At 50.1% G+C, this 141,296-nt stretch overlaps 5 protein-coding genes and 1 long non-coding RNA gene across 12 annotated transcripts in view; 3 read left to right on the top strand and 3 right to left on the bottom strand.

Moving 5' to 3' along the window:
- SRRM3 (serine/arginine repetitive matrix 3) overlaps positions 1–2,217 on the bottom strand; it is a 74,725-nt gene extending 72,508 nt beyond the window's left edge. The window contains exon 1 of the mRNA XM_084764616.1: positions 2,045–2,217. The gene's annotated coding sequence lies outside the window, so the exon portion shown is untranslated. The remainder of the gene's footprint in view (positions 1–2,044) is intronic.
- A 12,443-nt stretch (positions 2,218–14,660) lies between these two features.
- On the bottom strand, positions 14,661–28,272 carry MDH2 (malate dehydrogenase 2). Its single transcript, XM_084764075.1, has 9 exons — positions 28,093–28,272; positions 22,716–22,884; positions 21,549–21,632; positions 19,593–19,702; positions 19,286–19,411; positions 17,675–17,752; positions 15,835–15,934; positions 15,363–15,514; positions 14,661–14,970 (listed from the first exon to the last, which is right to left on the bottom strand). The coding sequence occupies exons 1-9, from the start codon at positions 28,156–28,158 to the stop codon at positions 14,839–14,841; spliced, it is 1,017 nt and encodes a 338-aa protein (XP_084620201.1). The 5' UTR covers positions 28,159–28,272; the 3' UTR covers positions 14,661–14,838.
- A 224-nt stretch (positions 28,273–28,496) lies between these two features.
- STYXL1 (serine/threonine/tyrosine interacting like 1) lies at positions 28,497–64,346 on the top strand. 6 transcript variants are annotated; one of them, XM_084764795.1, is made up of 10 exons: positions 28,497–28,830; positions 35,439–35,591; positions 36,668–36,774; positions 39,579–39,640; positions 42,123–42,276; positions 50,082–50,227; positions 52,121–52,266; positions 54,070–54,167; positions 55,843–55,955; positions 63,659–64,346. In XM_084764795.1, the coding sequence occupies exons 2-10, from the start codon at positions 35,521–35,523 to the stop codon at positions 63,788–63,790; spliced, it is 1,029 nt and encodes a 342-aa protein (XP_084620921.1). In that variant the 5' UTR covers positions 28,497–28,830; positions 35,439–35,520; the 3' UTR covers positions 63,791–64,346. The 6 variants fall into 6 exon arrangements, with proteins under 6 accessions (XP_084620921.1, XP_084620922.1, XP_084620923.1 ...); XM_084764796.1 differs by lacking the exon at positions 35,439–35,591; XM_084764797.1 differs by lacking the exon at positions 35,439–35,591 and having other exon boundaries at positions 36,671–36,774.
- Positions 64,347–67,660: 3,314 nt separating this feature from the next.
- Positions 67,661–75,796, top strand: TMEM120A (transmembrane protein 120A). Its single transcript, XM_084764679.1, has 12 exons — positions 67,661–67,877; positions 69,487–69,605; positions 69,808–69,924; positions 73,968–74,027; positions 74,234–74,329; positions 74,414–74,503; positions 74,634–74,699; positions 74,799–74,860; positions 74,952–75,044; positions 75,176–75,240; positions 75,320–75,388; positions 75,472–75,796. The coding sequence occupies exons 1-12, from the start codon at positions 67,797–67,799 to the stop codon at positions 75,583–75,585; spliced, it is 1,032 nt and encodes a 343-aa protein (XP_084620805.1). The 5' UTR covers positions 67,661–67,796; the 3' UTR covers positions 75,586–75,796.
- A 162-nt stretch (positions 75,797–75,958) lies between these two features.
- POR (cytochrome p450 oxidoreductase) lies at positions 75,959–120,013 on the bottom strand. 2 transcript variants are annotated; one of them, XM_084764603.1, is made up of 16 exons: positions 119,856–120,013; positions 94,323–94,511; positions 83,555–83,603; positions 81,688–81,816; positions 80,844–80,993; positions 80,307–80,431; positions 80,090–80,179; positions 79,577–79,675; positions 78,630–78,746; positions 78,426–78,544; positions 77,640–77,821; positions 77,384–77,533; positions 76,986–77,256; positions 76,759–76,904; positions 76,571–76,656; positions 75,959–76,468 (listed from the first exon to the last, which is right to left on the bottom strand). In XM_084764603.1, exons 1-16 carry the CDS (start codon positions 119,996–119,998, stop codon positions 76,324–76,326), a joined length of 2,190 nt encoding a protein of 729 aa, XP_084620729.1. In that variant the 5' UTR covers positions 119,999–120,013; the 3' UTR covers positions 75,959–76,323. The 2 variants fall into 2 exon arrangements, with proteins under 2 accessions (XP_084620729.1, XP_084620730.1); XM_084764604.1 differs by lacking the exons at positions 94,323–94,511; positions 119,856–120,013 and adding an exon at positions 86,133–86,194.
- Positions 94,690–107,725, top strand: LOC311586551. The gene is made up of 2 exons (XR_014775573.1): positions 94,690–95,235; positions 104,859–107,725. It is a non-coding gene; the product is annotated as an uncharacterized lncRNA (long non-coding RNA).
- Positions 120,014–141,296: the final 21,283 nt, after the last annotated feature.

Consider the following 141,296-nt stretch of genomic DNA (forward strand, 5'->3'; position numbering starts at 1 on the left):
TGGGATCTTCCTTGAGGAGCATTGGTGAGGACTAGCAGGGTCCATTGCAGCCGTATGCCAATCATGGGGCCTGCTGTGATAGTCCCAAGTAGCATGGTTCTCTAAGAAGCTGTCCTTTGGGAATCAGAAGACATACTTCAAATACCTCTATGTATCTCTGTAGGAAACATTTACTTGTAATCTCTTTATTAATATTCATCTAGCATGTGTGCCTGTGCACGCGCGCACACGCACACACACACACACACACAGAGGGTTTCTCTGTGTAGACAGGGCTGTCCTAGAAATCACTCTATAGACTGGGCTGGCCTCAAACTCAGAGATCCGCCTGCCTCTGCCTCCTGAGTGCTGGGATTAAAATCATGTGCCACCACCTCCCAGCTCATTTTCATTTATTTATTTGTGGGCAGGGAGAGACGGGAGTGACAGTGCACACATGGAGGTCAGAGCGCAACTGTGGGATTTGGTTCTCTTCTTCTACAACGTGGGGTCCAGGGGTCGAACTTAGGCTGTCAGGCTTGGTGGCAAGCACTTTTTACCTACTGATCCATCTCACTGGCCCTAACATCCTACTGTTTAAATAGTGTCCCGTTTGTTATATAGATGAGCCCAGTAGTTTAACCACAAAGCATTCTGCCCACTCTCTCAGCGAGTCACCCTCACCCCTGTCACCCTCAACAACAAAAGAAATCTCCATAACATTCCACCTGTTCACACAGTAGGAGGCAAGCTCAGAAAGGTTAATAAGAGGCTTTACCTGAGGTCACATAACCTACATTTGACTCCACGTTTCTTGACTTCAGAGTCTGTGACTCTTAAGCCACCCACCACTCACCTCTGAAAACCCAATCCACTCTCTTTAGTCATCCTTGAAGAACTGCTCCTCCACCCCACACAGGAGAGTGGGATAGGATATAAAGTTAAGGAACCCCAAATCTAGTGTTCTGTGGGAGCAATTTCCTAGTCAACATAGTTCTATTTCTGGATGGGGTGAAGAATCCGGGGCCAGCCCCGGTCATGACCTCAAGCTGACCCTCTAGATAGAGGAACCCTTGCTGCCCTTTTTTTTTTTCTTCCTTTTGATACAGGACAGAGAGCCGGTCCGGGTGTGACGACGCCACGAGCAGGTGAGTGGAGAGGTGTTGGGGAACTGAGAAGTTATGGCTGGGATACAACACAGACGTTGGAGTGCCAAACCTGACCTGAGTGGCCTTTTTCTAGATCTCCCTGATTTGTCCTTATGGGAACAAGCTGTCAAAAACAGGAACTGACGGACACCTTACTGTCCAGGCAGGAGCCCTTGAAAGAAAGTGGGAGAAGCTGGCAAACTAGAGGCTTCATCTCTCTCCACCCCGCGTGCTTTACCATAAATCTACCACAAGGCTAGACCTACCCCGAGCCTTAACAATTCTTGCTGAGTGCCCTTCCAAACTCCCAGTGGCTATTTTCACATCTGCACCCTCCACCCTCTTCCCAGTGTGAGAATAAATGCCAGCTTGTGAGAGACCCAATTCTCACTGCCAGCTCCTACCTCCCCCAGGCATTTGGGTAGCTGGGAAAAAGGCCAGACTGTCCTTTATGCAGGCACCCCCCTGCTGGACAGAGGCCCAGCATCCAGACTGGGGCGGGAGGGGGGTGGCCTGTTCATTCCACCTCTGCAAGTGATGGGTGTCTACAGTGTCCCTGCATCGGGGTATCCTTTCCCTGGGGAGCAGGTGCTTCTCCTAAGCTGGGGGGGGGGGGGGAAGGGCGACTAGATGATGGCCTTCTTGGCATTCTCGTGGGCTGGACCATGGTTAATTTATGTCCAGGAGAGTCTTCCCCTTGACCCTTGAATTCACACTTTCTCCATCACTCTAGGTGAAACGAAAAGCATTCTCTATCTCTAATAGTATCTCGTCTGACTCCTCAGACAGATAACTTCAACAATCAACCTCTCAATCCCGATCCTTTGCACATCTGGATCCTCTAGCTGGGGAGGCCTGAGGTCCAACCCAGCCCAGCCCCTCTGGGGAAACACCCCCGCCCCATCAGAGGCTCTTACCTCCTCGCTGACCTCTGCAGTCTTTTGGATTCTGGAGCCGGGACTCCAGGTCTCGTTTGTTCCTGGGTCTTTTGCTGGGCAAGGAAGCTCTGTGGCCTCCCCCACGTCCCCGCGCCCCCGTCCTCCCGCGGGCGCCGCTGCCGATTGCTGAAATGCTGGACAGCGCACCACCATCGAGGAGGCCTCCTGGTCCGCCTGGTGGCTAGAGCGTCCCGGAGTCCGCGGCTCGCAGCGCCCTCTGCAGTCCTGGAGTACCTAATGCTGCGGATGCGGGACCAGCAGGAGGCGAGGCATGTCTATTCTGAGAGCTGCCTTAAGAGCAAAGGCAGTTATTAATTTGGAACTGGGCATAGTCCTTGCTATTTAGAGTCCTTACCAAGACTTTCCTTGAAGCTGCTTGCAGCTGGAGAAGTAGGGGACACATCCAAAGATGTCCTTGTCATTATGTCCTGGTGACTGGACCAGGCAGGCTGTGTAGGGGTGTAAAGCGACTGGGGAGAGAATTCTTTTTCTTCTCCTGCCCACGCCCTCTCCTCTCTCCATTTCTTCTTTTTTGGTAGGGTCTCATGTACTCCTGGCTGGAGTGCTCAAGTTCACTATGTAACTGAGAACGACCTTGAACTGATCCTCCACGTCCTGAATGTTAGGCTTATGGGTGTGCACCAACCAACATCCCTGATTTATGCAGTGGGTGGGCTTAGTGAATGTTAGACAAGAGCGCTCTACCAACCAAGCTCCATCCCCGCCCACGGTTCTGTGAGATGGGATGTTGCTGCGGGTCCCAGGCCGGCCTCAGACTCACAGCAATCGTCATGCCTCTGCCTCAGGCTTCCGAGTACCGGCATTACAGCTGTAGGACACCAGGCCAGGCTCCGGTAAAGGAGCATGAGAAGAGACGGCTGGGCTTTTGGCATTTCTAGGCTGGAGGTCACAGGATCATGAGTTTCAAGTCACTGCCTATGTGTGTGGCCTTGAGCTGTCTGTCTGTACCAGCGACTGTCCTATTCCAGTCCTCCCATTGAGCATGCTGAATAGGAGAAACTCAGCGACAGCCGTGAAAGGAGCCCAGAGATTATACCCTAGTGTAACCCAGGAGTGCTGACTGCTCCTGCTTCATTCCCTCGAGTGGCTCGCCACCGCTCCGACCAAAGGCAGTGCTAGACATGTCAGGACAGTCCAGTAGTGACAGGACTAGGGTGAGGAAAGCCAGAATGTAGAAATTAAGAAAAAAAAAATTGGAGGTTTGGAGAAATGGCTCAGCAGTAAAGAGCACCTGTTGCCCTTCTAGTGGACTCAGGTTCTCTTTCCAGCGCCTACATGGTGGGTCACAATCATCTGCAACTCCAGTTTCAGAGGCTCTGTTGCGTTCTTCTCTTTGTTTTCTTTCTTTCCTTTTTCTTTCTTTCTTTTTGTTAATATTTTGAGATGGGGTCTTACTGTGTAGCTCTGTCTGGTTTGGAACTCACTATGTAGACTGGCCTTGAATCCACAGAGACCTGCCTCTCAAGAGCTAGAATTAAAGGTATGTACTACCAAAAAAAGAAAGAAAGAAACAGAAAAAGAAAGAAAGGCTGGATGGTGTGGTGGCACGTGTCTTTAATCTCAGCACTTGGGAGGCAGAGGCAGGTGGATCGCTGTGAGTTCGAGGCCAGCCTGGTCTACAAAGCGAGTCCAGGACAGCCAAGGCTACACAGAGAGACCCTGTCTTGAAAAAGAGAAGAAAAAGTAAAAGAAAGAAAGAAAAGAGAAAAAAGCCAGGTGTGGTGTGATGGCCCATGTTTGTAATTCCAGCACTCAGGAAGCAGAGGCAACTTGATCTCTATGAGTTCAAGGCCAGCTTCGTCTATAAAGTGAATCCAGGACACAAAGAAACCTTGTTTCAAAAAATCAAAAAGAAAAAAACAAAAAAAGGTGTGCACTACCAAGCCTGCCTCCCATCACCCTCTTCTAAGCCCCCCCACCCCTGTACCAAGCACACAGGTATACAACACACACACACACACACATACACGAGAGAGAGAGAGAGAGAGAGAGAGAGAGAGAGAGAGAGAGAGAGAGAGAGAGAGAGATCTGTAGATCTTTGTATATTTCTGGTGAGCCTGTGAGGCTGCCATGCCGGTCTGTGAGCATATGCAGCCATCTGTGGTGCCTGTCTTACTGGAGCCTGTTTGTGTGTGCCCTCCTCCCGTGTGTGTGTGTGTGTGTGTGTGTGTGTGTGTGTGTGTGTGTGTGTGTGATCCTTACAGAACAGAAGTCAGGAGTAGGTAAGACAGCGGGCTACAGCTGCTGCTGCCAGCTCTGCCACCCCAGAGCCCCAAGGGTGAGTCCTTAGCCAGTCTTCCACCTTCCTGCTGAATTAATATTTCATCATCTGGGGCTTTGGGCTGGCTAAGCACCAGTCGGACTGCTCCCTCCTTCCAGGGAGAGTCTGCCCTTCTGTCTGGCCGGACTTTCTAAGGCAGAGCAAGGGGGCAGCAGACTGGGAAATCACCCTCAGAGAGCCAGCAGCAGTCTCTCCTTGTTTGAAGAGCTACAGCTAGGGTATAGAGAGGACTGGAGGAAGGCCAGGGGAGGTGCAGGGGCGAGGTGTCCTCCCATCTCAGCGCAGAGACCATCCCTAAACGAGGTTGACTTTATGGCAGCTTGCCACTGAGTCTTGGTTCCTGACCAGCCCTGGCTTTGAGTCTTTTTTTTTTTCTTTTCTTTTCTTTTTCTTTCTTTCTTTCTTTTTTTTTTTTTTGGAATTTGAGACTGGGAACCCTGCCCTGGCTGAGCATCCCTCCCCTTCCTTCCTTTGTCTATTTCTGCAGCAACTGCTTCTTTGGCTTTGATGGAGCAGCTCACAGAGGGGTAGGGGGGCTGCTTCAGGGGGAAAGGCAAACTTGGACATGCATACAGTCTTCCCCAGCTACTTCAGAGCCCTTAGATCTCTCCGTCTCTCCCTCCCTCTCCCTCCCTCTGTCTCTCTGTGTCTCTGTCTCTGTCTGTCTGTCTGTCTGTCTGTCTGTCTGTCTGTCTCTCTCTCTCTCTCTCTCTCTCTCTCTCTCTCTCTCTCTCTCTCTCTCTCCTTCCCTCCATGTTGTGGTTTGAAACTGGAATGCGCCCCCTACAGCCTCAAGCTTTGAAAGCTTGCTTGCTTGCTCCCCAGCTGATGGATGCTGAGATCGCTCACCTGATAAAGGCCCTTGAACCCTAAACCCTTCAGACTCACACAGGAGAAGAAAACTGACCCTCACAAGCACAAGTTGTCCTCTGAACTCTTCATGCACACTGTACACACACACACACACACACACACACACACACACACACACACACACTGGATTACTTAAGATTTTTGTTTTAAAATTCTCAAAATGTGCCCCATAGCAGAAAGATTAGGCAGCAGAGAACAAAAGGGTCAAGATTGAGCTAGGTGTGGTGGTGCAAGCTTGTAATCCCAGCACTCAGGAGGCTGAGACACTGAGGCAGGATCGTGAGTTCAAGGCCACCTTGAACTACAGAGTGAGTTCTGAGGAAGTCTGGGTTGTAACAAGGGCCTGAGTAAGATAAAATAAAATGATTCAGTGGTGGGACCAGCGAGAGGGTTCAGTGGGTAAAGGTACTTGCCGCCAAGCCTGACAAACTGAACTTGGTCTCCAGGAGGACTTACATGGTGGGAAGAGGAAGCCGCCTTCTGCGGGTTGTCCTTTGACTACCTCGTGGGTGCAATGGCACACCTGCACCCTAGCACACTCCCACCCCACCCCCACTCCTGCTGTACAAGTGTGAGGACCTGAGTTCAGATCCCCAGAGCCCGTCTATACAGCTAGCTGTGGCAGAGCATGCCTGTAATACCAGTACTTAGCAGGGGGACACAGGGGGCTCCTGAGGGCTCCTGAGGGCTCCCTGTCAGCCAATCCAGCCAGTCATTGAGCTCTGGGTTCCAAGAGAGACCCTGTCTCAAAAACCAACATGGAGAAAGATAACCAACATCCATCTCTGGCCTCCACATGCATACCAGGTGCATACATGCACTCCCCCATACACACACACATGTACAACACACACACACACATACACACACACACACACACACACACACACACACACACACACTAAAATTAAAAGATAAAATAGAAAAGAGTAGGCTGTGCTGGAGAGATGGCTCAGCTGTTAAAAGCAAGTGCTAGTCTTACAGAGGACCTGAGTTTGGTTCCTAGCACCCATGCCAGACAGCTCACAGCTGCCTGTAAAATAAGCTCTTGGAGATCTGATGCCCTCTTCTGGCCTCCTTGAGCACTGCACTCATGTAGTGCATATACATATATATGTATATATGCATGTGCATACGGAGAGACACCGAAACACACATACCAACATGAGAGAGAGAGAGAGAGAGAGAGAGAGAGAGAGAGAGAGAGAGAGAGAGAGAGAGAGAGAAGAGACAGAGACTGGAGCAAGGTGAAAATGAAAGGGCAACATGGGGCAAAGGGAAGTGAATGTAAGTAGCCAACTGCTTTAATTGTTGCTCTGGCCTGGAGCCACTTCCCTTAACCCTTGACAAGTTCTTACAGACTATGACGGGCACCCCACATTTCCTCGACCCCACCCCTCCCCTATCCTGCCTCTTCTATGTACACTTACTGAGGCCTAGCTTTGGGATGCTCCCTTGAGGAGATACGCGGTGACCCCTCCCTGAAGGTTCGGAGTGCACACCTGAGTCCATGTGTTCCCTTGGGGACACAGCAGGCAGGGGAGGGGCGGTGGGGCTAGCAGCTGGGCTTCCTGGGAGTCTGTGACCCAGTTTCATCCCCAGCATCTGTCTGCTGGCAGGACAGATTTTAGTCACCTGAGCTCACTGCACACTCCCGCGCCCGACTCGAACTCGCACGTGACAGACTCACAGGCATCAGACACGTGTCCTTTTCTACATACCACATATGTGGCTCTCACACACATGCTCCACCCAGGCCTCTGAGACACACACTCTTCCAGCATCCCGCTTCTCCTTGCCTGTAGTATGTCTGTGGATGTATTTAGACCATCTCCTTGTGCCCGAAACTCATGCCACATCCTTGTAGCCTCCTACATACGTGATATCCTGATACCACATGCAATGGGCACCCACCCATGTGCACAGTGCCCATCCTAGCAGCAGGCTGCTGCGACACCTTGCCACCAAGTGAGGGATATCCCAAAGACAGTCTCTTTTTATGGTTTTCTTTTATTATATTTATGTCTGTCTGTCTGTCTGTCTGGTGTGTATGTGTGTGGGAGCCAGAGAACAGCCTGTGGGTTTACCTTCTCTCCTTTCATCTCGTGGGCCCTGGATCTCACTCAAGCCATCAGGAAGTGTTAAGCCACCCCCCCCACCCCCCCTACCCCCCCACCCCCACCCCTATACCCATGAGCCAGCTTGCCAGCCCAGCTCCTCCTATTAACTTCCTATCATGAGCCTCCATGCTACTGGTGTAGAGCTGGGGCTCCAAGAGGGAAAGCAACGGCAGTAAAGCTCCACAGCAGTGCAGAGTGTGGCCACTCACACCTGTAAGCTCAGCATGCAGGAGACCGATTGCCATGGATTAGAGGCCAGCCGGAGCTATGACCACGCGTGCGCTTGCATGGGGGAGTGCCAGTGGCCAAGGAGACCAGAGTCTGGCATTGGATCCTCTGGAGCTAGAGTCACAGGCAGTTGTGAGCTGTCCAGTGTGGGTGAACTCTGGCCCTCTGGGACAGCACTCTGCTCTGCCATCTCTCTTCCACCTTGTTTTTGAGTCGGGGTCTCTTGCTGAACTTGGAGCTCATGAGGCACTCCCAGGATCATTCTGTCTCTACTTCCCCAGTGCTAGGATTAGGTGAGTGTCACCATGCCCCGCCTTTGTTGTTGTTGTTGTTATTGATTGGTTGATTAATTGATTAGGGTTTTTATTTTGTTTTGAGACAGTTTCTCTGTGTAAACAGCTCTGGCTGTCTTCGAACTCGCTCTGTAGACCAGGCTGGCCTTGAACTCACAGAGATCCACCTGCCTCTGCCTCCCAAATGCTGGGATTAAAGGTCTGCGCCATTACCACATCACCACCCGGCTCCACCTGGCCTTTTATGTGGGTCCTGGGGATCCGAACTCAGGTCACCATGCTCCTGCAGCAAGTGCTTCTCCAGCTGAGCCCTCTCCTCAGCTCCCTCCCATTTTGATGCTAACAACCTGCACATTTCTTTCCAAGGGTGAGGGACACTCCTCGGAGGCCCCCCCTCCACACCGTGGGAAAGCCAGACAAGGGACACTGCACAACGCTGCTTCTAGAGATTATTCTAAATGGGCAGCAGTCTTGGTGTGGAGAGACCCCAATCCTCCAGCCCCAACCTGCCCAGCGCAGGAATTAAGGCTGTGGGGCCACCCTCCCTGGTTTGACACTCCGCTGGGGATGTAAGCCAGGGCTTTGTGAATGCTGGGCAAGCACTACCAACTGACCCACACCTTTCTTCTTTGTAAGTTTAATTGCTTCAGGCATCTTGTTGTCATTCTAGAAGCCTGCCCCCAGCACCCTGGTACACGGCACATATATAAACATAGGCATCACATGCGTACTTCATAACACACACATATACATCACACTATCACACACACACACATACACAGATACACATAGATCACACACATAGACACACAAGTATCACTCATCACACACAGACACTCTCTCCCAAGCCTGTGAAAAGAGCATTACTAATCCCCCCACCCCCCCACCCCCCCACCCCCCACCCCTTGCATGGCCCCAACCAGGCGGCCTCCTTCTGCTTGAAGCTGGAGCAGTGTTAACCTAATTACCATCCTGGGGCTGCCTGGTGCACAGCTCAGCTCCCAGCCTGGCTGGGAGCATATTAAAACCAGCAGGAGTGGGGAGGGAGAACGCTGGAAGAGAGAAGCTATTTTTAGGTAGCAGGTGGGTTTGTAGCAGGGCAGGCACTTGAGAGGGGGAGGGCCCCCCCAAACAGTGTGATTGGGGGCTGAAGTCAGGGCATGGGGTAATCTGAAGGAGATCTGTTAAAAACTAAATGGGGACCAGGACAGCTCTGGGTCCCCAGAGAAGTGAGGAGACAGACTGGTCTGGTTCTGAGACAGAGCTGTGCCTGTCGGGCTTGGGGACCAAGACAAACCACCGCTCAAGAGTCTCTGGAGCGGGAAGAGTGTAAATGACTCCAAAATGGGCAAAAGAGTTGAATGTGATTTGATAGCCCACCACCTAATACAACCGTCAGCTACACAGACACCCAGACATACAAAGGCACACTCAGACACAGGTGCACACACACACACACTTAGGCACATACACAAACATGGAGTAGAGCTGCAACATCTGGTCCCCAAGAGATGCTAGGGGCTCACCAGTTAGTCTGGGAATGGCTGGTTCTCCCTATTCAGACCCTGATCTGTCGCCTTTCAAGGGTCACTAAGACCCTGAGTCCCAACAAAGGGCACAGTGAACTCCACATACACACACTACACACCATAACACTACACACCACACACATATTACACACCACATATGTTACACACTATATCACACACACACTACACCATACACATTACAAACTATCACACACACACACACACACACACACACACACACACACACACACACACACACAGGCCACAAGACATGAGAACTTGATTGAACCAGCAACCTCAGAAATCTGAAGGTTTTGTGTTCAAGAGCCACTTGGTTCAAGGGGTGACCTGGTGACTGAGGGAACAACTGGGAAATTCTCAAGATACCTAGTACAGAACCTTGAACTTCCCAAAACCACAGGGCACCTTATTGGAGTTGGGACGCTCCACAGGCAGACGGCCCTGAGTTCAAATTTCATCTCCCCTTCCCCACTGTGTGACCCTGGACTCTGTCTCTTAGGCATGGAGCCCCTAGCCTGGAGAGTGGAGCTGTTAACTGTACCCACCTTGGTCAGTTGTGATAAGGGTTAAAAGAGGCCCATCTAGGGCTGCAGAGATGGCTCAGCCATTAAAAGCACTTGCTATTCTAACAAGGACCAGAGCTTAGCTCTCAGCACCCATGTGGCTCACAACTGTCTGTCACTACAGCTCCAAGAGATTTGATGCCCTCTTCTGGCCTCTATGGGCACTGCATACACAGAGATGCATACATTAAAAACAAACAAACAAACTTGTTAAAAAAGGAGGATGATGTGCATGGTGGCATACCCCTTTAATCTTAATACTCAGGAGTCAGAGGCAGGAGGATCTCTGAGTTTGAGGCCAGCCTGGTCTATGTAGTGAGTTCCAGGACAGCCAGCAATACATAGTGAGGCCCTGACTAAAAATCTGCTCCCCCCGATCCCACGGCACACCACCCCAGCCACAAAAGAAAGCTGAGGGTAGCTCAGAGGTTGAGTGCTTGCCTAGTCTGTGTGAGGCTCTGAGTTCAATTCTCAATGCTAAAACCAAAACCAAAACCAAACAAGGCAAATAACTACAGAACAGTTCTATAGGCAGCACGTCTAAAACCGAGGACTTAGGCTGGGCGTGGTGGTGCACGCCTTTAATCCCAGCACTGGGGAGGCAGAGGCAGGTGGCCTGCTGTGAGTTTAAGGCCAGCCTGGTCTACAAAGCAAGTTTAGGACAGCCAAGGCTAACATGGAGACTCTGTCTCGAAAAATCAAAAAAATCAATCAATTGATCAATAAAAATAAAACCAAGCACTTAGCAAGGTTGATTCTTCCTGGGAACATCTACCCTTATTCTTGTTTGGTTTTGTTTTTTTCCTGTGTAAAGGTGTGTGGTGTGCATGTGTGCATGCCTGTTCAGCTGCGTGTGCCTGAAGGTGACGTCAGGTGTCTTCTTCACTCTCCACGTTACTCACTGAATCAGGATCTCTCTACTGAGCCCTGACGTGGCTAGTCTAGCGAGGCAGCCTGCTGGAGTGCTGGAACTGAATTTTACATGGGTGTTGGGTCTGGTCCTCATATTTGCACAGCACCTGCTTTATTCGTTGAGCTGCCTTCCCTGCTTGCCTCTAACCTTTTCCTAGGGTTGCCTACTTCCCTCTGCTTGTGGCCCCATGCTCCATCTTCAATGATGGCAGTGTAAGATTTCACATCTCTCCGTCGCCTCTATCACTTCTTCCCAATTAGACTCTCACCTGGCTCCTCCTAAGATCCTTTGATATCCCTGAACTACATCCAGGTTCAGTTCTCAGTCCCTGCCCCATGTGGCCCACAACCTCTTCAACTCCAGTCCCTGCAACGCTCCTGGACGCACATGGTGCACACACATACATGCAGGTGTGCACACATACACATAAAATGACGAAAACCAATAAACCATGTCCTTAAAAAGTTTATTCTGAAGCCAAATATGAGCCAACAGGCCTAAGAACACAGGCCCAGGTTACTACAAATCCCAGGTTCCAATGTAACAGACTCAGGGGATTTTTAAGTGACAGAATAAAGAAAGTAACACATCAAGACAGTTTTCATATACACGGGTGAAGATGTCAGATAGGTGGGTCACAGAAAGGAAGGGAAACTGGGCTATGGGCTATTTCATTTACAAATGCAATTGTCCAGGGGGGACCTTGGGTTGGTTGGTTGGTTGGTTTGTTTGAGACAAGTTTTCTCTGTATAGCCTTGGCTGTCCTGGACTCGCTTTGTAGACCAGGCTGGCCTTGAATTCACAGAGATCTGCCTGCCTCTGCCTCCTTTGAGTGCTGGGATCACAGGTATGAGACACCATACCGTGCCTAGCTCAGGAGGGACTTTGAAAAAGAGAAATCCTTTAATTATTAGATTTGGCTCTGGCCGGGCGTGGCAGCAACACCTTTAATCCCAGCACTCAGGGGAGGCAGAGGCAAGTGGATCAATGTGAGTTCAAGACCAGCTTGGTCTACAAAGTGCGTCCAGGATAGCCAAGGATACACAGAAAAACCCTGTCTGGGTAAAACCAAACTCTGACTCAGATGTCTGCAGAAGCTGCAGGGCAGGCCTGGGCCTGTTCCCCCTCCTGTCCACTAGGTAGTTTTCTCCTACTCTGGGTTTGAACTATCAGCCCCCTTTCTCCTTTGGATGCCAGCAGGGTCCTTGTCCAGGATCCAGGGCACCTGAGACAGGAGGAACCCAAGTTTAGTCTGGCGACACCCTTAAGGCAGTAGAGACTAGGAACCTTGCTTTCCAACCCGGAAGCTTCTCTCCATGGCCTGGCTTTATTGTTTGCTCTTACTCTGTCAGCTTTGGGCTGGTTCCCTCCCGCCTGGATGAGACAAAACCAGACAGCATGGCTAGCCTGATTTGGCTCTGGAATGCTAATCTCACTCTCGAGTGACCTAGCTTTGCCCGGAAGGTCTTTGCAGCATTGGCTTCTTGCTCCCTCTTTTGGCCACAGAGGGAACTGCAGAGTCTAGGCCTAGCCGCCGGTGTAAGCCCTCAATGCTTTCCCACAGAGAACTCACCATACCACTTAAAGTTTCGTTTGACTGTGGCTCCTTCCCCTGACCCCAACAATCTTCCAGGTCCTCCACTGTCTTGGAGCTGCTGAGGGCTGGCTTGCACGCACGTGCTCATTAACAACTGCCACCCTTGCCTTGCTTTTCTGGCTCCAGAGGACAGGAGTTGGTCCTGAGGGTTAACTGAATGTTCTGCAAGAGCAGTATATGCTTTTACCTGCTGAGCCATCCTCCAACCGCCCTGGTCTTCCACTGACCCCAGACCTCCCCCACTGGCTAGCCTGGCCAGCTAGCAAATGCCAGGAATCCTGCCTCCATCCCACCCCCAGTCTCCCCAGTGCTGTGGTTCTGTGAGTATTGCCACGTGGCTTTTGTTTCCCACGTGCCCTTCAAACCCAAGTCCTCTGTGCTTACGTAGTAGACAGTTCACCCACAGAGGTATCTCCCCAGCACAGCTGAGTTTGTTTGTTTGAGACAGGGTTTCTCTGTGTAGCCAGCTCTGGCTGTTCTGGATTCTAGACCAGGTTGGCCTCTACCTCAAGTGCTGAGATTACAGGCGTGCACCACCGAGCCCAGCTTTTTTTTTTTTTTAAACAGGGTTTCTCTGTGTAGCCTTGGCTGTCTTGGACTTGCTTTGTAGACCAGGTAGGCCTCGAACTCACAGCAATCCACCTGCCTTTGTCTGGCCTGAGCCCAGCTTTCTAATGTCAATTGGTTTTTGGTTTTTTTGTTTTTTTGTTTTTTTAGGTTTTTCAAGACAGGGTTACTCTTGGTCTCCTGGCGGTCCTCTAACTCAAAGAGACCCTGCCTCCTGAGTGCTGGGATTAAAGCCCCGCCCCCCCCAAAAAAGTTAATCATGTTGTATGGACTTGAGTCTGGTTAACTTTTGTGTGTTGTTTTTACTTACTTAGTATTCTGTTTTGTTTTTAAGAGTGGGTTTTTGTATAGCCCTGGCTGTCCTGGACTCATTTTGTAGACCAGGCTGGCCACAATCCACCTGCCTCTGCCTCCCCAGTTCTGGGATTAAACATGCGCACCACCTCACCCAGCACAGGCCATCATTTGTGAGAAGTCAAGGCAGGAACCTGATAGCAAGCCTGCTTGCTGTTCCACACATTACCTCAGACCAAGGAACCTACCTCACAGCCAAGACTCAGCCATATTTCTAAAAACGTTTTGTTTGTTGAGACAAAACATGTAGCTCTGTCTGGCTCGGAGCTTACTTAGTGGACCAGGTTAGCCTGGAACTCAGAGATCAACCTGCTTTTCCTCCTGAGTGCTAGCATTAAAGGTATGTGCCACCACATCCGTTCTATCACTGATGATATGTCTATATGGGTATTTTTACCTGTACCTATGCCCACAGAAGCCAGAGGAATCGTAGGAACCCCTGGCCTTGGAGTTACAAGCAGTCTTGAGCTGCCAGGCATGTGCTGGGAACCAAACTAGGAGGCTCTACAACAGCACAGGCCCTTAACACAGCCTTCTCTCCAGCCCCACAGTGAGCTTTTCTAGATGCCCAGGAGCACCTGCCAAGGAATGCTGGGGTCCATAATGGGCTGGGTCTCCCTACAGCCATTAACAATCAAGGCCCCCAGACTTCCCTGCAAGTGGATCTAATCTGGGCAATCCCTTAATTGAAAAACTCCCCTTTCAGATGACTAGGCTATGTCAAATTGATGGTTGAGCTAAGCAGAACAGACCCTAAGTGACATGCCAGGAAACATCCTATCCCAGCCTCTCCAAGGGGTCTCAGGCTAGCGCTCTACAGCTGAGCTTCACCCTCACTGCTCTAACGCTGAGACAGGGTCTCCCGCCACTGCTCTGACCTCTGTAGTGCAGGCAAGCCTTGACCTTTAGATCCTCCTGCCTCATCCTCCATGGAGCAGCTGGGGCGACAGGCATGCACTAGCAGACTTGGCTTGAACTTCTTTGACGCTTCAGAGGTCTCTGCCTAATATGTGACTAGTCTCTAGCTCTTGTAGTAACTGCTATTATTATTAAGCTGGCTTGTAGCTCAATATGTAGACCCAGTCTGGACTTGAAATCAGATCCTCCAGTCTCTACCTCGAGTGCTGGGAATAGTTGTGCACCACACAGCCAGCAACAGACCTTGTGACTCAGAGTGCAGTGTAGTATGAAGCCCTAAGTATGTTGATGGGAAAAAGTTACAGAGACCCAAAAAGGAAAATCAAGAGTCTGGTTTATTGTCATTATCAACAGACCACAGCCACAATCTGGAAGGGAAGTTGATGTTGACACTACTCCCTCCTTCAAAGCAAATCAAAGACTCAAGTGTCTTCAGTGACATGATGCTGAATAAGTTAGGATGCCGCCGCTGCTGCTATGGGCTCAAACCTCTCCTCACTTCATGCTCTTGACAAAGTCCTCGCCTTTCTTGATGGAGGCCTTCAGCTCGGGGATGGCCTCAGCAATCATTTTCTCCTCAAAAGGAGTGATTTTGCCAATGCCCAGGTTCTTCTCCAGGCCCTTTTTCTAGAAAAGAAAGGGTGACATGTGAAAGCATGCTGCTAGCTTGGTTTGGCAGCACAGCCTGAAATCCTAGCACTCAGGAATCCGAGCAGGCTAGTGCTTCTCCACCAAGCCATGGCCCCAGCCGCTCACTGCTGGTTCTAAGCAGAGGTGGCTGCTGTGTGCCAGCCCAAGAGGCCTTTTCTTTTAATGTTGATCTGGCCGTGACAGCCTTTCACACCTGCAACATTCCCCAAACCATACTTGTACTGCCCTGTAATGTCCCAGTTCTACATTCTAAGACACACTCCCCCTCCCCTAAACCCAAGCAGGCGTGCCAGCAGTGACATGTGGGTGACAAAGAGAGAAACTAGACAGAAAACACAACCATAGCCACGCTCGCCCTGGATACGCACCCCCAATAGCAAGGGTGTGGAGAAATAAGTACACTCCGTCTCTTTGGACTGAACAAAAGAACACTCAACGACTCCTTCCTTCCCGTTCATGGCGTCCACAAGGGAGAAGACAAAGCGGGCTCCAGCATAAGCCATGGACAGAGTGGCAGAACCTAGGAGAGAATGGTGAGTCAGCACTGCCAGCACCACACCCCAGAAACCAGGGCTTGTGCTGCCAGGAAATGACCTGCACCCCACAGCTCACGGTGGAGAATCTGGGTTTGCACTTCTGCATTTCGTTGTCTCTAAAGTCACCCCCACCCCATGGAAATCTGAGCTGCCTTCTAGAACCTTCTCTTCAGACAAAGGCAGATGCACCATGGAGAGAAGCATCCACTCCCTACCCAGGGACAAGCAATCTTCTCTCAGACACATTAACATTCCCAGGCCCCAGTGTCAGTGTCCCCACCCCCAGGGACGCCTGGGACTCCACCTGCTCCAGCCTTGGCCTTCACGACTTCTGTGCCAGCCTCCTGAATCCGCCCGGTGAGTGCGGCCAGCTGGTCTTGGGGAAAGTCAACCTTGGGGGTACACTGCAGGGCAAGCAGGAATCTGTGTGAGCAACTTCCTAGTGCAAGGGCCCCTATCCTCCCCCAGGCCTGGCTCAATGCCCCCTCCACAGTGTGTTCCATCACAGCACCACTGCAAAACAAGATCCATGTCTTTTTACTGCCTTAAAACAGTAGTGGTAATGTAACCCAGGACCTCAATCACGACAGACATGGGGCCTGCCACTCAACCACAGAGACCCCAATGTCTTTTTGTTGTTTTTTGAGACAGGGTTTCTCTGTGTAGCCTTAGCTATCCTAGATTTTGTAGACCAGGCTGACCTCGAACTCAATGATCTGCCTGCCTCTGCCTCACAAGTGCTGGGATTAAAGGTGTGTGCCACCATGCCTGGCTCAATGTTTTGTTTTGTTTTATAGACAAAGGCAAAATTACTTTTTTAGGAGGCTTGGTGAACTTTTTTTTGTTGTTGTTGTTGACAGAGAGCTTATGTAGCCCAGGCTGGCCTTGAATTCTCGATGAAGCTAAGACCTTTGATTTCCTAGCCCTCTTGCCTCCACCTCCATATACAGGCACCACGTGTGGGTACCCTAATTACTGTGTGTGTTTATACACATACACACTTCAAGGTCTGAAGTCGATGTGAGCTATCTCCACCACCATCCAGCTTGTATGTATGTTTTGAGACAAGGTCTCTCACTGAACCTAGAGCTCTAACTCAGTGGGGCTCAGTACCTAGCAAGCCTGAGATCCTTCTATCTCCTCCCCAGCACTGGGCCTACAGGCTTGTACCTGTCTCTTATTCACACGCAGGCTCTTTACTGACTGAACCACTTACTTCTCAAGGTTTTACACATTGAGCAGCATGTTCCATGACTACATGCAGGGATGTGGATTCAACAGAGGACCAACCGGCATCCTATCATCTTACCTGGGTTTCCCCCTCTCTCATCTACTGCCCCTATTTGCAGCCAGCTCTCCCTTTTGTGACACTTGTGCCCACCAATGAGTTTGGAGAACCTGTTTTGGATTTGTATCCGCCGTCGCTCCATCCCTGGGCTCATAAACTCCTAACCATAAGGATGAACGCCAGGCTTCCTCTTGGCTCACTTATACAGTTACACATTTTAAAACAGAGTTCTGTGCAAAGGTACCACCAATGGAGGTCCTTTGGCACATCATGCTCAGGGATACAGATCCCACATCAAATGATGCTAACTCTCTCTCCACTTAAGTCGATTCAACCTTCTTCTTTTTCCTTTTTTTCCAAGACAAGGGTTTCTCTGTGTATCCCTGATTGTCCTGGAACTCAGAGACCAACCTGCCTTTGCCTTTCAAGTGCTGGAATTAAAGGTGTGGGCCACCACTGCCTGGTCAATTCAATAATCATTTTGTTTACTTGATGTAGCCCAGGACGGCCTCAAATTCACTATATAGCTGATGGTAACCCTGAACTCTTGATTCTCTTGCCATCTCCCAAGACTGGGGATTATGGCGTGCACATCACATAGGCCTCCTACAGTGCTTGAGAAATGTTTCCCAGTTGCTGGAGCCTGCTGCTTCTGACTCCATCCAGCCCAAGCCCATAGGCTGTAGTCAGGAAAACCCTAGACAGCTGGGTTCCAGCCATGACTGGGATCCCTCCATCATACAGACGCCAGTGCCACGTGTCCCAGACTGTTCTGAAGGCAGCCCTCAGAAGGTATCTGTGATCCTACAGCTTCCTGTGAGCCATCCATCCGTCTCTTTCATAGTCACTCACATACCTGAGAGATCAAGGGGATGATGGTCTTCCCAGCGTGGCCACCAATGACAGGCACATTGACTCGAGCTGGATCCAAACCCTACTGACCAAAGCAGGAAACTTGATTAATTGTTAACACCCAAACTGCACAGACTAGAAACCCAGAATGCTCAGAAACAAACCATGAGGACTCAGAGTCTGGCCCCAGCTGTACTCAGCACTTGGGTCCTATCATATGACCAGCCACTGTGAGCAGGTGCAGGGAGGGGCAGCTTGTGTAGAGGTCACCACAGGCTCCTCTGTCACAAGGCCAGACCGTGTTGCCCACCGCTCTAGCCACGTGACACTCTCGTGGAGTGAGAGGACAGCAACACTCCTTCCCGGCTAGTAAGTCCTCATTAAAAAGCCCAAACACGTGTCTCCCCCATTCTGTCCCAGAGAAAGAGTTCTTCCCATCTCAGAGAAAATTAAAGCTGTCCCCCACACTGGAGCTGGGCTGCAGAACCACAGGCTCAAGGCAGCGGGGCTGCTAGGGATGTGCATGCACTTGCAAGTCAAGCGACTGAAAGGCACCAGACCTGACCCTGGCTGATGTGGCTTGGTTTAAGAGTGCTTGCTGCTCTTGTAGGAGACAGATTTTAGCTCACAACTAACTTTAGCTCTAGGAGGATCTAACACACTCCTCTAGGCACTGTATTCACATGTGCATACAGATTCTATACAGATAGACAGACAGACAGACACACACACATACACATAATTAAAAATAGATTCATAGGGGAGGGGAGTAAGGGGAAAATGGGAGGGAGGAATGGGAGGATATAAGGGATGGGATAACAATTGAGATGTAATATGAATAAATTAATAAAATATATTTTAAAAAATAAGAAATTTAGCTGGGCATGGTGGCACACACCTTAACAATTGAGATGTAATATGAATAAATTAATAAAATATATTTTAAAAAATAAGAAATTTAGCTGGGCGTGCTGGTACACGCCTTTAATCCCAGCACTCAGGAGGCAGAGGCAGGCAGATTGCTGTGAATTTGAGGCCAGCCTGGTCTACAAAGTGAGTCCAGGACAGCCAAGGCTAACACAGAGAGACCCTGTCTCAAACCCCTCCCTCCAAAAAATAAATTTAATTTGTATCTACTCATTTCTATATATATTATAAAAAAAAAAAAAAAAAAAGAGCTGGCCTAGGCTTAGGCAAAGAGCCCAGAAGCTGGCAGGATGTGAATCCAGGTAAGCTACTAAGTTACCAGGAAAAGGAGGCAGAACTAGAGAGGCCCTGGATGACAGTTCGGCTATTTCAGGATTTCTGGAACTTTCCCAAATCCTTGCCACTGTAAGGAAAAGCAGATAAATCTAATATTTTAGGGCATGGTAAATTTGTCAGCAGGTTACCATCCAAGAGTGGATTAGATAAAGTCTGAACCCTGATGCACTGGAAGAAGTCAAAGGCAGAGTGCACGCTAAGCCAGTCTGAGCCTGTGGGATCCACTGCCAGGTCTCCTACAAAAAGCACTGAAACTGGCTACAAAGACTGAAACTCTCAAGTGCACGCCCCCTGCCATCTTCTGTGGCTGCCGTCAGGAAGGGTAGCTGAGAACCGCCCACAGGGCCCACACCTTCAGCTCTGCCACAAATGTGTTTGCTCTGACGATGTCAAGGGTGGTCACACCAAAGATCTTGTTGGGGTTGTACACGCCATGCTTCTTGAAAACTTCTGCTGTGATGGGGATGGTGGAGTTAACCTGGAAAATCATGAGACAGATGTCAGTTTAGAGTGGAGCCCAGCCCAGCCAGGAACTGTCTGTAAGCCATCAGTAAGGCAAGGTGGCCACAGCATGTAAACAGCCTTTGCTACAGGAGCACCCGTCGCTGGTAGCCCTTCAGCCACTCATGCACACACCACCTGCCCTGCCCTGTACTCACCGGGTTGGCAATGATGCAGATCATGGCTTCAGGGCAGTGCTGGGCACAGGCAGCAGTCAAGGTGGCCACAATTGTAGCATTGGTGTTGAATAGGTCATCCCGTGTCATTCCTAGAATGAGCCGGAGTGAGAGCGCCACACAGGACATGATTAAAAAAGATTACACTTTTATTTTCTCTTTGTGTGTGCACACGTATCAGTGTGTGTGTGTGTGTGTGTGTGTGTGTGTGTGTGTGTGTGTGTAAGGACAATTTGTAGGAGCTGGCAACTGCCTTCCACTGTTGGGGCACAGAAGTCCTTGTGCCCCACTGGATCACTAAAGAGATCCAGAAAAGCTAATCATGCAGGGGCGTCTCCTCAACAGAGGAGATAAAATAAAAAAGCTGACTCTGCCTACAAAGCAGGAAGTGAATTTTGTTACTGACCTGGTGACCTTTTTGCTTCTGCGGCGATAAACCTCACCCACTACTTGCTATAGAGGCACACCTCCCCCAAACTCCCCCCTCCCTAGATCTGTTGGCCATCCTTAGGGGAGATGTCACAGCACTCTGTGGCCTGCTGACCTCCATGCTATCTGTCAGAGCCCACACTAGATTCAGGGCCTTGGAGATATAGAACCCACCCTCGTGGTCACATGTGACTTGGAAAGGCGTTCCTACGCAGTCACACCTTAGGCTTCACTGTGCACCTGGAACTGGACTGACTGTTGTCTGGAAACCTTTTCCCAAATGTGCTGTGGTTTAGATATGCCGACAATGATCTGCCTGGCAGGACTCCCCAAGTCTGATGCATTGGGTTTTTCTCATCTCTTACTACAGTTCACTTCCCCATCTAACACCTGCAGTCACCCCTCAACTGAAGTCCAATGTGGGGCATCAGACCCTCAGAGAAGGTAAGAAAAGTTGTTTTGTTTTTCCCTAGAAATTAGGGATTAGGGAAACTGGGTCCTCTATCAAAATGTGTCGCAACCTTCAGGTGAGAGTGTGGAACTAAATAAGGGCTCTTCTCAGCTCTCTGAGACAAAGCATTTTGAATAACTACTGAAATATCTGTTAAGACCCAAAGGAACAAAATACTCAGAGCTACAGCTCTGCACCTATTAGGTATAGGAACAAAAGTAAAGAGAGGCATGGAGGGGCTGGAGAGACGGCTCAGCGGTTGAGAACACTGGTTGTTCTTCCAAAGGACCTGGGCTGAATTCCCACCACCACATGGCAGCTCTGACACCTCACACAGACAAACATGCAAACAGAACACCAATGTACATGAAGTAAAAATAGTAAATTAGAGAAGGGGGGGACACGCCCATGAAAGGGGAGATTAAATAAAGTTCCTGTCAATGTGGGTACTAGGGATTGACCTTGAGGTGGCAGGCTTGGTGGCAGGCACCTTTACCTAGTAAGCCATCTGAAGGCCTATCTATGTACAGAGTTTTGAAATAGGTACTAGATGCTAATTATTAAACTCATCATGAACAGGACCCCGTTCTGTCTTACAAAGTAAACACTCCACTATGGCCAATGATAGCAGAGGCAGGTCTTGGGGTGTGGGGATGGAGTGAGTCAACAAGGACCACCAGGGGTTAGCAGGAGCCCAATCACTAAGTAGTGACATCTGCTGTCAACCTCAAGGTCTGTACACAGCACCAGAGGCAGCAAACACCTGTAGGCTTACTGTCAGGTGGACATATGACCTCTACACCGACAGGAGGAAGTCCTTGGAGATCTTTGCAAGGGGAGGGAATAAATCCACACATCCACACATATTGGCTATGTGGACACTTCAGGTGAGGCTTTTAAATATTTATTAATAAATATAAAGACTGTGTTTGTATGTGGTGGCCAACAGAGCTGGAAGTGTGCACTGGGATGTGCGATCAGGTCCTCTTATACTGCAGTAAGTGCCCTAACAGGGGAGCACTCTGTCCCCCCCTCCCCCAGGCGGCTTCTATACACACCTGGCTTCCTGGGCACTCCGGCTGGGATCACCACCACATCACAACCTTTTAGACAGTCTGGCAGCTGCTCAGGTCCGAGGTAGCCTGGGAATAACACCCCATTAGAACGGTGTGACCTTTATGAGCCCAGGGAAGCTACCACATCTGAGAGGAGGGCAGAGTTGGGGGGTCCCATCTGTGAAGTGACAGCTACTGGCTAAGGGGAAGAGCCCCCTCCTGAGTGGACTAGTTCTACAGTAACTAGCAGGGATCCTCCTGTCTCTACTTCCTGGGTGGTGGAAACTAAACCCAGGGCTTTGTGGATGCCATGCAAGCAAGCTACCCAAAAAATCAAACAAACAGAAAAGCCAAAAAGCCACCATACCCTGAGACCTGTTTTCACAAGGGTGACCTTGAACTGTGACCCTTGTCTTTTTTTTTTTTTTTGGCTTTTTGTTTGTTTGGTTTTTTTTCCAGACAGGGTTTCACTGTGTAGCCTTGGCTGCCCTGGACTCACTTTGTAGACCAGGTTGGCCTCGAACTCAAAGATCCACCTGCCTCTGTCTCCCAAGTGCTGGGATTGTGCACCACCATACATGCCTTTTTGTTTGTTTGTTTTTTGTTTTTGAGGCAAGGTTTCTCTGTGTAATAAGCCCTGGCTGTCCTAGACTTGGTTTGTGGACTAGGGTGGCCTTGAACTCAGAGACCCACCTACCTCTGCCTCCCAAGTGCTGGGGACCCTTCTGTCTTAGCCACCCAAGTGCCGGGGTGACAGGTGTGTATCACCATGCCCGGCTTCATACTTCTAAAACAAATTATTTATTATTATGGTGTGTGTGTGTGTGTGTGCGTGTGCGTGTGCAATCACAGCACATGCGTGGAGGACTACTCTTTGGAATTGGTCTCTCCTTCAATCTTCATGTGACTTCTGGGCAATGAACCCAGGCCACCAGGCATACACAGAAAGTGCCCACCCACCCACTGGGCCATCTTACCAGCCGAGTCTTCTAAAAGACATTACTGCTTAAGTATTTGTAGACCTAAGTCCAAAACAAATAGTCATTTGTGCAAGTTCACTCTAAAATGAGCCTGCAGCCCCCAAGTCTGGAACCATCTAGGTTCTACGGGTTGGACCCTGGCTTACTGCAGGGGACAGGATGGCGTCTCCAGGGTAGCCGCACCCACTACCTTTCACATTTGCTCTGGTCTCGATGTGACTCAGATCCGCTGCCACACCGGGCGTGTGTGCGATATCGTAGAGGGTCAGGCGGCTCACTAGGGGGCTGTTCTTCAGAAGGAGCGAAAGGGGCTGCCCAATGCCCCCAGAAGCTCCCAGAACAGCGACTTTAGCATTGTTCTAGAAAGAAGCAGAGAGATGGCACGTAAGACAGAACCGGCAGGACACTCTGCAAAACACGACACGGGGCTGCTTTAGATGACTCAATGCCAACCCAGACCCATCGCCTTATCAGCTGGCTTCACTAGAACTCTGGACCTCAATCCTAGAGATGTCGGGGTCACACTCCAAATGCCTTTCTACAAGATAAAGAGGTAGCTCCACGCAGGCAGCAGCTGGACCCGTACCTAGCTGCAGCCTTACCTTTGATCTATAGCTTAAGGACTATGCATGTTACTGGAGAGCAGCAGCCCGAGGAGGAAATATTCCTGTCACCACAGGGGGCTTGTTCCAGCACCCCTCACCCACAGGCCAAGGCTCCTAAGGTACCCAGCAGCACTGTGTGTTACGGACACACACCCTCCTGCTTGTTCTTCATTCCCCTCCCCACGGCTGCTTCTGAGGTAGTGGAAATTGAACCATGAGCTTCACTGCTGTTAGGCGAGTGTTCTGCTACTGAGCTGCATCCTCAGGCCCTCCTCACCTGTCCTCTAAAGCATCCACCTGTGGGCTGGCAAGATGACTAAGCAAGTAAAGGTGCTTGCTGGACAGTGAGGACCTGAGTTCCATCCTCAGGACCCACATCAAAAGCAAGAGAATCAACTCAAAAGCTATTCTCTAATCTTCATGCAAAACCACATATAACAAAATTTTAAAATAAAAAGATTACTTGTGCACTTAATACAATATAAATATGCAAGGAGCTGTGAAGACAGTACTGTTTAGGGAATAATGGCAAAAGTCTGCACACGTTCATATGTAAGCAATGTATTTTTGAAATATTTTTATTATTCTTTACTTACACCTGTATGTTATGCATGCATCTGCATGAATGCATGCCATGTGTATGCATGCCCATGGAAGCCATAAGAGGGCATCAGATCCTCTGGAACTGGAGTTACAGCGGCAAGATGCCCAGTGTGGGTGCTGGGAACTGAACTCAGGTCCTCTGCAAGAGCAGCAACTGCTCTTAACCTTTGAGCCATCTTTCCAGTCCCTATTTTTTCCTTTTTGAGCATTTTCAGTTCAAGGCTGGCTGAACCTGTGGGTGGAGGCCCCACGGATACGCAACAGAAGTGTGTAATAGGAAGTAATTAATGCTGCAATAAGTAATAATGGGCTTCAGTTATCAAAAACCGAAGCCCAAGGTTGGGGTGTGGCTCAGTGATAGAGTGCTTGCCAAGCACGTAGGAGAGGACCTGGGTTCCATCCCCAGGATTAGAAGGAAAAAAAAAGAGTGGGTACACACCTATACTCCCCGAATTCAGGGCCGCTGTTCTTAGGGAGGCAGAGGCAGAACAGCCTGGGTTACACAGGGAGGCCCTGCCTCAAAACAAACCTAACAAGGAAGAACTTGGCCTCTAGGGCCCCTCCTGCCCCAGGCTCCCGTCCTCCACTCAGGCACCTCCAAGCTGCCCTCCCCAAGCACACCTCCATCACTTCAACTGACCAGAAGTCTCTGGAAATTCCTGGTGCCTTAAAGCTGACAGGGCAGTAGTGGTTCCATCCAGGAAAGCACAAGGCGACCCCAAAGGGGAACAGAAGAACACCATTTGTGTGGTTTCTGTTTGTTCTGTTGCTTTGAGACAGGGCCCGCAGTTGAGCACTGGCTGACCTGCAACTCTGAGGAACTGGCCTAGGCTCACAGGTCTGCACCAGGACACCAGCTTAAAACTTGTTTTTATCTAACAAGTAAAAATCTTAAATGCTATCAAGAAATGGAAAGAGCTAGTGCCCACCTAGGATGTCTCAGTGCCCTGCTCCATACATCCTGGTGGGAACCAGTGGGGGGAGGAGGAGGGACAGGTTTTTCTCACTTGGTCCTATGCTTACACTGAGGTACAGTCTTGTTTGTATGGACACCGACAACTTTGCTAATACACATCAAAACCTGGTCCTTGACTAATGAGATTTTTAAAAAAATTACATTTGATTTTCTATTTAGTCAGTAGACAACTTGCAGGCGTCAGCTCTATCCTTTCACTCTGAGGGTATATGGGTGAAAGGGTTGGGACAATTCAGGTTGACAAGCTTGGGGCGCAAATCCCTTACCTTGCGTCCTCTTACTAACACCAGGCAGTATCACAGTGGTTCTGTCCAACCCCATGACCTTTGCTGAGAGTCCAAAGTCACTACAACAGCCCACTGTTTAGAAACTATCCTGAGGATGGACAGACTGTAACACATTTCATTCAGAACTTTTGCTTTCAGCATGTAAGTCTGTGGCTCTTTGTTTCAAAACTAGTACTTATGCGTTTGGCTGGGAGGGTGCCCGGAGCATGGATACACTGTCCGTTGGCTACATTTTACCAGCGAGACAGAGGATCCAAAGTCTGGAACTCACACAGGCTTGGTTATAGCTGCCTCTGGACTGTTTTCTCAAGAGCTAGTTGGATACCCAACTGGCATTTTGTTTTGTTTTTTTAATTTAGTTTCTCTAAATCTATCCAAAGCTGAGTCACTGACTCTTTGCACTAACCTAAACTTGTTCTCTTCCACAAGCCTTTACCACTGACCACACACAGATCCCTTCACTGGGGGATTCCAGCCAGGCACGCTACCACTGAGTGCTACCTCTAGCAAGCTCTTCCAGAGCTCTTCACCTCAGTAAGTCCCAGGAACACAGCCCCAAATCTAGGCATCACCCATGACTCCATGGTCTCCCTTATCTGAGCAGCAAACTCACTTAGCTCCACCAATTTTCACATCCACAGCTGTCACCCCATTACACTGCCCCCTTCCTTACTGTCTCCATCCGCGTATTAAGTCCCTGCTCTGTTCAAAACCTCCCTTACAAGGCCTGCTGAGTTCTCTCTACTTCTGCCTTGATGTTCCCAATTAACTATTCCAGGCCTCCCTGCCCCACATGCTGAACTCGAAGTGACTGTTCACCTGCCTGGAGTTCTTTCTACATGCCATGCTTTCCGCTGGCCTCCACTGAAATGCCACCTTCCTGATGCTGGGCTGAGACGGCTCAGCAAGTAAAAATCACTTGCTTCAAAAGCCTGAAGACATAAATCCAATCTCTAATCTTTCCCACATGAACAGACTCCAGCAACTTGTCCTCTGCACTCCATGCTGTGACACCCACATGCACACACACACTGCCCGTCCCCCAATCAAAAATAAAACCTCACCTTCCTTCCTTGTCACCCCTTCTCCCATTGCCTCTGGGGCTTACTTCTAAGGGAGATATTTTGTAACAAGGGAGAGACAACTATCTAAACTATAAAAATCTGGGGCTCATGAGATGCTGTATCTAAACTATAAAAATCTAGGGCTCATGAGATGCTCGTGGACAGGAGATTGGTTGCCAAGCTTGATGACCTGAGTTCAACTCACAGGATCTACATGGAAGAAGGGGAAAACCGACTCTTCGGAGAAGTCCTGACCGCTACATGCAAAACACAGTACCATAAAACACACTGATGACACTCAGCCACATTAGCCACTATTTCTGCAGAGCTAACCCTGCTCTATTCCTCTGTATCCATCTTCAACTCCACCGACCACAGATTAACTTACTTCTAGCCCAATCCAGGCCATGGCTCACTCCTCTTTGTGTCTCCGAGCATCCAGGGCCTTGTCCATGCCTAGCAATGTCTACCACTGAACTACGTCCCTAGCACTTTGTTTTCTTTTCAGAGTCCTCCTAAACTACCCAGGCAGGTCTCAAAATTTTAATCTTCCTGCTCCTAAGTCTCTAGTAGCTAGGACTACAAGCTCGCACCACCATACTCTGTGTGCAACTATTTTTAAGTTTGTTTTTTTGTTTTTTGTTGTTTATGGGCAGGTACCCAAGGAGGTCAGAAGATGGCTTCAGATCCTCTGGAGCTGGAGTTACAGGTGGTTGTAAGCCTTGGGTCCCAGGAACCAAACTCTGGTCCTCTGCAAAATCAGGAAGCACTTTCTGACTGCTGAGCACCTCTCCAGCCCTGTCTCTTTATTTTTCAACGAACTGACTGAATGGGAAACAGGAAGACACGACCTAAATCAGCAGAAATTTGGAGTTCCATTGAATCACCAGCTCCCTTTTGGAGCATGGTAACTATTTCGCAAGCCTTGGTTGGATTGGTTTTACTAGAGATTCGTAAAAATACTGACCCTACCCTTTGGACACATTACTGGGACTCCTTTCTTTATTGATTTTTGGATGATTCTGACATGCACTAGTTAAAGAGCCATTGTCCCAGTAGATGATGACTAAAAATAGCTTTGCTGTAGGTGTCCAAAGCCAAGTCTACCCAAAGCGGAGATGATCCTCCAAGGAGTTATTAAAGAAAGAAGGCGCCAGTGGAGAGGTCTCAGTGGGTACAAGCATAAAGTCCTGAACTCAAATTCCCAGTTCCCCTACCTGGCAGGTTCAGTCGAAGACCTTGTCTGGAAGAAATAAGGTCTAGAACAGTGGTTCTTAACCTTCCTACTGCACTTCATAACTGTACTTTTGCTGTTATGAGCCATAATGTAACTACCTGATTATGTGACCCTGTGATAAAGTGTCATTCAGCCCCAAGGTTGGGAACCACTGGTCTACAGAGTGATGGAGCAGGACACCCGATGTCCTTTTCTCTAGCCTCTGCACAAACATGTGCACGTCCACCACACACACACACACACACACACACACACACACACACACAACAATTTTTGAAAAACGAGGCGTGATGGTGCACATCTTTAATCCCAGCACTGAGGACGCAGAGGCAGATCTCTGTGAGTTCGAGGCCAGCCTGGTCTAAATAAATAAATGTAAAGAAAGCAATCCCTTAGCGGGATTACATACTGTAACCATGACTCAGTTCTCTGTCCTCGGCTCAGGCTCCCTGTACTACAAATGCTAATGTTACACGTACTAATCTCCTACTCGTGCATAACTCACATGGACGCCACAAGGAGGAAATTAAGTTATGTCAAGCAATGCAAAGGTGCATGCATATAATGCAATTTGCTTCAGGACCGTGAGCCTTTGGCTTCTGTACTTAAAGGGAGCTCAGACACTCTGGACCGGCTTTGCCCCTCTTTAAGGTTTTCTGTACAGAATGTTGGTGGGGACATGAGCCGGGGGCGGCCCAGGCGTCCAGGCTGAGCCTGGCAGGTTAAGAACTCGTGCGATCCTGGGATGCACATGCCGCCCCCGGAGATCCCCGCTAGGCAGGCAGCCTCACCTACCTGGACCGAGGTGCTAAAACTGCGGCGGAGGGCAGCGCTGGCAGGCCGGGCGAGAGCGGACAGCATAGCTACGGCGGGCGGGGCAAGGACCTACAGGAGCAAGAACTAACTGGAGACAAGTGACTCGAACGACCTCCACTATGCGCAGTGCCCGCCCGGTCCAGATCCACTTGATCTCGCGAGAGAAGCCTAAGAAGCTCGGCTACGCGCCACCAAATATCGCGAGACAGGCTCGGCTACGCTCTGCCCCGTCTGGCAGGAAAGGGCCGGCCCACTTCCTAGATCTCGCGAGGGAAATACGACGTCATTCAGCTCGGTCACTCAAAAGAAACCCTCTCCCTGGAGCTCCGCCCACTTTCGAAATCTCGCGAGATAATATCGGCTTTTTTTTTTTTCTTGTCAAGTCTTGTTTTCCCCTCCCCTCCCCATCACAGACAGTCTTCCGCTAGGACGGTTGCCTGGTTTAGGAGGCAGCCCGGGAACGCCCCTAGCAACCTAGAGCTTGGAGGGTTTGGGGGGAGCGCGCCCGTAGAAGTCCGAGGAGACAGGCGCTAGGTTAGAAGTAGCTCGCAAGAACTATTTCCCCAGGAGGGGCTCCAGACAACCGTCCTGCCGGGAGAGCCCGGCCGAAGTCGCGCAGCCGGTCAAGCGGCCGCCGAGCCCCTGACCTCAGCCAGGCCCAGCTTTCCAGTCCCCGGAGCCAGACTGCTGGAGGGGGTCGTGGAGAGCCGAGCAAAGGTTGAATGAATCCCGGGGCGGGGCGGGGCGGGGCGGGGCGGGCAGCATTTCTCCCGCCGCACCCGTCAGAGCCGTCCCTTCACACAAGTCCCACGGCCTGGTTGAGTGGCCAGGCTGTGCACGTCTCCCCAGCTGGTAACAGCAAGTACCGCTGCCTTAGCAACAGGCGCCGCGCAGGAAGGACCGCGGTCCCGTGGTATCCGGGAGGGGACGTTTGGAGACCGTGGCTCGGGCTCTGGTCCTGTCACACTACCCCTCAAACTCTCCAGCAGTGCGGGGAACGCGGTTCCTACGACTCCTTCCTCTTCCTGATCTTTTTCTTAATCGAGTGTATGTGTGTGCGTACCACACACAATTTAAAAAAAAAAATTCTAAAAGTTCGGGATTGGGGCTGGAGGAGTGCGACTCGGTGGTTAAGAGCACTTGCTCTTGCGGTTTAGAGCCTAGGACTCTAGCAGGTGGCTCCTAACCCTCCTCTTACTCTAGGTCCATGGCTAGCCATCACCTCCGCCGCCCCAGGCACCCACACGCATGTGTGCACACACCACGGAGACACAACAGAATTTAAAGTGATAATAATGTAAATTTAAAATGGTAATAATGTAAAATTAAGGATCAGTAGATAACACCTGAAGAGTGACGGCAGAAAGTGACCTCTGGCCCATACAGATACACATGTGCACATGCACACACATACACACACACACACACACACACACACACATGCAACAAACACGTGCCACACACATAAAAAGACATTCAGGAGGCTGTAGCTGGAGGGTTGATGTGAGTCTGAGGCTAACATGAAGCCCTCTTTTAAAAGCCCAGAATAACAACACAAACAAAAAAGTTCAGGATCTGGGGAACTGGGAGGGAGGGCCTGGGGTGGGTTTGATCCAAACACTTGGTACTTATGTGGAATTCTGAAACAATAAAGTGTAATTGAGGATCCCAGCTCTGCTTGAGCAGACCTCTAATCCCAGGTAGTTGAAGGTTGAAGCAGGATGGTAGCACGTTCAAGGCTTGCCTGGGCCAAGGAGTGTGAGACCTTGTCTCAAAGTAGGAAATAAGAAGAGGTAGGCTGAGCGTGGTGGCGCACGCCTGTAATCCCAGCACTCGGGAGGCAGAGGCAGGCGGATTGCTGTGAGGCCAGCCTGGTCTACAAAGAGAGTCTAGGACAGCCAAGGCTACACAGAGAGACCCTGTCTCAGGGGAAAAAAAAAAAAAGAAGTCTAGCCCGTAGCTCAGTGGTAGAGTATTTGCCGGGCATTCCATCCTCGGTCACAGACACACATAGTTCCAGTTGGAGAGGCAGGTAGTTGTGCCATAGGCTGTTGCCTCACTAGAGGACTATAGCGCACACACACACACACACACACACACACACACACACACACACACATCTCTCTCTCTCTCTCTCTCTCTCTCTCTCTCTCTCCAAACTTAAAGAGATCTGCCTGCCTCTGCCTCCTGAATGCTGGGATTAAAGGCGTGTGCCACCACGCCCGGCTTGACTATACCTCTTAAATTAATGATTCAGTCTAGGTGGGGACAGTGACAGAGAAAACAAAAATTGGGGTAGCAAATGGCGTGAGAGCTAAAGAACATAGCAACACATCAGAGTTCACAAGGGCTGTCTTGCTGTCTTCCTTGGCCTCCACCTCTTTGCTGGATTGGTAAGATGTACTACTAGCCCAGTCTGCGGTTGGGTCTGCCAACTCTGGTTCTTTCCTGCTTTTGGGGAGCTGAATCTAGTGGGAATCTGGGCAACAATTGGAGAAGTGATGCAGTACTATGTAAACCTGGGAAAAGGGTTTGGAATGGAGGTCATGTTAAAGAACCTTCCAGAAGATGAGCCATGTAAACTGAGACCTGCCAGAAGAATGGGTGGGTCTCAATGGGACCCTTGGAGGAAGGAAATGTCTCTTGTCTGGAAACTTACCTAGGGCTGGTGCAATGATGGGATGGTCCAGTGGGCAAAGAAGCTTGCTGCCAAGCCTGACAACCTGAGTTCAGGCCCCAGGACCCACACAGTGGAAGGAAGACAACGTGCTGTTGATGTCCAGTAATGGAAGCATGTAGGCAAGGGAAAGGAGGAGGCAGGGAAATGTAGACCTGTACTCGGGGACACAGTCCTTCTGGTGGGGTGGCGGTATTTGGGTCAGCACTGCCCTCAATCTTGTCTCCTGAGTATGTGCTCTGGTAATTGTTTAACTTTCTGACGTCATCTAAGGGTCAGGGGTTATGTCTTTATCATCATCATCATCGTTATCAATTTTGGTTTAATTTGGGGGTTTGGGATTTTTGTGAGTGTTGAGACAGGGTTTCTCTGTGTGTAGCTCTGGTTGTGCTGGAAGTCACTCTGGCTCATCTGATGTTTTCAACCTTCCCAAAACTCACTCAGCTGGCTGGAGAGATGCCTTAGTGGTTAAGAGCACTGGCTGCTCTTCTAGAAGACCCAGGTTCAATTCCCAGCACCCACATGGCAGCTCACAACTGTCTGTAACTCAAATTTCAGTGGATCCGGCCCCCTCACACAGATATTCATGTATACCAAATGTCAAATGTACATAAAAATTAAAAAAAAAAAAAAGCTCACTCAGCTCTATCAAAATTCACTGAGGCTCATGATCAGAATGGTTTGGAACAAGAGATGAGCTCAGTTCTTGCCTACTGTTCACAGGCCCTGGAGTCCATCAGCAGCACTGCATAAACTCGGCATAGCAGTGCAAGCCTATAATCCCAACACCCTGGAGCTTAGAGGCAGAAAGGCCAGGAGTTCAAGTCCTTGGCTACCCAAAAAGTCTGAGGATAGCCTGAAGTACATGACACCCTGCCTTAAAATTAATAATCAGGCAATGGTGGCAATGTGTCTTTGTCCAGCACTCAGGAGGCAGAGACAGGTGGATCACTGTGAGTTCAAGGCCAGCCTGGTCTACAAAAGTGAGTCCAGGCCAGCCAGGACTGTTACACAGAGAAACCCTCTCTCAAAAAAACTTAAAAGGAAAGAAAGAAATAAAACATCAGATGATTCAGGGCCCCTAAAAACTAGCTGAGAAACTTGGATCTTATTTCTTAGGATGTGTCCAGAAAGAGCTTTTGAGACCACCACCAGCATGTTAAAAAGAAACAAGACTTGATTTTTAATGCAAAGGATCCCATGGCCTGAGAGTACAGGGAATGTAGTGGCTAGGAGATTTGGGGGGAAGGGGTGGGGGGAGGTGACTATACAATGAAATGTTTGAGCTGTGAAGGATGGAGGTAGCCAGAAAGTACAGAGGGTTGGACCGGTGCAGGCAGGCCACAAGGGCAGGGAAGAGTTGATGGCTAACCAGGTCTGAGGCATGAATGGCCGGGATGTGGAGGGGTCTGGGGTGTATATCAGTTGGTAGCGTACTTGCCTAGCATGCATGAAGTCCAGGGTTGGCTCCTCGGTACATCATGAATGAGCGTGTGCATGGTGGCGCCAGTCTCCATTCCCAGCACTTGGGGAGGATCAGGAACTCAAGATCAGCCTTGACTCCATAGAGAGTTTGAGGCCAGCCTGGGCGACATGAGACCCTGTCTAATGATAGCAAGAAGGGATGTGGGTGGGACAGAAAGATGGCTCAGTGGTTATGTGTTTGTGCTGCTCTTGCAGGGGACCTGAGTTCAGTTCCACTCTCTTAGGCCTAGATTGGAACAGGAGAGACCAACACTCTTCTGATAAAACGAGCCAGCAAGACCATTAGTCTTTTCCCTTTAGGCAGTATCAGGCCTCCCCAAGGGGGGGTTTTGTTCTTTCCTTCCTCTGTGTGGATCCTGGGACTCTGGGCTGGTAGCAGGTACCTTTACCTGTGGAGCCATCCCACTGTTCTTTGGATCTTTGCAGCTTTTGGATTGTCCCTGGAAAACAGGCTTATTGTAGCAGCCTAACATCTTGTTAGTAAACTCAAGTTAATTCAACACTAAGGCTCTGGCACCTCACCCCTTGGGTTTCTATTTTTCTATGAGTGCCTACATTTGGGAACTAGAGTATCTGACTTCACTGCTTCCTCATCTCCCTCCCTCGGTTCTCTTCCCCACCCCAGGGAAACTGTGGCGTTTGTCCACCTGTTGTTGGAGTGGGGTTAAATTAGAGATGGGGCAAGAAAGTTCCCATGGGGAATTTGGGCTAACTCAGTTTCCCACACAGTGCTCTCCTAAGTATTTACTGCCTGCAGTCCCCCTGGCTGAGCATGATCATTTCCCAGTCTTCTGTTTTCAAAGCCATAGCCCATGGTTTCCCAGCACTTGGGAGGCAGAGACAGGAGGATTGAGGGTTTGAGGCCAGCCTTGGCTTTGTAGCAAAGCTCTGGCTCAAACAAAAGTGTTCGGCCCTGTTGTTTTTTGTTTTTGCTTTTTCTGAGACAAGGTTTCCTTGTGTAGCCTTGGCTATCCTGGACTCACTTTGTAGACGAGGCTGGCCTCGAACTCACAGTGATCTGCCTACCTCTACCTCCCGAGTGCTGGGATTAAAGGTGTGAGCCACCACACCCAGCTTTTGGCCCTGTTGTACTTGAGGTAGACATCAGACATGTTAGGGGGACTGTGGAGTCTAGAGGTCATGGTGAGGGAATGTAAGTGATTGCATTTACATTCAAGGGGCTGGCTGGATCAGAGATCCTGTGTCTTGTATTGATTGGTGATATGAATCTGAATTCTATGTATTTTTTTAGACAAGATCCCATGTAGTCAGGTTGGTCTTGAACTTTGTTTGTAGCTGAGAATTACCTTGAACTTCTGGTTGCCCTGACTCTACCTCCCATGTACAGCGATCGCAGGTGTGCACCACATACCCCACCTTGTGACAGTGTTACTGCCACGTGGAGGTAGAGGCTGAGGCACAGAGAAGCTAACCATGCCCCCAGGATAATGTACAACCAAGAGCAGGAGGCAGAGCCCAAATTCAGACCTAAGAAAGACTGACACTGGAGGTGAGGAAGAGGAAGCAGTGAAAAGATGTCACACTCTTGGAAGCCTTGCCCGAAAGAGGCACGAGGCTGGGAGGCGGCCCAGTTGGTAAAAGTGCTTACCTTGTAAGCGTGGGGATATGAGTTTGGATATTTTAGAACCCAAATAAAAGGCCAGGCACAGTGCACAGTGGCACAGGCCTGGAACTCCAGCGCTGGTGAGGTGGCATATGGAGCCAGGCAGCTCCCTAGACGCTCATTGGCCGGTGAGCCTCCAGGCCAATGAAAGAGCCTATCTCACAGGTGGGAGGAGCTTGAAGAGTGACATCCACATGCACATATGGGGGCGGGGTGTTCAAGGAAGAGAGGTGTGAGGCAGGTACAAGAATGTGGCTGTGTGCTCAGGAAGGACCTATTGCGGGTGTGATGCTGGGGTTGGGATCTGGGAACTGAAGTCTTTGATGAAGAATTGGTTTTAAAACAACTTTTTAGATTTATTTGGTTTGTTTGAGTGTTTTGCCTGAATGCATGTAGGTGCATCGCTGTGTGCCTGGTGCCAATGGAGGTTGGAAGCCATTGGATCTCCTGGTACTGGGTGCCCACAACTGAACATGGGTCATCTGTAAGAGCAACAAATTCTCTTAACCACTTAGCTATCTCTCCTGCCCCAAATACTGGCTTTTCTCAGAGCATTGCATCAGTGACTCAGGTGGAGACTGTTTTGAACAAGGCTGTCCTGGACTCAGTTTATTTTCCACCTTGCCCTGCTGGTCTTCTTGATGAACTCTTCTAGAAGGTAGCCTCTCTACAGAAAGCTGCTGTGTGTATCCAGCCCTTCCCGCAACAGTGTGCCTGGGATTCAGTGATCCAAAAGCAGCCCTCCGCACGGGAGCCAAAGCCAGCTCTGTACACATCAGCTGTTCCTCACTTGACCTCAGATGCTTACCACAGACCGCAATGCTGTCCAGTAGCCTCATGCTCCTTTCCAGCTGAGCCACATCAGACTGCTCCCAACTCTCCCATGCACCTGCTCACGTCTGCTCCCATGAAAATAATCCATTTTCTCCTTCACCCTTCCTCCATCTTGTCCAGCCTCCTGTCGTCTCGGTTTAGCAACTACATCTTTAGATAGCCGGTGGCAGCTCCCAGCTGAGGAAGGAATATTCAAAATGTGAGCCATGGCAGACATTTCATATTCAAACCATAATATTAAAACATTTGGCTGGGCATGGCACACACCTTTAATTCCAGCATTCAGAAGGCAGAGGCAGGCAGACCTCTTGTGAATTTGAGGCCAGCCTGGTCTACAGAATGAGTTCCAGGACAACCAGGGCTCTGTTACCCAGGGAAACCCTGTCTTGAAAAAAACTTTTTGAAAGACCTATTTTATTTTAAACTGTGTATATGCCTGCGTGTCTGTGTGTGTGTGGGGGGGCGGTGTATGCACATGTAATGCAGGTGCCGGTGGAGGCCATAAGAGGGTGCTGGACCACCTGAAAGTAGAGTCACAGACAGTTGTGAGTCACCTGACGTGGGGACTGGGATATGAACTCAGATCTTCTACAAGAGCACTACATGCTCTCGACCACAGAGTCATCTCTCCAGCCCCTGTTTTATTTTAATTATTAGGTGATGGAAAGATGGCTTCGTAGCTAAGAGCATTTGTTATTCTTGCAGAGATTCCTAACACCCCCATATGATGGCTCACAGCCATCCCTAACTCCAGTTCCATGGGATCCAACACCCTCTTCAGAACTCCATGAACACAGGCATGCACATGATACACAATCAAACAGGCATGCAGAACACTCAGAAAAATGAGCCTAAAAGGTGAGTTGTGTCTCTCTGTGTGTAGGTGTCTGTGTCATGGTATGCACGTGGATATCCCAGGATAAATGTTAGGAGTCCATTCCCTCCTACTGTGGGTTCCAGGATCAAACTCAGGTCATCAGGGCTGCACAGCAAGTGCTTTCACACACCAAACAATCTTGCCTACTCCATAGCAATTTTTATAGTATACCTCCGTTAAGTTAGTATATATTTCATTATGTTTCCATATGATCATATCTGCATTCCCTGTTGGACTCAAACTTTGATAAGATCGTCTTGTTCAAGCCAGTGGTGGCGTACGCCTTTAATCCCAGCACTCGGGAGGCAGAGGCAGGTGGATCCCTGTGAGTTCAATGCCAGCCTGGTCTGCAGAGTGAGACCAAGACAGCCAGGACTACACAATGAACCTTGTCTCAAAAAAAAAAAAAAAAAAAAAAAGATCGTCTTGTTCTTGGTTATTTCTAAGGCTTGGCATAAAAGGTGCTCATTGTTTGCTGATAAAAAAATAGAGCTGTTAAGGTAGCTCAGGAGCTACCTAACGTGGGGATTCTAGGCTCAATTCCCAGTTTGTGCATACACACATACTTACACAGACACACACACACACGGGGAGAGAGAGAACAAACAAAATAGTAAATGTCTATGTAATACCTCCTTGGTATTATATGGCTTCATAGGTTCTAATATACATCTACATATTCATGTTATATTTGCATATTCTTTTTAAAAATATTTATTTATTATTATGTGTACAGTGTTCTGCCTGCATGTAACACCTGTCTGCCAGAAGAATGCAGCAGTCTCATTTTAGATGGTTGTGAGCCACCATGTTGTTGCTGAGAAGTGAACTCAGGACCTTTGGAAGGGTAGCCTGTGCTCTTAACCTCTGAGCCATCTCACCAGCCACTATAATTGCATATTCATGTATTGTGGTTTACACGTGCTAGGTAAACACAGTCAGTTTACAGCTACAGCCCGAGCTCCTGACTTCCAATTTTTGAAGTATCTCATTTTCTGGTTATTTGTCTTAAATAGAGAGATGTGTGTTAAACTTGGACATTGTTGATTTTTTCCAGTAGGATGGCTGACTTGCTTTTCTGTGAGCCAACAGAACTCTATAACATCTTGAATCAGGTCTCCAAGCTGTCCAGATTAGCTGAACCCAACTACCTCTGTTTACTGGGTAAGTAGAAAACAATAACAACACACCAACCAAACACACCAACATAAGACACTAGACACACACAGCAACATACACAAACACACCAACCAAACACACATACTATCTTAGGGTTTCATTGCTATGAAGAGACACCATGTCCATGGCAACTTTTAAAAAAAATATTTATTTATTTATTATGTATACAATGTTTTGCCTGTATGTACACCTATAGGCCAGAAGAGGGCACCAAATTTCATTATAGATGGTTATGAAATACCATGTGGTTGCTGGGAATTGAACTCAGGACCTCTGGAAGAGCAGCCAGTCCTCTTAACTCCTGAGCCATCTCTCCAGCCCCTTAAAAATTTTTTTAAAATAAATGACTTTTAATGTATTTATTTATACAGTATTCTGCCTGCAGGCCAGAAGAGGGCACCAGATCTTATTATAGATGGTTGTGAGCCGCCACTATGTGGTTGCTGGGAATTGAACTCAGGATCTTTGAAAGAACAGACAGTGCTCTTACCCTCTGAGCCATCTCTCCAGCCCATGCACAGCAACTCTTATAAAAGAAAACATTTAACAGAGGCTCACAGTTTCAGAGGTTTAGCCCATTATCACTATGGTGGGGAACATGGCGGTGTCCAGGCAGACATGGTGCTGGAGAAGGAGCTGAGAGCTCTACATCTTGATCAGAAGGCAGCAGAAGAGTATGTGCCACATTGAGCCTGGCTGACTTGGCTCCCAGCTGAGCACAGACCTCAGAACCCGCCACACTTCCTTCAGCAAGGCCACACCACCTAACAGTGCCATTTCCTGTGGGCCAAGCATTCAACCACACGAGTCTATGGGGGCCCTTCCTGTTCAAACTACCACACATACCAACATACAGACACATGACACTCACACCAACACAAGCATCAGCACACAGTGCTGCAAACCTTCCTCTTGAAGGTCAGCAAAATTGCAGGGGGGCAATGAATGGTGGGTTCAAAATGCTGCCTGTGATTAGGCTGAGAGATGGCTCAGTGGATTAGGCACTTGCCACGCGTGCGTGAATACCAGAGTTTGCTCCTTAGCACCCATATAAAAGTCATATATAGCCTGGCACGGTGACACATGCTTGTAGAGGCATGAAGGAGGCAGATCTCTGAGTTTGAGACCAGCCTGGTCTACAAAGAGACCAGACAAGCCTACACAGAGAAACCCAGTCTCCCCTGTCTCAAAAACAAAAACAAAAAACAAAAGCAAAAAAACCCAATAAAACAAAAAAAGTCGGAGGCTGGAGAGATGGCTCAGCAGTTAAGAGCTTTTTCAAAGGTCCTGAGTTCAATTTCCAGAAACTATAGGGTGGCTCACAACCATCTATACTGAGATCTGGTTCCCTCTTCTGGCGGGCAGGTGTACGTGCAGGCAAAAAACTGTATATACACAATAAATAAATACATCTTTTTAAAAAGAAAAGGATGCTTTTAAAAAATCGTATTGCCCGGCATGGTGGCGCATGCATATAATCCCAGCACTTGGGAGGCAGAGGCAGGTGGATTGCTGTGAGTTCTAGGCCAGCCTTATCTACAAGTGAGTCCAGGACAGCCAAGGCTACATAGAGAAACCCTGTCTTGAAAAAAAAAAAAAAGTCCTATTATAGCAGCCTGCCTGTAATCCCAGAACTCAGGATGGGGAAGCAGGATTTACCAATCAGGCTGGCTAACTAGACTCTGTGAAAGGGTAAGTTCTGAGTTCAGGGACAGACCTGGACTCAGAAAATGAGGTAGAGAGGGATTGAGGAAGATACACAGGCATGTGTGCATGTATATACTTGTACCGCCACACACTCTTCTGCACATGCGTATATACATACAGCACATACACGTGCACATGCAAACAAAGGGAAACAATGCTGCAGTTGAAAGTTATACTACTTGAAAGAATTCAAGATTAGATCAAGGGAAGTTGTGTACAGCGTAGTGACTCAGGCCTGTGGTCCCAGTCCCAAGGCAGCTGAGTCAAGAGTTTCAGGCTGACTGGGTTACATGGTGAAACTCTGCTTCAAAGAAATGAAGAGGTAGCTGGGCAGTGGTGGCGCACGCCTTTAATCCCAGCAGTCGGGAGGCAGAGGCAGGTGGATTGCTGTGAGTTCGAAACCAGCCTGGTCTACAAAGTGAGTCCAGAACAGCCAAGGCTACACAAAGAAACCCTGTCTCAGCACCCCCCCCCAAAAAAAAGAAAGGAAAAAGAAATGAAGAGGCTAGGCAGGCAGTGGTGGCACGTCTTCAGTCCCAGCACTTGGGAGGCAGTGGATCTCTTTGACGTCAAGGCCAGCCTGGTTTACAGAGTACATTCCAGGACATCCAGGGCTACACAGAGTAACCGCTCCCCGCCCCCCGCCAAAAAAGAAGTGAAGAGATGGAGGTAGTGGAATTAGAAGTCGTTTTGTTTTAAGGCAGAGTCCTGGGGCTAGAGAGATGGGTAAAGGTGTTTGCTGTCAAGTTGATGACCTGAGTCCAGTTCCTGGAACCCACAAGATAGAGAGAACTGACTCCTACAGGTTATCCTCTGACCTCCACTTAAATATGGCATGTTAGAACATACATTATGTATGTGTACACACATATAAATATAGAAATTATTTATTTGAAGCAAGAATTTTACTATGTATTCCAGGCTGGCTTCAAACTCACAGTCCTGCCTCCATTTCTCTCTACACACACACTCGGGGCTGAGATCACAGCTGTGTTTTGCGTGGAGAGTTATTTACCTTCCCGGCAGTGTTCTCAACGTTCCTTTACAATTGCAGTTCTGAGTTCAATCCTTTTCTTTGCCAGATGTTCGATCCAAAAGGCAGTATGACGAGAGCCACGTGATCACTGCCCTTAGAGTAAAGAAGGTATCCAGCTGAGTCAGGGTCCCCAGGCCGGGAAGGAGCGGGAGGTTCTGCCTGGGTCCAGAGGGTGCCAGGACGATGCGTGTCCCATGAGTCCCTCCCACATCCCCTAGAGCTCCTCTTGGTACCAGTCCCTGTTCCTGCTGTTACTAAGTGGACCACATGGCCTCAGTCAGCGGTGCCTGTGATCTGGGAAAGAAGGTACACACAGCCTCTGTGCATCTGCTCTCGGCCTCCAGGGCTTGGCTATGAGCTTCTTGCTGGGTCACCTTGTTTTTAGCCTCTGGCATCTGGTAGGTGGTCAGTACAGACTGTTGGCAAGTTCCAGCGACCAGAAAAAGGCCTTTCCTCTGCCCAAAGAACCTCCCAGCCTTTGTTTACCTTGTGTGTGTGTGTGTGTGTGTGTGTGTGTGTGTGTGTGTGTGTGTTTATGTGATGTGTGTTCTGCCTGCAGGTACTCCCACATGCCAGAAGAAGATACCAGATCTCATTATAGATGGTTGTGAGCCACCATGTGGTTGTTGGGAATTGAATTCAGGACCTTAAAGAGCAGACAATGCTCTTAACCTCAGAGCCATCTCTCCAGCTCTTAACATTATTTTTTAAAACTTATATGTGTATGTGTGAATGTGTGTGCACATGTGTGCAGGCACCTGCAGAGTGCAGAAGACGATACTGGATCCATTGACTCCCCTAGAGCTAGAGTTACAGGTAGGTGTGAGCCACCCAAGGGAGGTGCTGGGAACTGAGCTCAAGGCTTCTTCAAGTGTAGCAAATATTCTTAACTGCTGAGTGATCTCCCCAGCCTCCTTTATTTTATTTTTTTTTAATCTTTATTTATTATTATGTATACAGTGCTCTGTCTGCATATACACCTGCAGGCCAGAAGATGGCATTAGATCACATTATAGACGCTTATGAACCACCGTGTGGTTGCTGGAAATTGAACTCAGGACCTTTGGGAGAGCAGACAGTGCTTTTAACCTCTGAGCCCTTTCTTCAGCCCTCCAGCCCCCTTTATTTACACCTCTCCTCTTTCTGTCTCTCTCTGTGTGTCTTCCCTTTTTCTAGGGGTGGGGTCAGGGTGGTCAGGCCATGTCACACGTGGGGATCAGAGTATAACCACTACACCCTCAGCTGTCATCTAGTTAGGAATCCTGGAATTCTGCTGTTAGGTTCCTGTATGTGTCTAGTACTGTGAGATTACACCCCCTCCCCAGGTGACCTCACTCCCTCCTCAGGTGATGCCACCCCCTTAGTATTCACTACCTTTTGAATTACTTTTCTCATTCATTACAGTGACAAAGGCAATTGCAGGGAGCAAGGGAGAGGGTATTAGCGCACAGTTTGAGGGATGTAGTCCTGTCTTAGTAGAGAAGGCACGATGCAAGCATGTGAGCCAACAGGTCACATTTCGTCCATAGTCAGGAAGCAGAGAGATGGACCGGAAATGAGGCAAGACTATATAATACCTCAAGGCTCATCCCCTGTGATTTACTTTGTCTGACAAGGCTTCACTTGCTACAGGTTCCACAACTACCCCAAATAGTGTCATCACCTGGGGACACTTGTGCCTGTGGGAGACATTTCACACTGAAAACACACAACATCTTGTTTCCACTCTTGGGACCTACATTATGGTGACCCAGCCACTGACCACTCACCAATACCATGCTGCCTCCTGGCTTCTGCTCACTGTGTGTCATTTAAATGAACCATGTGTCTGACGCCTATCACATGCCAGAGACTCTAGAAGTTGAAGGTGCATTAGTGTAATGGTTTATAGTGGCCACATGGCAGGAGACAAAGCTCTGGGCATGTCTGTGTAACTGAGGTGGGGACACTCACCCCAGAGTGTGGTCAGTACCGCCCCCTGGGCTGGATCCGGACTGAATAAAATGGGAAAGTGAAGCTGGGCAATGGTGTACACTTTGAATACAGCACTTAGGAGGCCGAGGAGGAGGAGCTCTGTGAGCCAAAATGAACCCTTCCTCCTGGAAGCTGCTCTTGTCAGGTGTTCTGCCACAGCGGTGACAACAGTCAGTGATACAGGTAGAGATTACACAAAAGACCCAAGCCCCTGCTGTCCTGTAACTTGCATTTGGGCTCATGCTTTTCCCAGTGACATTTCCTCACTTGGGGCTTCGGTACCCAAGCCTTCTTACCCTCTTCACGAGTGGTTTTAGGTTTGGTTCTCCTGCTGGCATCCAGTCACAGTGACTCTGATGGGCTGTGAGTCCAGTGATGGGCCAGCCATTGTCCAGCCAGGCCGGTCACGTGCTGCCGTCCTTCTTAGTGGTGGGCAGCAGAGACCCCTCCAGGATTCAAGAGACTCTCCCTTCCATTAGTGGTGTTTCCTGGCTCCCGATTCACCAGGGGAAGGAGGGCAGGGCCCAAACCCCTACCCAAGGCTCCTCTGGGATGCTGTGTAGGGACAGCATGCCCAGCTGAGCTCCCTGGCAACACATTTTTGTGGTTTCCTCAGAAACATAATCAGTACCTCATCCCGGAGTCCGTGGATCTGGACTGTGTGAGATATTGCATCGTGTACGACAGCAACACCAGTTCCTTGGAGCTGCGCATACGGCCGCATGAAGGGGAGGAAGAAGAAGAAAGAGAGGTGGAGGATGATGAGACTGGTAATCACACCCCAGGAGAACTTTCTTAGTCTTTTTGGTGTTGTTTACTCCCGGAACTCAGGAAACAGACAGGCAGATCTCTCTGACTTTGATGCCAGCCTGGTCTACAGAGGGACATCCAGGGCCACCTGAGTGCTGGGCTTACAGACATTACAGATGTGTGCAATCATGCTTGGGTCACACAATGCTGGGAATGGAACCCAGAGCCTCAAGCTTGCCAGGCAAGCACTCTGCCAGTAGAGCCCCAGCCCCAGCCTTCTCAAGTCTTTAGGTCCACAAGAATGATAGTGGGCCGGGTGTGGTAGCGCACGCCTATAGTGGGCCGGGTGTGGTGGCGCACACCTTTAATCCCAGCAGGGGCAGGCAGATCTCTGTGAGTTGGAGGCCATCTTGATCTACAAAGTGAGTCTGGGACAACCAGGGCTGTTTCACAGAGAAACCCTGTCTCAAAAAAGAAACCCCCCAAAAAAGAATAATAGTGGACAGTCGCTGTATTTCTTTATTTTTGTTGGGTGTGACCGTATTAGCTGAGGGAAACAAGGGAAATGATTTCTCTATTTTACTTCTTTACAGTGTGTGTGTGTGTGTGTGCACGTGTATGTGCATGTGCGCACAGGCCTGTGAAGACTAGAAGTCAGCCTCAAGTGTCAGTCCTCAAGTGCTAGAATGACCTTGTGTTTTGAGACTGACTCTGCTGGCCTGCAGATTGCCAGGAAGGCTAGGCTGGCTGGCCAGTGAGCCACAGGGATCCACCTCTGCAGGCGCGGGCATTGCAAAAGTATGCCGCTGTTCCTGCCTTTTTTACGCAGGCTCTGGGGGTAGAACTCAGGTCTTCAATTACCAGCTAAGCCATTTTCTGTGCATGTGTGCAGCTCCACACATGCAAGAATATGCATACACATGTGTGTATCTCATATACACACATGGAAGATAGAAGGAGGAGGAGAAGGTGAAATCACTCACATGCCTACTGGGTGAGCTCTCTGGCTGCACTTGATCTGAAAATCAGTGGCCCCAAATGTCAAAATGTAAATATCATATTTTTGGGTCCAGAATTCAGGAGCCACTCATCCAGGAGACCCAGGGGTTATGATCAAGGTGTCAGCTGGGGACAGGTGTGGTAGCACATGGAAATAACTTTTGCACTGGGGAGGCTGAAGCAGGACGATTAAGTTTTAGGATAATCTGGGCTGCAGAGTGAGACCATGTTTCTTTCTTTTTTTTTTTTTAAGATTTATTTATTATTATGTATACAATACACTGCCTGCATGTATACCTGCAGGCCAGAAGAGGGCATCAGATCACATCATAGATGGTTGTGAGCCACCATGTGGTTGCTGGGAATTGAACTCAGGACCTCTGGAAGAGCAGTCAGTGCTCTTAACTGCTGAGCCATCTCTCCAGCCCCCATGAGACCATGTTTCAAATGAAAACAAACAACTGGACTGGGACTGTGGCTTAGCGTGCACGCCTAGCATGAGTAAAGCCCAAGGTCCACCTAGCGCCACATAAGCAGGGTGTGAAGGTGCACACTTGGGGTCTGGAGGCAGGAGGACAGAAGCCAAAAGCTGTTATCAGTTACACAACAAGTTCGAGGTCAGGCTGGGGTGCATGAGACCCTGTCTCTAAGTAGTCAAGCATAATGGTGCACACCTTTAATCCCAACACTCAGGAGGCAGAGGGAGGCCGATCTGTGAGTTCGAGGCCAGCCTGGCGGTCTACAGGGTAAGTTCCAGGACAGCTAGGGCTACATAGTGAAACTTTATCTCAGTAAATAAATAGATAAAATTGGGCTAAAGCTATACAGTGGTGTAACATTTGCCTCCCATGCATAAGGCCCAAGGTCCAATCCTCACTATTATGCAAAATAAATAAGCCACTAGGGTGACTCAGCAGGCAGATGCACTTGCCACCAAGTTTAACAGCCTGAGTTTGGTCCCCAGGGCACACATGGTGGAAAGAGAGCATTTACTCCAACTGACCCCAATGTGTGTGAAGATACACATGCACATGTATGTACACACACAAAAGAATAAATAAAAATCAAACGACTCCTCAAAAACATATGTGGTCAGTTCTAAGACATTTTTAAAAAAGATTTATTATGTATACAGTGTTTTGCCTGCATATAACCTGCACACCAGAGGACACCAAATCTCATTATGTATGGTTGTAAGCCACCATGTGGTTGCTGGGAATTGAACTCAGGACCTTTTCAAGAGCAGCCAGTGTTCTTAACCTCTGAGCCATCTCTCCATCTCCCTAAGACATTTAGTTACAGTTTCAGCACTGGTTTATTCTCTTTTTTAGCCCATAGGTTTGCAATTATGGGCTGTGCTGATGTGATGAATGTGGTCATTGGCACTCTCTGCCACTGGGTGGCGCTGTGGCTCCACCTTTAACAATTGTAATGCCATTGCTCATTCCCAGGTGGTCTTTGGCTTGGAATCTTCTACCCTGTGTGGGTTCCTTTGAGCTACAGTTTGTAGCTTTGAATCAGAGTCTAGTGTAGCCCAGGCTGGGCTCTAACTCACTGCAGAGGTGAGGGTGGCCTTGAACTTCTGGTCATCCTTTCTTCACCTTCTGAGTGCTGGGGTTATAGACATGTGCCACCATGCCATATGCAGTGTGGGATGGACCATGGGCATGCAAGGCAAGAGTTCTACCAACTGAGCTACATCTCTAACCCTTTTTGTTTGTTTGTACATTTGGGGCTGGGAGATGGCTCAGCAGCTAAGAGTATGTTCTGTTTTGGCAGAGGACCTGAGTTTGAGTCCCAGCACTTTATTTTATTTTTTTTTAATTTTAATTTTAGTTTTAATTTTAATTTAAATTTTTTCGAGACAGGGTTTCTCTGTGTAGCCTTGGCTGTCTTGGACTCACTTTGTAGACCAGGCTGGCCTTGATCTCACAGTCATCCGCCTGCCTCTGCCACCCAAGTGCTGGCATTAAAAGCGTGTGCCACCACGCCTGGCTTTATTTTATTTTATTTTAAAGATTTATATTTATTTATTTTGTATACAGTGTTCTGTCTGCACACCAGAAGAGGATACCAGGTCTCATTATAGATGGCTGTGAGCCACCATATGGTTGCTGGGAATTGGAACTCAGGACCTTTGGAAGAACAGCCAGTGCTCTTAACCTCTGAGCCATCTCTCCAGCCCCTATTTTATTTTTTTAAGGATTTGTTTTATTATGTATACAATGCTTGGCCTGCATGTACTCCTGCAGGCCAGAAGAGGTCTCCAGATCTCACTATAGATGGTTGTGAGCCACCATGTGGGTGCTGGGAATTGAACTCAGGACCTTTGGAAGAGCAGACAGTGCCCTTACCCTCTGAGCCATTGCTCCAGCCCAGAAAATTATGTTTATATATATACACATACATATATATATGTGGTATGTGTATGAGAGAGAGAGACATACCAGACATATGTGGATTCTGCCACACAAGTCCTAGGGATCAAACTCAGGTGATCAGGCTTGGCAGCAAGTGCCTTTACTCTCTGAGCCATCTCTCTGGCCTCACGTTTTTGAGACAGTGTCTCATGAAGCCCAGGCCGACCTCTGCATCACTGTAGCTTGAACTTCTGATCCCCCAGTGCTGGAACTACCACACGTTCAGCTTGTTCACAGCTAGGCCTGGAGCCTTAAGAACTGAGGCTGGGGAGGTGGCTCTGCAGTGAGGGCACAGCCTGCGTTTCTTCCCTGGGACACACAAGGAAGGAGAGCACCATCATCCACAAGTTGTCCTCTGACCTCCATATACATGCTATGGCAAAAACATGTCCCCACATACAAGTAAGTAAGTAAATGTCATTAAAAAAAATAACACTTGTACTATATGAGAGGTGTCATTGTGCTATTGAGTTTCTCACTCAGAAAGAGACCATAGCCAAATGTCACATTTCCACTCTAAGCAGATTTTCCCCAGTTAAAATGATGTCTTTTGGGTTGGGCCTGGTGGCAAACACCTTTAAATCACAGCATTTAGGAAACAGGTAGATCTCCGTGAGTTCAAGGCCAGCCTCATCCACATAGGGAGTATATAGGCCAGCCAGGGCTATGTAGTGGGACTGTCTTTTTAAAAAAGAAAGAAAAACAAAAAATTAAGAAGAAAAAAAAACCCAAAACAAAGCAAAAAGATAACCTTTGTGAAGCCAGATGTGCTAAAATGATGTCTTTCAGCCATGTGTGGTAGTGCATACCTGCAGTCTCACCATTGGTAAGCTGAGGCCAAGGGGTCAGGATCCCAAATCTGTCATTCTCCTGCTTCAGCTGTTTAATGCTAGGATTGCAGGCATGCACCAGCACACCCAGCTACTGTTCTTGACAAAAAGCCTTTTCTGAAACAGTAGGTGTGGTAGCTCTTGAAGCTGCTTAGCAGGTTGGCTGGGTTCTGTGGGAGTCCCCAGCTGTCTCTAATGCTGACCCTGTAGTTATGGAATTGCAGTGGAGAGGCAGATATCTAGGCTAAAGGTAACAGCATCGAGGTAGCCTGGGGATTCTATCCAACTCCCCTGTGGCCTCTGACCCACTAGTCTCTTGCTCAAGAGAGACACAGCTGGTGCCCTGTAATCCACTGTCTGGACTCTGGGACCTCTGAGCTAAGCCCCATAGGGAAAGGGGGTGACATTCACTTTGATACCTGCAAGTTCTCTCCGACCATGGTTTGCAGACCCAGGTTCATCCTCCAGATAGCTCCCTGCTACTTATGTCCTGAGCAATCCCTTTTGGAAGTGTCCTTGACTTCAGGAACAGTTCAGTTGATTTAATAAAACAAATTTTTCCTTCTCTAGTTGATTTTATTTTGTGTGTATATGTGGGTGCACATGTGTGGGTACATCCATGGAAGCCAGAGTGTTGATCCTCAGGTCTAAAAAGTTTTTTGTTTTGTTTTTGGTTGGTCAATTGTTTGGTTTCGAGACAGGGTTTCTCTTTGTAGTCCTGGCTGTCCTGGACTCACTTTGTAGAGCAGGCTGGCCTCAAACTCACAGTGATCCACCTGCTTCTTCCTCCTGAGTGCTAGTAAAAAGGTTTTAAAATGACATTGATCTAATTTATTGAGGGTGGGGTTTCACAGGTCTTGTATGGAGGTCCTGGGTTGAGGCCTGTCCATCTAACTTGGTGACAGATATTTATACACTGAACCGTCTTCCTGGTCCCACCTTACTTTTCGAGACTCTCTCATGTATAATTTACTGGTTCAGCTGGGCTGGCCGGCCATGGAGCCCCAGGGATCTGTCTGTCTTCATTGATGAGGTTATAAGCACACACCACCAAGCCCATTGTTTTTATGTGGGTTCTGGGAATGGAACTCAGGTCCTCAGGCCTTAATGACACTCTGCTATCTGAGCCATCTCCCCAGAAAGTTGGTTTGGGGGGCAGAGCCCATGCCCTTCTCCTGCTGCTGTGCTCTTGAGGTCTGCCAACCAATTTTCCTGGGCCAGAGTATCTTGGCCAAGGCAGGATTATGTGGGATCTCTGTTGAAGCCACATGAGGTGTATTAGTCACTTTCGTGCTGTGACAGAATGCCTGACAGACAGCCTAAGAGAGCAAAGACTGACTTTGCTCACAGCTTCAGAGGGTTCGCTCTGCGGTCACTGGCCCTCCACTTCCTCTTTTCACTGTGCCTCAGTCCCAGCTCATGGAATGGTGGTGCCACCTTCAGGATGGATCTTCCCTCCTTGTTTAAATTCTCCCTGGAAACATCCTCACATTTACACCCAAAGATACTTCTCCCCAGGGTCCTAGGTGACTTTAAGCTCAGACAAATGAATAATGAATATTAACTTATATAGCATAATTATGATTCATGGAAGCTTTAAGGGTTAAATTGATAGCAGACCATAAAAAGATGGTCAGTAAGATGATCCCTGGGACCCACATGGTGGAAGACTGACTGCACATGTGCACCAGGGTGTGAGTGCGTACACATTTATAGTCTCTCTCACACACACAGTCGTTGTGCGCACACACAAAACAGCAGGCATAATGATACATGCCTCTAATCCCCACTCTCAGGAGGTTGAGTCAGGAGGATAGTGAGTTCCAGGCCAGAATGAGCTACATAGATCTTGTCTACATACGAACAAGACTAAACTACAAGGAGGTATCACTTCACACTCACTAGGGTAGGCATAATAATAAAAAAGAAAGACAGACGGTAACAAGTGTTGGCAAGAATGTGGAGACGGGAACTTTTGTACACCACTGACCACAGTGTAAAAGGGCCTGGGCATGGTGGCTCACAACTGTAGTCCCAGCACTGGAGAGATGTAGTCTGGCAGATTTCTACAATTTCAAGCACAGTCTTCCCTACATACTGAGTTCTAGGCAGGACTCTGCTACAGAATGAGCCTCTGACTCACAACACAAAACCAGAGTCAATAAAATGGTAGAAAGTGCCTATGAGCAGCCCCACAAGCTGAGTTCCATCACTGGATCCCAAAGGGGCCCAGGAGAGTACCAACCCCTATGAGTTGGCCTCTACTCTTCATATATACATTGTGGTAAATGTGTATGCCTGCATACACACACACACACACACACACACACACACACACACACGTACACACCATTAAATAAAATCTTACAAAAATTAAAAACTAACCCAGAGCTGAGCAATAGTGGCAGAGTGGTGGGCACCCTTAATCTCAGCACTCAGGAGGCTAAGGCAGATCTCTATGAGTTCGAGGCCAGCCTGGTATACAGAGTGATTCCAAAGCAGCCAGGGCTACACAGAGAAGAAACCCTGTCTCAAAAAACAAAAACCAACCAAACAACAACAAAACTAACCCAAACAAAGCACAGCTATAAAACCAAAATATAAAATGATCTAGTGTAAAGACTGCAATGGTGAGTCCTCAGAGTGTTAGGTACATGCTCCAAGGAAGTGCAAACACAGTACACAAAAGCTTGTACCTTGTTTCATAATAACGCACAGTGGAAACCACACAGACGTCATAAGCAGCCAGCGAGTGGATGCAATAGCATACAGTACATCCGCATAATGGAATATTATTCAGCCACAACAAGGTGTGATGTGGGGCCAGAAAGGTGGCCCAGTGCTTAAGCACACATACTGCTTTTAGAGAAGACCCGAGTTCAGTTCCCAGCACCCGTGTCAGGTGACTCACAACCACCTGTAACTCCGTCTCCTAGGGAGCTGGTACCCTGTACTGGCCTCTATGGGCACCTGCACTCGTGCACAAAACCACAACCACACACACACACACACACACAAACACATAACTAAAAATAATACAATTTTGGGGCTGGGGAGATGTCTCAGCAGTTAAGAGCACTGACTGCCTTTCCAGAAGCCCTGAGTTCAATTCCCAGCAACCACACGGTGATTCACAACTATCTATAATGCGATCTAATGTGTACTCTTTACATAATAAATAAATAAATCTTTTTTTAAAAATAAAATTTTGGGACTAGAGAAATGGCTCAGTGATTAAGACACCAGTTGCTCTTCCAGAGATTCCCAGCTCACGAATAGTTGCTCACAACTGTCTATGTAACTCCAGTTCCAGGGGATCTGCTGCCCTCTTCTGGCCCGTGCAGGCAGTACACAAATGTGCACAGATACACATGCTGGTGAATTAAAACCAAATAATGTTTCTCTTATAGCATTCCTCTCAATCCTTGACTCACATTTTTTTCCCTAATTTTATTTTATTTTGTGTGCCCCTTGACTTGAGTTTCTGAGTAATTGTTTTCAGATGGAAGTGGCCATCCAGTCTAACACTAGGTAAATGCTGAACACACCTTGGACCTCTTTGGTCTCCACCTGCAGAACTCTTACCTGGACCTGCTGTAGAATTTGGACAGATGCTCACCAACTTTACCCGGCAACCTGTCTATGTCCTCAGAGGGGGCTACGAATGCTTCTCTGGCCTGTACCACTTCTTCCGGACCCAGAAGATTATCTGGATGCCCCAGGTGAGGCAGGAGGATGAGAATAGGCCACTAGGAAGTGAGGCTGGAGGCTGACAGGTAAGTGGAGGTGGGTGTTGGCATACTTTAAACCAACTATTTTTATTTTTGGGTTCCTCAAGTCTCTTTCTCCCTACTCAACCCCAGTCCCTTCCGACACCCCAACACCAGGTAGGAGGGAGAGAAGGTTAGTGGGGAAAGTGGGGTGTAGTTGTCCTTAGTGCTTCCTGCTGCTTAGGGTCCTCGGGTTCTTAGTCCAATCCTGTCTCCCACTTCTCGTCACGCTGCATCAACAGCAACTAGGAGCAGCAGGGGGAAGCGCCGGCAGCCTTCTTCTTTCTCAGAGCTGCCCCCACCGCACCCCCAGCGCTGTCTCTCTCTGGGTCTGGCTTTTATCCCACTGACAAAGATGCCCCCGCATGAGGTAATTCAGGGTTGCAAACATCACGTGCCCTCTCAAGAGGCAGTTATCAAAGCCGGGCGTGGTGGCGCACGCCTTTAATCCCAGCACTCGGGAGGCAGAGGCAGGTGGATCACTGTGAGTTCGAGGCCAGCCTGGTCTACAAAGTGAGTCCAAGACGGCCAAGGCTAACACAGAGAAACCCTCTCTCAAAAAAAAAAAAAAAAAAAAAGAGGCAGTTATCAGCTGTGGACAAACTGGAGCAGCCTTCATATCCCACACCTGGGCTTAAAACAAAAACATGTTTTTACACATAGCCCAAAACTTCCACAACAATGGAGAAAGAGAAGACGGGGACGGAGGACATGGGGAGACCGAGGTGGAGAAATGAGCCTGGAATGACTCGGGGAGTCAATCTATAATGACATTCAGAGCTAATACATTATGGGGAGGCCAAACGTGGGAATCTAGGGCAGAGTCTGGTTTCTGTGTGGGGCAGTGTGCTAAATCAGACAGTGTACAGTTTGACTCTGAACTATTCCCCCATAACTATATGCTTTGAGCACTCATTCCCCCTGGCCAGAGTCCCTCCTCAGATGGCTGCAGAGCCTTTAGGAGGTGGAGCCTGGCTGGTGAAAGTAGGTCCGAGGGGTGAGCCTTAAGCAGTATACTCAGCCCTGGTTCTAGCCCGCTAACTCTGCTTTCTGCTCTGTGCTGTGCACCTTTCCTCACTGCCATGGACAGGATGCCATCACCGTGGCTTCCCCACCATGATAGATGAACTGAGAACCTTCCTGGCCGGGCATGGTGGTGCACATCTGTAATCCTGGCACTCGGGAGGCAGAGGCAGGCGGATCTCTGTGAGTTTGAGGCCAGCTTGGTCTACAAGAGAGTCCAGGACAGCCAGGCCTACACAGAGAAACCCTGTCTCCAAAAAAGAAAACAAAACAAAACAAAACCCAAACCAAACCAAACAAACAAACCTTCCTTTCTCCAAGAATATTGTTAGGCTTCTTTTTTCTGATAACATTGATTTGTTTTGTGGTGGAGTGTGTATGTGTCCAATGTGCATGTGCCAAGTGCCATGATGCATATGTGGAAGCCAGATTCTCTTCTTCCAACATGTGAGGCCCAGGGATTGAATTCAAGTTGCTTGGCAGCAAGCACCAACCTCAATCAGGCAAGTTTTGGGCCACCGATTGTCAATTCTAACCTTTGTATGGCCAGGTACAAACAGGTGCCGTGAGGGAAGGGACATCAGCAGGGAGACCCCTTCATGAACTGTAGTGCTGTGGGCCAGTCCTTGTCTACACCAGCCTCTGACTTCTCATGTGAAGTATTCATTGTCAATGTGTCTGAAACTCAAGCTCTCAGTTTCCATCACTGTCTTGGGATTGCTCCTCCAAGCTTGCCTTTAGGGCCACACCTCCCGAGAGAAACCTTCCTTTTCTCTTCAACAGCCATATGCACACAGCAGCCTTCTTCCTTCCCTACCCCAGGAACTGGATGCCTTCCAGCCATACCCAGTTGAGATACTTCCAGGCAAAGTCTTCCTGGGCAAATTAAGTCAAGCTTGCAACCCTAGGATTCACAAGGATTTGAAAATTAAAGTGCATGTCAATATTTCCATGGAGTCAACACCCTTGTAAGTAAAAGTGTTATTATGGGTGTGGGTGTGGGTGTATGTGTATGCCGTATGCTGGTGTTGGTGTTGATGTTCGCATCTTTCTCTGTCACTCTCCACTTTTTTTGTTTGTTTGTTTTGAGACAGGGTTTCTCTGTTTATCCTTGGCTGTCCTGGACTCCCTTTGTAGACCAGGGTGGCTTCGAAATCCCAGTGATTGGCCTGCCTCTGCCTCCCAAGTGCTGGGATTAAAGGTGTGCACCACCACACCCAGCTCCACTTTTATTTTTTAAGACAGTGTCTCTCACTGAACCTGATGCTCACAGACGGATAATCTGGCCAGGCAGCAAGCTTGGGGGATCTGACCCTGTGCCCCAGCCCTAGGTTTCCAGGTGTGTACCCCCCATTAACCCAGCTTCTCATGCGGATGCTGGGGACTGTGACATAGGTTCTTACGCTTGTGCAGCATGCATATATTGCTGACTAGGCATTTCTCCCGCCCCTGGTTTTTGTTTTAGGTTAAGAGTCACATATTTACACATGTTTCCTACTGCTGTAGTTTGTTGTGGCTGGGTTTTTGTTTTCTTTTCAGTATTAGGATTAAACCCAGGTCTCCTACACACTTGCCAAATGTTCTTCTGCTGAGTCATGCCCCATTCCTTCAGTGGAGGATTCTAGCAGAGTGCTTCCACCACTGGGCCACACCCCAGCCCCTCACTGGCAAATTCCAGGTAGCTATCTTATGTCAGGTGTTCTGTCTGTGTGTGTGTGTGTGTGTGCACGCACATGTGCCTGGCTGTATGTGCAGGCCAGATGACAACTTCCAGCCTCACTCTGCAGGAGCTCTCCACATTCTTTAAAAAGACAGGACCTTGGGGCTGGAGAGATGACTCCGAGGTTAGGAGCACTGACTGCTCTTCCAAAGGTCATGAGTTCAAATCCCAGCAACCATATGTTGGCTCACAACCATCTATAATGAGATCTGTATACATAATAAATAAATCTTAAAAAAAAAAAAAAGACAGGACCTCTCACTGGACTAGAATTCACCAAGTTGGCTAGGCTAGCTGGCCAGTGAGACCAGGGATCCATCTGCCTCCACTTTCCCATGTTGGGATTGCAAGTGCAGGCCATCAAGCCTGGCTTTTTTTTTCTTTCTTAGTAGGGGTTGGGGATGAAATTCAGGTCTTGACGCTTGCCCAGCAGGCACTTTATCAACTGAGCCATCTCCCCAGGCCCCAGGTACTATTTCTGCTAGTTCCTATAATCCTGATGTCAGCCCCCAAACATTCCCCTGTGGTTTCTGTGCTGTGGGCAAGAGACACCACAGTGACACTGGCTGATCACCCAAGTGTTGTGTGACTTTCTTGGGGAGATGTGAACAAGCATCTGTTCATCCCGGGTAGGACACTGGTGACAGTCTAAAAGCAAGATAATCACTACCAAAGTCCAACACAGATAACCAGTAAGTTTACTGTGGTTACTTAACCAGGTGCATATGTATGGGGGGAGTACTGACAGGAACTCCTGTGGGTGACGCACACAGCTGAGTCAGAATTCACGGTAGCTGTGACCCTGTAATTCCCTTCATGACTCACAGGCAGCTCCTCAGGCTAGAGTCTCCTCTCACCTGTACCTCTTACTGCCTGTACAGCTCAGGGAGGGGCCTTGTGAATCTTGTAAATTTCAGGAAGTTGCTGGGGTTTGCAAGTTGCTCACTTCCTGAGCCTTGGAAGATTTCTGAGTTTTAGGAAGCCTCTGTCCTGGAAGGAATGTTCCTGTAAGGAGGAAACAGATGCTCAACACCATGCTGTCTTCCTTAAGTTTTGCAGGCGATGAAGACAAGCTCTTACATATCAAGATTGAGGATTCTTCAGATTCCAACCTTTTCATCTTTTTCCGCCACATCTGTCACTTCATAGGTAAGGAGAATTTTCAGATTGGGGACACCCTTCTTGCCCGTGCAAGTGTCTCTTTGTCAGAGACTCTCAGGACTTGGGAAAAAGTACAAAATCTAGCACGTTCAGCTGCCGAGAAGCCCTCAGCCACATGTACATGAGCAGCTTAGGATGGGTGCCTCCCCCTCGGTAGCACCACATTGTATCTAATTGTCCCTTAGCTACATGGCCCTGCCTTCTGAGCCAGTTGGACAGTGAAGACACTGGCAAACATGGGTGCACCATGTTTTGGGTGCCTGCACTTCTGTGGGGCCTGGAGCCTCAGAAGTGCTCCTCTTTCTATTTTTGTACTCGGTGCTAGTCAGTGGGGTCAGATAAGAGAAGGAAGGTTCCTCCAAATCCATCGAGATCTGATTCCCATCCTGCTTCCTGTGTCCACATGGCTCTGTTCTGGCCTCGCACTTGTTACAGCAGTGCCCGTCAGCCGCTTAGCACCATAAGCACAGCTCTTTCAGTCAGTCCCAGAGTTGACCAGGAAAAGCAAAATTCCTGGGCAGAGCTAGGCTGAGTCAGAGCAGGGATCTCTGCTGCCAATGTGGCACCAACCTGGCCCCAGCCCAAGCTGCTACTTAGATGGCTAAGGGTGGAGTATTAGTCTCCACCACCCCTCATTTGCCCAGCAGCTTAACCACTTTCACTTTGTAACTTTTTTTTTCAACTTGAGGGATACAACCAGGGTGGAACAAATGCTAGGTCAATGCTGTACCTCCAAGTCATGCCATAGCCCCTCACTGGGGCATTCTAGGCAGGGGCTTTACCACTGAGCCACACCCCAGCCCCTCACTGGGGGATTCTAGACAGGTGCTCTACCACTGAGCCACACCCCAGCCCCTCACTGAGGGATTCTAGGCAGGTGCTCTACCACTGAGCCACACCCCAGCCCCTCACTGGGGAATTCTAGGCAGGTGCTCTACCACTGAGCCACACCCCAGCCCCTCACTGGGGGATTCTAGGCAGGTGCTCTACCACTGAGCCGCACCCCAGCCCCTCACTGGGGGATTCTAGACAGGTGCTCTACCACTGAGCCACACCCCAGCCCCTCACTGGGGGATTCTAGGCAGGTGCTCTACCACTGAGCCACACCCCAGCCCCTCACTGGGGGATTCTAGGCAGGTGCTCTACCACTGAGCCGCACCCCAGCCCCTCACTGGGGGATTCTAGGCAGGTGCTCTACCACTGAGCCACACCCCAGCCCCTCACTGGGGGATTCTAGGCAGGGGCTCTACCACTGAGCCACACCCCAGCCCCTCACTGGGGGATTCTAGGCAGGGGCTCTCCTACTGAGCCACACCCCAGCCCCTCACTGGGGGATTCTAGGCAGGGGCTCTACCACTGAGCCACACCTCAGCCCCTCACTGGGGGATTCTAGGCAGGTGCTCTACCACTGAACCACACCCCAGCCCCTCACTGGGGAGATTTGAGGACCTCTAGCCTCTTCTCTTTTTTTTTCTTTTGACAGCATCTCCATGAGTTGCCTAGGTTGACCTTGAACTTTTAGTCTTTTTTCCCTCTTAGCCCCTGAGCATGTAGGATTCCAGGCCTGTACTACTAGGCCTTGCAAGGATGGTCTTCTGATGGCTTCTGAGGTCTTCAGGGAAGAGTGCCATGCACAGACCCTCTTACTCCTTTCCTTTTGCAGAACTTCACCTCCGGCTCCGCTCTGTCATCCTGGTCTTTTCCACCCAGGGCATCAGCCGCAGCAGTGCTGCTGTTGTGGCTTTCCTCATGCATTATAATGAGGAGACCTTGAAGGTATGTGTTATGGGCCTGCGCCTGGGGCTCTGTTAGTAGAATGCTTCTCTGACTTGCAAAAAGCTCTCGGTCTAAGCCAGGCATGGTGGTTTGTTTGTACTTTTAATCTCACCACTCAAGAGGTAGAGACAGGTAGATTTCTGTGAATTTGAGGCCAGCCTAATAATCTACAAATCAATTCCAGGACAGCCAGGGCTATGCGTTGAGGTACTGTCTCAAACAAAAGTTCTGGGTTTAGTTCCCATCAACACATGAAGCAAGTGTGTAGGGACATGCAAATTTAGGACTGGGACTGGATAGGGAGGCAGGAGAATCAGGAGTTCAAGGTCGTCCTCAACTACAGAGCAAGTTTGAGGCTACCCTCAGGTAAACTCCCCACTCTTCTGTGTGTGTGTGTGTGTGTGTGAGAGAGAGAAAGAGAGAGAGAGAGAGAGAGAGAGAGAGAGTGCTCCCCTACACCTGGAGTTATAGGCACCCAGGAACTCAACTCCAGCCCTCTGCAAGAGCCGCATAGACTCCTCTTAGCTGCTGAGCAATTTCTCCAGCTCCTAGCTTCTTTTCCTGTTGTGATCAAAATACTCCACAAAAGCAACTGAAGGGGGAAAGGGCTTGTTCTGATTCATAGTCCAGGTATAATCTGTAGTGGTGGGTAGGTCAAGGTAACAGGAGCTTGAAGCATCTGGTCACATTGTATCACTATTAGGAAGCACAGAGTGATGGATGCACACTACATCTGTGCTCACTGTTGGATGCACACTGCATCTGTGCTCACTGGTGCATGCACACTGCATCTGTGCTCACTGGTGCATGCACACTGCATCTGTGCTCACTGGTGCATGCACACTGCATCTGTGCTCACTGGTGGATGCACACTGCATCTGTGCTCACTGTTGGATGCACACTGCATCTGTGCTCACTGGTGCATGCACACTGCATCTGTGCTCACTGGTACATGCACACTGCATCTGTGCTCACTGTTGGATGCACACTGCATCCGTGCTCACTGGTGGATGCACACTGCATCTGTGCTCACTGGTGCATGCACACTGCATCTGTGCTCACTGGTGGATGCACACTGCATCTGTGCTCACTGGTGCATGCACACTGCATCTGTGCTCACTGGTGGATGCACACTGCATCTGTGCTCACTGGTGCATGCACACTGCATTTGTGCTCACTGGTGCATGCACACTGCATCTGTTCTCACTGGTGCATGCACACTGCATCTGTGCTCACTGTTGGACGCACACTGCATCTGTGCTCACTGGTGCATGCCCATTGCATCTGTGCTCACTGGTGCAGGCACACTGCAGCTTAGTTCACTTTCTCCATTTCTACAGTCAAGGATGTCAGCCAGTGAATGATCCTGCCCATCTTAAAGATGGATCTTCCTGCATTAGTTGACACAATCAAGGCATCTCCCTCAGACAGACCCACAGGCCAGTCTATTCCAGACATTCACTCATCGAGACTCCCTGCTGGGCGATTTGAAACCCTGCCAAGTTCAGAACTGAAATTAACTACCACAGTTTCCAAGTTAGTTTGGGTTTGTTCCAAAGAGATTTTCATGAAGGCACAACCATGTGGCTTCAGCCGGTCAATTTCCTTTACCTTGAAAACAGAGGCATAGAAAATCAGAAGCTTGAACAGCAACACTGGGGGAGGGGGAGCACACTCATGACTGATGGAGCACACTCATGACTGATGGAGCACACTCATGACTGATGGCAGGCTACAGCCTGCCCTGGCATCCTCCATGCTAAACTTTGCTAGTCACAACCTGCTTGCAGGGTCAGAGGGCATGGACAGAATGAATCTAAAGAACCTCCAGGTTTCAACCTGGGGTGTGGTCAGTGGTAGAGCACTTGCCTAGAAGCCCCCAGCAGGGCTGCGGCTCAGTGGACGAGTGCTTAGAGTCCCCCAGGCGTGGCTGAGTATTCTTTACTACAATACTCAAGTGAGCAGCCTGGGGTGTGGTTGAGCAAGAGTGCACTTACCTGGAATCCTGAAGGCCCTGGGTTTAATCCCCACCTAGCACTGGGAAAACAAAACAAAACCCCAAAAGCTTGTGAGCAATCCAACTATGACAGTGTCAGTCCTTTATGGCCACATCAAAGCAGAACTCACAGGCTTCTAGCCAGGGTGGGTTGGGATGAGGGTGAAGTGAGCCTTCTTCTGGTTTGGCTGCTTTCCTAGCTCAGCGAGGGCCTGAAGGCTGCACAGCACTTGGTGCCTGGTTTGCTTGTCCCTGGCAGTGGTAGATGCTGGATTCCCCCCAGGTCCAGGTGAGACCTGGCACTTGTTTCTTGAGTGCCATCTTTGTCCTTTGTAGGAAGTGCCAACCCTGGACACTCTTTCCAGAAAGCCTTCTAACTAACTCTTGGCCAAAAAGAGCTGTTTATCTCATTTGCTGTGGCCAGGAGGCTGATTCTCACTTGCCATGGTGGGTGGCTCACTAGTGTAACTTGGCCATGGAGCTCACATACTGGGCAGGCTCTGTCTATGCACAGGCAGGTTGAACCCCCTGGTATCTGTGTCCATTAAGGATCTGTAGAGAAGTGGCTGGCAAGGTGACTAAGCAGGTAAAGCCTTCGAGCCTGGCACTTGGTTTAATACCTGAAACCTAGGTAAAGTTGGGGAGAGACTTGATTCCACATCTGGCCTCCACAAGTGTGCAGTGGCACGGGTACCCACCCTATACATAGCATGCACACACAATGATAATAAGTAAACTGGTTTGTTTTAAAGATTTGCATTTGTTTCTTTTAGTTTTTGTTTTCAAGATTGGGTTTCTCTGTGTAGCCCTGGCTGTCCTGGAACTGACTCTGTAAACCAGGCTGGTCTTGAACTCAGAGATTCACCTTCTTCTACCTCCTGGGTGCTGGGATTAAAGGCCTGCACTACAACTGTCAGACTGTTTATTTTTATTTTTTGTGTGCTGGTGTTTCTCTACGTCTGTGTTGTGCACATGTGCATGCAGTGTCCCAGGATGCCAGGAGAGGGAGTCAGATCCTCTGGAACTGGAGTTGTGAGCCACTATATGGGTGCTCTTCCTCTGGAAGAGCAACAATTTCTTTTAACCCCAGGGCCATCTCTCTAGCCCTCATTTGGTGCTTTTATTTATTTGTTTGTTTGTTTTTATCTTTTGTTTTTAAAGACAGGGTTTCTCTGTGTATTTTTGGCTGTCCTGGACTCACTCTGTAGAGCAGGCTGGCCTTGAACTCACGGAGATCCAACTGCCTCTGCCTCCCTGAGTGCTGGGAGTTGTTTTAATTGAAAATCTCTGATTGTTCTATTTTACCAATAAAGACCCAGAAGCCAGATGCTGTGGTGGAAAACCTGCTATCTCACAGAGGCAGAGAAAGCAGCCAGCTGACCTTCCTACTCAGCTCATGTCCCAATGGAGAAGGCTCAAAAGGCTCACTAGCTCAGCTGGCAGCCCAGGAGGAAAAGGTCAAAAACTCCAAGGCCAAAGGCTTGCTAGCTCAAAGCCAGAAAAGCCAAAAGTCAAGGAGCCGCGGAGCTCTAAGAACCAAGCTAAAGTCTTAAGCCCAAGGAAGTGGCAAAGACTAAAGACCCACAGACCCCTTCTATTCCTGCACACTGTCTTAAATACCTCTCAGCTCAAAGTCTCCTACTCTTGAATCCCTGTCAGCTGTTTTTTGCTCCGCCTCTTGGCCTAGGGTTAACTTTATTAAATCCTGTGTACAGATAGCTCTAGGATTAAAGGTGTGTGTAACACTGACTGAACCACACCTTATTCACCTGTTTATACTAAACAGAAAGTTATTGGATTAAAGGTATATTAGGGTTCAGCCACAGGAAACAGGGATTTACAGTCCAATCTCAGGGATCACAATGGGATCAGAGACAGATTGTTTTGTTTTTCGAGACAGGGTTTCTCTGTGTAGCCCTGGCTGTCCTGGACTAACTTTGTAGACCAGGCTGGCCTCGAACTCACAGCGATCCACCTGCCTCTGCCTCTCAAATGCTGGGATTAAAGGTGTGTTCCGCTACTCCCAGCTCAAAGACACATTTTTACAGTTCACAATCTCAGGGATCACATTGGGATCAGAGATCCGGTAACAGCTGGGATTACAGGTGTGTGCCACTGAGCCCAGCTGCTTTTTTTTTTTTTTTTTAAAAGATAGGGTTCACTATGTTGCATAGATTTTGCATATAGTTCATGTTGGGCTGGAATTCACTAGACAACCAGGCCCATCTATACCACTCAGGCTTACAGGGAACGCCTGACGCCACCGCAGACTGGAGCTCACAGTCCCTCTTCCTGCCCCGCCTCCTAAGTGCTGTGTCTCCCTGCCCCTGGTCCTTTTAGATTCTTATATTTAATGATACATTCACAATGGCCAGCAGCTTAGACACCATTATGCGCCCCATCTTTTTTCCAGGTGTGATAAGTCTGGGTGCTTTCCCTTAGCTGCACAGCTGCAGCTAGTACAGCTGACCTCCCAAGCCCATCAGCCAGGTGCAGCACCCATACTCCCCACAGGGCCCCAAGGGAACAGGAAGAACATGGCCTTGCAGCCTTAAGACACGGCCCGCTGACTCTCACCAGGCGGACCCTGGCAGGTGCTTCCCATTTCACCCAGGGTGGACAGGAAGAGACCTTCCTGCCCATGAGACCCAGCTGCCGCGTTAGGAGCTGAGGGCTGCTGTGGCTGCAGGCGCCACGTTCTTGGCCTGTCCTGACACTTGGCACAGGTCTTCTTCACTTTACCTTTTGAGACAGGTTCTCACTCTGTAGTTTAGGTTGTTCTCAAACTCAGGCCTCTCATCCTCCATCAGTTTCCTGTATGCTGGAGTTACTGCTTATTCCTTCTTTATCATCTCAATGTCATTTATTCACATGGGGATCCGTGTATCCAAGACTTCGAATTTAGTGAACAGTCAAGCAAGACCTTGAACTTCTGATCTGCCTCCATGCCAAGCACTGGGATTGCAGACCTGTCCAGTTTTGTTTTAAGTTGATTTAGAGAGAGAGAGAGAGAGAGAGAGAGAGAGAGAGAGAGAGAGAGAGAGAGAGAGAGAACACGTGCACATAGAGAGTGTAGAATCCTCTGGAGTTTTAGTTACAGGTGGTTGTGAGCCACCCAGTGTGGGTTCTGGGAACTGAACTCTGGTCTTCTATAAAAGCAGCAAGCAAGCACTCTATTATTTTGGTTTTTCGAGACAGGGTCTCTCCATGTAGTCATGGCTGTCTTAGACTCCCTTTGTAGACCAAGGTGGGCTTTAACTCACAGCGATCCATCTGCCTCTGCCTCCTTGAGTGCTGGGATACAGGCATGCACCACTGGGCCTGGCTTGCAGCAAGCACTCTTGGGTCATCTTTCCAGCTCCCATGCCCGGTTTTATGTGGTCAAACCCAGGGCCCCATGTAAGTAGACAAGTACCCTCCCAGCCTGTCAGCCACCACTGTGCTGGCAGGGGGTTATCTACATTCAATACCTTACACACTTGAAATTTCCTTCTGTGTGTGTAGGTGTATGTGTGTTGTACGTGCATATGAAGGTATGTGTATGTGTTTGTGTGTTGTGGGTGCATATGAGGGTGTATGTGAGAGTGTGTGTGTACATGTATGTGTATTGTAGGTGCATATGAGGGTGTGTGTGTAGGTGCATATGAGGGTATGTGTATATGTGTTGTAGGTATACATGAGGAAGTGTGTGTGTGTGTGTGTGTGTGTGTGTGTGTGTAGGTCACAGGACAGCTTCAGGTATCAGGTATCGCTCCTCAGGCATCATCCACCTTGGACTTTTGAGACAAGTTTCTTCAATGGCCTTGAGCTTGCAAGTGCTAAGTGCTGAGAGTAAACATGGCTTCTGAGGATCAAACTCAGGCCCTCGTGCTTAGAAGGCAATCATTTTACTGACCCAGTGCTACAATTGATGACGTACTTCTTTTTCTTTGTCTGTCTGTCTGTTTTCTCCTTCACTCTGCCTCCTCCCTCCCTCTTTCCTTCCTTGTTTTGTTTGAGATGGGGTTTCTCTGTGTAGCCTTGGCTGTCCTGGAACTTTCCCTGTAGGACAGGCTGGCCCTGAACACAAAGTAATCTACCTGCCTCTGCCTCCAAAGTGCTGGGGTTAAAAGTGTTTGCTACCACTGCTCGGCTTCTTGCTTGCTTACTTTTCCTTTCTTTTTTTGTTTTTTTGAGACAGGGTTTCGCTGTGTAGCCTTGGGTGGGCTGGACTCACTTTGTAGACCAGGCTGGCCTTGAACTCACAGTGATTCGCCTGCCTCTGCCTCCCGAGTGCTGGGATTAAAGGCGTGCGCCACCACCGCCCGGCACTTCTTGCTTTCTTAATGTGTGTGTGTCTGTGCCTGAGTGTATCTATGTGTATCATGTGTGTGCAGGTGCTTGTGGAGGCCAAAAGCACCTGATCATTACAAGTGGCTGGAAGCCACCTGTGTGGGTGCTGGGACGTGATCCTGGGTCCTCTGGAAGAACAGAGAATGCTGTTAATCACTGATCCATCTTTCCAGGCCCTTGGTTTCTTAGTTATTTCTCCTCCTCCTCTCCCCCCGCCCCCACTTTTCCTTCCCCTTAACTGTTTATCATTAGCACATAGAACCACAATGGAGAGTTACGTGTTTAATTTATTATCTTGCATTTGTTTAGCTGTGTTTATTAGTGCTACTCTGTGTGTGTGTGTGTGTGTGTGTGTGTGTGTGTGTGCAGTTACCCCCCCAAATCCAGAAAAAGTCATTAGACCTCCAGGAGCTGGAGGTAAAGGGGGTTGTGAGTTGCCTGGTGTGGGTGCTGGGAGCCAAACTCGGGTCCTCTACCAGAGCAGGCCCTGTTCTTAACTGAGGCGTCACTCCAGCCCCTAAGGTACCGGTGAGCCTTTCTCTCTGTCTACAACCCAAAGGCTAGAGCGCTCCTTCTGCACCTTGTTGTGGATGCGGCACCTGGAGGGAGCAGCTTTGCCTTCCTCCGCCAGAGAACAGGCTCACGTTCCTGTCATCCCTCCAGTGCTTCCGCCAGTCTCAGTGCAACCTTGGTTGTCCCAGGCTCAGCCTGGCAGTTTCCTGCCCACAGGAGATGGCGTGCATTGTCTTGCAGGAGCCCTGAGAAATGGAACTGACGTCTGTGCCCTGAGCCAGAATCAGAGGAGCTTGTCCATGGCTCAGCCTGGGCCCAGGGCTCCTTGCCTGCATTAGTTCACTTGGGCTGCTGTTCTGTCTGTGCTTTAGTTTTTTCCCTTTGTTCGTGTGTGTGTGTGTGTGTGTGTGTGTGTGTGTGTGTGTGTGTGTGTGTGTGTATGTGTTTGTGCTCACGCGCGCATGTGCACCATATGGGTCACTAGGGTTGAACTCAGATGATTAGTCTTGTGGCTTCCCTTCTCCTCTCTCCGCCCCCCCCTCAACTCAGCCTGGATCTCCACAATTAATCTAGGCAAGCTGGCCAGTGAACCTGAGGAATCCCCCTGCCTCAGCGCTATGATTACAAGTGTGCCATCACAGTTTTCTTAGATGGGTCCTGTGGACTAGACCTAGTTCCTCATGCGTGCTCTGAAAACACACTACCAAATAAACTGCCATCCCAGCCCGTGTCTGCATCTAATCGCAAGCCATCATGTGGGCTTCTTGATAGGGATCTCCTGTTCCCACCTGAGCTGGCTGTGATCTACCCTGGAAGGATCCGAACACCTGTCCTGAAGCCTTCTTTATCTCTGTATCCACAGAGGTCCTGGGCCCGCGTGAAGAAGTGCAAAAACAACATGCGCCCAAATCGGGGCTTGGTGGCTCAGCTGCTGGCTTGGGAGAAAGTTCTCTTTGGGGAATGTATCACAGACATCTCCAATCCTATCTACTGACCTTCACTGGTGGCCCAGCCATGGTCAATGAGGAGCCTTGTTTGGGACTTTTGGGGGTTGGGGGGCTCGGGTACACACTTGGAGTGGTCCAGAAAATAGAGCCTTGCTGCCTGGAGTTTCATGTTTGTATCCTAAGACTGGTTCTTTTGTTTGTTTATTTTTCCCCCTATACTAGAGATTGAACCTAAAACGGTGGTTCTCAGCCTTCCTAACACCATGACTCATGTCATGGTGACCACCTATTAAATATGAAAAATAAGATGCCAGGCAACAGGTATAATATGGGGAAGCTTATTGTAGAAGCATGGGAGAGAAAGAAAGGAGAAGGGGGCACCCCAGAAAGAGAGAGAGAGACAGAGACAGCAGAAAGAAGAAGAGGAAGAGAGAGCAAGAGGAAGAGGAAGAAAAGGAGACAAGATGGGTTTGTCCTTTTTCTATCCTGGACAGTTGGCCCACCTAGCGGCAGACAGGTGATGACATCATAGGTTGCTAGGCAGACTAGGGGCAGGTATGCTAACATTCTCAACCATAAAGTTATTTTGTTGCCACTTCAGAACTGTAATTTTGCTTCTGTGATGAATTGTAAACCTCTGTGTTTTCCGATGATCTCAGGCGACACCTGTGAGAGGGTCACCCAATCCCTCAAGGGGTCTTGATCCACAGGTTGAGAACCACTGACCTAGAGCCTCTTAGGGTTTAAGCAAGCCTTCCATCACTGAGCTATATCTTCAACCTTTCATTTTTTGACCCAAGGTCTTATGTCGTCCAGGATGGCCTCAAACTCTGTGTGGCAGAAGAGGACAATCTTGAACGCCTGCTCTTCCTGCCTCTGCCTCCTGAGTGCTGAGATTACAGTGTGGCCACTGCTTCAGTTTATGTGCCACTGAGGATGGACCTTGCGTCCTGCATGTTAGTCAGCCGCTCTGCCCACTAAGCCACACTCCCAGCCCTGCACTGTTGTGTTTTGTTTTCCCAATCCATTCCATATACCCCTTTTAAATTTATTGGTTTTATTTTATATAGAGAGATGTTTTGCCTGCATGTATGTATATGCATGTGTGCCTGGTGCTTACAGATGTCAGAAAAGGGCATGGCATCTCTTGGAACTGGAGTTACGGATGATTGTGAGCTGCCATGTGGGTGCTGGGAACCAAACCTGGGTCCTCTGGAAAAGTAGCCAGTGCTCTTACCCACTGAACCATCTCTCTACCTTAAGAACAGAGGCGTCTGGCTGGAGAGATGGCTCAGCAGTTAAGAGCACTGTCTGGTCTTCCAGAGCTCCTGAGTTCAATTCCTGCCAACCACACAGTACCTGACAACCATCTATAAAGAGATATAATGCCCTCTCCTGACATACAGGTGTACATGCAAATAAAGCACTTATATACAACAAATAAATAAAATCTTGGGGGAAAAACGAGCTGAGGTCTCTTTATGTACTCCTGGCTGCCCTTTGGCCTTGCTGTTTTCTTGCCTCTGTCTTCTCAGTGCCAGGATTACAGGTGCCATTACATAATGACTGGGCTTCTTAGACGCCTTTCCATCCAACAGAACAGAATCCCTTTTCCTTCTGGCTCCTCAGGAACTTCCACACCTGGAGGCATGCTGCACCACCCTGCCTGCACTCCTGCAGCTGCCTTTGGCTGCTAGAGCAGCTGTTGGACACCCTGCTGAGGTTAGCTGGGGTTGGGGTGCTCAGCAGATGTGTTGTGTCAACCCATCCAGAGAGTATCCCAGTGTCCACCCCAGGGTGAACATCCTCCAGCCCAGCCTTAGAGATGCTCCAGACTTAAGAGGCCTCAGAATGGGAGTCTTTGCTGCTTGCCCAGAGCCAGCACTCTGACCGCTGCCTCTGGATCCCTGGGTATAGACTGTCTCTGTTCCCAGCTCAGCAAAGGAGACACTGCCCTCCCACCATACACTACCAGGGTTCTAGAAACTCTAAGTCCATTTTTTCTTTCTTTTTTGTTTGTGTTTTTTGTTTTGTTTTTGGTTTTTTGAGATAGGGTTTCTCTGTGTAGCCTCGGCTGTCCTGGATTTGCTTTGTAGACCAGGCTGGCCTCAAACTCAGCGATCTGCCTGCCTCCCGAGTGCTGGATTAAAAGTGTGCACCACCACGCCCAACACCATTTTTTTTTCTTTTCCTTTGAGATAGCATCTCATGTCACCCAAACTCGCCTGGAATTCACTATGTAGCTGAGGATGATATTGAACTGCTGGATTAAAACTGTGCACCACCACGCCCAGCACCATTTTTTTTCTTTTCCTTTGAGATTAGCATCTCACGTTGCCCAAGCTCGCCTGGAATTCACTATGTAGCTGAGGATGATATTGAACTTCTGATTCTCTTCCTCTTCCTCCCACGTGCTGGGATCACAGGCCTGCACCACCACGCCAAGTCTGTGGTACTGGGAAGCAAGCCCAGAGCTGCCTGCATGCAGGCATTGTGACAACTGAGTCACATCCCTTGGCCCCCAAAATTCCACAAGTCTTTACAAAATTTTATTATACCTCATTTTACATTTTGTATCTTCTGGGCATTTTTTATTTAATTTTGCCTGCATGTATATTTGTGCACCAAATATGTGGCTGGTACCAGCAGAGGCCAGAAGTGAGGGTTGGATCCCCTGGGACTGGAGTTACAGATGTTTGTGAAACACCATTTAGGTGCGGGGCATTGGACCCCGGTCCTCTGTAAGAGCAGCCAGTGCTCTCAACTACTGAGCTATTGCTTCAGCCTCCTACACTTTATACGTATATGTAGGCCTGCCATGGCAAATATGTGGAGGCCGGAGAACAAGTTGCTGAAATAAATTCTCTTATTTCCACAACGTCGTGGGTCATGGGATTGAACTAAAGTCATCAGGCTTGGCCCCAGGCACTCTTACCTGCTGAGGCATCTCACGGGCTCAAATTCCACAAGTCTCAAAGGGAACTGGCCATATGCACTTCCCCAGACTCACAACTCTGGGTAGAGGATGCTAACACGGGCCTGCTGAAGAATGCAGGGTGTCAATCATTTAGAAAACATCCTCAAGCCAGGCATGGGTGGTGCACCTGAATCCCAGCACTCGGGAGGCAGAGGCCTGAGGATCACTGTGAATTCAAGGCCAGCCTGGTCTACAAAGCGAGTCGAGGACAGCCAAGGCTACACAGAGAAACCATGTCCCGAAAAACAAAAGGAAGGAAAAAAGGGGGGGGAGGGTGGGTGTCCCCATGAGGATGACCTGGAACTTCTGATCGTTCTACCTACAAATCCCAAGTTCTGGAATCACAGGCATGTGCCTCCGCATCTGGTTCATTATGTGGTGCTGGGTTGGTATTGAACTCCGTGCTTCCTGCATGCTGGGCAAACACTCTACTGACTCAGCTACATCTCTGCACCGGTAAGGCTTCAGCAGGAGCAGGTGGGGAGTTAAGTTTGTACTTTAGGAGAGGCAGCCTACAAACTTAGGACAGGGGAGGTGAGTACCGAGGGCCAGGAAAAGGGTGTCCGTAGAAGCTGTGAGGCAAGGGCTAGCCCTAGAGAAGCGCTGCTTCTCAAGGACAAAGTGTTTGAAGCTTCTAATCTCGGCACGCTGGGAGGCACAGGCAGGGGGTATTTCTCGGTTCCAGACCAGCCAGGGCTACACAGAGAGACGTTATGCTAAAAAACAAAAAACAAAAAAACCCAACAACCTTAAAATGTTGGAAGCACGTGTCGCCTTGCTTTGTGAGTGGTCCAAGGAAGCGGACCCTGCAGGTAGAGCGCGAAGGTCCGGTCACTGAAGGAGGAGACGCCCTGCGGGCACGTGGCCCCGCCCAGTTTCCGTCTCTGACTCCGATTGGCTGCTCCTAGGGGCGGGGCTCGCGCGCGGATTACGCCGGGCCTTTTCCCGTTGGCAGCCTAGGCAGCGCGAGCCCGGAAGCGGACGGGGGCGGTGGCGGAGGCGCCTCCGGCCGGCCGGGGTTGCAACTCCGTCCTCCCCACTCGCGGCTCCCCGCGGCCCGTGGCGTGGACAAAGACATGCAGTCCCCGCCCCCAGACCCGCTGGGCGACTGCCTGCGCAACTGGGAAGATCTGCAGCAGGACTTCCAAGGCATCCAGGTGAGCGTCCCTGCGGCCATCCACGTCCCGAGCCACGTCTCTCTGTCGCGGGAACAAGGGTCGGGCAGTCCTAGGTCACACGTAGGGTAGCTCGGAGGGGTCAGGGGTCCCCCACTTTTCCTCCTTATATGTTCGACTGCCCACGGGTGCCCGGCGTGCCTGGGTGGGAACCCTCTGTACCGGGCCATCTCAACTTTGTGCAAAGGCCTGGAAAACAGGTCTGAACTCCTCTCTTCCCCTCCCTCCGCACCGCTACCCGCTCTGGGACCCCGTTCCCTTCCTAGAGGGACAGAGCGCAGCCGGGCCCAGCCTTTTAGGTCAGTCACCCTGCAAACGTGCAGCGGGACAACGCCTTCCTCGCCCTTGGCTAACTCCTTGCTGAACGCTGCATGCAGAAAAGCAAGTTTAGGTAAAATTCAGGCCCGGATGGGGAATCTCAGCCATCTGAGACCGAGGAACAGCGCTCACCTAGGGACAGGAGGAGGCCTGACCCTGCGTTTGTGGTTCTTTTCTTGTTGAGAGAGGTGGGCGGGGCAGACTCTACCGGGACCTCCTGGCCTAGTAGAGAGACCATTGGAAAACCTCCCAGTCCCAGGATCGGGTCATTTGTGGCCACTCTGTCCCCATACCAGAGAGAAGGAAGCCGCTGCTTCCAGGAAGGCTGTCACTGGGCATAGATAGCATGTGCTAGAGTCTGAGGAGGATGTGGCAGCCTATTTTGGCATGAGAAACAGACCCAAAGAGTGGAGCCTGGCCAACTAGAGACTAGGTTAGACCTTTGCCTCTACTGGCCTGTGCCCAGTCTCTTTTGTCCACACTGCAGGCGCCAGCTCTCCCCAGCCTGCTGGTACTAGGACTCTCTTGAGGCCTAGACAGCTCCAAGTCTCCCAGCCTCTGCCTTAATTTCCCCACACTGCCCCTTGCCCTGTCTTTAGGTTGCATCTTACAAGGTTCACCCACTAGGGCAAAGTGCTTGGGGAAAGCTTTGGGCCAAAGGTGCTTGTAGGAGGGGAGTGGACGGGAGGGATTGGCCTTACGGCGGGAAGCCTGGTGACCTTTAACCTATCTGAGAGGAAACATCAGGAATGCCTGGGTGGAAGGCATCAGGGATATTCTTGGTTTCCAGTCTTTCAGGCTGGGTAGGTGGGAGGAACAGAAAAGGTGGTGGATTCAAGCAGCCCCTTTGGTCAAGAGCAGCAATTCTCAACCTGGGGGGTCAAACGACCCTTTCACAGGCGTCACCTAAGACCGCCGGAAGGTATGGGGATTTACATTTAGATTCATAGCAGTAGCAAAGTTCCAGTTATGAATTAGCGCTGAGAACTATTTTGCGGTTGGGGGAGGGGTCACCACAATAGGAGGAACTATATGAAAGGGTCCAGATGGCTCAGGTAGCGGAAAGATCCTACGCAGAGCTGGGGACAAGTGACCCGTTGTCAGGGACATGTGTTATGGAGGGTCTGAGTTTACAGGAAGGAACCTAGCTCCTGGCTTCTCAAGGGCAGAGCAATCTCTGGGAGGTTCCTGGGCAAACCCAGAAAGCTCTAAGACAGCTGCTTCCCTGCTCAGGCAGCTCCCCAGTGAAGCTAATGGCTTCTCCCCACATTAGGAAACACACCGCCTGTACCGCCTGAAGCTGGAGGAGCTGACCAGACTCCAGGACAACTGTACAACCTCCATCACACGCCAGAAGAAGCTGCTCCAGGAGCTGGCCTTGGTGCTGAAAAAGTGAGAGTTGGGGGGGGTGACATCCTGCTGGGGGTGGGTGCCGTAGACTTGGGGGTGCCTCTGGGCTTGCCCCGGCATGGCTCTTCTATTCTTCCACTCCCTGGCCTTTGTCCCTTTCCTCTGTCCCAAAGGGTTCCAGCGGGGGTTCCTGCGTGCCTTGGGCTCCCCAACCCTCTCTGACCAGCCCTTGCCGTGCTCCCAGATGCAGACCCTCTCTCCCATCCGAGTCCATGGAGGCTGCGCAGGAGCTGGAGAACCAGATGAAGGAGCGCCAAGGCCTCTTCTTCGACATGGAAGCCTATTTGCCTAAGAAGAACGGGTGAGCCTTTCCTTCTCCCAGCTGCAAGGATTTGATGCCCTAGCCCTGGCTCTCTGCCACTCAGTCAGCAAAGGAGGCCAGATTGTTGGTCCAGCTGTCTGGGAGCTTCAAGGGAGGTGTTCAGGGAACTGGGGCCTCAGTGACGGACACCTAACCCCACAAGGCCAGACACAGCCTCCTGGTACCAGGATGCCCGTGTCCTCTTCAGAGGTGAGGAGTGAGCTAGCACAAGCCTGTGGAGCTCACACTATGGAAGCTTACGCAGGAGGGAGAGTCCAGTGTTCTCTTTGACTACATAGTGAGTTCAGAGTTAGCCAGGCCAACAGAGGGTGTTTCAGGCTAGCCAGAGCCACACAGTGAGACCCTCCCTCAAAAAGGGGGTGGCAGCCCCTGGAGAGATGGCTTAATGGCCAAGAGCACTGGCCACCCCTCCAGGGGACCAGGGTTCAATTTCCCAGCACACTTCCATGGTAGCTTACACCCAGGGCCAAGGCTACACAGAGAAACCCTGTCTCAACAAAACAAAACCAAGACAAGCAAGAGAGAGAGAGAGAGAGAGAGAGAGAGAGAGAGAGAGAGAGAGAGAGAGAGAACACGAGCTTACAACTTCAGTTCCTGGGAATCCAGCACCACCCTCTGGCCTCCCGGGGCACCAGGCACACACATGGTACACATCCATCTATGCAGGCAAAACACCTATACGTACAAAAAGAAAATATAAGCCAAAGCCAAACCAAGGGCTGGGGAGGTAGCTGACTTGGTAAAGTGCTTGCAAAATATGCTGGGTAGCCTGGGTGGCGAGTCTGTGTCAGCTTGACACAAGTTAGAGTCATCAGAGTGGATCAGAGGAAGGAGCCTCAGCTGAGAAGATGCCTCCCTGCCTCCCTGAGATCAGGCTGCGGGCAAGCCTGTAGGGCATTTTCTTAATTAGTGATTGAAGGGGGAGGGCCCAGCCCATTGTGGGTGGTGCTGTCCCTGGGTTGGCTGTCCTGAGCTCTATAAGAAAGCAGGCCTCGCCTCTTCTCCTCCCCCCACCAACCCTCCCCCCTCCCCCCTCGGCGCAAGCCAGTGAGCAGCACCCCTCCATGGCCTCTGCATCAGCTCCTGCCTCCAGGTTGTCATAAGGTTTGCGGCCCTGCCTTGGCTTCCCTCAGTGAATGGTGGTTCAGGATATGTACGCCAGATAAACTCTTTCCTCCTCAAGCCGTATTTGGTCTCGCTGTCTTGTCAGAGCAGTGGTGGCCCTAACTAAGACAGAAGTTGGTACCAGGATAGTAGCGCGATGCTGTGTTGTTGTGGGAGAGTCGTGGAAGGACTCTGGAACTTGGGGCTAGAAAAGTCACTGGGCTTGCTGGGCTGGGAAAATAATTCTGAGAGCAGTGCAGGCGGCGGAGGCCTGGTCTATGAAGTTCAGGGGCAAGTTTGAAGATTCTATTGTGGACATTTTCTATTTAGAATTAAGATTCCGTGGTTCTGGTCAGCCGGGGCTGAAAGTAGCAGTGATTGAGAAGAGAGCAGCACTGGGGAGGCGGAGGCAGGCAGATCTCTGTGGGGTTGAGCCTCCTGGTCTGCAAAGCGAGCCCAGGGCCAAGGCTACACAGAGAAACCCTGTCTCAACAAAACAAAAACAAGACAAACAATCCTGGGGGGGGGGGCGGGGAGCGCGCCCAGCTGTGCAGTGGAGCCAGCCTGCACAGAGGAGACTATGAGGTGAAGGCTGGGGAGGGAGGAACCGGAGAAGCAACCGTTTGGTGGGCTCAGAGTGGTGAGTCCCGGACATTGAACACTGGGTTACTTATACAGTTGGAGTTTGGCTTGGTTTGTCACTGTGCCCTGGCTCTTCCCTCTTAAGTGTTTAATTTTGATTTTATAGGAGCCCACAGCTGAGAGACTTTGAAACTGATTTTGAGTTTTACAGAGACTTTTACTATTTAGAAGGGATTTTGTAATTTTTTTTTTCTTTTTGTTTCTCAAGACAGGGTTTCTCTGTATGACCCTGGCTGTCCTGGAACTCGCTCGGTAGACCAGGCTGGATTCGAACTCAGAGATCCACCTGCCTTTGCCTTCCCTGCCGAGTGCAGGGACTAAAGGCGTGTGCCATCACCACCCTGCTCAGAACTTTGTAAATTTTTTTGTTTTGTTTTTTCTTTTGAGACAGAGTTTCTCTATGTAGCCTTGGCTGTCCTAGACTCACTTTGTAAACCAGGCTGGCCGCGAACTCACAGCGATCCACCTGCCTCTGCCTCCTGCGTGCTGGGATTAAAGGTGTGCGCCACCACCGCCTGGCTGGACTTTGTAATTTTTAAGAAGATTGAACTTTTGAAATGTTTGATTTTGTAAAGTTTGTACTAATTTCAAGTTGGTGATATGTTTTATATTATGATAGTTATTAACAGGAGATCTTGGGGATGAACAAGAAAGGAAAGGTTATGTTAAATAGCGTTGCAGTGTCAAGTTGACAAGGAATCAGTTGTCCTAGCTAGTTTTTAGTCAGCTTGACACAAGATAGAATTACCTGAGATGAGGGAACCTCAATTAAGAAATAGCCTGTCTGGCGTTGGTGGCAGGTGCCTTTAATCCCAGCACTCAGGAGGCAGAGGCAGGTGGATCTCCCTGAGTTCGAGGCCAGCCTGGTCTATAGAGCGAGTTCCAGGACAGCCAAGGCTAACACAGAGAAACTCTGTGTTGAAAAACCAAACCAAACCAAAACAAAAAAAGAAAGCAGGCAGAGCAAGCCATGAGGAGCAAGCCAGTGAGCAGCGCCCCTCCGTGGCCTCCGTACCAGCTCCGGCCTCCAGTCTCCTGCTGTGAGCTCCTGCCTTGGCTTTTTTCACTGAAAGGCAACCCAGGATATGTAAACCAAACAAGCCCTCTCCTTCCCTAGTTGCCTTTGACCTTGCTGTTTCATCACAGCAACAGTAACTCCAGACAGCTGGGGGAAGAGTTCAGGTTTCCAGCCTCAGGCATCTCCTGCCTAGGCCTGAGCTGCTCAGTAAATGACACAGTGTTGCTGTCACGCCTGGAGTGTCTCTAACTGAGGACAGATAGGCATTGTTAGTGAGAGGGGTACAAACACCAGGAGCTTGGTTTTTGTGGGGTTTTTTGGTTTTAGTTTCTTGTTTTTGAGACAGGGTCTTGTAGGCCAGACGAGCCTCAACTCCTGGTCCCGCCTCCGCCTCCCAAGTCCTGGGATTACACGTGTGAGTTTTTGTGGGGTGCTAATAACGGAACCCAAGAGCTCGTGGGTGCGAGGCGAGCGCTCTGCCAGTTGAGCCCCCTCCACCTGCAGTTTGGCAGGGAGGCCAGTGAGGTGGGAAGGAGGTCCCATGCGCGCCTGTTACGGGAAGCACTGAGGGACTCAGGGCTGAGTTTCTTGGAGTTGAAAAGTTGAAAAAGGCAAAGAATTAGATGGGAGCTGGGGAGGGGGGATGGGAGCTGGGGAGGGGGGATGGGAGGGGGGAGGGGAGCTGGGGAGGGGGGAGGGGAGCTGGGGAGGGGGGAGGGGAGCTGGGGAGGGGGGAGGGGAGTGGCGGCAGCGGTGGTGTTGGGCAGCAGTGGTGTTGACGTTGGTGTTAGTGTTGGTGCATCTTCGATCCTAGCACTCTGGGAGGCAGAGGCAGGAGCTCTGAGTTCAGAACCAGCCAGGCCTACACAGAGAAACCCTGTCTCAAAAAAACAAAAGAAAAAGCAAAGAATTATGGGATAGCAACCGATGCCATCCACTGAGATGCCGACTCCCATGCCCAGACCTGAGGAGTGGCCTGGGATGGGGGAATGGTTTCCCATGGGGAAAGAAGGCCAGGTCTCTCAGGGTGCCACCAAGGAGGGGGAGGTCCCAGGGGAAACACCACAGGCTGGAGATACTGTTCACCCCAAGGACAGGATTGAGGAGCAGGCAGGGAGAGAGGCGGGGTGCAGTGTGTGTGGTTGGTCAGTGGCACCCCCTAAGTTTAGAAGGGTATACCAAGGCCGCAGGGAGGGCAGCTGTGCCTGGACTGTGGTGTCTGTTTTCTCTGTCACTTAGGCCTCCTTCTGTCCCTTAGGTTGTACCTGAGTCTGGTTCTGGGAAATGTCAACGTGACACTTTTGAGCAAGCAGGCTAAGTATGTGGTGGTGGTGGTTGTCAAGGGTTGGGTCTCACCCAGGATTCCCCACCCACCTCTGCCCTGGTGAGGTTTTGGATCCTGGGTCTGACTTCTCCAGGCTGGTCTGTGACCTGTGGGCACGGTGGCAAATGGAACCCCCACCCCCACCCCCTGGGTGGCCTGCTCACCATGAGTGAGAATGCCTGTCCCTCTCTCCCCGTCAGGTTCGCTTACAAAGACGAGTATGAGAAATTCAAGCTCTACCTCACCATCATCCTCATTGTAATCTCCTTCACCTGCCGCTTTCTGCTCAACTCCAGGTGAGTGTCTTGGTCTGGGTGTGTGGGTTGGGACAGCGTCAGGGGCAAGGCTCCCATGTCAATTCTTTGTACCCTACTCCCCAGGGTGACAGATGCTGCCTTCAATTTCCTGCTGGTCTGGTATTATTGCACGCTGACCATCCGGGAGAGCATCCTCATCAATAATGGTTCCAGGTGCGGCTGCGCAGACGGCGTGCGCAGGCGCATGCGCATGCGCAGCGGGGGCGGGCGGGTTGTGGCACACAGGTACTTTGTGTCTATGGGAGCCTTGTGCCTGGCTGGAGTAACTGTTGCCCTCTTACAGGATTAAAGGCTGGTGGGTTTTCCATCATTACGTGTCCACGTTCCTGTCAGGAGTCATGCTGACCTGGTGAGTGACCAAGACCTAAGCTGGCAGGGGAGTGGGGCGAGGGAGAAGATCCAGGCTCTCAGACCTTCCCGCCTTCCTCTGCTTTCCCCCTCAATTCAGGCCAGATGGTCTCATGTACCAGAAGTTCCGGAACCAGTTCCTGTCTTTCTCCATGTACCAGAGTGAGTTTCCTTGCTAGGGAAGGGGACAAAGGGGGAAGAGAGCCTGTGGCCCAGAGCTGGTCTAACATGCCCACCTGCCCCGGCCACCCAGGCTTTGTGCAGTTTCTGCAGTATTACTATCAGAGCGGGTGCCTGTACCGCCTGCGAGCCCTGGGCGAACGGCACACTATGGATCTCACCGTGGGTGAGTCGGTTGGCCCTGCTCTGCAGTCCTGAGGAAAAAGGAGGGCGGTGGGGGGGCTTTCCTGCGTGAAAGTTATCCCGTCCCTTCCAGCTTGGTCACTACTTCCTTCGGCTTTTTCCTACCCCCTATAGAGGGCTTCCAGTCTTGGATGTGGAGGGGCCTCACCTTTCTGCTTCCGTTCCTCTTCTTTGGACATGTAAGTCATACCCGGGTGTCCACCTGCCTCCGAGCCCCAGTGAACACTAATCTTACTGACAGACCCCTCTCCTTTACAGTTCTGGCAACTTTTTAATGCATTGACGTTATTCAACTTGGCCCAGGACCCTGAGTGCAAGGAGTGGCAGGTGAGCACGTGGTCTGGCAGGGATGCACTGAGATCCCATGGAGACCTCACCTGACCTGACCCCGGCCCTCCCCGCCCCTGCAGGTGCTCATGTGCGGCTTCCCCTTCCTCCTCCTCTTCCTCGGCAACTTCTTCACCACCCTCCGAGTGGTGCACCAGAAGTTCCACAGCCAGCAGCATGGGAGCAAGAAGGATTAGGCTGCATCTTGATGCCAGCCCCAAAGGGGCTTCTGACCTGTGTGCCAGGTGGGGTGGCAGGTTGGGGCACCCCCGCGTGTCATGGGGGGGTCCTCCCTTCTGTGCCCCCTGGGCTTCGTGGGCTCTGTGGGCCCTGAGGAAGGCCTGGGCCTGGAGCCCAGCTCACAGGATTTGGGCTCTGGGCCTCAATAAAGGAAGAGTGAGGTGTGGACACGCCTGGTGGACTGTGCATGTTTTCTCCCAGGGGAGGTGGCAGGGCCTGGGCCCCCAGCATGGCACTAGTTCTTGGCTCCTGGCCTGGGGAGACGGGGGTTGTCTAACTGAAGCAGCTCTCAAAATAGACCCCATATCGGCTCAAGCAACACTAGGCAAATACAGAAAACAACTTTATTCCAAGGGCCAGGTTATTTAAAATTATGTACACTCATTCAAAACCATGTGGTGGGGCTGCACCCCAGCTCAGTGGAGGGAAAAGCCCTCTGTACAGCCGCCGAGGGCCTAAGGCACCCATCACCCAAAGGTGGGTCCGGTCCCTCTTGCCATGTGCCCTGGGGCTGGGCTGCCCGGTACAGTGGACCAGGCTCAGCCTAGGGGCCCAGGAAGACATCACTCAGGCCAGGAGGAGTCAGTCTCTAGGCTTCCCTGTGTCGAGGCCAGGCAGGAACCACCAGAGGTGGAGGTCGGCAGAAGGGAGTTAGGAGAGTGATTGCAGGGAGCGCGAGGTGGGGGCCGCAGCTCCTAGCTCCACACATCCAATGAGTAGCGGCCCTTGGTCATCAGCTTCTTGACATAGTCCACAGCCTGGGTGTGCTCCATGGGCCCAAACTCAGCCACAATGTCATAGAAGGTGTTCTGCACATCTTTGGCCATATTTCGAGCATCCCTGGGTGGAGAAGAGGTGGGGACAGGAAGGTGTGAGGGGACTTGCTGGAGCCACCCTGTAGGGTGGTCAGCACCCAGTGCCTCCCCGCTCCTTTTTACTCACCCGCAGACATAGATGTGGGCCCCGCCTTCATGGATCAGCTTCCACAGGTGTTCTTTGTCTCTCTTCAGTAGGTGTTGGACATAGACCTGGGGGAGGGGGTTAGCTGTGAGCAGGGTCCAGACCCCTCCCCCCACAGCACTGCCTCTTCAAGGGGCAGCCCAGCCCGTCAGCGCAGCTGCCTGCCTCACCTTGTGGGCCTGCTCCCGGGAAAAGGCCACATTAAGCTGTGTGAGGACCCCGTCCTTGTGGAAGTGGGCCAGCTCTTCACGGTACAGATAGTCCTCATCCGAGCGCCGACAGCCGTAGTATAGCAGCGTCTCTCCAACCTCCTTGCCTGGGCAGGGGTGAGGCTGTGGTGAAGGGGAGCGCCCTGGCTGGCTCCGGCTGACCACCAAACCAGAGTCCCATGGCTTACCTTGTTCCCGAAGCCAGGCTCGCTCCTGGATGAAGCCCATGAAGGGGGCAATCCCAGTGCCGGGGCCCACCATAATGACCGGGGTGGTGGACTTGAAAGGCAGGCGGAACTGAGATTTGCGCACGAACATGGGTACCAGGGCCCGGCGGCCATTCTCTCCTGCTGGTTCCTTGGCCCGAAGCCAGCTGGTGGCCACCCCCTTGTTCACTCTTCCAGACTTAGCTTCATACTCCACAGCCACGGCGCAGATGTGCACGGAATTGGGGTGGACCTGGAGGAAGGACTGCCGTGAGCCTGGCTTCAACCCCCTGAGGCCCTTTCTCAGCGGCTTCCCCTGCCGGGTATCCAGAGTCCACTGCCCTAGGCGGTGCCTCCCTGGCAGAGCTGGTGCCCTTCACCTTGGAAGACGAGGCAATGGAGTAGTAGCGGGCCTGCAGCCGCGGCAGCAGCTCACACAGGTGGTCGATGGGCGGCCGGAGTGATGGGTAGTCTTGCAGAATGGCTAAGATGTGCCTCCGGGCCTCCACCACCCAGCTCAGGTACAGCTCCTGAAGAGACAGGGCAGGAAGGTGTGGGCAAGAAGCCAGGGTGGGGTGGGTGAGGGGGTGAGGGGGTGTGTGAGTGTGTGTAGAGGCAGAGGATGCACAGGCTCACCTTGCCCTCGCCTGAGGACGACGCCATCTTGTGCAGGTGCTCTTGCTCCGAGGGCTCTGAGGCGTACTGCGCCAGCTCATAGAGCACATTGGTGCGTGGTGGGTTGGTGATGTCCAGGTAGTAGGTGAGGGCCGTGCGGTAGGTGGTGGGGCAGGGGAATGGGTGTTTCTTGTTGGACTCCTCTGCAGCAGGGAAGATAGATTGGATTGGGGTGAAGGGTCACACCCTGGGGCAGGGTAGGGTGTCACGGGAGGGTGGGGACGCTGTGGGCCCTTGTAGCAGGAAGCTGGCACCCTAGTCTGCTCTCTGTTGCCTCCTAGACTCTGTGGCAAGATTCAAGCTTTCTCAGGCTTGAACTTCAGGCCAGGCAGGAAGTGCCCACTGTAGGCTGCCAGGCCTTGGAGGAAGCCTTGTGTGGGAGGGGGCGGGCGGCAGTGTGGCTCTGACTGGAGGTCACTAAGGCAGCGGCAGGACTTGGGTGGGTACCAGATGCCTGTGCACAGTGGAAGGCCCTGGGACACAAGCACCGAGCTCCTGTCCAGGAAGCTGTGGTGGCTGGGCGCCCTTCCTAGCTGTCTGGGAAGCAGGGCTGGGCTGGCTCTGCCTTCTGGTCTCAAGTGTCCTCCATACCTATGACAGGGATAGCGGGCGAGCAAGCCAGACCTCTACACACAGAGATGGTGGCTTGGGGCATGGGCCATCAAGCAGGCCATCAGCACCTGGGCCACAGGCCATAGCAGCAGTCAACCTTCAGGCCTAGACAAGGCCCTCGATTCTAGAACTCACCGTCGAGATTGTTTAGAGACATGACGACATCCAGGTCAGCCCCCAGGATCTCCCCAATCTGGTTGACCAGGGTTGAGTCATTGGCTGGGTACACAGCCACATGGTCTCCAGATTCATACCTAGACGAGGTACAAGGCTCAGAAGGAAGCAAGCAGGCGACTCGGTGCCAGGCTTGCCCCAGGGGAGACGGGAGGCGGCAGGTACCTGATCTTAGAGTCTGAGATGTCCAATTCCAGGTGCATTAGATGCCGCTCGGTGCCCTGGTTCAGCTTCCGGTTGGTGGTGACAGCAGCCAGGAACGGATTCTTGGCATCAAAGGGGCTGATGTGAAGAAACAAAGTCAGTGATTGGCGTGGGACCTGCTTATGCTGGGAACTAGAGCTGGTAGGGGCCTCTGCGCCTTCAAGGGACATGAAGGAGCCAGACTGAATGTGACAAGGGCTGTCCCAGCCCCATGAGTGCAGTGAAGTGGGCAGAGCAAGGAGACACAGGCAAGGAGCAGGCTGGCCCCTAAGGAACTCGGGGGCCTGGGCCACGGGGTGGAAGCTACGTAGGGCCTGCATATCTGCACTGCACGTGGCTTTTGCACTTGCATTCAGAGAGCATGGTGTGGCTCGGAGCGACAGATCGAGGAGTCTGCCCCAGCAGAATGGCTGGCTTGACTCGGTGTGAGCAGGATGAGTGGGGAGGCTCTAGCATGAATCTCGACAGCACCCAGGGGTGTGGAGGGTCAAGTGAGCAATGTGATTTTGGACTTTTTTAATGGTTTCATGTACCCCAGGCTTGCCTTGGAACCCACTACACAGCTGAGGATAAATGGGAGTTTTGGTCTTCCTTCCTCCACGCCTGTGTGCTAAGCTTGGGGATGGAACCCTGAGCCTCATGTGTTAGGTAAGCAACAGTTGAGCTACATGCCCCATGGCAGTGGATTCTAAGGAGAGGAAGCTTAGAGACTTTTTGCCCAAGTTTGCCCTGCCAGGGCTTGGCTCCAGAGGCCTAAGAAGTGGGGAGTGGTACCCATCCCTTAAGACAACTTGTGCCCTTCCAGATAGTGGACACGAGAGTGCTGGTATCCCCACCATGCTCGCTCTGGGGTGACAGTACACAAGGGGCCCTGGGGCTGTCAGCCCCACTTCCCTTCCTCTACTCACGGTTTCTGGCTCTCGTAGCTCTTCAGACGGCCCATCTCACCCGTGTAGACCTTGGCAGTATCTATGTCTTCGTGGACCACAAGCTCATACTGGCGAATGCTGGGAATGGAAAACCAAGGGCTGGGCTCAGGACTAGGGAGAGGGAGGCTTCAGGGGCAGCCACAGAGAAAGAGCTCGAACTACTGAGGGACCATGGGTAGAAGACATGACAGTAGGATGCAGGGGACCCTATAGCAGACATACAGAAAAGCAAAAGACAGGACCAAGGCTGAAGGTGACCCCCCTCAGCCCCCTGAGAGCCTGAGCGCACTAGCTGGCCACAGAGCACAGGTGGGAGGGAAGCCATGATCTTGGTGATGCTACCAAGCACCTCACTCCCCTCACCTTCAGGGATCCTCTTCATTTGGAACAAGGGTGTCCCAGACCCTATGTCTGAGCTCTTGCCACCCCCACCTCGCTGTGTCCCCAGGGCCGCCCAGCCCAGCCCAGTCCCAGCTCTGGCCTTCCACTTACCTCGACTCCTCCCCAGTGGCTTCCACCCCGAAGAACTCGCACACAGCTGGCCAGAACTGCTCTCTCCATGTGATGAAATCCTCCTCCAAGCTGGGGAGAAGAGAGGGTTAGCCAGGCTAAGCATCAGCCTGCTCGCTCACCCTGAGGCTCCCACCCTGCTAGGGGAAGGAGGGTGGCCCACACGCCAGGCTGGCACCCGTGCAACTGAGGCACTCACTTCCCGTCGTCGTCACCGAGGCCCAACTCAAAGATGCGCTGGGCGCCAAGCTGCTCCAGCCGCTGGTCCACATACTTGCCCATGGCGTTGAAATGCTCATAGGTCTTGTTCCCAAGACCAAACACCTGTGTGGACAGCAGGGGAGGCTCTGAGGCCAGGGCTTCAGCCCACCTGGTGGGATCTGCTGTCTTTGGGGTGGACTTGGGAGCCTCTGGCACTGTGGGCACTGAGAAGAGCTGATGGCTTTATTTAGGGGATCTGTGGTCCACAGGTGGCTCTTCACAAACCATTTCTGACATCCCAAACCCAAGTGGCCAGCTTTGCTGGCAGCTCCAGTCCTTCTGCTTGGCCTTCTGTCCAGTAACCAATGGTCCCAGGGAGCAGGGAAGCAGGGAGGAGCCACTGTGGCTCCACCGGAGCAAGGATCAGGCAGCCTCTCTGCTGGAAGCAGAAGAGGCAGCTTGCACAGGAGAACCCTAGGGTTCTGGGGAGCTGCCACAGGCCAGCATGTGCCCACAGGATTCTGTGGAGACTCACAGCAAACTTGACCCCGGTGAGGTCCACATCAGTCTCCTGCAGCCAGTCATAGAAGTCCTGGGCGTTGTCGGTGGGGTCGCCCTCACCATACGTGGCCATGCAGAAGATGACCAGGGACTTGTCGATCTCAGGCAGGCTGCTCAGGTCGGCCTAGAGAGACAGGGGTGTCAACCTGCAGCCTGAGCCTGCAGCTGGCGGTGGAAGGGCCTTGCCAGGCAGCCCCTTATATATGTAAAAGGAGGTCTGGAGATGGAAGAAGACCCCTGTGACAGAGTGGACAGGGTCGCAGGGAAGGAGTGGGCATCCAGGGGAGGGGGGCTCTGAGAGAGGGTGCACCTTACAGGGCTCTCTTCAGTTGGGCAGTGGGGTTGTGGGTGCTGACGATGGCAACTCCCAGGCCAGCTGCTTCTGGCCTTCTACCTCTGGCTGATGGCGGTTTGTGCACTGTACAGAGCCACGCCATGTAAGGGAATGGAGGCAGGCAGTGCCAGAAAAACAAGCCTGGTGAGCTGGCGGACATAAGGGGCAGTATGCTCCTGGCCCTATCCCTTACAGACATGGCTGGCGTCTGTCATCCCATACTGTCTTAAGAGGAACCATACAGGCAAGGTGGCTATGGACTCCACTGCCCCTAACTATAGCCTCTGACCAAATTCTCAGCCCCTCTTGACCCCTTCACGACTCTGTTCCCACTTTTCCCTCAGCTTTAATGCACAAGTTACTAAGAACCTCCGCCTAAGCCATGCTTAGAGCGCTTTGAGATGCCCCATCCAACACCTTTCATAGACAGGAAATAGGTGTCCTTGGGTCCCTCCACTTGAGCAGCAGGGTGGGGCACACTCACCAAGTCATACTCTTCGGGGTCTGCGGACATGCCCCGCATCCCGTAGCGGTGGGCATCCTTGGACAGCCGGTTGGCAAACTCCTCAGCGGTACCAGTCTGAGAGCCATAGAATACGATAATGTTCCTTCCCTGTGGGAGGAGGCAGACACACAGGGTCAGTAAGGGGCCCAGGAACAGGCAGCCCCAAGTTCCCGGAGACATGGGCTGGGCCTGGCAAGTGGAGCCCTCTTAAGGGTCTTCTCTCCCTCTCCTGGCCTCAGTTCTCAGCGGAGATCTGACTGTCACCAATCAGAGAACAGACATCACCCAAAGGACTGAAGCTGGGGTCCACGCAGATCACTCAAGATCACACGCTAACCCTGATGCATAACACAACCTAACACCTAAAAAGAGGTGACTGGGAAAATATGCGTTGCAGACCTGCATCTTGCTTTATGTATGTACGTATCTGCAGACAGTGGATGTGATCCTTTGGTGTTTGTGGGAGGGTTCATGACCCCCATTCACACACAGGACACCAAATTCTGCAGGAGCTAAAGTCTCTTGTAATAATGGACTGAGACAGAGGCTGGAGAGATGCTCAGTGGTTAAGGGCACTTGCTGCTCTTGCTGCAGACTCAAGTTCTTGCATCCACGTCAGGTGGCCAGCTCCAGGGATCCAAAGGCCTCTGGCCTCAGTGGACACCTACACTCCTATGCACAACCCTCCTCCTACACATAATTAAAAATAATAAAAATTAAGCCAGGCAGTGGTGACACATGCCTTTAATCCCAGCACTTGGGAGGCAGAGGCAGGCAGATCTCTTGAGTTCAAGGTAGCCTGGTCTACAAAGTGCCAGGGCATCCAAGGCTACACAGAAAAACCCTGCCTTGACACCTCCTCCCTCCACCAAATAGTAGATCTTAAACGGGCATTTGCATGGGAGCTTCACACTTTTCAATTTTTAAAATATAAATTTTATCTTACATGTATGTATTTATGCATCACGTGTATTCAGGAACCACTGGAGACCAGAGGTATCTGATCCACAACTGGAGTGACACAGATAGTTGGGAGCCACCATGTGGGTGCTGGCTTTGTAGACCACGGTGGCCTTGAACTCAGAGGTCTGCCTGCCTCTGCCTCCTGAGTCCTGGGATTACCAGCATGCACCACCATGCACAGCTGCAGTAAGCACTTTTTTAAAATTTGGTTTTGAGACAGAGTTTCTATGTGTTACTATGGTTGGCCTCGACTTTTCATTTTCCTGCTTCAGCCTTCTTAGTGCCAAGATCGCAGGTCTATATCACCATATCTGGCTTCCAATACACCAATTTTGTGTGCTGTGTGCATGCGGGTGTGTCCATGCATCACTGCGTGACATCACTGTCGTTTGTTTTTGTTTGCTTTGTTTTTCAAGACAGGGTTTCTCTGTGTAGCTTTGCCTGTCCTGGACTCCCTTTGAACACCAGGCTGGCCTCGAACTCACAGCGATCCGCCTGCCTCGGCCTCCCAGGTGCTGGGATTAAAAGCATGTGCCACCATGCCAGGCTCTGTTTTTGTTTTTGTCATTTTGAGAGAAAGTTTCTGGCACTCACTAAGTAGGCTCTTTGTTGACCAGTGTGCCCCAGGAACCCAAAGCCCCAGGATTACAAGCATATGCTACAAGCACATGAGGGTTCTGGGAAATGGACTCAAAATTGTAAACTTTGATCATAAGGGAGGGTGTGTTCATACATCTCAGTTTATCCAAGGAAAGGTGGGGCCCCTTGTGCTGTGGTAAGATGAGGAAGCGCTCAGCCCTCCTGTCAGGAAGACTGGCCCTCTCCTGGGCCCCCTTGGTACCCACCGAGGCCAAGTCCTACTAAGCAGAAACAAGAATCTCACCGTTTTCTTCATCTTTTCCACAAAGCTGCTCTCTTTGACGGCTGGGGCCCTGAAAAACAAGACAGTCTGATGGGGACAGATGCAGCTGTTACAGGGTGGGTGTGACAGGCCATGATGGCACCTGTGGCAGTTTGTCCACCTATGCTAGCCCCTAGTGACAAAGCCAACAGCTGGAGCTGGTCCAATCACTCCTCTGTGTGCCTTGAATCATAAGTGAGCTTACAGAGGTCAGTCAGATTCAGGACAGCTCGGGGCTGGCCTGGAGATTTTCCCATGCTCTCCTCCTTCCTAGCGCCTGGCTCTTCCCCTCTCCATCTTCTGTCCCTTCACCTCAGGCAAACAGAGCACAAGCTGAAAGATGTTCTAGCTCCAGCCTGAGTCAGTGAGAAAACGGGAGACTCTGTGTCAAAAAGTGGGCGGGCAGAGATAACCCAGCAATTAAGAGAGCTTGATCCAAAATCATGGGTCTGGCACCACGTGACACACTGGGCATCCTATGCTCTCTCTAGCTTGGGTGTGCACACAGATGCACAGACTTTCACGAATATGTAGAACTTAATAAGCAAGGTCTATGGCACGTGAGAGGACTTCCGGCCTCTACATACCTGTGCATCACGTGCATGTGACACCCATCCACATACAGACACACACAAACCCATAAGAAAATAAAGACAACTACAAGTGGGAAGCCCATGGCTTTGATAATTCCAGCACTCGGGAGGCGGAAGCAGGGGATCGCTATGGGTTTCGGGCCAGCCTGGTCTACACAGAGAGAGAGTTCCAGAGAAACCCTGTCTTGAAAAAACCACACCAAACCCAAAAAGTGGGAAGCTCTGGGTAGAGACTGGTGTAAGAGAAGATGTTCCAGAAAGAAACCCCGCTCTTGCTTCTCTGGTCTGACCCCCTACACCCTTGAGTGGACACATGGACTTGATGCCCCCTGGATTTGGCGGCCTTCTCTGACGCCTTCCCACCAACCCCTACTGTCCTTCAACACTACATTTGAGTATCCTCAGAGCAACCGTTCCCTGCTCCCCCCAACATCAAGGTCACTGTCCTTGACAGCACATTCATCCATGGAACACCCACCACATATTCAGGTGGCTTCTCTTGAGGCCTGGCTTTAATAATTCAGGGGAGCTGTCTGTGTGCCTGCTTGGCACCCGGCACACAATTCATGGCTTTCCGCACTGCTGGCCCAGGTCTCCCACCCAGCATCTGGCACGCAGAGGAGACAGAGGCCTCTGGGGACATTTCCCACTCTGGGCTGAGAAGCCAGCTCCTGGCTTTTCTCGAAAGACAGATGTTTCCATAGGAATCACATCTCTGGCCTGGGCACACAGGGCGGGAACAGGCACCATGCCAGGTGCTGAGGGTGGGGACCAGAACGTGCCATCTCTGTCTTCCAAGGGCCTGTTCTGTCCCTGAGCTAGAGCCCAGGGGAATCACAGCAGGAGAAGAGAAGCCACATCAGGGGCAGAGCTGGCTGCAAATCTAGGTCCTGTCACCACATAGGCATGTGACGTCCCGGCCCTACTCCCTGAAGGGTTAGGCTACTTACTGGACTTGACTTCCACAGTGTCTCCTGAGCCCTGCCAGGCATCTGGAACTGGAGTGACACTCAAGGAGACAAAGTTTTCTTGGAAAGTGAACAGTTGTCTGGGCCAGCCTGTGATTTCAGATATCCAGCAGCCTAAGGTGGCACAGGGCCACAAAGGTGCTGGTGCCCAGTACCAGAGACAGGAAAGGCTGGGCTCTATTCTCAAGAGATAGAGCAGCAGGCTCCCGAGGGCAACAGACCACATAGCTGGCGGGGAGCTGGCAGGGTCTGAGGCTCATCTCCTGCTGCATATGAAAGGGGCCCAACTCCAGGCCAGCTGCCTCTGGCCCCTGGTGAGGGGACAGCCCTGGACAGCTTTGCCTGGAGATATTCCCTTTGACCCAGGGGCAAAACCCCCAACACCCAGCACTTCTTATGTGCGAATGTGGCGTGTCAACCTCAGGTGTCATTCCTCAAGCCCTGTCCACTTTGTTCAGAAAAGGTCTCTCACTTGCCTGGAGCTCAGCACTCTGGTTAGGTTGCCTGGACACCAAGCCCTGGCCAGGGACCTGCCCACCCAGCACCTTCCCAGCATTGGGACTACAAGCCTGCCTCCATGCCCAGCTTCTTTACACAGGTTCTGCAGACCAAACTCAGACTCTCACGCTGCGTACCAGGCACTTTACAGAGCCATTTTCCCACCCACACCTGAACACTTCTTAGGCCCAGTGCCTGCCCCTTGATTAGCTTGACTTTTTGGCCCTGGGGGGCCAGAAGGTCTCTCCCTCTGCTCCCCTTACTCATTCAGATCCAGCAGGGGCAGTAGTCAGGGGACCCTGTGCTGGGCAGTCACACTATGTCCCTCTTGCTTGGGAGCAGCTCCCAGCCAGCTCAAGGAAGCAGACCGGGTAGCACCCAATTCATAGCAGGCCATCTGACCCTTCCCCAGGAAGCTGCCTTTCCCTTAGGCAGTGGATGGCAGCCATGTGCCCCCTGCCCGTGGGCTACCCACACATCTGCGCTAGGGTGAGGACTGACCTTCTCAGAGTGGGCTCCTCCGCTGGAGATGAGTATGCACACCCCATGGTGCCCCTTGTTCCCAAAAGGGATTAGGGGAAAAGGAAGGTCCTACACTGAGCTCTGCTGCAGCCGGCTGGGAGCTGACAGAAAGGAAGTTCAGTTCTGTCCATCCTCAGTATGGCGGGGTAGGCTGCTTGGGCCCAAAAACTCCGAAAGTGCCACCAGACACCCCATAAGTCCTCAGAATCCTTCAGTACTTCTGCCTGCCTCTGTCCCCATGAGCCTGTGAACTTTGCAACATCTGGCAGCTCCAGCGGGACTCTGGATTGAGACTGCAGCCTCCCATGATCCCCTGCGGCTGGGGTAACACCCCCCCCCCATGGGCTGAGGGAAGGAGAGAACCTTTCTGCACACACCCCCACTCAGTCTCCTTGGCAACTGTTTATATCAGGGCCCCACTCCCCACACCCTCCCCCTTTCCCATTACGAAGGGAAAATAAAAAGGATGGAGAACAAAGCTGTCCCAGCCCTGACACAGAGACGTGTGCAGGTTGCAACAATAAGAACCCAAAGCAGCCATTGCTGCTGCCAGAGCCTGTAAAGATAACGGACCCTGTCATCTGGGGACATCCTGGGCACTACAGGGAGATGTACCTGTAAAGATAACGGACCCTGTCATCTGGGGACATCCTGGGCACTACAGGGAGGTGTACTTCCCCCTTTCCTACCCCATGCAGTAGGGGCAGCCAGCACAAGGTTGCATGTCTTAAGAAACCCCCTTCTTGGTACCCAGGCCCAGACCCCAGAGCACTGTGCAGGTGGCAGCTGGCCCAAGTTGTGGGAGCCCAGACACCACGTGGCTCCACAGCAGAGCCTGACCGGTTCCAATTAGCGCCCCCATCCCATCCCTCCACCGGGAGCAGGCGTCTCTGCCAGAGTGGGCCAGAAGAGAGGAAGGGGAGGAGAGGGGCGGGGAAAGCACTGACTCACTGGGTGAACCCAGGCGCCTCAAGGGGGTGGGTGCATTTTTTTGCTCCTGTCCCAGGCAACGGTGGCGGAGAAGCACGTCTGAAAGCTGAGGCAACTCAAATTTAATTTTCTGTGTGGTAGAACTGATTCCTCCTGGGAGATCCCGCTGCTGGGGAGGGACCTGGGAAGCTGCTTTTGAACTTGCAGAGCCTGGCTGTCTGGCGACTAATGTGTCCAGACCACAGGGTTAAGAGGCGGAAAGGGGGCATGAGAATGGCGGCAGCAGAATCAGGACAGGCTAGATGGCCTGTGCAGAGCTGAGAGAAAGATGGGGTGCTCCCAGGAGCTGTTCTAAAGGGACCTGGGCGCCAGGGCAGGTAGAGGGCTGACAGAGGCCTCAGGCCAAATACAAGACAGGGCTGGCTCAGGTGGTGGTGCGTATCCCCAACCCCAGCACTCTAGAGGCTAAGGCATGAGGAGATAGTTCAGGCCTGCCTAGACTACACATTCGGTTTGTCTCAAAAGACCAAAGAGAGTTGGTAGTGCAGCTCAGTGGGCAGTGGAGCTGTCAGGGTCGTCTCTACCCCAGCACCACCTAAACCAGCAGTGGGGTGAATGGGATCTGTACACTTGTAATTCCAGAACTCAGGGGCGGAGACGGGAAGAACGGGAGCTCAGCGTCCTCCTCTACATAGGAGCATAACAAAGCACGGGCCAGCTTGAGCTAATAAGTCAACAAAAGAAAAGGAAAACAAGCCCAGGGCCAACGTGCTGGCCAGGGTTACCAACTTGACACAAGCTAACATCATCTGAGAGTCGGGAACCCCAGGTGAGGAAATGCCTCCATAAGACCTGGCTGTAGACAGACTTGTGGGGCATTTTCCTAATTAGTGATTATTGATGTAGGAGGGGCCATCCCTAGGCTGTGGTCCTGGATTCTATAAGAGCTCAGGTTGAGCACGCCATGAGGAGTAAGCCAGTAAGTAGCACTCCACTGCAGGAGGCATGCTGGTGACGGAGACCACACCCGATCCTCCCTAGACCCTCTATAGAACCCCTCTGTGTGGAAGGTATCACATGTAGTCAAAGCTACAGAACCATCGTTATGGGAGACGTCACATGTACTTTTACAAAAAGTACTAATGTAGTCACGTCTTAAGCTTTATTGTGAATATGGAAATGACTTAATTTATCACCAGGGAAGTTTTCACTGTGTCATGCTGTGCTTAAATGTGCCTAAAACAAACTATACAGGCTGAAATCCTTAAGTTTGACCTAATCCTGGCTACTTGGCTGTGTTGAATTGAGCTACCTTTCTTGCCTCCTGTAGACCATTACTCTGCTGGCTGTGGTGGTCACAGAGACCCTTGCATTCCCTCGTGGCCTCTGTATTGGCTCCTACCTACAGATTCCCCCCGTTTCAGTTCCTGCTGTGGCGTCCCTCAAGGACTGTGATTCAGGATACGCCAGTTAAATAAACCCTCTCCCCAACAAGCTCCTTTTGGTCCTGGTTTCATCACAGCAGAGAAACCCTAACTAAGACAGCCAATGAATGACTTAATGAGGTAAAGTGCCTTGGTTGCACAGTTAATCCTGAGACAGGCCATATTTGGAACGCCAACAGGAAGAGCAGAACCCAGCTGATGGAAGAGCAGAAAATGCGGGTGACCTCAACAGGTGGCAGCAGAGGTCCCAGACCTGTGTTTGCAGAAGGGCTCCTTCTAGCCACTTTTGGGTCAGACATTGTGCCCTGCCCACCCTTTATGTGGACAGGGAGGAAGAAACACACACCCCCAACAGAGTTTCTCTGTGTAACGGAACTCTCTCTGTAGGCCAGGCTGGCCTTGAACTCCTAGAGATCTACCTGTCTCTGTCTCCTGAGTGCTTGGATTAAAGCTGTGCACCACCACGACTGGCTCTCTCTCTCTTTAAAAAAAAAAATCACATTTTAAGTTTATTTATTTTAGGATTTTACATGTATGAGTATTTTGCCTAAATATGACTGTGCACCATGTGTGTGCCAGCTGCCCTCCAAGGTCAGAAGATGCCATCAGGTCCCTTGGGACTGTGAGCCACCATGTGGGTGTTGGGAATCGAACGCAGGTCCTCTGCAAGATTAGCCAGTGCTCCTAACTGCTGAGCCTTCCCTTCAGCCATGCCTTTTTCTCTGAGAAACACGTCTGTGTTTCTAGCTTTGTGATCAGTGGTGCAAGGACATCTGTATAAGAAGGGTGGCCCTGACTGGAAGTGGCAAGATCCCCCTGATGCTCCTCCATCTCCTGACGTAAGAGGCCTGCAGCCTTGACTCCTGGCAGGGCTGGGATTTCAAAGGAGAGCAGATCCCAAAAGAAAGGTCACTTGAGGAAATGAGAGTCTTTGAGGCTTTTCTAAACAAGCCCCAGAGGGGCACAATCGGCCAGTTCTGGACGGTAGGAAACGATGAAGCAACAGACTGGAGTTCTTTCACACAAATATTTCAAGGAAGAGACGGGGATGGACGGAGGCCAAGAACTGACATGGAATGGATGCCGTGTTTATGACAGTTGCCATTCTCAGACAGGCAGCGCTAGACATCTACCTACGGCTGTGAGGCTGGCCACGGGGCACTGCCGCAACACTGCTGACTGCGATACTGTGTTTACAGTACGTGTGTCAAGACTCAGTCGTGGCACTTGCGAAGCGACTCGGTGGGTAAAGGCACTTGCTGATCTGAGTTCGAGCCTTGGGACCCATGTTTATAGGTACAAAGAGGGGGTTTTAGAACTGGGGATGTGACTCAGAGGTAGAGTGCCTGCTGAGCATACACAACTCTGGGTTCCAACCCCAACAGTAAAAGAAAAGTGAGAAGAGGGAATTTTATTGTGTGCAAATATACCTGAATATACCCAATTACCCTCCACAAAGAGAGAGGCATATGCTGCATTAACTGATCGCAATAAATGGGGTTTAGATACTGAATTAAAAATTTTTTTTCAGCCGGGCGTGGTGGCGCACGCCTTTAATCCCAGCACTCAGGAGGCAGAGGCAGGCGGATCACTGTGAGTTCGAGGCCAGCCTGGTCTACAGAGCGAGTCCAGGACAGCCAAGGCTACACAGAGAAACCCTGTCTCAAAAAAGACCAAAAAAAAAAAATTTTTTTTTTCAACTTAAAAATCTAAAGACAAAGCTCTGATCAGCTAATCAGAGATAAGAACAAATGCCATCTGGAGAAAAGCTATTGCTACCCTGGAGACTGTGAGGGTAGAATTAATTAATTGTGTGATGTCTAAAAGCGGTGTGCGTGGTGTTAAAAATGGCTGGTGAGACAACTCAGTGGGTAAAGGTGCTTGCCACCAAGCCTGACGACCCGAGTTCAATGCCTGGAACCTCCATAGTGAGAGGCGCGCTGAGTCCTGTCCTCTGAGCTCTTGGCAGTCAGTGCTAAGGGCAGAATGATGCAACAGCCATGCCTGGCTTCCACTACCCGGGCGCTGGGGATCCTATGGAGCCCCTCCTAGCTACTCCAGGTATCCAGAACCCAACCACAGCACCTGGACACTATCACTGCTGCCCAAATAGTGCGCTGTGTCTGAAGCTAGAGCCACGTTGCAGCCCTTCCTGGAACCCTTTGCCCATGCCCAGGCGGAATCTCTCCCCACCTCTTAGGCTCCCTAACTTTATACGCCTTTGACCCAGTACAGTGTAACCCAGAGGATCTGTGTACAGGGCTGGGACTGCCCTTGTCTGAGGCTTTGGCACAGATGCTTGTCAGTGTGTGTCAAGATTTTCAATAGCGTCTACCATCTCCACCCTCTTTTGGTACCAGAGAAGCCTGGGATATGCTCCATGCTCCGTTTTGTTGTAGGTACTACTCTCAGCAGAAATTCTGCCCAAGAGAGAAGTTCCAAGCAAAGTTCTGGGCAGTATGCCCTCTCCCAGCCCCGGGAGGGTGAAATGGCCCAAGTGGCTTCCTGCCACAGTGATGCTGACATGGCCCAGGAAATAGGCACTTCCAGGACTCTGGGTGTTGTCGTGTCAGTTCGGGTTTCTATAAATACCCAGTTATGCCATTGTTCTGCTCTAATCCCAGGTGTGGAGTAAGAGGCCGCTTCACAGCAGGTGATTATGATTTGCCTCGTACACTGGCAGGGGTGTGATCTTTGGCACCTGCAGATCATTTATGTTTGGACTTCTGGGCACTCTTGAAAGGGTATAAATGCCAGAGGCACCCCCCCCCCCGTCACCCCCCTCCTGAGGAGAGGAGTGGGGCAGACACAATGCTGTGAAGAAGAAAGTGGCTGCTGCTTTCCCTTGCTGCTCCTGGTTGCTATTGTTGCAGTTTGAGGAGAAGTTTGACATATCCTGACTATAAGGTTTGGACTTGCCCCAAGGCACCCAACGACCCCCTAATCAGCAGGAAGTAGTCTAAAGAGCTCTACACCTCCTTTCCCCTCTAACCTTCTTCCTCACCTACCTAGTGTTGAGGGTGGGTGGGAAGAAATAAGTAAGAGTTGGAAGGGAGGCAGAGGTATAAGAACCTAATAAACTAGCCAAACAAATACGTCAACAGGTGCAGCCTGCAGAAGGTTCCCAGCTGGTGTCTTTACTAGCCACACACTGTCAGTGGCAGCAGGGACAGTGTTCAGGTGCAGAGAGCTATGTTTAGATCTGTGGGAAGGCCACAGAGGCTTGCACTCCCAGAGAGTCGCCTGGGCCCCCAGGGGCAACTCCTGACTTGTTTTGTACCTCTTTGGACTCAGAGTGCTTGCTGGCCAGACTGCAGCTAGCTCGTTACTTTGGTTTGTGTGAACGTCCATACCCTTGGAGCTAAGGATGGTGCTTGGTTTGAGAGAGCACTTGCCTGATGATGCACAAAGCCCCCCCTCTCCCTGGTTTGGTGCTGAGCATCACATTGCTTAAGTCAGCTGAGGTGGTGTACACCTGTAATACCAGCAGGTGGGTGGAGGCAGGAGGATCAGAATCCAATATAGCCAGTCAGAGGTTGGCCTGGCTACATGAGACTTGCCCTCAAAAGATAAATAAGACCAGAGAGATGACTCACAGTGAGTAAAAGTGCCTGCCCATAAGCCTGTGTCGGATACCTAGGACCCCCATGGCGGGAGACGAGAACTGACTCCTGCACACTGTCCTCGACTTCAACGTGTGCACACACACATACATACACACAAATATATGCATAGCCCAGTGGTTTCATGCTCCATGGCATGCAGCCCCATACTAAGGCTGTCAAAGACTTTATGAAGCATCACTTCTAGAAGCCTTGGTAGGAATGTGTGATATGGGGGGTGGGGATGAGAAGGGTGGCGCACGCCTTTAATCCCAGCACCTGGGAGGCAGAGCAGGCAGATCTCTATGAGACTGAGGCCACTGAAGTCTGGTCCTCAGAGCAAGTTCCAGAACACCCAAACCCTGAATTTAAAACCCATGAATAAATAAACAACAATGATTTTTTTTTTAAAGCATAATAGGATCTGGGGATTTAGTTCAGTGGTAAAGCGCTTGCCTAGCAAGCACAAGGCCCTGGGTTTGATCCTCAGCTCAAAAGAAGAAGAGGGAAAAAAGAAAGTTAAAAGAAGTACAATAGACCACGTGGCTTTGATTCCAGCAATGGGGAGGTAGAGAGGACCATTGAGTTTGAGACCAGCCTGTGTTATACCCTGAGACTGTTAGAGGGAAAACAAACAAACAAACACACACAGCAAAAACAACAACAAATAAAGAGGTGTTTAAACAAATCCAATAAACTCACTCTGATAGTCACAGAACAAAAACAAAAAACAACCAAGCATACATGCTCGAGATGCCTCTGCTGCCTAGGTATTTGGATTAAAGGCATGTGTCACCTTGCCTGGCAACCTTGTACTCTTGATCTTCCCACATTTCACAAGTGCTGGGATTACAGGTGTGTGCCACCTGGCAACCTTTGACTTTTTGAGACAGAATCTTGCTGAAGTTGCCTAGGTTGGCCTTGAGCTTGCTCTGTAGCTGGGCCTATCTCCTGAAAAAAGATTGGGTAGCAGCAGGACCTCCATTTTATAAATGGTAGAACAAGGCCAGCTTGGAGGGTAGGACCAGGCTACTGGTCCCTTTATCTTTAGGTGAGGACATGTTTACTACAAATAGTGTCCCTACACCAGGAAGGTACCCAGGGCTAGCACAGGCCGGAGAGGCTGGATTCCAGCTCAAGGCCACCCCACCCCACCCCCGCTTAGTCCTAGCAGCCTAGGTGTGGCTGTACCCTCAGGACAGGGTTCTGGATTTTTTGCTGAAGGAAACCAGCCCTTTAGGAATGTGTCTCCTAGTTTCACCCGAAAGATTCCCCAGCCAGTAATAGGAGGAGAGATAAGAGTGTCTCCCCAGCCTAGATCCGGGCTGCAGCATGGAGGCCCTGCCTAGAATAGGTACAGTCAAGTATTTGATCACCTGCGTCAACAAAGCACCTTTCATCACCCTCACTTTTCAGCTGCTTTTTGCCTTTGTAGCCCAGGCTGGCCTCAAACTTGCTCTATAGCTGAGAGTGACCCTCACTGCCTGATCTTTTTGTGTTCAGCTCACAAGTTCTGGGATTACAGATGTGCTCCAGGCTTTTTATTTTTATTTTTAAATTTTTAAATTACATTTATTTACTGTGTGTATGTGTGTGTGTGTTTGGGGAGGGGTGGAGGGGAGGGAGAGAGAATGCGAATGAGCCACCATGTGGTTGCTGGGAAATGAACTCAGGACCTTTGGAAAAGCACTCAGTGCTCTTAACCTCTGAGCCATGGTGCCTGGGCAACAGTGCACTAGCAGAAACAAGGACAAACTGGAGGAGCCGGTTCTCTCTTTCTACCGTGTGGGTCCTGGGAATTAAACTCAGGTTGCCAGGCTTGGTGGCAAGTACCTTTACCCAAAGAGCCATTTTCCTGACCCTACTTCTCATTTTTGAGACAATATCTCTGTAAGTTGGGAGGGACACAGTGGGCAAAGACCTCAGGAGACACTGGCTCAGTAAATCATTGATGGAGACGGTAAGACTGAATCCAGTTCTGTTTTGTTTTCCACGTGTATGTGTGTCTTATTATTAAAGAAGAAAAAGCATCTTCTACTCGTAGGGTCACACCCCAAACTTAAGCCTCTAATTGCTAGGAAGCTGGCTTCTTCTAGCCTGCAGCCCCAGCACAGGGAACAGCGTGGAAGGAAGAGGTGCCAAGGATAACCAGCAAAAGGGATAACCAAGGAGCCGCTGAGGGTACCACTCACGCTTGGATCTTGCTGAACTCTGGCACCTCTTCTTTCTTCTTTCTAAAGATGAACCAGTAGGTCAGGACCCCGACGATGAGAGAAAACAGAACCATGTCCGTCGTGCTGAATAGAGACACTTCTTCGGCCACTGCCTCAGGCATGGTGGCACTGGTGTCTTTGTGAGAGTCCCCCATGTTGGTGACAGAACTGGTAGGAAAGAAACAGCAGATGTCAGGGAGGAGTAGAGCGCCCCTGAAGCTGGTGGAGGTGCCCATGTGGACACTGCAGTGTGAGGGCTGCGTGGACAGCTACAGCCTAGGAAAGAGCCAACACCGCAAATGACCCCGATGGCGTCAGCTATGCCAAGGGCAGGAGGAGCCTCTTAGCCAATGATGAGAACAGAAACCATGGGCTCCCAGGGGCCCTGAGCATCTCCAACCCTGTGGGAAACACGTAGGTAGGTCCCTGTGCTCACAGTCAAGCACCAAGGAAACCGGGAAGGCTAAACACACATGGTGGTCTCTGCAAAGGGAGAGAGATGAACGCCCTGTTTTCTGCATAGCCCGGTGACCTCTGTACTACATGTGTGGACAGGCCACACTGGCTTCCGCAGACTCTTATGGTATCTCAGTCTATGCACAGCACTACTCTTCTGGAGACCCTTATCATGAATACTGTTTACCTTGGGCCTGCTTTCTTGGTTAGTCTACAGAAGCTATCTTTATAGAGATGTCACTAGTACTTTACAAGAGTTCTGATGTAAATTGTACTGTGCTTAATTAAGCCTAAAACAAACTGCCTGATGTTTGAACCAACCCCACCTACTGATGCATATTGAATCAAATCTCCTTCTCCCCTCTCCTGGATTGACACTCTGCTGCCCATGGTGTTTGCAAAGACCTCCACACAAGCCCACAAAGACAAGACACAGGTTAAGACCCCAGTAGAGAGAAAGCCACTTTAACCCAAAGGCCGGGCCCTTGAGCTGTCTGACTGGGACATGGTCCTGAGTCTTTGGGACTGACCCTGGAAGGGCCCCTGGAGATCCTGGCTGATTTAAGAGTGCATCTGCCTGAGTCCGTGGGCCTCAGGAACCTGTGAAACGAACAGCGAGGCTCACGGTGAACACACAGCTTGGCAACCCTGGGCTGCCTTGACATCCACAGGTCCTCACAACATAGTCCAGACTTCCACACCTGTGTCTCATGCCCACCACACCCTTGATGACAAGGCTTGAGGGACTTCTACGGTTGGTCACAGCTGGCTCTCAACTGATGCTGGGATCAGGTCCTGACACTTCCATCACTAATTGAAAACGCCACTGATTTACAAGTGTATTTAAGGGGCTGGGGGGACGAAGTGCTTGCCTTGCAAGTCTGAGGAACTGAGTCCAACCCACAGAGCCCATATTTTAAGAAGAAAAACAAAACCAAGCAAACAAACAACTGGATATGGTTGGTGAGACGGCTCAGCAGGTATGCGCACAAGGGCCTGAGTGCCATCCCTGGGGCCCACAGTGAAGGAGGGAACGGACTCCTGAGTGTTGACCTTTGACCTCCACATGCATGCTATAGCACACACACACACTCATGCTTACACACCGCGCGCGCGCGCGCACACACACACACACACACACACACACACACGGAAAAAAAAACCCCAACAACTATAAAGCCAGGCACGGGGAGGTGGAAGGCAAGAGGACTCCTGGGGCTTGCTGACCAGAAGCCTGGCCTAGTTGGTGAGCTCCAGGCTAATGAGGGGCCATGTTTCAAAATCAGGTAGTTAGCTTTCCTGAGGAACAATACTTGAGGTTGTTCTCTGATTTGTGCATGCTCAAATATGCACACATGTACACACACACACACACACACACACACACACACACACACACACACACACAACTTGAAGTTGTCCTCTGGTATGCACATGCATGAGCATGCACATGCGCGCGCGCACACACAGTATTTAATACAACCAACCCAGCAAATATTGTAACATCTTAGCTTCATATGTGCTCCAAATACCCTCACGGTCTGTTGGACAAACACTCCCCGCCCCCAAGCCTCCAAGACACCAAAGTGCTCAGCTTTCCCGTCATTGTAAAGCAGGGGCCCATCTCCATCCCTGCTTCATACAGGAAGTCATCCATCACTGACAAGAGAAATGATGTCCATGTGACCCCACAAGGAGAGGCCAGCTGGAAATGCAGCCCTGCCTCTCCTACCCCCACCCCTGCCCTCCACACTTTAGCTTCCATTCTCACAGATTCCTAAGTTGAAAAAGCTTTTCCTCAATTCTCAGTCCTGGGGAGACACTGAGCCGGAGTGGGTGTTGAGGGTGCTAAGCTGGCCTATTCAGCATGGAAGCCTGGCAGGTAGGTAGATGTGACCGGGGTCAAGCTGAACAACATGAGGTCTTGAACCCCCAAGCAGGTCACTGCTTCTGTTTCCCCATGGCCCTGTGACTGCGTGTGCTGCGCCAGTCACAACTCAGTCAGAAATGCCTGAGTCACATCTCAGCAATTCAGGCCAGTCGAGGTGGCTTCCTGTCAGTTTCCGTTTGCTGTCACAACCTCAAGCACCGAGCCAGCTTCAATCTGGGCTATTTGTCCTTCCATTCTGTAAACCACTCGAGAGTCAGCCTCCTCAGATTTCAGACACTTTTCTAACGCTGGACTTCATCTTACCATTACTTGTCCTTACAGGGTGGTGCTGGGAACAAAACCCAGGGCCTCCCGCATGGTAGATAAGTGCTCTACCACCGAGCCGCATCTCCAGCCCTTCACTGGGAGTCCTCTGCAGGTGCTCTGCCACTGAGCGAAGCTCCCAGCCTCAGGAAAGGGCTCTACTGTCCTGCTGAGCCATGCCCGCAGCCTTCATCCTTTTTGATATCTGACACTAAAGGACAAATTTAACTCTCCTGCCCTCAAGAACACACTATATTAAATATTTCAACCACACCATGTATTCAGCGCCGCTGCTTGTGTCTGTCCAACCTTGTCTTTGTCTCTGACAAGCCCACACACTTTCTGTCAAACATTCACAAAATCAGACCAGGGGGCGGTTAGGACCTGCTTTGACGGCAGATGCTGGAAGAGTCTGTCTCACAGAAGTGGGATGAAACAAACACTGAGAGTTGCCTGCAGCCAGTCAGGGTGTGCACAGACCAGCACGGGAAAGCCTGCACTTGGATTCCTCTGCGAGGCAGCAGCTGATAGCGACTCCTTGATTCACCATGGACCCCAGACCCCTGCTTTCCAGAAAGTAGACAGATGCTCACAAGGCTGACTGCACAACTTTCTTCCCTTTCTTGTGGGCGGTTCCTAAGACAGCAGGGTGTTGGAAAAAGGGGTGCTTACTGGTGTCCCTGTTAGCCCCCAGATCACACCCAAGCCACTGCAAGGGGCTTTGGCTGTTCACACCAGTCCCTACACAGGGGTCCTTTATTTTATTTTCATTCTTACTTTTTAACAGTGTAGCCCAGCTTGGCTCTAAAGGTGAAATCCTCCCACCTTGGGTCTGGGGGCTGAGGGCTGGGGGCTGGGGGCTGGGAGACATGTACCACCATCACACCCAGAGTGACTGAATACCAATGGCCAACTTGACAGTGTTCAGAATCACCATGGAAACAAAACCCTGGGCATGTCTGTGAGCCAGCTTCTAGGTGGGAAGACATCCCAAATATGGGCAGTCCTAGTCTATGGGCTGGGGTCAGGGCTGAGTAAAAAGAGAGAAAGAGGGTGAGTCTCAGCATTCATCTCTTGCCCCTGACTATGGATGAAATGTGACCATCTGCCTCAAGCTCCCGCCATGCCCTCCTGTCTCGATGGACTGTACCCCTGAGCTGTGCATCAAAGAAACTGTTCCTTTCCGTTGCGTTTCTCAGGTATTCTGTCACAGCAATGCACTGGTACAAGGGCATTCTCCAGTCAGCATTTTTGTAACTTCTGATCAGTATACAAGACTAAGAGGGCACCATCAGGTGAACAGCAGAGAAGGGAGGAAGAGGCTAGCAGCCCTGCCTGGCTCCGTGAGGTGCACAGGAATAGTCTCTGTTAAACAGCCTAGAGGCACTCACTGTCAACCCAGAGATGCTTAGACAAGGGGCCGGGCTGCTGCCTCCCTTGCAGCTTCAGGGAGAAAGAGGGTTGCTCAGGCACACAGAACTGCCAGGGCTGGAGGCTTCCAGGGGGCTGAAAACCTTCAAGGAAACACAGCATACATACTACTGCACACTAAACAGCTCCCCTGCCAGTCGCTCAGGGAGACTGTTCACCAAGTCAACCTGCCAGCAGGGGTGATTGGGAAGCCTTGGCCAGGCTGACCAGGAAGTCTGGCATCTGAACCCATGTGCTGGGGGTGTGGTCCTGGGTTTTCCTTTGGGGGTGGGGGTGGGGTGTTCTCCAATATACTGTTGCTGTTTCTTTGTGTTTTCCATGGGGGGGGGGGAGAAGGGTGTGCTTTTTTAATTTGGCAGTTTATGTCTTTTGCCACTTTGGGGATCTTTTCAGCCATGGCTTACTGAACTTTTTTTTTCAGCCCTAACCTCTCTCTTCTGCTTCTCGATTAAGTCCTAGGTTTTTTGTTTGTTTGTTTGTTTTTTAATTTATATATATATGCCTATGTACATGCAATCTGGGTACAGGTGCCTGCCAGGCCAGAAGACAATGTAGGATTTCCCTGGAGCTGATGTTACAGGCTGATGGAGGTACAAGCACTCTTCACCAATGAGCCCTCTCTCCCATCATAAATCCAATTTTTCTCTTATTCAGACTAAAGAGTCTAAAATGCTAATATTGATGGTATATTCAGACCCCTCTCCCATGCCCCAGTGTTGGGGATGGAAAAAACCAGTCTAGTTAGCTTTGTTATCCTAACCTAGCCTACACTCATCCGAGAGGTATGCCTTGAGCCTGTGGGTGGGCACATCTGTGGGACACAGTGTTGATTACTAACTGACGTAGGAGAGCCCAGCCCACCGTGGGCAACACCATTCCTTTGGCAGTCAGTATTAAGATGTATGGTACAGCTGGCTGAGCACAAGCAAATAATCGAGCCAGGAAGCAGTGTTCGCCATGGTTTCTGCTTCAGCTTTCTGCCTGAGTAACTGTCCTGACTTCTGTCAAAGATGGACTGTGACCTGTAAGGGGAAAAGAAGCCGTTTCTGTTTGGAGTACTTTATTAACACAGCAACAGAAAGTAATATGGAACAGAGCCAAAGGTCCTGTGCATGCTACGCAACTGTCACCCCCAGTTCATTTTTCCTCTCTCTCTCTTTTTTAAATGTTTCATGTAGCCCAGGCTGGCCCCAGGTGCTGGGATCACATGTGTGCCCCAACACACCTGGCTTCCTCTGTTCCTCTGTCATTTTCATCAGTTCTACAATCTCTGATGTATGTGTGTGTGTGTACATCCATACATACACATACACACATACATACATATACATATATACATATATATATATACACATACATATATATGGTTATCTTACTGTTCGCATTTGCCTATTACCTTTCCTCATTCAAGTTCAGCTTTTCCAGACAAAAATGGTGGAAGGCACCTGAAGAGCAATATTCAAGGGTATCTGGGTTTCATATGCACACATGTGAACATGTGCTGCCGCTGCTGCCTATTTTCCTACAGTCAAACCTGTGGACTGTTAAAGTTCCCTCATAGGAGGAGGGCAGGGAGGGTCACTGTACCTGAATAAGCCACTCTTCCCGGCCATTTATATACAATTCTGTCCTAACTGCAGATGGCTTTATTATATAGGCTGGGGCGGAGGCGGAGGAAAGAGCACCCATCTCCGCAGTGATGGAGAACCCACCATCCATGTTGAGTAAAGACTTCCCAGAGCCCCTACTTTGGGATCACCCACACCCTTTTCAGGAGCCCCACCCCTGTCCTCTGTAAGTTAAGTACAATAATCTCACGGGCTCCCCAGGGCGAACTCTGTTATAATTGTTCTTTGGTTTATGGTTGGAACCCTGGGAGGAAGGGGTTCTCCCCCAGGGAGGGAAATTCAATAACGCTTGCACTTATATACACACCAACACGAATACCCACTGTATTGGTTTGTTTCCTGTTGTTGTGACAACACTATAACCAAAAGCAACCAGGAGAGGAAATGGTCATCACAGCCCATCACCAAAGGAAGTCAAGCAGGAGCTCAAGCAGGAACAGAGGCCTGAACCATGGAGGAACGCTGATTACCAGTTAGCTCAGCCTAATTTTTGTTTGTTTGTTTTGTTTTGTTTTTGTTTTTCTGAGACAGGGTTTCTCTGTGTAGCCCTGGCTGTTCTGGACTCACTCTGTAGACCAGGGGCCTCAAACTCAAGAGACCCACCTGCCTCTGCCTCCCAAGTGCTCGGATTAAAGGCGTGTGCCACCATACTTGGCTTTGATTTTTTAATAAGTCTAATCTAAAATTACCTGTGAAGATTATACTGCAATAAAGTCAACTGAATAAAACAAGGATGGTATAAATTGTAAGTAATGCCAAACTCTTTATACAGTTTCTGGATGGTCAAGAGTAAACCATGAGCTGGGCGGTGGTGGCGCATGCCTTTAATCCCAGCACTTGGGAGGTAGAGGCAGGTGGATCACTGTGAATTCGAGGCCAGCCTGGTCTACGAAGCACTCAGGAGGTAGAAGCAGGTGGATCTCTGTGAGTTCGAGGCTAGCCTGGTCTACAAAGCCAAGTCCAGGACAGCCAAGGCTACACAGAGAAACCCTGTCTCAAAAAAAGGAAAAAAAAAGAAAAGAAAAGAAAAAGAAAAAGAAAAAGACTTGAGCTTTGACAATGGCCCAAGGCCAGACCATGAGACCTGCATGGGTGAGCAGAGGCCTGATGAAAAATCTTCCCCAGAAGGTCAATGTCCATAGTCCCTGTGCCCAAACAGCCTCGCCTTGACTTCAGCACCTAGACAGCCTTGTCTAGCTAAGTGTACAATGCTCTTGGAGTGACGGCCTTTCCCCCACATAGCAGGGCTTAATTTGGAAACGTATGACTGACACGTGGCTGAAGCAATGCTGCTAAAGAGGAAGGTGGCCACCAGAGGTACCAGTGAAAGCATGACCTAGCATTTGCCAGGCAGAGATGCAGTTACGAAAGTTCAGGGAATGGTGCAGGCCTGGGCTAGGGCTGGTGGCAGAGCACTTGCCCAGCACACAGGAAGCTCTTGGTTCTATGCCCAGCACTGCATAAGCCCAGCATGTGATGCACACATCTGAAATACCAGAACTCAGGAGGTAGGGAGAGCTAGGAGTTTGAGGCCAGCCTGGTCTACACAGAGAAACCCTGTCTTGAAAAACAAAAACGAAACAAAGAAAGAAAGCCAGCCAGACAAGGCAGGCAGGCAATGGGCACAGTAACACATAAGCCTGTGGCAGATCCTAAGTGCTCAAGAAAGGTAGAAGTCGAGGCCAGCCTGGTCTACAAAGTGAGACAGCCAGGGCTGTTACACAAAGAAAGCCAGGAAAGAAAGAAAGAAAGAAAAAAGAAAGAGAGAAAGAGAGAAAAAGACAGAAGTAAAACAAAGACATTAACTTCTTTAGTTAAAACATGGGTACCACAGGGGGGCAGGGTGCTGAGATGGTTCACTGCTCTTCCGGAGGACATGAATTTGTTTCCCAGCATACACAACTACCTCTAAGTCTAGCCCCAGGATTCAATGGCTTCTTTTAGCCTCTACAGACACCCCAACACACACACACACACACACACACACACACACACACACACACACACACACCAAAGCAAAGCAAAACAAAACAAAACAAAACAAAAATAAATCACCAGCTCCCAGAACAGTCTGTGCTGTGCTCAGAACCAGGCATCCGGCTCTAACAGACTGTAAAGGGGTAAATAAACACCATGTCCTGCCTCCTGCCTCCAAAGTGCTTGCATTAAGACTTCTCAAGTCCCTCCAGATCTCCATGGACAAAAGACCTGCTCCTGGCAAAGAGGAAGGAATCCCAGGCTCTGGCCTTCCTGCTCCAGTCCCCACCCGTTCTGCCAAGTGGCATTCCAGCATGGGTGGCCCCATTGAAACCAAGTCCCCCTCCCTCTGGTCAAGTGGGCTCAGTGGATAAAGGCACCCACCACAAAGTCTGATGAGCGTAGAATCTTGGGGACCCATGGGTGGAAAGAAAGAACCCACTCCCAGCTGTTCTCTGACCTCACATAAAACATTCATAGTTAAAAAAAAAAAATGCTGGGTAGTGATGGCAGCACACGCCTTTAATTCCAGCACTTGGAAGGCAGAGGCAGGTGGATCTCTGTGAGTTTGAGGCCAGCCTGGTCTACAAAGCGAGTCCAGGACAACCAGGACTACACAGATACCCTGTCTCGAACCCCCCCCCCCCGAAAAGTCTACCCAGAATATCACCGTATGTGGGGTAATTTTCTCTTTAGAACTTACCTCCCCTACACTACATAAACAGCACATAATATACATACCCTGACCAAAGACTGATGTAACTACTCTTACTGTGGCTTATTTTGTTGTTGTTTTGTGTTTGGGTTTTTGAGACAGGGTCTCTCTTTGTAGCCCTAGCTGTCCTGAAACTGGACGGATAAACCAGGCTGGCCTTGAACTCACAGAGCTCCATCTGCCTCTGCCTCCTGTGTGCACCACCATGCCTAACTATATACTGTGTTCTCAGAAACACTTTGGCTGGTGAGGTGGCTCAGCGGGTGAGGGCACTTACCCCCACGCCTGATGGTCTAAGTTCCATCCCTGGGCCACACAGTGTGGAAGGGGAGAACAGATGCCTGGTTGTGCTCACATGCAAGCCGTGGCACCGGCACACCTACACTTATTTATACACACAGAGGTTAAATAAATAAATGTAAAATATAAAAAAATAACCACTTGGTGCCTGTCGGTAAGTAGGCAAGTGCTCTTACTGCCAAGCCGAGATCCCAGTCCCTCAATGACGGATTCTAGGCAAGTACTCTTAGCCTGAACCGTGCCTGGCCTTTCTGCCTCTACCTCTCAAGTATTGGGACTTGTGGGCCATCTTGCCCAGCTCTAAAGCTATTTTCTTATGCAGAGAGAGGGGGTGAAAATCTCTGGCCTTTGAATGCAGTAACTCTGCTTGGAAGAAGTCTCCCTCCTCAGCCTGGTAGCCTACACTACAGTGTGGCACTCCCAGCAAGGTTCATCCTGGAAGCCTATGCCTTCAATATAAACCATGGAATACAGAGGCTCCTGTGGCATAACTGGCTAGCCTGCAATACTTATAGAACAGTGGAATATTATGCAGAAATTTAAAAGTAATTATAAACTATAGCCTCTCATAGAAAGACTGCCCAAACAAATGAAAACAGCATGCTTATCAAATATTCTATAAGGAATCACAGAAAAAAAGTCAGATTATCTCCTTGGTGCTCATGTCTATAATCCCAGTAACTCCAGCTCCAAGGGATCCAACACCCTCTCCTGGGTTCTGGGGACAGCCGCACTCATGTGCACATACCCATACACATAATTTAAAAATAAAATAAATCTATTTTTACATTTCTCTGAGGGCAGCACCCTCAGTGACTCGGTCACCTGCAATAAGCCGCACCTCTTAAAATGCCGACACGAGGACACCAGAGGCCCAGCTTCCAAAAGATGAACCACCGGGGGACACAAGCCAGATCCAAGTCACAAGCTGTGACTGTTGCAACCAACCACGAGCATTAGAACTTGTAATAGATGGCCTAAAAAGACAACTCAGTGAGTAAAGTGCTGTCTGCGTAACAGGTAAAAAGCTGAACGTGGCAGTGTGTGTCTGTGATCTCAGTGATACGGTGTGGAGACAAAAGGATGCTGGGGGGTGGAGGGGAAGGCCAGCTAGTGTAGCCAATTGATGAACCAGGTTCAGTGAGAGACCCTGCCTCAAAAAGTAAAACAGAAAGCTATCAAGGAAGACAGCAGACAGCAGCCTCTGCCCCCATCCCCCCCTACAGAACTTTAAGGATAATAAGAACTTTTTGTTTTTGTTTTTCAAGGCCGAGTTTCTCTGTGTAGCCTTGGCTGTCCTGGAATACTGGGATTAAAGGCATGCACCACCACCGCCCGGATGTAAGAACATTTCTGATCACAAAGGGAAAATTTGAAGCCAAGCATGGTGATGCACGCCTGTAAATCCCAGCACTTGGGAGGCAGAGGCAGGCAGATCTCTGTGAGTTCGAGGCCAGCCTGGTCTAAGTAGTAAGTCAGACTGCCAGGGCTATGTAGAGAGACCCTGTCTCAAAAAACAAACAAACAGAAGGGAAAGCTGAATTTCACGGCAGAGACCGTGGCTAACACTAAAACAATCAATGGATAAAGGCTGACTGACAGGCTAGCACTGGCATACCTAACTGGAATTTCACCATGAGAAAACACCACACAAATCCAAACTGACTAACCACAAAGAGACGGCCTTACTCTCTGAAAAATGTCAATGCCATGAAAGACAAAAAAAGAAGTCCTCGTGATCAAAGGAGATGAGGAGGGAACTAGGCCTACCACGTGATCTTAGCCTGGATGCAGACTTCTGCTACAAGAAAGAGGACGGGGAGATGTGAAGGGCGTGACTTGGTAACTCCTGCACAGTGTCATTCTCTTGGTGTGGATTGATGCACTGTGGTTATAGGAGAAAATGGCTTGAAATTTATGTAGAAAATAAACATGAAAGGGGTAAAGCTCAGTGATTGATACTGTGTGAGGCCCTGGGCTCGATCTCGCACACACACAAGCACACACGCACATACACACAGAGGCACATACATATATATATACACACATACATGTACATACACACATACACATGCACACACATACAGACACACAGATACATGCAATCAAGACATACATAGAGACACACTGATACACACAGATATATATATGTGTGTAATATATATATACACACACACAGAGGTGCATGCTCACATATATGCAGACACACATACACAAACACATTAACATAAAGACACATATCCATAAACACATACTCACACACACACACAAATACCCGCAAGTAGTACCACATATACATATTCACATACACATAATCACACAGGGAGACATACAAGCACACACATACAAGTATACCACACTCACACAAACACACACAAATCTGAATCAAAGGGAGTATTTGAAGGCTTCTGACTGAGTGGTAAAATAGCTTTGAAAAAGCAATTGCTTCCCAATACCCCTCCTCGGCAAGGCACACTGCTACTGTGGAGCGATGACAGGAGCCTGGTAGGGCCGTCAGTTAGCTATGACCTACAGAGAACAGTCCAAGGAGGCCAGGACACCTGTGCCCCAGAAGGAAGGACAAACCAAGCCAGAGTGGGACTTCTGCCTTTCTTGGGGAGAGATACTCACTTCCTGCCCAAAATACATAGGCCAGATATCAAGGCCCTGATTGGATGAGTCTAGAACAAGCCCCATGGCAGGTTATTTGACTAAAGGAATACAAGATGGCAGGTGACAAAGATGTAAAATGGTTGGCAAAAAGGCCAGATGGAAAACTGGGTACACTAGCTAAGTGTGGTGACCCAGGCCTGTAATCCAAGTACTCGGGAAACTGAGGCAGGAGGAATCAGCATGAGTTCAAGGCCAGTCTGGGCTACAGTGAAGCAGCTGTCACAATAGGCCCATAATCAGAAGCCAGCACTGACTGCAGGCTAGTATTCAGCTCACTTTCTCCACCTTAAGTAGCATTTATTATATATGTTACCATATAACACATGGCAATTACACATCATTTTACTTTTTAAAGATTTATTTATTAAGATGTATTTATTATTATGTATATAGCACTCTGCCTGCATGTACACTTGCAGGCATCAGATCTCCTTATAGATGGTTGTGAGCCACCATGTGGTTGCTGGGAATTGAACTCATGACCTCTAGCAGTCAGTGCTTTTAACCGCTGGGCCATCTCTCCAGCCCTATCATTTTATTTCTAATTGTGTGTATGTGTGTGGTCATGTGCACATGAGTTCAGGTGTTCAAGGCCGGAAGAGGCTATGCTATTACTTGGAGCTAGAGTTACAGGCTGCCGGGGGCTGCCAGATCTGGGTGCAGGGAACTGAACTCAGGTCCTCTGCAAGAGTAATAAACACCCTTAACCCGAGCCATCTCTCCAGCCCCCTTCCTCCATTTTCTATAGTTGATGATGGCATAGGCTCCCCCATAGTCAAGGTGGGTCTTCCCACAGTGAGGACATAGCCAAGCTGGGCAGCCATGCTATGCTGGAGGCCCACCTCCCAGGTGTCCTAGAGTCTGTTAAGTTGACAGTTAAGATAAGTGGGCAGAGCAGACTCAGGAGCTGAAAAGGGGATGCCATTCTAACAAGGCATCTTCACGCATCAGCAAGGTCTGGCCTGTCCTCGAAAGCCTTCTGCCTACTTTCTTCTCTTTAATAAAAGTGCCTATAATATTTTGTGCTGTGAGCACAGCCATGCCCATTCACTCCCACACCACCTACGGCCGCCTTCTTGCTAAATAAAACAACAGTTGCCTGGCTGTCAGATCTTATAGCTCAGAAGATTCAAGAATGTACTAGCTGGCCCTTCACAAAGGAATCTGCCAGCGCGTCTGAACTTAATTAGCCACTCTGTACCAATGCTGCTTCCGGTTCTTGATCATTTTAGTGTGCTTATGTAAGATGTGAACGTCAGGAAAGCTTGTGAGAAACAGAAAGGAACTGTGATATTTTGCAAGTTCCTGTAGGGTAACACAGACTAAGATTAAAGATTTAGAGCTGCAGAGATGACTCAGTCAGCAAACTGCTTGCACTGAAAAAATGAGGACCTGAGCCCCTGGACCCATACAGAGAGGGTTCAGTTTGCAGTCTCCATTTTAAAGTAATATTTAAAAAGATAATTATATTCAATTGTGTGTATATGTGTGCTTATTGCACATGAGTTCAGCTCCTGAGATCACTTGGAGTAGGAGTTATAGGCTAGAGGGTCTGAGTTCATTGGTCAGCCAGTTGAGCCCAAATGTTAAGTCCCAGGCCAACGAGAAACCATGTGTCAAAAAACCAGGCTGCAAAGCCAGAGATATGGCTCAGTGGTTAAGAGCACTTACTGCCCTTGCGGAGGACACAGGTTCAGTTCCCAGGGTCTGCATGGCAGGTTACAACTGTCTATGACACCGGTTCCAGGGCTCCGATGCCCTCTTCTAGTCCTAACAGGCATTGTACACAGTGCTAGACAAAAACGCAGGCAAAAGACTAAATAAAACACAAGATGGGCCAGGCGGTGGTGGTGCACGCCTTTAATCCCAGCACTCAGGAGGCAGAGGCAGGTGGATCGCTGTGAGTTCGAAGGCAGCCTGGTCTACAAAGTGAGTCCAGGACAGCCAAGGCTACACAGAGAAACCCTGTCTCAAAAAAAACCAAAACAACAAAAACAACAAAACAAAACCACAAGATAGACAGCTCCTAAGGAACAATTACTAAGGTTTCCTCTGACCTCTACATATATACACACGAGAGAGAGAGAGAGAGAGAGAGAGAGAGAGAGAGAGAGAATATGAATATAAATGAATGAATAATGGGCAGGTATGGTGATGCACACACCTCAAATCCCAGCACTCAGGAGGCAGATGCAGGAGGACGGCTGAGAGCTCAAGGTCAATTTGCTCTACACAGTTCAAGTCCAGCCGGGACAACTTACTGACAACCTGAGTCAGAAAAGAAAGGCAAAGAGGTTGGGAACAGATCTCAGTGGTAGAGCTCCTGCCTAGAATCCCCCAGTGAGGGGCTGGGGGTGTGACTCAGTGGTAGAGCTCCTGCATAGAATCCCCCAGTGAGGGGCTGGGGGTGTGGCTCAGTGGTAAGCACCTGCCTAGAATCCCCCAGTGAGGGGCTGGGGTGTGGCTCAGTGGTAGAGCCCCTGCCTAGAATCCTCCAGTGAGGGGCTGGGGTGTGACTCAGTGGTAGAGCACCTGCCTAGAATCCCCCAGTGAGGGGCTGGGGTGTGGCTCAGTGATAGAGCACCTGCCTAGAATCCCCCAGTGAGGGGCTGGGGTGTGGCTCAGTGATAGAGCACCTGCCTAGAATCCCCCAGTGAGGGGCTGGGGTGTGGCTCAGTGGTAGAGCCCCTGCCTAGAATCCCCCAGTGAGGGGCTGGGGTGTGGCTCAGTGATAGAGCACCTGCCTAGAATCCCCCAGTGAGGGGCTGGGGTGTGGCTCAGTGATAGAGCACCTGCCTAGAATCCCCCAGTGAGGGGCTGGGGTGTGGCTCAGTGGTAGAGCACCTGCCTAAAACCCCCAGTGAGGGGCTGGGGTGTGGCTCAGTGGTAGAGCACCTGCCTAGAATCCCCCAGTGAGGGGCTAGAGGACTGTCTTAAAGATATAGTGCTTGCCTGACAAGCATCAGTCTCTCGGTTCAATCTCTAGTACTGCAAATAAACAGCGGTCAGAACTGCAGAAGACAGACCAGCCTAGCGTTTAAAAAAAAAAAAAAAAAAAAGCAAGCACTGTGTGACTGCCAGCTCACTAAATAGAAACCAATGTTCATTTACACCCACTGTGCATCAACCACCACACTAGTACTCTATACAGGTCCTTTCTTTTGTATTACAGGCCTGTTTAGAGAAATACTATCTTTCATTTTGCAGACCATCACTCAGCCAAGCAAATTACCCACAATCCCCTAGCCAGCAACTTCCAGGGCAAGATGCAAGGACCCCATGGGACTCTCTGCTACTCCTGCTGTCGTCCTAGCTATCACTTGCTTTGTTGGACAAAGGAGGTGCTCTGAATGCTGGCTCATGACAGAGCCGGGGCTTCCAGTGCTCACTATTCGTCAGGCTGTACCATCAACCTTCTTCTACCCAAAAAAAAAAAAAAAAAAAAAAAGGCTTCTGGCCACCTCTTCTACACATCAGAATTAAAGGAACTTCCCAAAAAAGAGTCCAGACTTCAATCAAGGAATCAGGCTACAGACTACCACGGCACTGAGGTCTCTGATAGTGCTGTGTCGAGGGGCACCCCACCCCAGCATCTGTTTGCATTTCACGTTAACATCAGACCATAGCTAAGTATAAAAGCTGCTGTCACTGAGGGTGCACCAGGTGTGGGGGTGCACACCTGTCATTCCAGCACTGCCAGGGTAGAAGCAGGAAGGTCAGGAGAGAGTTCAGGGCCGGCCTGGGTTACATAAGACCCTATCTCCGTAAGCATCAACTTGAGGTGATGTCCATCACTAAGTATCTATGCCTAAAGAGTTTAAGTCTACAATATGAACACATCAGTAATAAGTGGGCCCCCTCCTCTATCTTGAGATGTCTATAAAACCATCCATAATTAAAAAACCACTTACAAGACTGCCCACTGGGGGCCAGAGGGATGAGTCAACGAGTGAAGGTGCTTGCTGCCAAGCCTGACAACGTGAGTTCAGTTCCCACCCTAGGACCCATGTGCTGACTTGTGCAAGTTATCCTCAGACCTCCAGACAGGCACCCTACCCAAGACAAGAATGACAAGAGGCTGCATGTGGAAGGGACTAAGTAGCTTAACACCTCCACATGAGACTGGGCTACCTCCAACTCGGGCAAAGCATCTCTTCCCACTCGCTGCCCTAGATTCCCAAGCTGTAACCCTGCTTGCCACAATACACCACTCTGACTCTGACCTCTTCCTCCCAGCCCGAGTTCTACTCTTGAAGAGTTTCAACTGAGCAAGGTGGTGGTGGTGCACGCCTTTAATCCCAGCACTCGGAGGCAGAGGCAAGCAGATCTCTGTGAGTTCAAGGCCAGCCTGGTCTACAAAGTGAGTCCAGGACAGCCAAGGCTACACAGAGAAACCTTTTCTTGAAAAACCAAAGGGTTGGGGGGGGGGAGCGCGCCTGGCAAACACTAAGTCTTCTGCAAATATTGAGCATGAGCTGAGCATGAGGGTGTGGCTGGCTGCTTTTGCCAATGGTCCTTACATAAAGGAAGGCCACGAAAGGTACACCTGGAGATAGACCTACTTGCCTTGTACCTTCAGTAATGTCAGCTGTACGTCCCACACTCCTCCACTCTGACTTCTAGGAAGCTCTACCGCTGAGTTCCCTGCTCAATCACAATAGCTTCTCCCCCGACTCCCTTCTCTGTCTGTCTGTCTGTCTGTCTGTCTGTCTCTCTCTCTCTCTCTCTCTCTCTGGTTTTTCAACACAGGGTCTCTCTGTGTAGCCTTGGCTGTCCTGGACTCGCTTTGTAGACCAGGCTGGCCTCAAACTCATAGTAATCTGCCTGCCTCTGTCTCCCAAGTGCTGGGATTAAAGGCGTGCACCACCACCACCCAGCTCTCTCTCTTTTTAAATGGTTTGTTTTTATTTTATGTGCACTGGTGTTTTGCTTTCATGTATGAGGGTGTCAGAGCCCCTGGAACTGGAGTCACATACAGGTGTGAGCTGCCATGTGGGTGCTGGGAATTGAACCCTGGTCCTCTGGAAGAGCAGCCAGTGCTCTTAACCACAGAGCCATCTCTCCAGCCCAATAGCTTCTCTGGTATAACCACCTGCCTCCCAGGTCCTGCTAAACTTGTGGTTTTGCTGCAAAGAGCGTGTGGGATTCAATAAACTTACAAAGAAGTTGAACCACACACAGGAAAACATGGGCTTCGTATGTATTTGTTACTTTTTAATTGTGATCAAACTCTCTGTGAAAAGGAAGGAAGGAGCTGGAGAGATGGATCAATGGTTAAAAGAACTTGCTGCTCTTCCAAGGACTTGAGGTCCGTTTCCAGCACCCACAGCCCGTGGTTGCCAACAACCTGTAACTCCAGCTATAGGGGTTTCGATGTCCTCACATGTGCCTGTACACACACACACACACACACACACACACACACACACACTTTTTACTATAAAAAATTAAAAACGGCCAAGTGGTGGTGGTGGTACACCCGGGAGGCAGAGGCAGGCTAATCCCTGAGTTCGAGGCCAGCCTGGTCTACAGAGTGAGTTCCAGGACAGCCAAGACTACACAGAGAAACCCTGTTTTGGAAAAAACAAAAACAAAAAATAAAAAATAAAATTTCACAGCTACTATGCTTCAGAATAACAATCTTCAATAAAATATAGGTAGGACTTAGTTGGCCATCTGGGCTCAGCTAACACACAGGACAAAGATCAGGAATCTTCTTGGGAGAATTGAAGTCATGTTCATTAATTAATTTTCTCACCTAGTTACTACCAACTGAGTTCTTATCATCTTATGCCTGGCGCTGGTCCAGGCACTGGCTTATCCTCACAGAAATAACTTGAAGCTCTCTGCTCTCACTGAACTCACCTTCCGGTCCAACTAAATTGGCCAGGGGATAGAAAGTGTTTAACTTCATTTTTCTGAGACACTGTCTCGCTACGTACCCAGGCTAGCCTCAGACTTGCAATGCTCCTACCTCAGCCAGGGCTAGGAGGATTACAGCTATGAGCCGCATGCCTAGCTAGGTTCATTTTGTTACTGGCTACTTTATAGATGGTAAACACAGAAGAAAAACACGTACTCCAAAAAAAAAAAGAAAGAAAGAAAGAAAAGAAAAACACAAACACGTACTCAACAGATAAGGCGGATGGTTTTAAACTCTTGAGCAAGGCTAAGGGTATAGCTCAAGGGTAGAGAATGTACTAGCACCTATGATCCCTGATCTCACCCCCTCAGTACCACCATGCAAACATACATAAAAATTATTTTTTGTTTTTGTTTTTGAGACAGAGGTTTCTCTGTGTAGCCCTGGCTATCCTGGAACTCATTTTGTAGACCAGGCTGGCCTCAAATACACAGAGATCCACCTGCCTCTGGCTACACAAAAATTCCTAAGCAAAGTGGTCAAGGGATGAGAAAGCGCAGCATTGGAGTGAGGCATGGTGGTGCATGCCTGTAATCCCAGCACTGCTCCGGCAGAGGACCAGGTTCAGTTCCCAGCACCCACGTGGTAGCTTACAACTATCTATAACTCCAGTTTCAAGGGATCTGACACTCTCATCTGGCTCCACCAGAACCAGGCACACACTGTGTTACACATACCTACATGCAGGCAAAACACTGATACACATAAAAATAAAAATATAGCTTTAAAACTGTTGTGGGGGAAGCCAGGTAATCCCAGCACTCAGGGAGGCAGAGGCAGGTGGATTGCTATGAGTTCGAGGCCAGCCTAGTCTACAAAGTGATTCCAGGACAGCCAAGGCTACACAGAGAAACCCTGTTTCAAAAATCCAAAACCAAACCAAAACAACAACAAAACCAAAAAAGCAAAAACAACTATTTGAGGGGAAAAGAAATCAATCTAGCAATGGATAGATCTTTGGAGAAACAGAGAATTATGAATTCCAGGCCCAGCCTGGAACATGGCTCAGTGAGTAAAGGCACTTGCTTGTTGAACCCTGGCAATCTGAGTTCGATACCTGGGATCCATGGTGGAAAGAGAGACCTGACTCTAAGAAACTGTCCTCTCACCTCCACACCTGTGCCATGGCACACAGTCACATACACGCATTATAAATGCACACACATGTATACACTAATAACAATTTTTAAAATATATTTTAATTAATCAATTTATTTATTTATACAGTGCACATTAAATCACATTATATATGGTTGTGAGGCACCATGTGGTTGCTGGGAATTGAACTCAGGACCTCTGGAAGAGCAGCCAGTGCTTCTTAACCGCTGAGCCATCTCTCCAGCTGCCCCCCCCACCCCCGCCAAAAATATTTTTTTAAAGAGGCCAATATAGAGACCAGCACATCCACCATAAGGCAATGCAATCATAGAAAAAGGATTTGAAGACCAAAATCAGACAAGACTTAATGAGGATGGAACCCCAGGACCTCCTACACAGTAGGCAAGTGCTCCAGTGCTGAGGGATAGCCCCAGTCCCCAAAAATACTGTTTTTAGGGGCCAGTGAGATGGGTCAGTGGGAAAAGGTACTTGCTGTGAAGTCTGAAGACCTGAGTTCAGTCCCCTGGAGGCACATAATGGAGAACCAACTTCACAAAGTTGTCCTTTGACTTTCACACACATGCCATGGCAGATCTCACACACACACACACACACACACACACACACACACACACACACACCAGCGAACAAACCCATGACAGGCACACTGTCTTCCATTAAGTGACATTCCCAGTCCTCAAATCGAATTATATAAGGAACCCCCTGCCACCCCACTCCCCGCCCCCGCCACTGACCTGTCCAAGTGATTCTGTGGTTTCATAAACAATCAAAAAGGCACTGAACTCTTACAGCGTACCACCTTCTTCACCAGACCACAAACCTGGGCCGGAACCCTCTACGATGCTTGGAATGTGGACCTCCCTCAGCCACACCCCAAAGGAGCCCAGCTCAATTGGCTAATGCAATCTGTGTATCCCAGGGCCTTCATCTCTGTTTGCTGTGTTGAAAACAGACCCTGGGTGACCCTCAATCATTGCATCTGCGTGCTGGGAAGGTTACCAAAAGTTTGTGTGTCCTTACCCGATCCTGTGGACCTTTATACAGACCCAGTATGCAATACACATTGTGAAGATCAAAGTCTTACAAGTTCATGGTGTTATGAACATGAACTGTCCCAGGGACAGTGTGGAGACTGAACTCTGGGAACAAGTCAGGCAGGGGAAGGCCATAGACACTGAAGCTATGGCCAGGGGTCATAAAGTCAAATGACTCAACACCACCTTCAAGTTTCACTTACAAGTAAAATGACGTACATTCCACATCCAAGGCACACCTTGTGTATTACTCTTCCTGTTATACAATCAGGCAGACAGAAGCCAAACTCTCCCAGACTAATTGCCCTACCACAGGCTCTCCTGTCCGCTCTCAGAACAGATCACTGCCAAGGTACCATAGATCAGAGTGACATCTAACTATCCTTTATCCTTCAAATGCTTTCTTGCTTTTCCTTTCTTCCTTCCCTCCATCCTTTTGTGAAACGGGGTCTTCTTTTGTTTTGTTTTGTTTTTCAAGACAGGGTTTCTCTGTGTAGCCTTGGTTGTTCTGAACTCACTTTGTAGACCAGGCTGGCCTCTAACGCACAGTGATCCGCTTGCCTCTGCCTCCCGAGTGCTGGGATTAAAAGCGTGCGCCACCACGTTCAGCTGTGAGATAGGGTCTTATGGAGCTCAGGCTAGCTTCCGACTTCCTATGTTGCTGAGGATAGTCTTGAACTCCTGATCTGCCTAGCTCCAGTTCCTGAGTGCTGGGATTTCAGGCCTGCACCTTCACCCCTGACTGGGAAGCACAGGGTTCTTAGCTATGCTATACAGAGGAGATCAGAAGGTCTCAGCTCCCAGCATGCCAATCAAAAGATAATTCTGAGACTGGCATCCACCTAAAACATATCTTAAAACTAAGATAAGTAGGCTAGTAAGATGGCTCGGTGAGTAAAGGATGCTGCCGTCAAGTCCGGCAGTAATAAAACAGAAAATAAAACATCAGGTTATCTATTATTAAATATAATTTTTGTGTGTTCATATACAGAGAATGAATAAAACTTAAATTAAAGGTGGGGGGGGGGGCTGGAGAAATGGCTCAATGGTTAAAGAGCATTGGCTATTCTTTCAGAGGTCCTGAGTTCAATTCCCAGCAACCATGGTGGCTCACAAGCATCTATACTGGGATTTGATGCCCTCTTCTGGCCTGCAGGTGTACATGCAGGCAGAGCACTGTATACATAATAATAAATAAATCTTTTTTTTTTAAAGATTGATTTTAAAAGAAGGGGGTGGGGAGTTTGATGGGGACTGGAGAGATGGCTCAACAGTTAAGGGTACTTGCTTCACATTCATCCAGAGGCCCAAGCATGGTTCCCAGAACCCATAGCAAGTGGCACATGCCACTTCTAGCATTTAATAGGCTAAAGTAAGAAGACTGTGGAGTTCAAAGCCAGCCTGGGCTACATAGTGATTCCAGGTCAGCCTCGGTTACAGCATAAGACTCCAAAACAAAAACATCAAAAGAGTACCCAGTGGGTAGAGGCGCACCTGAGTTTGATCTCTGGGTCCCACATGGTAGGAGGAGACTCTTGACTCTACAAGCTATCTTATGACTTCCACACATGTACCATGGCATATGCCACCATTCCACAAATAAATGTAATTTAAAAATTGTAACCAAACAAACAAGGGGAGGGGAGATAGCTCAGTTGATAAAATGTTTCAATTTCCAAAACCTAGCTTTAAAAAAAAAAAAAGCCAGAGCAGGGTGGTGGTGGTGACCTACACTTTCAATCCCTGTACTTGGTAGGTGGAGGCAGGTGGATCTGTCTCAAAAAACAAAGACACAGTGGTGCATACCTTTAATCCCAGCACTCACTCTGTGCATTCGATGCCAACCTTGTCTACAAAGTGAATCCAGGACAGCCAAGGCTACACAGAGAAACTGTCTTGAAGGATTTAAAAAAAAAAAAAAAAAAAAAACCTAACTAACTAACAAGCAAGCCAGAAGGTTGGTGTGTGCTTGAAAGTCCCAGCGCTGGAGAGGAGAGGCAGAGGCAGGTACATCCCTGGGACTTGCAGGGCAGCCATCCCAGCCAAATCAGACACCTTCAGGTCAATAAGATATGCTGTCTCAGAAGAAAAGCGGGATGTCACCCAAGGTTGACTTTTGGTGTGTATGTACACACACACACACACACACACACACACACACACACACACACACACCCCACACTTCATAAAATCCTCGAAGGTAGGCCCACCATGGAACCCTGGCCTCCTGCCACCCATACCTTAGGCATGCCAGAGGTGGTGTGCACTAGGACTCTTTGATGGGCTTAGGATTCCTACTGACTCAGCAGGCATCAGATGGCACTTGCTGCCTTCCCTGCCGCTCAAGGCAGCTCCCCTTGCATGCTCCACTGCTTCGGCTCTGTCCCAGGTGGCCGCTGAACACTCAGCACTACAAAAGACTTCACACCTGTCACCTCAGGCATAAACTCCTTCTGCCCTCTGTATTTAGTTTTCTGCTTGCTTTCCTCCCCAGCAAGGTTGTCAAGAGGCTGAAAGAGAGCCCACATAGACACACCCTGAGGGCCTTTTAAGTGCCATTCCCCGGGGGAACTAAGCCTGCCAAGAAGAGCAAGAAGCAACAGTAACCTTCTCCCTGGGCACGGTGGTGCACACCTGGAAGCCCATCTACTCCTGAGACTGAGGTAGGAGGATTGCTACTTGGAAGTAAGACTTTATTTAAAACAAACAAACAAAAACGCCAAGCTGTGGAAGATAGCAGCAGGAGGACCAAGGGTTCAAGGCCAGCTGCAGCTAATAGAGAGTTCAAGGTCAGCTTGAGCTGCATGAGGAGAAGGTAAATGACAAAAATAAAACTAATCAAAATAAAAAAAAATTAAGCAAGCTTCTGAGCTAATCTAGGAGGCTGACTGAACAGGGATTCTTTCCCCAACTTCACTGATGAAGAAATCAAAGCTTGGTGTATACTCATGGCTCATCCCAGCAAGTAAGTTACCTTTGACCTGGTGCTTCTGCGCTCACCACATCGAGTGCAGATTTCTGCCAAATGTCAAACAACAGAACTATACAGAAAGATAAGTTGTGCACTGAAGCCCGGGTCAAGCGAACGACCATGAGGATCCGGCACCAGGAAGCTGGTACATATCCCTGTAAAGCCAACACACGGGCAGCTGAGGCAGAAGGACTGCTACACGTATGAGGCCAGCCTGGGTTCTAGTAGTTCTTGGCCAACAACGGCTACTTAGTAAGATCTTGTTACAAGACAAACAACAGGGGCAAAACAAAACCCTTTGCAAGAGTATTTTTTGTCTCTAGATGATACGAATTATTAGTTCCTTTTACTGTAGTAAAATATGTAGTAAGACATACCAGATGCTAAGTTCTCAGTTGTGCTTTGGTTTGTTTGTTTGTTTGTTTGTTTGTTTTGGGGTTTTTTTTCTTTTTGCCTTTTGAGACAGGGTTTCTCTGTATAGCCTTGGTTATCCTATACTTGCCTTGTAGACCATGCTGGCCTTGAACTCACAGCGATCCCCTTGCCTCTGCCTCCAGAGTGCTGGGATTAAAGGCATGCGCCACCACGCCTGGCTTGGTAGAGATATATATATATATCTCAATCAGTATCTTCATGTACCAATAAAGAAAAAGGAAAGCCATGTTTCACTCTGAGGCCCAGGGGCCTAGGTAAGGCTCTTGCTGGAGCCTCTAGTATGACAAAAGGAATGACAACCGTATAAGCTTTCACAGAGGGGTGGGATCCTAAGAACTAGATTCTACATATATGTAGCTATAATTCCAGCACTGGAGAGGCAGAGGCAGGAAAACCAGGCCAGCCTGTTTGAAGATCCTGTCTCAAAACAACTAGATTTAATATTGTAATGTTGAAATGTCCCGAGGATTTAGTAAGTAAATGTTTTGCTCTTGGCAGGCGGTTCTTTTCAAACGGTCTATCTGCTAAGTACACAGAGATTTAGCTGATGAATGCAGATCCTGATTTTCAAGAAGTTAAGAAAACTTCAACTCAAAGTGGATGGCTCTATGATTTCAGGTTTCTCAGGCCACAGACATCTCCCATGGATGCTTTTTTAAACTCCTAATAACAGGATGTTGTCACCTCAGGTATCCTGGCTGCCACCAAGCCTGTGATTTCCAGGCACCAAAGTCCAATTCTGGAATTTTCTGCAGTCTCTACCTACGTCTTATTTTCTCAAGCGCCAGGTGTATGAGTAACAGAATACTATTCCATTCTCTCCAGTGCAGGCCTGTTTTCTGGCCACTTTTTGATAATGATTGAGCAATGTGCTCAATGAAACCAATTCCCATATCAAAGGGTATAAAAGTTAAGAACCACTCACTCTCCAAAGAAAGTGGAAAAACTCGCCAGAGGGTGGTGGCACACGCCTTTAATCCCGGCACTTGGGAGGCAGAGGCAGGTGGATCGCTGTGAGTTCGAGGCCAACCTGGTCTACAAAATGAGTCCAGGACAGTCAAGCCTACACAGAGAAACCCTGTCTCGAAAAAAGAAAAATAAAGAAAAAGAAAAAAGAAAAGAAAGAAAGAAAGTGGGAAAATTCTTTAAAGGGGAAGCTGTAATAACAGCAAGCCCACAGTGGTCCATACTGGGTTTACTGGTTTTAGTATCTGGGCTTTCTGAGCCATTTTCCCAATGGCAGCCAATTCAAAGGTCACCATTCAAAGGGGTTTAGAGTTTGTGTGTGGTTCATGAACCAAAGCTACAAACAGCTCCAGGAATCACTGCCCTGTATAGTAAGAACAAATCTCTGGGGTTAGACAACCACTTGGCTTATAAATAACACCCAGTTCTCAATACCACTGGCCGGGATGGCAGCCTCTTTTCTTTTCAGTTTTCCTGAGTCAGGGTCTCAATATGCAGCCCTGGATGACTTAGAACTTGCTGACCTTGAACTCAAATAATGTTCCTGCTTCAACCTCCTGAGTATTGGAACAACTCCAGGACCATCTCATGTCCCCCCTCCCAAAAGTCACAACCCTGGTCAGGCCAGGGAGCACACACCTACAATTTCTGAACTCAGGAGGCTGAGACAGGAGAATCCATCATTTCAAGGACTACAAAACAATGTGCAGGCCAACCTAGGCTGTGTAACACACACACACATACACACACACACACACACACCAACCCTAGGGGTGGGTAGCAGGACCACTAAGAAAAAACAAAAAACAAACAAAAAAAACCAAAAAACCCAGAAACTCAAAGAAGTTATGTATCCTGTCAAGGTAGCAAGACTCAAACCCAGGGCCACCCCCACCAGTTGAGTCTTCCTTTGTGTTTTCATTATTTCCCCAGCATGGCCAGGCTCAGAGCTAGCCGCTGAAGTTTTATGGTTCTACTACAAACATACACTGCTTTCACTGAAATGTTCCCGAAATCCTCAGTCCCAGTCACTAGCTTACACAATGCTGAATCGTCTTGAGAAAAAAAAAATGAGGGGGTGGGGTGGGGGGCCTGGAAGATGCACCACTCCTGCTGCCCAGCATATCTCAACCTCTCACCCAGTTGCTACCAAGAGCTCAGGGTGTCACCGCTCAAAGCGAGCGCGACAAAGGTGTGTCGCAGCCACTGTCCTGAGAGGGGGACTGCCCCAGGGATGCACTCTGGGTGACACCTCAATTGAGCCCACCTGATTTTTGCCAGGTCCTATTCTCCCTCAGGGAGCCCATTCTAATGTGAGTGGGCTTCATAAACCTGCTGTCCCAAAAGTCCCTGTCGCACAGGTGGGGAAACTGAGGCTTAGAGAGGGAACCTTGCTTTCAGCCTGAGAGAGGAATCGCGAGGACCAGATCTCCACCCGCAGATGCAAAGATCTGACCCTCAGGTGAAGGCAGCTATGGGAAAGTGTCTGGAAACGACGACCCCCTCAACACGGCCCGCGGCAGGTTAGGTCACGGTGGGAAGCGCCACCTCCGGAGAAGGGCCGAGGTGGGAAGTCTCGTCTTCCGCACAGGGTGAGACGCGCGGAGAACGGCCTAAACGACAGGAGGTGACCCGATATCATCGCGTAACCTCCCCCGAGGTCCCCCCACCCCCCCGAATCTTCACTCACCTTGCGCTCCTCGGCACCGACCAGCTCACACACCGTGCGCGACCGGGTAGATGTCTGAGGCACTGGGGCCGGACGCAAGCCCGCACCACTGAGGCGCTACCACCTCCCGGAAGGCTGAAGGGGGTGGGGCGTGGCCAGCACATCCGAGGCCCCGCCCACAAAAGCTGCGCGCGCGCTCTTGAGGCAGGACTTCATCCCTCTGCACCCCTTCTTAATCCACGCTCTTGGAACGGCCCTCGTGAGCCGCCGCCCCCTAACTCTCCTGGGGAAGGCCCCGCCCCTAAGCCGACCTCTCAGTTCCTAAGACACGCCCCTCGCCTCTCTTCTGAAAAGGCACGGGCGGCGCTCAGTTCGGTAGTTCAGTTTCTAGGCCACGCCTCTCTTCTCTCCTCAGAGAAGCCCCGCCCCCAGACCGAGCCCTGGTTCTGGGCCACGCCCCCTCTCCTCCCAAAGAAGCTCCGCCCAGTCCTGGGCTTAGTTCGGAGGTTTGGCGGCCCGCCAGCTTGGCGTTGGCAGTTTGTGCTTGCGTGACCCTGCCTTTCTCCTGACAGCAGAACTCTTGTCTCTCGGGTCACTTCTGGGTCGTGGCTGTGCGCCACCTCGTGTGGCCTCCTGCTGCCGGCCTCAGCTCACCTGTGTTCTCGTGTCTTTGTCAGCTGAAAATGGCGAGGCTGATAGAGGCACCTCTAGTCCCGGGATTCCCCCACTGGGATGTGAAAACTAGCGTGCTTAAGGGAGAAGAGTAGCTCCAGAAAAGGCGAAGCCAGCTGGGTTTGGAAATCTGGCTACCAACAGCCGTGCTTGATACCTTTCATCCCAGCACTTCGAAGATTGGAACAAGAGAATCACCCTCACCTGTAATGAGTTTGAGGCCAGCCTGAGCTACTTTTGACTGTTTAAAAAAAAAAAATCAAAAGAACAGAGAAGTATTGAAGTTAAGAATCTCAGCACAAACCGGGCATGGTGGCACACGCCTTTAATCCCAGCATTTGGGAGGCGAAGGCAGGTGGATAGAGGCCAGTCTGGTCTACAAAGTGAGTCCAGGACAGCCAAGTCTATACAGAGAAAATCTATCTTGAAAAACTAAAAAAAATAAATAAAAATAAAAGAATCCCACCTCTGGGCGGGCCTGATGGGGCTCAGCAGGGGATTGCTGTAGATTGGAGGCCAACCTGGTCTACAAAGGGAGTCTAGGACAGCCAAGGCTATACAGAGAAACCCTGTCTCAAAACAAACAAGAACTCACTTCTGCTGGGCACAGTGGCACATGCTGCCTTTAATCCTAGAGCTCACTCAGGGGAAGTAGAGGCAGGGGGATCTCTGTGAGCTCCAGGACAGCCTGGACTACAAAGCAAATACAAGACAGCCAAGACTACAGAGAGAAACCCCGTCTTGAAAAACAAAAACGGGGCTGGAGAGTTGGCTGAGCAGTAAAGAGCGCTGTCGGCTCTTCCAAAGGTCTTGAGTTCAATTCCCTGCAACCACATGGTGGCTCACAACCGTCTATAATGAGATCTGGCGCCCTCATCTGGCCGGCTAGCACACATGCAGGCAGAATTCTGTATACATAATAAATAAATACATCTTAAAACATAGAAAGACAAACAAACAAAGAGTATCCCACCTCTGTCCCCTACAGGTTTGGGGTAACAGGAACATTGAGGATTGGGTGGCAGAACCTTTGTTCCTAAGGGCAACAGTGAGTGTACTAGAAATTAGCAACTTTATAAAGTGTTCCTATTATTAGTAAAGGGTAAAGGTGCTTGCTGTTCGGCCTGACTCATTGTAGCTATGCCCAAGACAAACTGTGAAGACAAGCGTGCCTGCCACCTGCACGCTCACAAATAAGTAAATGCAATCTTAAAAAGTTGTTAAGGTTCTACTATGGTCCAGCACTGGGGAGGCAGAGGCAGGTGGATCGCTATGTGCTCAGGGTCATCTTGGTCTACATAGAGAGCACTAGGCCAAACAATTACAGTAGAACAACGTAAATAAATACATTTTACTACAAATTGCTCTTGGACCTGTGAGCAAGTTTTCTCAGAGACCTTTATCTTTATTAATTAACACATGTTCGTATGTACATTTAGTTTTATTGTTGATTTCGAGCCAGAGCCCTGTTTAGCTCAAGCTGGACTCGGACTGGCCATATAATCAAGACTGGCCTTGAACTCCTTACAGACAGGCTCCATCACAGCGGGCCTTTTCCCATGTTTAGAAATAGGGACTGGGGCTGGGGAGATGGCTCAGTGGTTAAGAGCACCGTCTGCTCTTCCAGAGGTCCTGAGTTCAATTCCCAGCAACCACTTGGTGGCTCTCAACCATCTATAACATGATCTGGTACCCACTTCTGGCATGTAAGTGTACATGCAGACAGAATACTCATATACATAAAAATAAATAAATATTGAAAAAATACACACTGTATTCTTTTTTGGTTTTTTTGCTTGTTTTTGTTTTTTGAGGCAGGGTTTCTCTGTGTAGCCCTGGCTATCCTGAAACTCTGTAGACCAGGCCAGCCTCAAACTCAGAGATGCACCTGCCTCTGCTTCCCAAGTGCTGGGATTAAAATCTTGTATCACTTCATTCAGCAAGAATTTTTTTTTCTTTTTTGGGTTTTTGAGACAGGGTAGCCCTGTGTGTAGCCCTGGCTGTCCTGGATTTGCTCTGTGGACCAGGCTGGCCTTGAATTTACAGAGACCCGCCTGCCTCAGTGCTGGGATTAAAGGCATGCATCACCACACAAGAAATTCTTAAAATAGGCAACCAACAACAAAATGGTGTAATAGTAGTAAAATTCTCCTAAAGAGATTATTACGATAGCACCCAGTGTTACACTTCCTAAGGCTTGGAAGGAACCAGTATGACACACAAATTGAATCTACCCCAAAAACAGGTTTGGCGAAGGCTACAGACTTCAGGGTGGGGCTGGCCCAGTCCAGCTAGGGAAATGAACAACAGGGAACACTACGGCAGTCCAATGGGTTGCTGCAGAATAAATCTGTATCTGATGTTCTGTGTCACCCTTTCGACATCTCCCCAGATGCCCTGTAGGTGTTAGACTTCCTACTTCCTGCTTCTGCTTTTAAGATAGAAATACATGTCTGATTGAGATGCCTTTTGTGTGTCTTTGTTTCTTTGTTTCTTCCTTTGTTTCTTTCATTCTCTTTCTTCCTTCCTTTCTTTTTTCTTCAGTGCTGGCCACTGAACCTAGAGCTTTGGACTTCTAGACAAGTATTCTATCTCCAAGTCACAGACTAGCATCTCGGGGAATTCTAGGCAAGTGATCTGCCACTGAGTCACACCCTTGGCTGCTTTTCACCTGGTTCCAGCGTACCTACATTCACATTTCACCTGGGTGAATCCAGAAGCTTCCTGACTGTCTGCTACCCATAGTTTCTCCTGTGCTCCTCGGCCACTGACATTTCTTTTGTCCATTTACTGTCCTGATCACTGCCTTGCTGGGGCCGGGGATGGGGTGGATGGGGGGGGAGTGGGGGGGTCGGGCTGGGGGCTGGGGGCTGGGGGAGGAACCTATAGGTTGGATACATACCTCTCACTAATATACACTCACATTCTCTATGGATAAATTTTTAATTTTATTTTATTTTTGGTTTTTTTGAGACAGGGTTTCTCTGTGTAGCTTTGGCAGTCCTAGACTTGCTTTGTAGACCAGGCTGGCCTACAACTCACAGGCGATCCCCTGCCTCTGCCTCCAGAGTGCTGGGATTAAAGACGTGCGCCACCACTGCCCAGCTGGATAAAATATTTTTAAGATGATATAAAAGCCAGGAGACATGGTGGTGAATAGTTATAACCCCAGCACTCCTGTGAGACAGAGGAAGGAGGATTACCAGTTCAAGTCCAGCTAGTTCCAAGCTAGTGAAGACTATATAGCAAGATCTTGTCTCAAAAAGAAAAGGAGGGCCGGGCGTGGTGGCGCACGCCTTTAATCCCAGCACTCGGGAGGCAGAGTTGGGCGGATCGCTGTGAGTTCGAGGCCAGCCTGGTCTACAAAGTGAGTCCAGAACAGCCAAGGCTACAAAGAGACCCTGACTCGAAAAACCAAAAAAAAAAAAAGAAAAGGAGCACTCGGGAGGCAGAGGCAGGCGGATTGCTGTGAGTTCGAGGCCAGCCTGGACTACAAAGCGAGTCTAGGACAGCCAAGACTACACAGAGAAACCCTGTCTTGAAAAACCAAAAAAACCAAAAAAAAAAAAAAAAAGGTGGACAGCTTTTTGGCCTTTTGGCTAAGATTGAGTGTAGAAAGAGAAGGAAGAAGAGGAGGAGGAGAAAAGAAATCCCATAAAAATCAAATGAGAACTGGGTGTGACGATGCACACCTGTTAGAGGCAGGAAGGGTCAGGAGTTCAAATACAGCCTGAACTACAAGAGGAACTGAAGGCCACTCTGGGCTATAAGATCTTGTCTCAAAAGATGCGATTGGAGGGTGAGAGGTGGGATGGGGCAGAAGAAGAAGAAGAAGAAGGAGGAGGAGGAGGAGGAGGAGGAGGAGGGAAGGGGGAGGAGGAGAAGAAAAGAAAAAAGAAGCTGGGCTTCGTGGTTTGGGGCCAGCCTAGATTACATAATTAGATCTTATCTATAAAAAAATTAAAAAATAGGGCTGGTGAGATAGGGTTTAGCAAGCGAGCCTGACAATCTGAGCTTGATCCCTAGGACTCACACGTTGGAAGGAAAGGACCAACTGCCCCTGGCCTCCACACACTTGCCACGGCACCGTACACCACCGCTCCATACCCCCCAAAAATAATAATAAAATAAATGTATAAGAAACAAACAAATACTTGATGTATGTGAAAAAACTAGCAAGCTCATTTCCAAAGACAACTAATCAGGAGAAAATATTTGCAACTACAAGCAGAGTACGTCCATAATAAAGAGCCCCTACTAATTAATTACGCAAGATTAATTAAGGTAAGTGGGCAAAAGACAGAACCCAGAAGTTCCCAGCGAAGGAAGTATAAACTATCCTAACTGAATGAAAAAGAGAGATAAAAAGGAAAACCCGGTGTGATGGCCAATGCCTTTAAGGCCAGCACTCAGGGAGACAAGAGTTCAACTGTGAGTTCAAGGCCAGCTTGGTCTACAAAGCATGTCCAGGACAGCCAAGGCTACACAAAAAACCCTGTCTTGGAAAACAAATAAATAGGGGGAAAAAACCTGACTATCACTAGGTATGGTGGAGGGGGAAGGCTTATTATAGACATGTGGGAGAGCAGAGCCAGAGGCAGGGGCACCTGGGAGAGTCCAAAGTGGACGTGACCTTGAACTGAGCCAAGCAGAAAAAGGGGAACCAAGTGCAGCTGCCAAGGAGACCCAAAGGTACAAAGAAGGAAATGTTGGATTATACAGGGAAGAGCAGCCTAGCCCCCTGGGCTGGAGAGTTCAGGGTAAGAGGGTGGGATATGCCAGCCAGGAGGGCCCTGGAACAGGTAGGGAGTGAGGGATGCTGGGAAAACCTGGCAGCCACGTCAGCTTTGATATGTTAAGTAAGCACCTCAGCCATTGGTCCCAGGTTTGAAACTTAACACTAACTACACGGAGTTTTCCCAACACCACACAGAGAAGATGCGTGAACTACCACTTGGCTAAGCTGGTGTGTTTCTACGGCACTAGAACCAAAAGCAGGTTGGCGGAGGTCTTCGGAGACAGGTCTGCTAAATCTGTAAGAAAGACCACCCAGTTATTTGAGAAACAAAAGGACAGGGAAAGGAGCTTGTTACTGACTGCATAATTGACCTGCTTTAATGGGGGTGAGAGGCTGGTGACATGGGTCGGCCAGTAAAGGCACTCACAGCCAAGCCCAAAGACCTGAGTTCAATTCCCAGGACCTACAAGTTAGAGGGAACAGCATATACCATGACATACGTGTCCAGGCATGTGTCTCTCTACACAGAGTGATAGCTAAACATAGTTTTAAATATCTTAATTTCCCAATTTAAAAAAAAAATAAAGAAGATGATATGCTTTCTGTGGTCAGCACAGACACTAGTCACCTGTCAACTCCACACAGTTGTTTCCTGATCCTTATTGTCCAGATGGGATCAGTTTCCTATTTCTGATTCCTTCTGGTTTTTATTTCCAAGTCAATCATTGTTGTTTTGGTTTGGCTTGGCTTGGTTTTCTGAGACAGGGTTTCTCTGTGTAGCCCTGGCTGTCCTGGACTCACTTTGTAGACCAGGCTGGCCTTAAACTCACAGAAATCTGCTTCTGCCTACCAGAGTGCTGGGATTAAAGGCGTGCACCACTAGGCCTGGCTTTGTTGTGTTGTTGTGGTTGTTGTTGTGGTTGTTTGTGAGGCTTAATGACCTCTACAGAAACTACTTTAATTGGTGTTTTTGTGACTGGCTTTACCCTAAGCCAGTGTTTTGTTTTGTTCTTATTTTGTAGTACCGGGCATTGGACCTAGAACCTTCCACCTGCTAGGCAGACACATAGCCTGACACTGAGCTAGACCTCCAACTCTCTTTTTGACAACTTTCTTCTGGGATATGGTCTCACTAAGTTACTAACACCGGGCTTGAACTCACAATAAGCCAGACAGGCCTTTAAATCATTGCTCCCTCCTACCTCAGTGTCCTGTGGAGCTTGAAAGACAGGTCTGTGTCACCAGGGCCATCTTTGTACTTGTTTTTCTGTTGTTGTTTTGTGCATGTGTGTGTTTAATGTTTTTACTGATTTTATGTTATGTGTGTGGGTCAATTGGTACAAATGTGCCACAGCGTGAGGGTGGAAATAAGAGGACAATTGGCTTAGATCCCGGGCATCGAACTCGGGTCCTCAAGCTTGGTGGCAAGCCCCTTTGTCCACTGAGCCACCTCACTACTTCCTATGCCTGATATTTTAGATGTTGCCTCTTAAGTCATCGAATCTTTTGGGGTTGTGTTGGCTTGTTTACTTGTTTGAGACAAGGTCTTGCTATATAGGCCCAGCTTGCTAGACCTCACTATGCAGACTGAGACTGTTTAAATATGGCTCATGATTAAGGTTATTGAAACCACAGCTCACCCTCACCCCCACCTCATATCTCCCCAATATAATCACTTAAATATCTAATTTAGTTCTTCTGAGTCACAGTGATGATTAAGCTGCAGCCTTGGACCTTTGGTTTTTGGAGCCATGGGCAGTCAGTCACAGTCCCACTATCTCTTAACATTATGCAATGTAGCCCTTGCCCCTGCTTCTGTCCTCATCCCTGCCTCCGGTTTCCACTATCAGGACCTCTGTGTTTGTGCTCTTAGGCTTCACAGTGCATGTGTTCTAAACAGGTTTTCTTTTCATGGTCTGAAGCTGGAACCTGACGGTTGAGTCAACAATGTTGACACTGCTGTTACACTGTATCTGTGTATAGAGCATCTCCAATCACCCCTGAAATCAGAGTCACAGAGTGCTTTTTGTGCAACCCTTGTCTGCCTGGAGGCTCACTGGCACTGTTTAAAAGGACCAAGTGAAATTAACCTCAGCTGGTAGAGCCCCTGCCTAGAATCCCCCAGTGAGGGGCTGGGGTGTCACTCAATGGTAGAGCCCCTGCCTAGAATCCCCCAGTGAGGGGCTGGGGTGTGGCTCAGTGGTAGAACACCTGCCTAGAATCCCCCAGTGAGGGGCTGGGGTGTTGCTCAGTGGTAGAGCACCTGCCTAGAATCCCCCAGTGAGGGGCTGGGAGTGTGGCTCAGTGGTAGAACACCTGCCTAGGATCCCCCTGTGAGGGGCTGGGGGTGAGGCTCAGTGGTAGAACACCTGCCTAGAATCCCCCCGTGAGGGGCTGGGGTGTGGCTCAGTGGTAGAACACCTGCCTAGAATCCCCCAGTGAGGGGCTGGGGTGTGGCTCAGTGGTAGAGCACCTGCCTAGAATCCCCTAGTGAGGGGCATGAGGAGCCACAGGGATGGTAGACCTGATGCTGCTGCAGTTGGTACTATCCCACACCCCACCAACCCTGTTCCAGCTCTGAGGGTACCTACTGTGGGGCTGGATGGTCCCTCTAGCACACTATAGCAAAATACTTCTCTTTGCAGTACTGGAGGTAGAACTCAGGCTTTTATTCATGTTAAGCAAGCCACACCCCAGCCCCTCACTGGGGGATTCTAGGCAGGTGCTCTACCACTGAGCCACACCCCAGCCTCTCACTGGGGGATTCTAGGAAGGTACTGTGTTGCCAAAATCTAATATGTTTTACATATTGTAGCTAATCTCTCTGAACTATACACTTGACAGAAGAGTACAGAGATTCAGAGTACAGACAGGGGATTTACCCTAAGGCTTCCAGCCCAGTAAGTGTTTCAAGGTCTCCACTCTAATTCCTGTTTCAAGCTCCCCAGCTAGAAGGTTTCTCAAGGTCCCCCAGGTAATAGTATCTCACCTAGTCCATGTTTCAAGGTCCCCAACTAATAGGTTGTCATGGTTTATGTTACTTGTCAACCTGACAGAATCTAGAAAGAGCCAGGAGACGGACCCCTGGGCATGCCAGTAGGGGTTATCTTGACTTGGTTTAATTGAGGTAGAAAGAACTCTGCCCACTGTGAGTGGTACTATCCCCTGGCTGATCCCGGGGTGTCTAAGTAGGGAAAAAGAGGTGAGTAGCAGTGTGTATTAGGCTCTGCTTGACGACTGTGGGTGTGATGGACTGCGCTCTAGAACTGAACCAGCACAAACCCCTTTCCCTCTTGTTTTTATCAGAGTATTTTTATCACAGCAACAGGAAAAGAAGAAACTGGGACATAGGTATTTCAAGATGCTCAGCTAGATAGACTGTGACCCAGCCTGATTACTCACCCTGAGCTGGCCAACCCATCCCTGCTTGGCTCTCCCTGCAGAGCCTGCCTTCCCCAGGGTCTGATCTGGAATCTATGCTCTCTACGGCGCCCACGGCAGCTCACAGGGAGTGTCTCCCTTCCACTCTTGCTTTGGATGGACACTATTTCTTACACTGGAACAGAGTCTATGCTCCCAACCAGGGAACCCTCTCTAGCTACGATTTTCTGCAGCTCTGTTTCTGGCCCCAGACTTCTCTGTATCTTTCACATTCTGACCTCTTTTCCTTCACGGGTACATAGATGCTTCAGGTATTCCAAGGTCACTGTGCAGCTCTGAGGTTGCTGTTACATAGCCCTCTGCTTCAGGCAAGAAAATACCCCCATACTCAGCTGAGAGGGAGTGCCTGGTCCTTGTGTGAGAAGAAAAAAAAGAGAGCCAAAGGTGAGCGTGATTGCGCTAATGTCCTTCATGGATCCCAAAGGGGAGTGGTTGGTTTTCAAAAAGTATAAACCAGAACACAGGTATACCCGTAATGGCAACACGATCTCTTTGAGTTCGAAACCAGCCAGGGATACATGAGCTCCTCCTCCTCCTCCTTTTTTTGTTCCTTCCTCTTTTTGGTTGTTTGAGACAGGGTTTCTCTGTGTAGCCCCGGCTGTCCTGAAACTCCCTTGTGGATCAGGCTGGCCTTTAAAGATCCACCTGCCTTTGCCTCCCAAGTGCTGCGACTAAAGGTGTGTGTCACTGGCACTGCCGCTGCCATCACCTGGCAAGATCTCTTCTTTAAAAAAAAAAAAAGCCGGCATGGTGGCGCAAGCCATTAGTCCCAGCACTCGGGAGGCAGAGGCAGGTGGATCACTGCGAGTTCGAGGCCAGCCTGGTCTACAAAGCAAGTCTAGGACAGCCAAGGCTAAAGAGAGAAAGCCTGTCTCGGGGAGGGGGGGAGCGAGGGAGTCCAGACAGGGCTGGGGAGTTGCTCCCCAGTAAAGTACTTGTGTTGCAAGGAAAGGATAGATTGAGAGTCCGATCCCTGGCACCCACGGTGCGGTGGCATGCATGTGCCCTGGAAAGGGGTTACTGTACAGAGACTTGGGAAGACTAAGGAAGACGGTTCCATCTGGGTAGCTGTGGAGAAGTTCTCATCCCTGCTGGCTGAAGCCTTTCCAGCGTCTTTTGGAGGAGGGGCACCCACACTGGTGTAACCAGCCCCCCCCATTTGTGCTCTGTAAGGAAAAGCCCAAGAAGTTGCTTCCCCAGAGTGAATTTGAGTGGAATCATGCCTCCTTTGTTGCTAGAGCTTTAGGAGGAGGGGTAGATCTCATCCCTGTCTTCTCCTGGCAGGAAGTTTAACACCATGCCTCGGAAAACAAGAGAGAGGAGCTGGAGAGAGCCGGCTCAGTGAGTAGGAACACACCGGCTGCTCTTCCGGAGGACGGCTGTTTGGTTCCCAGCACGCACATGGCAGCTTACAACATTAGAACTGCAGTTCCAAAGGATCTGACGCCCCCTTTTGGGCTCTGTGGGTACTGTATGCATGTAGCATATTTAATATAACTGTAGGCAAAACATTCATACATATAAAATAAATATACGTGTTTTTTTCCCCCAAGGTGAAAGGCTCCTGAGAAATGTTTCCAGGTGTTGATATCTGGTCTCTACACATACATGTGTGCTAACACACACACACACACACACACACGCACACACACACACAGTACAAGCTAGGCATGGTGGCTAAAGCCTCTAATCCCAGCATTTGAGAGGCTAAAGCAACAGAACGGCTGCAAGTTCGAGAGTAGCCTAGACTACCTGAGTTCCAGGCTAGTCTGGTCTGCAGAATTGAATCACATCACACACACACACACACACACACACACACACACACACACACACACACGAGGGGGGGGTAGCATTTACCATTCATAAGAGCCTAGCCCCATCCCCTCCAGGGCATAAAAGCCCAATGGTATTTTGACCCTCTAACACAGTTTTTAAGATGCTACCGGTGAGATCAGCAAGATGGCTCAGTGAATAAGGGTGTTTGCTGCCAAACCTGGTGACCTGTGTTTAATCCCAGAAGCCACATGGTGAGAGGAAAGAACTGACTCCTACAAGTTGTTACCTGACCTCCACATGCACAGCACACAGGAGCACCCTGGGAAATAAAAGTAACTAGATAGATGAATACAATTTCAAATGCCACCGCTGCTTACCCTGAATATGAGGTCATTGGACCTGGAGAGTTACTAGTCCCGCAAGGCTGGGATGACCCTAACCAAGCCAGGCAACTTGAGTCAAGAAAGTTCAGAGATCCAGGGCCAAAATCACAGGCCTAATCACAGCTCTGGCTTTGGCCAAAACTCTGCTCTGTTTTTCTCCTTGGATAAGAAGGCAGGTTTTTTTTTGTTTGCTTGTTTGGTTGGTTGGTTTGCTTTGCTTTGTTTTTTCAAGACAGGGTTTCCCTATGTAGCCCTGGCTGTCCTGGACTCAATTTGTAGACCAGGCTGGCCTCGAAATCACAGCGATCCACCTGCCTCTGCCTCCTGAGCGCTGGGATTAAAGGCACGCGCCATTGCTGCCACGGCTGCCACCACCACCACAACACCAGGTGAAGAAGTCAGCTTTCTAAACAGATGGGAGAAGAGAATCTTCCTGCGCCCCCTTCTTTTAAAGTTTTGTTTTGTTTTGTTTTGTTTTATGCATAGTATCTTGCCTGCGTACATGTCTGTCCACCATGTGCATCCTTGGTACCCAAGGGAGATCCCCTGGAACTGGGGTTACAGATGGTGATGAGCCACCATGTTGGTGCTGGGAACTGAAACCGGGTCCTCTGGAAGAATAGCGGGTGCTTTTTTTAATTTTAATTTTTTTTTTAAGACAGGTTTTTCCTGTCTAGTTCACCCAGCTGGGTTCTCTTAACTGCAGACTCATCTTCTCTAGCCCCTTGCCTGCTTCTGTGGGGAGTTCTGAGGCTCCTGAGGACAGGCAGATGACCTCAGGGTAGAGGGCCACCATCAGAAAGAAATGGAAGGCAAAGGGCAGGACCTCACTTTCTTTCTTTCTCTTTCTTTTTCTGAGGCAAGGTTTCTCTGTGTAGTCTTGGCTGTCCTGGGCTGGCTCTGTAGACCAGGCTGGCCTTGAACTCACAAATATCCGCCTGCCTCTGCCTCCTGAGTGCTGGGATGAAAGGCATGTGCCACCACGCCTGGCCAGGAACTCACTTTCTTGACCTCCTGTGACCTTTAAGGCCTCCCTCTACCCAGCCTTGGCCTTGGAGGATCCTGGCCTCCATGCATGACCTCTGGCTTTCTTCCCTGTGTGTGGGGCTACACACGTGTGTGGAGGTATACACGTTTGCTTGCATGTGGAGTCAGAGACCACCCTGTGCCTTGTTTTTTTAAGACAGGGTCATTCACTGGGACCCAGGACTCTCTTATCCAGTCAATAAAACCTGTCTCCCTAGTGTTAAGATTACAAGCATAGGCCCTGTGTGGTGGTGCATGCCTTTAATCCCAGCAGTCGGGAGGCAGATGAGTTCGAGGCCAGCCTGGTCTACAAAGGGAGTCCAGGACAGCCAAGGGTACACAGAGAAACCCTTTCTCAAAACAAACAAACAAGCAAACAAACAAAGTTGCAAGCATATATCACCACATTGTGCTTTAAAAAAAAATATTTTCTTATGTATATGAGCGCTCTATCTGCTTATATGCCTGCATGCCAGAAGAGGGCTTCAGATCGAGTCATGGATGGTTGTGGCCACTATGTGGTTGCTGGGAACTGAACTCAGGATCTCTGGAAAGGGAGCCAGTGCTCCTAACCACTGAGCCATCTCTCCAGCCCCCAACATATTCTGATTTTTTTGTTTTGTTTTGTTTTTTGTTTTTCAAGACAGGGTTTCTCTGTGTTAGCCTTGGCTGTCCTAGACTCGCTTTGTAGACCAGGCTGGCCTCAAACTCAGAGCGATCCACCTGCCTCTGCCTCCCAAGTGCTGGGATTAAAGGCGTGCGCCACTACGCCCAGCTGCCACATTTTGCTTTTTTGTGGGTTCTAAGGATCAAACTCAGATCCTCAAGCTTGAGTGGCAAGGGTCTTCCTGACGGAGCTGTGACCCCAACTCTCTTTCTTCTCTCCTCCCCCTCTTCCCTCTCTTCGGGCTGGCCTTGAACTCATGATCCTCCTGCTTCAGCCTAAGTGACTGGATCCCACCTGCCCACCTACCTCCTGCGCTCTGGACTCATGCATGTGAGCCCCTGTGAGCCACCGGTCCCCGCTCCCAGCTCTGGAGTTACAGACATGTTTAACCACACCCAACTCTTTCTTGGGTTCTAAGGCCCTCACGCTGTATGGTCTCCATCTAATGACTTTCAGCTGCCAACTCCACATAGCCCAGAGTTACTTGAGGGAGTCTGAATTAGGAGACTGCCTGGATCAGACTGACCTGTGGTCATGTGGACGTGACCATTTGGTTTGGTTTGGTTGGTTTTGGTGTTGATGTCTTTCTTTTTCTTCCTTTCTTTTTGTTTATTTTGTTTTTTTTGTTGTTGTTGTTTTGTTTTTGTTTGTTTGGTTGGTTTTTGGTTTTTCGAGACAGGGTCTCTCTGTGTAGCCTTGGCTGTTCTGGACTCACTTTGTAGACCAGACTGGCCTCGAACTCACAGTGACCCACCTGCCTCTGCCTCCCGAGTGCTGGGACTAAAGGCGTGCACCACCAAGCCCGGCTTTTTTTGTTTGTTTTTGTTTTTGAGACAGGGTCTCTTTGTGTAGCCTTGGCTGTCCTGGACTCACACCTTTGTAGAACAGGCTGGCCTCGAACTCACAGCGATCCGCCTGCCTCTGCCTCCCAAGTGCTGGGATTAAAGGCGTGCGCCACCAAGCCCGGCCTTTGTTTTGTTTTTGAGACAGGGTTTCTCTGTGTAACCCTGGCTGACTGGACTCACTTTGTAGACCAGCCTGGCCTCGAAGTCACAGAGCTCCCCCTGCCTCTACCTCCCGAGTGCTGGGATTAAAGGTGCTTGCCACCACCACCAGGCTTGGTCATGGTATATTGGTCATGGTATATATTTATCACAGCAACAGAAAAGCAAACAAGAGCGTACAGCAAGCCCTTTATCAACTGAGCCACCTCCCCAACCATTCCTTTTCTTTCCCTCAAAGCATCCAATATGGCTCGGCGTGGTGGCGCACGCCTCTAATCCCAGCACTCGGGAGGCGAGAGGCAGGCGGATCACTCTGAGTTTGAGGCCAGCCTGGTCTACAAAGCGAGTCTAGGACAGCCAAGACTACACAGAGAAACTCTGTCTCGAAAAACCAAAAATAAGTAAATAAATAAGCATCCAATACACAGAATCCATTGTGGTCCTCCCAGCATCTTCTGAGGAGTAAGTGTTCCCCAACCCACTCCTGTCTTTCCTCCCGTCCTGCTCCACTCTCCTCCTGGCAGCTCATTGCTACTGTGCTAGAGATGATTGACATGCACCGCCCCCCCTCGACCGCCTGCTTTATCTTAACACGCAACGCTAGGTGGTAGATTCACAAGAAATGGATAGCCTAGCTACGCTTACTTGGTATCACACTTTGAAAAAGATCCCATGATCTCTGTTCAGGGAGGCGGGGAAGGTTAGGCGCTTATGTCTAAAGGTGGCTATGGCTGAGATGTAATTCGGCACCCTCAAAAGTAAGCTTACAGCAAGGCAAAGATTTTGCAGATGGCTGCCTGGCCCATCCGAAAAGGCAGTGAGTGCTCCGCTTTGTATGCACATTTGGAACAAGAAAGTCTCAACACTGTGGTTTGAGGAGAAATACCGGCTTGGAAACCTGGGATGATTTTGGAAAGAGTTATAAACTCACTTTGTGGCCTCTGCTGACCTTCAACTTTCTTCTATGTGTGTGTGTGTGTGTGTGTGTGTGTGCGCGCGCGCGCGCGAGCGCATACATGTACATGTTTGCACACACATGTGGAGGTCAGAGGACAAACTGAAAAATCTTCCTTGGTCCCTCTCCACCTTGAGATAGGGTCTCTCACTGCCTAGTGCTCGTTGATTTGGCTAGACTGATTTGGCCAGTGAGCCCCAAGGATCGGCCTGTGTCTGCCTCCCTAGCTCTGGCTCTGCAGACTCAGGTCCTCATACATATACAGCAAGCACTTTACATACTGAGCCATCTCCACAGTGCCTAGTCTTCAGCTTTGTTGTGTGTGCACACGCTCACACACGCTATGATGCACACGTGGAGGTCTGTTCTCTCCTTCCACCGTTTCCGTCCCAGGGATCGAACTTGGACTGTCAGCCTTAGCAGCAAGCACATTTACCCACTGGGCCATTTTGCTGGCCCTGGTGACCTTCAGTTTTTGATCCTCCTGCCTCAGTCTCCAGAATGCTGCTGTCAATGGCACCGTATCTTTTCCGGGATCTGAGGATGCTCGTGGTGTACAGACCATGCTTTGTCTAACGACATCTGTAAATTCTGAAATATGACTCTATTGGAGACACCAGCTCCTGGCTCCCGGAGGGCCACCAACCAACTTCCCATCTGCTTTCATTGCTACTGAGTGCCTGCTTGCCCAGAGGCTTATAGCTGAGGCTGAGAACCATCCGAGATACTCACAGCAAAAGCACTTCCTTAGAAGCCCTTTCACAGCAGGTTACAGTTGCCATAGCAACATTCAGCTGTAGCCCAGGCGGTGGGGGACAAAGAACGGGGGATTGTTTGCCACACTGAGAAGAGAGGGCAGCAGGGTAGCTCGGCCTAACAAGCACGTGGACACAAACGTGAAGGGTGCGGCTGGAGGAAAGGCGTGCCTTTCAAAGTTCCTCTCCGCTCCAGGCCCTGGACACCCTCCCATTTCCCCATGAAGCCTCTCTTGGCTCCCTACAAACCCAGGGTTGAAACGCAAGTTGCATAACGGATCCAGGAACACGGTGGGGGGTGGGGAGGAGGAAGAATTATAAGCTCAGAGAACCACTACTCAGGAGGTCATGTGACGCACAGTAGAACCGATCCAATCCTTCTCTCAACCACCTGGGGCTGGGTCCCGAACCAGCACCCCGCCCCCACCGCACACCCCCTGCTCCCTATCAGGATCTATCCAATGTCACCCAGCCAGGCTGGCCCTGGAAACATGATCAACCATAGCAAAAGGCCCTGCTTGTTCTTGCCTCTGAGTCCTGCCTCTTTGATAGTTGAACTTTGGACATGGTTCTGAGGATTGGGCTTGTGGGGGAGGGGGGAGGGAGGGAGGAGGGAGGGAAGGGGGAGGGAGGGAGGGACTGAAGGTCTAGAGGTGGAGAGGAAGCAATTTCAACACTTTAGGAAGATTGGCTTGGTTCAAGCATCGAGCTTTGTACTGGAGAGTCCCAGCTGCCTCCTCGTCAACTTTGCTCAGGTTTGGAACTGTCAGCAATGACTGACACCCAAGGCTGTCCAGATGTGTGTCTACAGCCATACATACAACGCATGCATACACGTTCACACATACAGTGTATGCACACACACTCACACATACAGTGCATGCACACACATTCACACATGCAGTGCATGCACACACATTCACACATGCAGTGCCTGCACACACATTCACACATGCAGTGCCTGCACACACATTCACACATGCAGTGCCTGCACACACATTCACACATGCAGTGCATGCACACACATTCACACATGCAGTGCATGCACACACATTCACACATGCAGTGCATGCACACACATTCATACATACAATGCATGCGCACACCACAATCACACACTCTCCATCCCTGGCTCTGCATCCAGAGCCACGTCATACTTGGAATGTTTGACTTAAGCTGTACTTCTCACCTCACACAGCAACACGTAAAATTAAACCTGGGCAAGTTAGAGGTTCCTTTCGAATGTCCGTTTCTGAGATGGCTGCGTGGGTAAAGCACCGCACATACGTGAGAACCTGCGCTCAGATTCCCACAACCCGAGGCAAGCTGGATGTGGTAGCACGGATGTGTGGCTCCAGCATTCCTACAGAGAAATGGGAGGTGGAGGCAGGAGAGTGGCAGGGCCAGCTGGCTAGTCCGGCCTGGGAAGAAGAGGATGAGAGATCCTACCTCAAACAAGATAGAAAGCAATGGCTGACACCCAAGGTTGTCTAGAGGTGTGTCAACACACAATGCATGTACACACATGTACACACACACACACACAGAGTGCAGGCACACACACCAGAATCACACACTTTCCATTTCTGCTTTGCAACCAGAGACTAATTTAGTGGCTAATGGGACACTCCAAGAAGGATGGGCAGGTGTTTCCTTTTTTTTGTTTGTTTTTTTTTCCTTTGTCCATGACGGTGATTGAACCTAAGGCCTCACACGCGTTGGGCAAATACTCTTACCGCTGAGCTATTTCCCCAGTCTCTTTACTTTATAGACAGGGTCTCATGAAGTCATCTAGACTGGCCTTGAACTCATGAAAGTAGTTCAGGCAGACAGAATTCAAACTGGTGAGAGAGCGTGTCTGTATGTTCATATGTGTGTGGAGGCCAGAGGTCATACTTGGGTGTCACTCCTCTGGAGCTGTTGACCTTGGGTTTTTTGTTTGTTTGGTTGGTTGGTTGGTTGCTTTGGTTTTGGGGTTTTTGTTTTTTGGTTGAGACGGGTTTTTCTGTTTTGGAACGCTCTCTCTATACACCAGGCTGGCCTCAAATTCAGAGACAGTCCATGCTACATAGCAAGATTTTGTCTCAAAAAGTGGAGGTAGAGGGGCTGGAGAGATGGGTCAGTGGTTAAGAGCACTCTGCTCTTCCAGAGAACCTGGGTTCAAATCCCAGCACCCACATGGCAGCTGAAACCTGTCTGTAACTCCCAAGCTCTGACACCCTCACACAGTCATAATACACATAGACATAACACCAATGCACTTTAAAAAGAACCTGCCCCCTCCCCAAAAAAAGAGAGGAAGAGCCAAGTGTAGTGGTGCACGCCTTTAATCCCAGCACTTGGGAGGGAGAGGCAGGTGGATCTCTGTGAGTTTGAGGTCAGCCTGGTCTACAAAGGGAGTTCCAGGGTAGCCAAGGCTATGCAGAGAAACCCTGTCTCGAAAATAAAAAAACAAACAAACAAAAACCGAGGAAGGGAGAGGTAGGATGGAGAGATGGCTCAGTGGTTAGGACCACTCACTGCTCCTCTGAGTTGTACCCAGCTGTTTTGAGATTTCCCCTAAGACACCCCTGCATTTGTGTTGAGGATCTATACTCACATTTGGCCTCAGGGAGATTTTACACCCCAGAGGCAGCTCTCAGGGCCTCCAAGAAACCCTGTGCTTCTAAATGAGGGTGGTGGTAGGGTCACTGCTGCACAAAGAAAGAAACCTGACCTGTCCCTCCCATCCAATCCGGGGATAATTACAGGATTATTTTAGTTGTTTTGACAAGGTGGACTCAACCAAACAGGCTGAGGAGGAAAAAAAGATGAGATTATAGCTCAGGGAAGAAAAGCAGGCCTGGTCTTATTCCCCGACTGTGTTTTTCTAAACGATTAGTGCAGAAAGAGAAACTCCCTCCTCATGCCTGGCCCCCAGTGTACACGTGCTGAGTGCGTCCTTAGCTTGAGAACAGGGTGTCATTTGCTGAGCTCCTGCACCCTGTACTGGGAATGGAACCTACGGCCTTGTACCTGCCAGGCAGGTGCTCTATGGCTGAGTCCTGTCCCCAGTGCTTCACTCAGGAATGCTAGGCAGATGCTCTACCACTGAGCCACACCCCAGCCCCTCACTGGGGGATTCTAGGCAGGAGCTCTACCACTGAACCACACCCCAGCCCCTCACTGGGGGATTCTAGGCAGATGCTCTACCACTGAGCCACACACCAGCCCCTCACTGGGGGATTCTAGGCAGGTGCTCTACCACTGAGCCACACCCCAGCCCCTCACTGGGGGATTCTAGGCAGGTGCTCTACCACTGAGCCACACCCCAGCCCCTCACTGGGGGATTCTAGGCAGGTGCTCTACCACTGAGCCACAACCCAGCTCCTCACTGGGGGATTCTAGGCAGGGGCTCTACCACTGAGCCACACCCCAGCCCCTCACTGGGGGATTCTAGGCAGGTGCTCTACCACTGAGCCACACACCAGCCCCTCACTGGGAGATTCTAGGCAGCTGCTCTACCACTGAGCCACACCCCAGCCCCTCACTGGGGGATTCTAGGCAGCTGCTCTACCACTGAACCACACCCCAACCCCTCACTGGGGGATTCTAGGCAGGGGCTCTACCACTGAGCCACACCCCAGCCCCTCACTGGGGGATTCTAGGCAGATGCTCTACCACTGAGCCACACCCCAGCCCCTCACTGGGGGATTCTAGGCAGCTGCTCTACCACTGAGCCACACCCCAACCCCTCACTGGGGGATTCTAGGCAGGGGCTCTACCACTGAGCCACACCCCAGCCCCTCACTGGGGGATTCTAGGCAGGTGCTCTACCACTGAACCACACCCCAACCCCTCACTGGGGGATTCTAGGCAGGGGCTCTACCACTGAGCCACACCCCAGCCCCTCACTGGGGGATTCTAGGCAAATGCTCTACCACTGAGCCACACTCCAGCCCCTCACTGGGGGATTCTAGGCAGGGGCTCTACCACTGAGCCACACCCCAGCCCCTCACTGGGGGATTCTAGGCAAGGGCTCTACTACTGAGCCACACCCCAGTCCCTCACTGGGGGTTTCTAGGCAGGGGCTCTACCACTGAACCACACCCCAGCCCCTCACTGGGGGATTCTAGGCAGGGGCTCTACCACTGAGCCACACCCCCAGCCCCTCACTGGGGGATTCTAGGCAGCTGCTCTACCATTGAGCCACACCCCAACCCCTCACTGGGGGATTCTAGGCAGGGGCTCTACCACTGAGCCACACCCCAGCCCCTCACTGGGGGATTCTAGGCAGATGCTCTACCACTGAGCCACACACCAGCCCCTCACTAGGGGATTCTAGGCAGGGGCTCTACCACTGAGCCACACCTGCAGCCCCTCACTGGGGCATTCTAGGCAGGTGCTCTACCACTGAGCCACACACCAGCCCCTCACTAGGGGATTCTAGGCAGGGGCTCTACCACTGAGCCACACCTGCAGCCCCTCACTGGGGCATTCTAGGCAGGTGCTCTACCACTGAGCCACACACCAGCCCCTCACTAGGGGATTCTAGGCAGGGGCTCTACCACTGAGCCACACCCCAACCCCTCACTGGGGCATTCTAGGCAGGTGCTCTACCACTGAGCCACACCTGCAGCCCCTCACTAGGGGATTCTAGGCAGGGGCTCTACCACTGAGCCACACCTGCAGCCCCTCACTGGGAGATTCTAGGCAGGTGCTCTACCACTGAGCCACACCCCAGCCCCTCACTGGGGCATTCTAGGCAGCTGCTCTACCACTGAGCCACACCCCAACCCCTCACTGGGGTATTCTAGGCAGGTGCTCTACCACTGATCCATAGTCTCTGCATGGGTTTTTAAAATATATATTTACCATAATTATGTGTGGTCTGGGGGGTATAGAGTTAGAGAAATAAGAGCAACTCCCCAGGGCCTAAATTCTCCCTGTACCTAGCTAGATTCTTGGGCTCCTCTGTCCACCAGGCTCATGGGGATTGGATAGTAAGCAAACCAATTCTGCATAGGCCTGCTATGCCCCTCACTCTAAAGCAGGGGTTCTCAAGCATCCTAATGCTGCGACCCTTCAATACAGGTCATGTTGTGGTGACACTCCCCCCCCCCACACATACCCACACCACAAAAATTATTTTGTTACCTCACAACTGTAATTTTGCTACCGTTATGAACCAAAATGTAAGTATCTGATATGTGGGACCCATGGGTTGAGAGCCAATTCTTTCATTGGTCACACACACCTGGCTGCCCCCAGGCAAGAGCCAATAGCCTGACCCAAGGTTGGGAGCCCTAGGTTTTGGTCAGAAATCAAAACAACTGCATGGAGGGTTGAAGACAGAGTCTGTGGAACAGAAAGTAGAGAGGCTGGAAACAGCCGCCTTCCCCCATGCAGACCCACCATAAGCTTAACGCAGAGATGATTAGCGTGGAAGAAAGAGGTTATTTCCTAACTTCCTGGTTTTACAGATGAAAAAACAGCCAGCCCAGAGAGGTGGGAGCATCTACCTGGGGTCACACAGTATCCCCAGCTATGGTTTTTCCGCTCCAAACCCAGACCTGGGTACAAGTAAAGGCCTCCTTCAGTTTCTACTTGACACACAGCTACTGTCACCCCAGTTTAGCTTTGGTTCCCTCCACCCCCAATCAGGCTTTCATCTGAGGGGCAGGACTGAGGAGCTCCTGGAGGCTCAGATCCTCCACTCATCCTCGCTGCCCTATTCCGGAGCGGTACCCACCTGAGGATCTAGCGGTGTGAGCACGCCAGGCAGAGCGGAGCACCACAACCAGGTCCTGTATTAATGGTCGTCTCGGCTTCCCAGGGCTTAAGCAAGCCCCTTCACGGCTCTTTAAGAACCGGAAATCGAGGGTGTGGCTTAAGACATCTACACCTGAGACATGCCCCGCCCCGGTCCAGCACTGAGTGACACCCTGCTGAGCCCGGACTTCATACTGGAGCTGCCCCTAAAATGACCGATATTCATGGCTCCCATGGGGTCCAGGGCAGCTTAGAGGGGACTGAAGTCCTTCCTTAGGGGCTCATAACATG

This window comes from Acomys minous (genome assembly GCF_964271855.1).
Source record: "Acomys minous genome assembly, chromosome: 16".
Classification (NCBI taxonomy): domain Eukaryota; kingdom Metazoa; phylum Chordata; class Mammalia; order Rodentia; family Muridae; genus Acomys; species Acomys minous.

Excerpts from the sequence above, each read along its gene's own strand:
- MDH2 (XM_084764075.1), bottom strand. The coding sequence starts at position 28,158 with ATGCTGTCCGCTCTCGCCCGGCCTGCCAGCGCTGCCCTCCGCCGCAGT. Across the intron at positions 15,515-15,834 it reads GAAGGCCAAGGCTGGAGCAG|GTTCTGCCACTCTGTCCATG; the intron begins GTGGAGTCCCAG and ends ATTCTCTCCTAG. Across the intron at positions 14,971-15,362 it reads CCACACCCTTGCTATTGGGG|AAAAAGGGCCTGGAGAAGAA; the intron begins GTGCGTATCCAG and ends TTTCTTTTCTAG.
- STYXL1 (XM_084764795.1), top strand. The coding sequence starts at position 35,521 with ATGAACACAGGCATGCACATGATACACAATCAAACAGGCATGCAGAAC. Across the intron at positions 39,641-42,122 it reads CTGCCCTTAGAGTAAAGAAG|AAACATAATCAGTACCTCAT; the intron begins GTATCCAGCTGA and ends TGGTTTCCTCAG. Across the intron at positions 54,168-55,842 it reads CCACATCTGTCACTTCATAG|AACTTCACCTCCGGCTCCGC; the intron begins GTAAGGAGAATT and ends TTCCTTTTGCAG.
- POR (XM_084764603.1), bottom strand. The coding sequence starts at position 119,998 with ATGTGCTGGCCACGCCCCACCCCCTTCAGCCTTCCGGGAGGTGGTAGC. Across the intron at positions 83,604-94,322 it reads GAGTTCAGCAAGATCCAAGC|GGCCCCAGCCGTCAAAGAGA; the intron begins GTGAGTGGTACC and ends CTTGTTTTTCAG. Across the intron at positions 76,469-76,570 it reads GCCCACATCTATGTCTGCGG|GGATGCTCGAAATATGGCCA; the intron begins GTGAGTAAAAAG and ends TTCTCCACCCAG.
- TMEM120A (XM_084764679.1), top strand. The coding sequence starts at position 67,797 with ATGCAGTCCCCGCCCCCAGACCCGCTGGGCGACTGCCTGCGCAACTGG. Across the intron at positions 67,878-69,486 it reads AGGACTTCCAAGGCATCCAG|GAAACACACCGCCTGTACCG; the intron begins GTGAGCGTCCCT and ends TCCCCACATTAG. Across the intron at positions 69,925-73,967 it reads TATTTGCCTAAGAAGAACGG|GTTGTACCTGAGTCTGGTTC; the intron begins GTGAGCCTTTCC and ends TCTGTCCCTTAG.